The 143,295-nt window shown below is 42.0% G+C and overlaps 9 protein-coding genes across 13 annotated transcripts in view; 3 read left to right on the top strand and 6 right to left on the bottom strand.

Moving 5' to 3' along the window:
• Positions 1 to 18,394, bottom strand: part of LOC111220443 (growth arrest-specific protein 7-like) — a 64,208-nt gene extending 45,814 nt beyond the window's left edge. For both annotated transcript variants that reach the window (XM_022743532.1, XM_022743533.1), the window contains exons 1-2: positions 17,964 to 18,394; positions 146 to 263 (exon numbers count right to left, since the gene is read on the bottom strand). In XM_022743532.1, the coding sequence (XP_022599253.1) occupies positions 146 to 263; positions 17,964 to 18,143 (298 nt within the window). In that variant the 5' untranslated portion in view covers positions 18,144 to 18,394. The remainder of the gene's footprint in view (positions 1 to 145; positions 264 to 17,963) is intronic.
• Positions 18,395 to 25,748: 7,354 nt separating this feature from the next.
• LOC111220078 (myosin-4-like) lies at positions 25,749 to 37,160 on the bottom strand. Its single transcript, XM_022743031.1, has 33 exons — positions 36,957 to 37,160; positions 36,585 to 36,728; positions 35,385 to 35,541; positions 35,264 to 35,291; positions 35,031 to 35,145; positions 34,845 to 34,937; positions 34,688 to 34,751; positions 34,505 to 34,603; positions 34,321 to 34,424; positions 34,096 to 34,234; positions 33,820 to 33,938; positions 32,887 to 33,036; positions 32,644 to 32,814; positions 32,232 to 32,538; positions 32,047 to 32,129; positions 31,882 to 31,969; positions 31,683 to 31,800; positions 31,469 to 31,592; positions 30,867 to 31,003; positions 30,474 to 30,729; positions 30,137 to 30,379; positions 29,876 to 30,052; positions 29,650 to 29,795; positions 28,920 to 29,010; positions 28,458 to 28,847; positions 28,246 to 28,372; positions 28,031 to 28,149; positions 27,741 to 27,937; positions 27,485 to 27,668; positions 27,164 to 27,329; positions 26,884 to 27,008; positions 26,721 to 26,800; positions 25,749 to 25,794 (listed from the first exon to the last, which is right to left on the bottom strand). The coding sequence occupies exons 1-33, from the start codon at positions 37,158 to 37,160 to the stop codon at positions 25,749 to 25,751; spliced, it is 4,791 nt and encodes a 1,596-aa protein (XP_022598752.1).
• Positions 37,161 to 43,197: 6,037 nt separating this feature from the next.
• On the bottom strand, positions 43,198 to 47,489 carry nt5m (5',3'-nucleotidase, mitochondrial). Its single transcript, XM_022743291.1, has 5 exons — positions 46,722 to 47,489; positions 45,796 to 45,896; positions 45,123 to 45,183; positions 44,869 to 44,983; positions 43,198 to 44,019 (listed from the first exon to the last, which is right to left on the bottom strand). The coding sequence occupies exons 1-5, from the start codon at positions 46,992 to 46,994 to the stop codon at positions 43,880 to 43,882; spliced, it is 690 nt and encodes a 229-aa protein (XP_022599012.1). The 5' UTR covers positions 46,995 to 47,489; the 3' UTR covers positions 43,198 to 43,879.
• Positions 47,490 to 48,618: 1,129 nt separating this feature from the next.
• cops3 (COP9 signalosome subunit 3) lies at positions 48,619 to 57,735 on the top strand. The gene is made up of 12 exons (XM_022742699.1): positions 48,619 to 48,777; positions 49,783 to 49,912; positions 50,841 to 50,953; positions 51,625 to 51,674; positions 53,934 to 54,026; positions 54,313 to 54,492; positions 54,698 to 54,838; positions 55,241 to 55,414; positions 56,020 to 56,106; positions 56,390 to 56,503; positions 56,636 to 56,716; positions 57,248 to 57,735. The coding sequence occupies exons 1-12, from the start codon at positions 48,723 to 48,725 to the stop codon at positions 57,299 to 57,301; spliced, it is 1,272 nt and encodes a 423-aa protein (XP_022598420.1). The 5' UTR covers positions 48,619 to 48,722; the 3' UTR covers positions 57,302 to 57,735.
• Positions 57,736 to 58,822: 1,087 nt separating this feature from the next.
• On the top strand, positions 58,823 to 76,343 carry LOC111220328 (ubiquitin carboxyl-terminal hydrolase 22-like). 2 transcript variants are annotated; one of them, XM_022743383.1, is made up of 14 exons: positions 58,823 to 58,912; positions 64,241 to 64,373; positions 67,661 to 67,774; positions 68,356 to 68,403; positions 69,718 to 69,819; positions 71,068 to 71,234; positions 71,630 to 71,777; positions 72,088 to 72,190; positions 73,571 to 73,729; positions 74,495 to 74,621; positions 74,749 to 74,840; positions 75,143 to 75,205; positions 75,997 to 76,146; positions 76,267 to 76,343. In XM_022743383.1, exons 2-14 carry the CDS (start codon positions 64,262 to 64,264, stop codon positions 76,307 to 76,309), a joined length of 1,428 nt encoding a protein of 475 aa, XP_022599104.1. In that variant the 5' UTR covers positions 58,823 to 58,912; positions 64,241 to 64,261; the 3' UTR covers positions 76,310 to 76,343. The 2 variants fall into 2 exon arrangements, with proteins under 2 accessions (XP_022599104.1, XP_022599105.1); XM_022743384.1 differs by lacking the exon at positions 68,356 to 68,403.
• A 2,486-nt stretch (positions 76,344 to 78,829) lies between these two features.
• On the bottom strand, positions 78,830 to 83,148 carry tnfrsf13b (TNF receptor superfamily member 13B). Its single transcript, XM_022742378.1, has 4 exons — positions 83,034 to 83,148; positions 81,884 to 82,000; positions 80,685 to 80,912; positions 78,830 to 80,450 (listed from the first exon to the last, which is right to left on the bottom strand). The coding sequence occupies exons 1-4, from the start codon at positions 83,146 to 83,148 to the stop codon at positions 80,182 to 80,184; spliced, it is 729 nt and encodes a 242-aa protein (XP_022598099.1). The 3' UTR covers positions 78,830 to 80,181.
• A 14,898-nt stretch (positions 83,149 to 98,046) lies between these two features.
• LOC111219809 (somatostatin receptor type 2-like) lies at positions 98,047 to 106,680 on the bottom strand. Its single transcript, XM_022742603.1, has 4 exons — positions 106,283 to 106,680; positions 103,383 to 104,016; positions 102,473 to 102,798; positions 98,047 to 101,532 (listed from the first exon to the last, which is right to left on the bottom strand). The coding sequence occupies exons 2-4, from the start codon at positions 103,768 to 103,770 to the stop codon at positions 101,101 to 101,103; spliced, it is 1,146 nt and encodes a 381-aa protein (XP_022598324.1). The 5' UTR covers positions 103,771 to 104,016; positions 106,283 to 106,680; the 3' UTR covers positions 98,047 to 101,100.
• A 14,253-nt stretch (positions 106,681 to 120,933) lies between these two features.
• Positions 120,934 to 122,403, bottom strand: LOC111220045 (somatostatin receptor type 2-like). Its single transcript, XM_022742986.1, has one exon. The coding sequence runs from the start codon at positions 122,263 to 122,265 to the stop codon at positions 121,249 to 121,251; it is 1,017 nt and encodes a 338-aa protein (XP_022598707.1). The 5' UTR covers positions 122,266 to 122,403; the 3' UTR covers positions 120,934 to 121,248.
• Positions 122,404 to 132,364: 9,961 nt separating this feature from the next.
• The window catches only part of slc39a11 (solute carrier family 39 member 11), a 77,778-nt gene continuing 66,847 nt past the window's right edge, over positions 132,365 to 143,295 (top strand). For 2 of the 3 annotated variants that reach the window (XM_022742965.1, XM_022742963.1), the window contains exons 1-3: positions 132,365 to 132,414; positions 133,910 to 134,027; positions 134,811 to 134,849. In XM_022742965.1, coding sequence (XP_022598686.1) covers positions 133,920 to 134,027; positions 134,811 to 134,849 — 147 coding nt within the window. In that variant the 5' untranslated portion in view covers positions 132,365 to 132,414; positions 133,910 to 133,919. The other variant, XM_022742964.1, reaches the window with a different exon arrangement.

Here is a 143,295-nt window from a genome sequence, read left to right as displayed (position 1 = left end):
GGAGGATAATCCTGAATTTATGAGCGATTAGCAGGAAATGTTTTAGTGTGGGAGTTGCTAAGCTGGACGAACGACGTCCTGGGCTCCAGCTGCGTACAACGTAAGACACTCTGATTGATATAGTGAACACAAATTGTCTCCTTACCGTTGCTTGTTGTGTTGACGTAGTATCGCCGCCCTTGTGGAGACATGTAGCATCTCCAGTGAGGAGGCAGGGGGTCTTTGAGATCCTCCACAGGAAGCTGACTCAGGGACGCCGTCCTCTGTCGGGACAGAAAAAGAAATAAAACACATCAGTAAGTGTTAATAATCATGTGGGTGAATCAAAGGACGACAGGGATTTATCTGTGGAGGATCTGTCCTAACTGGAGTTGATTTCTGGAGATAAACAGATACAAGAAGATAAAAAAAAAAACCAAACCACAGCTGATCTGGGTTCACCAGGAGAAATGTGCAGCGCTCAGCTCGGGTTCAATGAGGTTCTCATTTCCTCAAGTATTTCACAACCAGCAACCAATGACATCATAGCAGAGCACACTGAGCACAACAAACTGGTGCAGCTCCGCAGTCTGGAGCGAGACCAAGACCTTCAGAGTCCTCGTGTGTGCACACAACATTCAGCTGAGGAACATGGGAGAGCATGTCGGCACATCTGCTCCTGATTAGCAGGAGAATAACAGGCTGAGAGCATTGTAACACACTTCGGAGATGCAGTTTGGAGCCAGATGAAATTCCAGTTCGGTTCTTGGCTCCATGCCAAGTCATTCAAGCATCTAGAAGAGTTTGGTTTTTAGTATCCGCAAGGAAACTCGATCCAGTGTCTGCAGGCTGGATGCACTCAGTAGAATACAGTAGGAGAAGCTTTGGAGCAAACAACTGACCGTTCACTACGTCTCATCCAATCACAGCCTCACAACCGTAGCTATGGAGAGAGGTTTGGATTTCTCTGCATGGATCCAGGAAGAGACAAACCGGACATTTATAGATTATCAAGGGAGGTGTTTTTTTATCTGGTCTGTCCAAAACCAGAAACAACGGACTGTGTGTTCGTCTTCTCTGACATCAGATGAAAATGTTAGCACGTCCGGCTAACTAGCTTTCTACCAAGACCAGAAACATGACACAGTAAAAACCCACCTGAAACATAAATATAATTACGTATTATAACTATATTAAATGATAAACAAATGTATATATATGTATATATATACATATATATGTAAATATTGTACATCTCCATATTTGGGCTTGACTGTATCAGGATAACTTCTTGCCTGCAACAGTAGCTTTAGCCACAGTGTGTTAGCATGATATCACGAAGCCATCAAGTGTATATTTAAAACCCTTTTACATTATTCTTATTTAAAACGAGTCAGCTGGCAGCATCAACACATCAGCCGGAGACTGAGTTTTCTATGGAAGCCGAGAAAAGTCAAACTCGCAAATGTTATTTTATCCCGTTACCTCGAGATAACAAGATAATTATTCCGTCAACACAAGATAACGGAATAAAAATTTGTGAGTATGGCCTCTGCAGTTTTCAGCCCGTAAATGGAGCTAATGTTAGCTTAATCTAACAACTAGCTACAGTTGAAGGGAGAGTCTCAGACTTTTAGAGAATAGGAGCAGTAACTATCAGCGGCAGAGCTCAGCAAAAGTTTGATTGATGACGCATTTGAACATCAGATAAAAGGTTAAAACCCAGAACCAAGTATTTGTTGTTTCAAATCCAACCCGTGTGCTCTGAGTCAGTTTAGCTGGAAATTTGGGGATGAGGAAACAGCATCGGTGGAAGTGAAAGTCTCAGGAGGCCTCAGTGGAAACGGTTCGAGTCCAGGTGGGTGTGGAGAAACAGAAACTGCTATTTATTATCATTAGCTGCTGCCACACACCAATGAACATCTCCTCATAAATATTTACTATCTCATCGGCCATTTTTAGTGGTAATCAGGCAGGAGTATTGATTTAAGAACAAACTGTCCCTGGATTTAAAGCTGCATCACCTCAGAGAATGAAGTCATTACATGTAACTGCTTCCCTGGAAGAGAAGAAGGGAACAAACCCAGAGCTCTCAGACCGGAGAGTATGAATCCATGTCGACCCACAGTGACTTATGACTGCATATAATTACAGTCTCACATCATCAGAGTCATGTTTTCTCTTTCATGGTCTTGGTGGTCACTGATTTTTGTCCTTCATGTGCCTTTGAAAAGCGGATTTGCTTAAATACTCCAGTAATTTCCTGCAGTAATGAGAAGAGGCCGTGGATGTTAACACTGGATAAACAACACGACATGAGAGAGAGAGACTCTGAGCCGTCTCAGGGTCACGTGTTCACGTTCTGACAGAGGAACAAGTCAGCGCCACTAACAGGCCACAGATACAGATACAGATACAGCAAGAGCATGAGGCAACTTCAGTTGTTTCAACAATTTGTTTTCACTGTTCAGTGGATGAACACAGGACGGAGCAGGAGATGAGGAGACACGCTGCCTGAGATCCTCGGGCGACACTCTGCCGTCTGTCCCAAAGTCTCGCCTGAAAAACTAAAGGTGAGGAGATCAGGCCCCAGTTTGAAACACTACTCAAAACATTACTTTTATAAAGCAGCTTTTAATTCTTGATTTCAATGCTTTTATCTTTGGTTTTATTTTCTTTTGTCTGTTTTGTTGATTTTATTGTTTTAAAATCTGTATTTGTAATTCTCCCTGTTATACTTGCCTTGCTAATTGACACGTTGCCTCTCGTCTCTTTGTCTTCTATTGTTTTGTTTTTATGTTTGAGCGGCACTTTGTATAATATATAAATAAAGTTATTGTTATTATTATTAATATGCAGTGGTGGAAACAGTATCACCATTGCATCATGCAACCCTATAGCTACCATGTGCTGCAGTAACCGAAGACACTTCCTGGTTGCCTTCCTGCCAGCTTCCCTCAGACAGGCTGTTGTTCTGTCCCATGTTCAACAGCAGTGAAATGATACCACAGTATTGTTTTTCTCTGAGCTCAGCAGAAACAGATGGGAGTGGTCAGAAGGACACGGATAATATGTAAAAAATCCTGCAGATGAAAACACTTCAGATACAGAATCAGATATTTCCTCTGAATCTTCTTTCCCTTAAATCGTCCACAGATCTCAGAGAGTCTGGAAACCGAGCAGAGCTTCGACTGAGCCGCCAGAGTTTAAACTCTCCTCCCCAACAGGAGTTTGATCTGACGGCCCCCGTCACACGCCAAAATAAAATCCGACGTGAGTGAGAGAATGGGAGCACCTTGGTGGTGGGAAGTGTGACGAATCTCCGAGCCAGCTTGTCTCGGCATATGCAACGTTAAATAATGCACCATTCCAGATGGTTAACCTTCTAAACCCCAGACTGCCTTTGGCTCCACATTCACAGGATGCCAGAAGAGCCTCGGGCAGAGAGCACAGGGATTCATGAGGACTGAGGAGAGACCACGAGTCACTGCTGCTGTCTGTGACGCTCGCTACGTGTCCGTGCAGCAGAACCAGAGATGAACTTTTAGTTCGACACGTATTAGTCACTATAGCTGTCACCGAGAGCATGAAGAGAAATGTTATTTTTACCAGTAAACCGCTTTAATTAAAACGTCAACATCAGATTCTAAATGAGGATCAATGTGTCATTTCTTCCTCCTGCCTCTTGTACTTCACATGAAGTTTATTTTTTCACAGAGGTGATAAGTGAGCTTCAGAGATGCTGTGCCTTCAGTCAGGTTAGCCGTTTCTACTGTTTCCATGCTTTACACTAAGCTAAGCTAACCGACTGCTAGCTCCAGCTACATATTTTCTGCACAAACATGAGTTTTATTGATCTTCTCATCTAACTCTCAGCCAGAAAGTGAAGAATACGGTGGCCCTGAAGTGCAAATCACAACAACAGCTGACAAAACACACAACAAACCAGGAACCACAACCACAAAGCAGAAAACACAACATCTTCTACTGGAAAAGGTCGGGTAGGTAGGAGGACGAGCTCTGTCGCTGATCGGATGGTTTATACTAAGCCCTGCTAAGTCGCTAACAAAGTTAGCTTCTTGAGAAAACTATACAAAGGTAAACTTTATAACTAAGCGTTTCAGTAATGTTGCTGTAGCTAAAGTTTCTGTGTCCCGGTGAGTCATGACCGAGAAGCAGCTAAATGGAATTCAGCCATTACTCATTTTTTCTTGTTCTGTTAATACTGTGACAGAGGCCAATAGTTAAACTTACATTCATGTAACTACAATTTTCTTCGATTATTTACATTTAAATATTTAAATAAAGAGGAAACAGAGGGTTTTTTTAAAATTCTAATCAATATTTTTACAATAAAGATGCAAAGAATGACAGCAGATCCCTCACAGTGATGAACCTCAGTTAATTTAACAATTTTACTTTCTTGAACTCTCGCTTGACTCCAGGTCTCCTCAGCTGTTTGAAACAGCAGTCGGACAGAGTTAGCTGCTAGTTAGCAACTAGCAATGTTAGAAACCAGCTGAGAGAAAGACACGGGCTCTCTGTCTGACGGTGTATAAAGCAACTGTTTGCTAACATATGTTAACGATAACAACTTTAGAAGATCATATGTCGACGTCATGCTTACAGCTTCTTGTTGAACCTCCGGGTGAAAATAAAAGTCTAAATAAAATAAAATAAAAACTTTAAAATTAGCTTAACAAACCTAAAATACAAACACACTATGTTTCAAAAGTAAATAAACTGTGGAGCCAAATCTCTGCTTTTTAAACTGGTAAAACAGATGAGGATATTTAGATTCTCCTTTGATTAAAGTTGACATTTGTTAAAGAGGAACTGTAGTAAGTCAAATATTTGTGACAGTAAAAAAAAAGCAGTGGTACCAAATACTACACCGGCCCTCCTGGTATTATAAACAGATCCCAGTGTTTTCTTCCTCAGATTACAGACTTTTCCCACACACCCTCAAACTCAGGCAGCGTTCCTTATTATGGAAAACAAAATACCTCATGGTCTCTCTATTTCAGTGACACTGGCTCCCTGCCTGGAAAACTGAGAATAATTTGTTCAATTCCCCTGGAAAATGCCTTGAAATAAATAGCCAGCCTGTTTTGTTTTTTTTTTTTTCTTTCAGGTCAGTTGGAGAATAACAGTGTAGTAAACTCCGTCGTTTGCTCTTCACCTGGATTTTAACAGCAACGATTCTGCTTGTTCCTACTTCATAGACTTTTAAGGAAGTTCAAACACAGGGCTTTATCTGACCTCTAGTGAAAATGTGGTTTATTTTAAATAAGTTGCTAAACAACAGGCGACACACAAGCGAAGCAGGATGCTCACTTTGAAAAAGATGAATAAAAAAACAAATCAAAGGATCCTATAACGTGAAATTAGTTTAGATAGATACTTTATTTATCCCCTAGGAGAAATTCATTATGCATAAATATAACTTGAGTATTATGTTAATTAAAAAAATCCTTGTCTTGCTCTAACAACCTGACGTAGGAAATTTTCCCACTGACGTCGGAGAAACAATTATTTTTAGCTGTATGGATTATGAGCAGTTTTCAGGATTGAGCAACAACTGAACACTGAGTCTTTCACACAGATTTTCAGACTGAGTAATAGATCCATCAACACACACACTGACTGTCCTGAAAAAGGTGAGTCATCTGATGCAACTGTCACCCACTCACTGTCTGTGTGGAGGAGGACGGACCTGCAGCCTCAGTCCAGAGTTTCAACAGACTGGATTATTGGACAGCACTGACGCTCAGCTGTCCACTCAGAGGCCCGATGACTCACCGCCTCCTGACTTGTGACAGGGTGTGTGTGTGTGTGTGTGTGTGTGTGTGTGTGTGTGTTATAGGTACGTGTGGAAAAGAGTTTTTGCTTCGTCTCTTGTGTGTAAGCTGAACTTGACCTCTCGTAACCCCTGTGGAAAAATGTGGATCTGGGAGGACGGGAGTCTGCAGGGGTCAAGGTCTGTCAGAGCAGCTGTTCAGTGTCCAGCTGAAAAGACAGAGAGTCCTGAACCTGAACCTGAGAGGCCTCATTTGTAAAAAAAAAAATTTAAAAAAATGATTTTTTTTACATAGTTTTATACAGGACAAGAGCTCTGACCACAAAACCACAATGTTTCAGTTCATGTTCAGTCAGTTACTGGTGAGACAATAAAATCCAGGAAGTCCAGTTGGAGTAAGAGAATATGTATTTTAAGTTTTACCTCAAAACACTGACACACAGCTGTACAACTCTGGATAGTTATTACTGCAGCAACTAGCTGTTTGACGCTAACCGTAGTTTCCCTTGTTATTAAAGGTTCGGTAAATGATTGTCTCTGCCACTAGATGTCGCACTAGAGCACCAGCACCTCAGACCAAAACTAACGCTTCGTCGGCCACAGTATCTCCACCCCTCCCTTCATGAAACACAACTGAATAAAGTTACTCTGTGAACGAGAGCCAACAAAAACAATCCACCAACAACCATTAGCCCACGTTAGCATTGCTGTGATATGCTCCACAGTAATGCTGACAGTTAGCCAGCTAGCAATAGCAGCATTTGCCGAACACATTCATCGACAAGTTAGCTAATGTTATCATGTCTACTGTAACCGCCACTGATGAAAACAGACATGTAACATTATGAACCATCGAGTTACTGACAAATGGAGGAAAAGAAGAACCAGTTCTGAGTCTAGTTGAAGCCTTTAGCAGCTCGTAAGGTTCTCCTCTCAGTAGAACCAGACCAGAATTGGCTCCAGGGTTGGACCTTGACAGAAATTCAGTCTTGGACCGATCCACTGGGACCAGCTACAAGAATGACACTGACGGAGCCAATAAAGACACTGATGGAGCTGGTAAAAACTTCATGGACAGCTTTGACAGTCCACGGGCCGACCAGGATTTGATACTATACTTTGCTACCAAAACACAGACCAGAGAAACTCCATTACTACTACTACATCTTCACATAGAAAATAGTTGCTGCTGAATTACTGTTTAAAATCAAAATTTGTTTATACATGCTTGAATCTTCTATGAAATTAAATCTGACGACATGGAGAGAGGATTGAAGCCTAATCTTAAACTATGTTGCAGAACCAACATTATCTTCATTTGCACTGTTTCTGCTGCCTCACCACAGTGACGTGTTACTGTAGTTCAGCCTCTACACTCTGGACTCTTGTAAATGAACCAACTCAAACAGTTCTGGTTATGTTCATAACTTTGATTTTAATTAGGATTAGGCTTTCTACAAACATTAGAAAATTGTCTCCAATGATGACATCATCCTGCGGCACCTGTGAGGGCTATTCCTGTCGTTTCCATTAACAAAGACCCACCGCATGGCAAATGCATGGCGTGGTTAATAACTTAATCCCTGCCAACCTTCCTGCTTCACCTCATGCCTCCTGCTCCACCTCTGTCTTCCCAGTGTTAGTGTTTGGGCCGTTAAATGCCAGATCATGATTTCATAGTATCTAAGCAGTTAGATCTATTTATGCTCGCTGAGAGGTGGTTACGTCCAGGTGAGTGAAGCATGTTCTCCTGGTTTTAATTATTTTCGTGGAGGTGGACTGGCTGTTTCACAGAGAACTTTAAAATGTTCCCTTGTTCTCACTTGGAAACTTCTCCACATTTGAATCACTTGGTTTTGTCATAAATGGCAAAGACCCATTACTTTGTGTTTTAAGCTACAGACTTCCAAAATCTAACTGTGGTTTTACTCAGGAATTCTCTGATCTTTCTGCTTTTATTTTGATTCAAGTTGATTTCAACACTCATATTTTCTGCCCCTCTGGTCCCTCTTTCAGTTGAAGGCCCCACACACACCCTGGGCATTGTTCAGTCCTCCGGTTTTATTCTTGATAGTGTTGATCACTGCAAGGCTCATGTGTGTCTGATCAAATAGTCCCTCCTTCCTCCTCCTGCTCCGACAGTGGTTACTTATATTTCTTCACGTCCTCAAAACAAACTCTGCTGATAGATTTCATAAGGCCTTGCTCAACAACTTGAAGCCACTTTAAGTACATGACACAAAGCCAAATTAAAGCCTCATCGAGTCCTTCAGATTTTATGCCTGCCAGATTTTTTCAAAGAGATTTTTAACAATGTCGGTCCCACTGTTCTAATGATTGTAAACAGCTGTGTAAATGGCTGTGTTCCCTCCTGCCTTAAGCCAGCACTACTGCACCTACTTCTTAAGAAACTAAGCCATGACCCTGCTGATTTAAAAAGAAAAATCCGAATTACCATTTTTTTCTAAAGTTTTGGAGAAGACTGTTTACTTAGAATTGATTCCTTTTATGAATACTAATGATATTTTTGACATTTCATTTCAATTTCAACTTTCTGCTGATGCTGCTGATTCTAACTCTTCTGGATTTGACACCTTGGATCACTCTATCTGGATTAAATATGGCTTAAATCCTGTTTATCAAACAACTCAGTGGTCATGGGTAATGCCACCTCTTCCGTGGCCCCTCTGATTTGTGGCGTGCCTCAAGGCTCCATCCTTGGCCCCTTATTGTTCTGTACATACATGCTGCCGAGGCGACGTATCATAAATAAACATGAAATCCAGTGCCATTGTTATACAGATGCCTCTGAAATTTACGTTCCATTGAAAACCAGTGTAGTGTATAGTATATTCCTGTGCAGTGTGACGTAGCAGAAGACAACCAAGACCAGACACTCAGTTTAAATATCTGTTTAGTGATTGTTTTTAATGTATTAATTGACTAAAGATGGATCCTATTTAGTTGATTGATTTAGTCGATTTATTTCCAGGAGATGTTTTTGTTTTCTAGTTTTGTTTCTAATCGCTCAGTTAAGTAATGGCCATTCCACCACAAAACCTTTACAGTCCAGTGATGACACACAAGTCAGAATAGACAGCAAGCCACAGATTTATGACTCTATGATCACTCACTATGACTATGACTAAATATAAAATGGTTGAAAATCTCTTTCATCATGCTTAGGTCTTAGTTTTAGATGTAAATTCCTCCCAGAAAAGCTAATCTGTGTCCTCACTTCTCTCCGGTTACTCCTTCCTGGAAACATAACAGCACCATGCTTGTGTATACTGTATACATGGTGAGCGTCTTGAAGAGAAACCAAACAAACTCCAGCTGTATACATGCAGATCTGTAAACAGCCACCAGCAAACACACGGCCACAAACACAAAGCCTTCTTCATGATGATGCAGACAGAGAGCCTGGAGTTTCTGCTGAAACAGTAACAAAGTACATCCATCACCCACCTCACAGTGTCAGAGGACCATGGGAACAGAGGTGTGACAGACGAGGGAAGTGTCTGTTTCCTATTATTCACTCATAAATACCTCCACCTTCTCTTTCTAGGGCAACACTGTCATTTCTGCCCACCGTGGGTTACCAGGAAGTTCACGCACAACTGCTGACACGACGGTCTGAGCGAAAACACACACAGCTGCCCAATTATCACTTTATATGTGCCGGCCATGTCTTATTTTTTACTTAACTTTTATATCCAAATACGTTTACGTTTAGATGTGAAAATTTGGATCTTAGGTTTAAATGCATAATATATTATATAATGCAGTAAAATGTATTTGTCTTTTTATTTGTGTACTTTATATTTGTAGTAGTGTATCATGACTTGTAATGTTTAAAGCTTTTATGTTACCTGCCCAGGGGCTAAGGATCTAAATTAGCATTTTTGCTACAATCCAACTTTACATTGTGTATTTTATACTGATGTTCATTAACAGGCATTGACCCTATCAGACAAACAAACAAATAAATAAATAAAAATGTTGAGTTATTTATAACCTGCTGGATTGTGGCATAATCACTACATTTGACTTGTGAGTGGTCGTAAACGCTGGATGCTACAGTGACTCGTTATCGGAAAGTGCCACACTGGAGCTAACTGGTTAGCATGCTAACTTCAGTAGAAGAAAAGACGTGATGGAAATAGAAGACAGGAGGGTTTCTTTCCACCTCTGGAGACAGCTCTTGGTGAGTAAAGGGACAGAGTTTGATGCTAGCTTCTACACTTGTAAGTAAACAGCTGTTGAAGCTAATGTTGGGTATGTAGCAATAGCAAAACTTAGCTAAGGGCTAAATACATCTGAAACCTTGTCAGTACAGAGAGAGAGAGCTAGCATTAGCACAACCATGAACACTGTGTCAGTCACTGCCAGCTACAAGCTAACAAACAACAAATAAAAGATGCTAACTACGCTAACGGTTCTGATGCGTCTGCTAGTCTCTGGTTCTGGTCTCAACAGACTCCTCTGAGTCTGGGTCTGACTGAGGATCAAATATGAGGCTGAGTCTCTCTGATGTTTCCTCCTCTAACCATCTTCATACTCTCTGCTCTTTCACCTGTCCACCTGGAGCCAGCAGGTGGCTTAAGGCCAGGTTTATCAATCAGGAAGTAAGAGGAGATGAGCTTTTTATGTCAGAAAACAATGTTAAACTAAATATTAGTCGCAGCAGAGGATTTTAAAAACATGTCTGGAGGAACTTTAAGTCGTTCAGCTTATAAAACCTTTAGTTTTGAGGTGTATTTTATTGACTCTTGTAGCTGTGAAAGCTTTTTTGGATGATTTTACACTTCTCCAGGGAGAAAACATTATCAACACAAAGAACAACAAAATCTCTCCGGTGACCCACACAAAACAAGGCCATGCTTACAAACAGACTCCCACACACACTCTTGAGCCACATCTCATCACCACGGTTACCGACGGGCCTCGGTGGAGACTGTAACACTGACCCAAGAGTTGTGAATCTGGGCCGAGAGCTCCCAACCCTCTGGGATCACCCAGCGGGCGTTTAGTCTTCATGTGAGAAATACAGCCGGGGAGAAATTTCGCACATGCACGCCTGGCTGCAAACTGCCAGACCCAGAGACAGGAATGTGTTCAGATACGGCAGGACGGAGCTGGAGTGAATGGAGGAGGAGGAGGAGGAGGAGGAGGAGAGAAAGAATGAAACAGTCCTTGGAGGGAGAGGCAGGGAGGGGAAGGGGGGAGAGAGAGAGAGAGAGAGCGGCGGGGGCTGTGGACCGTATCTTTATTTGGGAGACATTGTTTTGGTTTGGGCAGATGTGGGAGCCTGAAGTGAAGCCACATTCCCACATGGAGAGACACTTCAGACGCTCAGGGAGGAGGAGGAGGAGGAGGAGGAGGAAGGGGGAGGCACATGTGTGTTTAAGCATGTACTCAGTCACACATAGATGTTGTTCATACACAAACTGTCATTATTGTGCAGAGTGGAGTGGTCCACGCAGCCAACAGAGCATGTTTTGTTGCGTCTCCTCCAGTTTATGTGAATTTCTCGTCTCAGTGTTTCTGCAGATGAAACTCACTCGGGCGCTGCGTATGGCGGCGCGTGCTCTCCGCCGTGCAGATCGTATCTGCACAGGCCCTGCTTGTGTTCCTCGGGATCTGAAATGGCAGCGGTGTCATTCCACTGTCCTGCTCTCCACTCGAGGACTGAACTCGCTGAGCTCTCCACGGTGTCTGATAAAAACCTGACTTCACTCAGCTGCTGAAGCAGGATCCTGCACAACCACGTGACTCAGTCTCAAACATGTCCGCCTGGTTTAAACAGATGCAGCCTCAGTCCTGAACATGCATGCCAGTGGTTCAGACTGTGTATATACTGTTGGGAAATATCAACTGTGGTTTGACTGATCTGGGTTTTCACCACCTGATCTGGATTTCCCCCTCTAAAACTCCCATGTACCCCCCATTTTTCACAAAGCACCAAACCTGTTGTCAGTTATGAGTCATGTGTTTTAATGTATATGTGATATTCAGATTAATGCTCACTGTGGATGTACACACTCACACAGGAGGGAGCAGGTTTTTGCAGATGATGTCGCGCTGCTGGTTTCACTGACATGTGAACTCCTGGACCAGTTTACAGCTGAGTGTGAAGCAGCTGGACTGAGACTCAGCACCATCATGTGTGAGTGTAACATCACACTGGAGAGAGTCCGGTGTTGCCCCTCTCCGTGATGGGAGGCTCATTGCCCCGCCTTTCAGGAACAGGAAGCCATTTTGCATTTAGATGCAGTCGCACGATGTTTACTACGAACTGGTTTGTTTCCAGCAGCCTAAAGCCCCTCCCACTCGGAGGTGTGGTACCGGTCAGGCAGGAAAACTGTGGAAACTTCAGGTTTGGAACGAGTCGCTGCCGAAAAACAGTTTTTCTAGCTCAACTTCTGCTGCGATGCGACGTCTGAAAGGACCGAAGTGTCACACTCACAGCGGCACCTTCAGTGTTTATGTTCATTTATATTTATTACATTTTTATTTTTATGATAGTCTTTTTTTGTTCTTCTTTTACTTATGTGTATATATGTGTACATATAATTTTATAGCTTTTTTTCCTATTTCTTTATCAATTTATTCTATTAATAACTATATTGTATTTTATTCTATTAATATTGTGACAATGACAATTTTTTTCTTTGATAATTTCATTCCATTGAATGATTGTAATTGTGCTTCAGCAACACATTGAAAATGTCATGTCAATAAAGTCTGTTGAATTGAACAGAAATTGAACTGACAAGTATCTGTTATATGTGAAACTATGGCAGGGAATATTATATTTAATATTAATTCAGTACTATAATAATGATCATAATAAGCTGATCGTCATAATGAACAATCAAAGAGTTTCCTGTCTGTCAGTATCACAGATCGCCATGGAGCGTGTTGTTGTCCAATAAACCTTTAAGCTCGTGAATCCGTCACTCAATCTAAACTTCCTGGATCATATTTCACCGTCTCACTGGTAAAGCAACAGGAAGCATCACAGCTGCCTCTGCGTGGGTATTTCAGGGACCTCTCGACTGGGAGGAGGATCCTGGGGTAGACCCAGAAAACACTGGAGGGAAAATCTAACCCATCTGGCCTGAGGGACGCCGGATGATGCTCCAGGAAAAAGCTCGAGGATGTGGTTCCGGGACACTTCGCTTAACCTGCTACCACTGAGACCTGGACCCAAATAAGAAGCGAAAAACTGGACGGACTGACAGACACGTGTTCTCTGAATGAAGCTGAACATCTAAAGTCAGAAACACAGTAAATGTTGAACCCGCTGTAACACATGACTTCTGGCCTCCATGACTATCAGCTCAGATCCAGTGAACAGGTAAATACTCAGTGTTGAGTTTTCCCTACGAACTGAGATTTACACAGAGAAGTCATTCACAACATTTTGGCCAAAGTCCATCGGCATGTTGGGAAAAACTAGGAAAATGAGGCCCGGGTTGAAAATAACTGTAATTATTCTTTAATGTTTCTCAAGCTATAACTGAAAATAGCCCGGAGTGGACTGGGAGCAGAGAGACTGGGGATTGAAATAGTTCCCTCTGCCACCGTAACCTGAGTTTGGAAGCACATTTTCCCAATTATATTAAACATACTGACGTAAGAAGTCCCACAGCAGACTGGACTTTTCCTTCACCCACCGCTCTGCCGGGACTCTGCAGCGTCGCCCTCCCCCTGACGGCTGAGGTGTGAAAACCTCAAATCTTTTCTTCAGTGTCAAAACAAACAGATTGCGGTGAACGAGGCGCTTCACAGTCATTCAGCGCCACACTCACTACGCTCCGTGACGTAAGCGACTGTTTTCTGAGCTGACGTCAGCTCAGGAGGGAGGTGTCGGTGTTTCGGCGTGCAGGGGAGGGGGAAACACCTGGAGGCTACAACCCCACCGCGACTGTGCCAGGCTAAACCACCACCCGACCCCCCACACACACGCACACACACACACACACCCCCTCGGGTCTACAGTTTCATAATAAACACAGCTGACACATCACCGGCAGAAGCTTTAGTGGCTCTCCATAATCCACGGCTCGTTGGAAACCTCTCACAGACGCTCCACAGGGACGTAACGACAACAATTCATGATGCTACAATAATAATCTGAGTATTAGAATTAACATTACCTCATCTCATAATTACTGGCCTCTTCAAGTGGAAGGAAAAATCACACTTGACTGTACAGAGTGGGGGCAGGGTGAGGTGTGTGTGTGTGTGTGGGGGGGGGCTCTCTCTCCAGCTGAAGGGCCTCTGTTAACATTTCAGATCATGCACTGGATCCTGAAGTGTTTGGTGTATTAAGTAAAATACAGAATACATCACAGTTGGATATGTTCAGAATCAGAATCAGGTTTTCACAAATGAGGAACTTGTTCTGTTGTTTTGGTTCATAACAATAAACGTAGTGAGAAAATATATATGTAAAGAAAGATAAAGCAAAAGCAGGTGCTGCAGGTCGAGCAGCTTAAATATAAATGGATATTTTTTTTAAATATTTACAACAAAAATGTGAATAAATTATAAAATTATAAAAAATAATACAAACATCTACAATGTGCAATTTACCACGATACAAGACTGAGAAAACCAATATTCATTTTCTATTAACTGACTAATCAATTACTCAATCAACTATAACTGAAGCATAAAAACACAATAATCATAAATAAATAAATGTACTATTAGTAAATCCGAATATTGAGATGAGTAAAACATTAAATCAGTGATTTCATGTCTCATTTTGACTCAGTAAATCAAATAAGTTTCACTGTATTTCATAATTAGATTTTATTCATAGGTTGATTTAATTATTCTAATTTATCTACAATTTATCACATAATTCTTTTTGCCTAAACACCCTCCAGACCTTCATGTCTCTCCACCAGCTGATTCAGTGTCGCTGCACAGTTTGAATGTAATCACTGTACGAAGCCAGGGGGCTTTGAGAAAACCTGCCACTGTTGATCCAGTGAAAAGTAGCAGCCAGATGGCATCACAGAGTCTCCAACTTTACTGCTGCACCCGAACATCACACAGTGCACGGCAGACCGTCCTGTGAGGTTCAGCTTCAGGTTCCTGCTTGTTTCTGTTTCTGTTGCTTAAAACACATAAACTGTAGAAACATTCGTTCATTGGCCAAAACTCTAATGAGAATCCATCAAAGTGGGAGATAAAAACAAGTTAATAAGGGGAGGAAACACCGTCTGTGGTGCTGCTGAATCGCATGTAGGCAACAACACAGAGCCAGATGTGGTCACAAAGACCGTCACAGCACTGAAACATCTGTCTGGAAACAGCGATGACGGCTCTGAACACCACAGGGCGGCTGACACCTTATATTTTAAAGCAGGTTGAGCGAACGAACGAACGAACGAACAAACGAATGAGAAAACATGTCACCCTCCAGTCAGTTTGGACAGTGACTTCCCATCATGCTCTGGGTGACATGCTGCTGTGAGTCAGTCTGGTTGGTTTCCTCCTCCATCAGGTGAACAGTGGCACGAATGAGCCACACACTGATCTGACTCAGTGTCACCGTGAATCACGATGATCTGGAACTGATGCTTCACACACCAGAGATTTTATATTATATATAACACTGTAACTCTAAAGCAGCATCAGGTGTGTGTGTGTGTGTGTGTGTGTGTGTGTGTGTGTGTCCAGTCTGACTGATGCACCAGGCAGCGACAGGTCCTGAGTGACTCACTGAGCTCAGAAGAATGAAGCCGTTTGTAGAACAAAGACACAACAGACCGAAGCTGCAGCGTCTCTGTGGCTCATCCACAGATCCTGGTCTGACTGACTAACGAACATCAGAGAGAGAGAGAGAGAGAGAGAGAGAGAGAGAGAGAGAGAGAGAGAGAGAGAGGAACCCGAGTCACTGAGTGAAGTTTCCTGACAGAGTCAATTTACTATTTAGCAGAATGAGGAAACACAGAATTGTCCTTTTGTTTCACCTTCAGTCATTTCACCGCCTCGTCCCGTAGCTCCAGTTTCACTATGTGTGACCTGAGATTATCTGCTGTAATACTGATACCGACCCTGAAGTATTGATACCTGTATCGGCGTGTATTTTTTGGCATCGTTTTTCTGTATACTCAAATTCAATTTCTTAGATAAAATAATCTGAACTCAAGGTCCTCTTACTATCTTCTTCCAGAGCTTTCATTTGCTCATGAAGACTGTGAGAAGCAGTAGAAAGCTCGGAAAGCCAGTAAGAGGACGTTGAGTTAATATCAGTTAGTTTAAAATACTGTATATTTCAGAGAGATGTACTGTTCTACACGCTCTGTCCTCTCTATTGTTAAAGGCATCTTTGATAATAAAGTTTGTTGTTCAACTTCATCACTAATTTAAATGAATATAGCTGAACTAGCTGTTACTGTGCCGTGTGTTTTCTGTTGTGCATTACTGTACAGGTCGACTCTTTCTGAACAGAGGAGCAGCTGTTCACCTGGTGGAGCAGGTAAATCTGAACCGTTCAACTCCGACCCCCAACAAAACAAATCAATGACAGACCGCAGTCCTTTCACTGCTCCACTACACAAACCAGCGTCTGGCTGTTTTTCAGGCTGCAGGGAGCAGGAGAAGGTGACAGCAGAGGTGAGAATCTGAACCCACAAACACCACGAGCGCTCGCTGCAGCTGCAGACCGCAGAGATGAAACACTCCAAATTAGCACGTTGCTGTTGCTATCTTAAGGGGCTGAGCCGTTATCTGGCTCTGCATCAGTGTTTTATTAAAAGTCCGAGCACCCAGCTGAGGATCAGTGTGACTTTTCGGTTTGTTGTCATGGAGATTAGAGACCAAAAAAAAAAAAAAAAACATCTGATAATGAGAGAAGAACTGAGAAAACAGTCACAAAAATAAACCTGTCGTTGCCCGTAGTTTTTTTTGTATCTGCTATGTCCTCAGATTCAGAGATGTTTGTCACACTGGACTTCCTGGATTGTGTGTTTCATGTCTCACTAGGACCTGAACCGACCCAGCCCCCCCCCCCCGCACCTGCGCTGTTCTGACACCAGTTCCTACCAACGAAACGCCAAAAAGGTATAGGCAGCAAATCCTCTCATTTGACTCCCACAACACGTTTTGAATTTTGTCTTAAAATCAATTATGAAAATAGTTTTCATACTTGTCATAATTCACTTTATCAGATCCTGATGATCAGAACTGATTTGAACTGCTGAACGGATCAGAGAAACGCAGACTCTGATTGAGACGACGAGATCCAGACTGATCAATTCATTAACTGATACTTTACTGAACCTGGGCCCACCCTGCTCCACCCTGCCGCCTCACCCATCACCTACATGCCTGAGAGAAGATAAGACAAGTTGCACTTCAGGTTTGCGTCCTCACGTCCCTGCATGGTTCTGGCGACCGTCTCTAAACCAGAACCAGGACACATCACTCTGGTGTCACTGCGTCTTCTCACATTCAGAGGAGACGTGATAGAAATGGCAGCCCTGGTGCCACAGCTCAGAGCGCTGGCTTCCTGCCCGCCCCCTGCATGGTTATAACAAACTGTCAGGACCTCCAGGTGGCGTCACCAGCTCAACCACAAAACTCTGTCCTCTGTGATGTTGTGATCACAGACACAAACAAGCTGAGGTGGGAGACGTTTTCTGAGTCGCAGCAGCAGCAGCAGCATTTCTAAAGTCTCTTGGGTGTAAAGAGGAGGGGGGGGGTGCTGGGTGGGGACGGGAGGGGCTGACCATAGAGAGAGAGAGAGAGAGAGAGAGAGTGTGCATTCAGTGGCACTGAGAGCAGACCTGAGTATTTCAGAGGAATGTGTGTGGAATGAGGAAATGATGTGATCAGTGAGGCAGGAGCAGCTGGAGAGGTTAGAGTTAATCTGATCAACTCAGCACGGGGAAACTATTTATGAGAGCATCACTCAATGCTGTCTTTATCTTCAAGAGTGTGTGTGTGTGTGTGTGTGTGTGTGTGTGTGTGTGTGTGTGTGGTCTGAACTCTCCAGCCTTGTCACTTAGTGTGTGTGTAAGACAGAAAAATACACTTCTAGTTTTTTTCCATCAGAAACTCAGGAGCCATAAATAAATTAAAAATATATATATATATCTACATCCAATTAAGGTCTAATTAAGTCATTGTGTTTGATTACATGTGTGGAGAGTCTTACCTCCAGCACCTGGACGTAACTGGACGGGAACCATCCTCTGTCTCCGTCCTTCTCTCCCTCCCACCAGCCTCCGGGCAGAGCCTGGACCACCTTGATAATCTCCCCGGCCTCGAAGCTCAGTCCCTGCTGGTGCTGCTCCCCGCTGAACGGGTACAAACTTTTACAGTACGATCCAGACATGACGACGATGATGATGATGATGGTGGTGGTGGTGGTGATGAAGATGATCCTCGGACCCCCCCCCCTCCCTCCTCTACAGAAAGAAAACTACACACTTTGTGGAGCGAGTGTTGAAAGTCTGTGGTTGGTCCGGGTCTGGGGCTCGTGCGGCGGCTCCCGGCTCGTGGCGGAGCGGAGTGAAAGTTGTGTGAAGTCGGTGAACAGGTTCTCCTCCTCCCGCTGTCAAGCACGCCCCCTCTCCGCTCTGCTCCTCCGGCGCTGCCTGCACCGTCTGGGGCCACTTCAGACCGGCGTGAAGCTACACGGAGAAGGACCGGAGGGGCCGGAAGTCACAGGGGTGTGCCTTCAAAATAAAATCCTAAAACGTGTCATACGTAAGTAAACAGAAACTTCTTTTAAGCAGTCTCCATGACAACTGAGCAAACTCCAAATGCTAAGACCGTGAGATGCGATTAAAAGTAATTATTATTATTATTATTATTATTAGTAATAGTAGTAGTAGTAGTAGTAGTAGTAGTAATTATTTATTGTTATTGGTTATTTATTATTTTTTAAGCTGTTTTCAAAAATCAAGTATTAACTTTAACACTTGAATCAAACATCAACACCACTACTGTAAACAGGCTATTATTTAGTAGCAGTTAAAAAAATAATATTAGTGGTCTATTTTTACTTCCACCACTGATTGTAAACTTATAGTTAATGTTGTAGTTTGTTAATTTCTTTCATAGTTAAAGTGTATATGTAAAGCACCACTCGTGGAGTATGATTTGTAATATAAGTAAATAAACTTGCTTTGGTACATACTGATCATTGAACTGACAGCTAACATTAAATAACCTTTAAAATATTTAAAATATTTAATATATTTATTTTCACTCAGCATTTGGTTCTAGGCAGAGTCGCTAAGCTTTACTTTGAAATATTTAGCCGGAAGTCTTGTGGAACACTGGACACTAGTATTTCATAAACTCATAGCACCATGTTTTTTTAACGATATGAAACTTGTTTGTGTTGCTGAGTAGAAACTGAGAAGATGGATTAATAACATTTTGCTTTTGGCTGCATTTTAATGTCAGTTTTTGCTTTTCAGTTTAATTATGTAAAGTTTGTTTATATTTCTATTTTAAATATTTCAAAGTGAATGAGTTCTTGTGTCATTTTGAAAGACAATGACTGTGACTCAAAACCATCACTGACCCATTCCTGGAGTCCCTAGAGTTCACCTACAGGGGCCAACAGGTCTGTAGGTCTCCACTTCATCCTCCTGCACCTGGACTCCTCAGGAACATGTAGGCCAGGATCCTGCTGCAGGACAAGCTCTCCCAGCTGAGTGTACCTGACTCCGCCCACTGACTTCCTGTCTGACAGGAAGCAGCAGGTGAAACTGGGGGAAACATGTCTCTGACTCCTGGACCATCAGCCCCAGATCAGCCCAAGACTACATCCTTTCTTCTCCCAGGTACCTCAGGTTCTGTCTTTTCTGTCTGAACTTTCAGACCATCTGAAATCACCTCTTCCTTCACCCAAACTGTGACAACTCCCTCTTTCTACCAGGTACTTAAAGTCTTTTCTTTTCTTTTTTTTACCTCTTCTTAATTAGAGAAAAACAAACTTTACTTCCTTTCACTGAGGTCGTGTCTGTGACAGTTTGAATTCTTCCCAGCAGCTAAATGAACTAAAACAACGCTGGTCTGTGAGGCTCCACACCCAGATCTTGTTTATACCATTATTTAAAAGTCCTGCTGCAGTAACAGCCAGCCCTGCCTCTCACTGAGTGGGAGTTCTGAATGGTTTGTTCAAATGATGCATTTTCATCAAATCATCACTAACAGCAACATCCACCCTGAGTCCAAGCTGTTCTTGTTTTCCATAACTCCCTCGCTTTATTAAAATGTGCACATTTCTTTCTTATCAAATCTGAACGAGTGTTTCCTGTTCTTCTTCAGGAGTTTGACCTTCGTCGACTTCATTCGACACATGGGGCCGTCGACTTTCTCAGCGAGGGAGCAACAACGCTACCAGGCAGAGGTCAGTCTGGTCACTGCGACGCCTCCATGTAAACGCGTGCAGCGCTGCTCCTCGGAGTCAGCTGAACGATTGTGTCTTGCAGAAGACGCTCATGAGGCAGAAGCATCAAGTTCCCGTTTATTTATCCGCGGGAGACACGAAGGCCGGGCCGCTGGCTGGGAGAAGCTTCCTGGAGGACCGAGTTCACAGTGACGCATCAGACCAGAGCTCTGATTGTTAACGCACAACCCCACAACAATAACACAATAACACAATGTGTCTGATATTCAAAGGTTTCAGGAAACAGCAAAGTGGGCAGAGCCGAGAAAACGCCTCATGGCTGAACTGGTAAATAAACACAACACTGACTGTAGAGAAACTGTATGTGGATGTACATTTAAAGTGAGACGATGTAACTTGTTCTGAGCACAGCAGGAGTGAGTTTGCTAACATTAGCCACAATAAGCTAATGGCCACACTAGAACAAGTAAATATGTGGCGGGAAAAGTCCAAAGTTTACTGAATTACGCAAGAGCGAATTTAAAGGAGCTGTTTGTAAGTTTTGCTACTGCTACGTAGCTAACGTTAGCATTAGCAGCTGTTTACTGATCAAACTTGCCAAGAGTTTCAGGGCTTGCATTTCTGTCTGTGTCCTTTCATATTATAAAAATTTATATAAAAACTTTAAAAAATTTCAAAAGCTTCAAATGTATAATTTAATTGTCTATATCTACAGGTCTGTTTCTACTTAACTATAACACTTGAGGTTTTATTTCTTCTTAGCTGAGGGAGTTACTTAAGGGTGTTTTTAAAGAATCTCTTCATTTAACGCCATAAACTCCGTCATGTTGCAGTTAAGACAGAGTCAGTGGTACCTTTAGTTATTTCCTTAGTTTGGTCGTTAAGGTCTTTTGTGCAACTGTTTAACTGACTTTAAGTGATTCCTCAAGTATAAGACTAATATAAGGAGAAAACCTTAAATACTTCATACTTGAACATTTTAAGGAAATATTAACTCGGACTTTAGGGAAAAACCTTAAAGTTTTGTAACACCGGCCGGGCCAGCGTGAAATTAGATGTATACTATATGGAGAACATGTTTGAGACTGGAAAACAAACCACTCCAGTTCTCCCAGTCCCACCCGTCCCCCTCCGTGATCCGTTAGGCTCCGCCCAGTCCTTCACTACATCCTCATTGTGTTGAATCACCCTGAGAGTCGGCCATAGTGGCGTCTTCTAGCTGATCCAGTTAAGTTGTAAATGGATTTTAGGTACACGGCGCTCTGCAGCGCTTTTCCTGAAGGTCATAGGTCAAACGGTCCATCAGAGGGGTCCTTCCTGGTCAACATGAAGAAGCAATGTCGAAGATCTCCGTTTCATTATCTTTGGCGACACCTATGGCGAAACATGGTAACTGCTGGTTTGTTTATGATGTTTATGATACGTTATGTTTCCCAGTTAAACTTAAAGACACTTATTTAAATGACAGTCGTCCAGGTTTCCACTTTAAGGGCTGAAAAGACTTCTGCTGAGAAGTCTTCTAATGACTTATTAGAAAGCTAACCTTGTCACTAAATGAATATTAAGTCTTTCCAGGAGACGTCCTCTGACATTCATAGTAAATAACAGACCTGTAGATTAAAGCGTTCCCACAATCAAGACTCTAGATGCTGGATGTATAAACTATATCAACTGTATAAGGTGCACGTGACCAGACAAGACTTATCAGCATAATACAATTAAAGCTTACAGCTCGTTGCACTGCCCCCGGGGGCGCCACAAAATGTTGCTTTACGTCTAATTACTAATCAATAACTCAAACGTGGAAGTGGAAGAAGTGGGTAATCAAAAGGAGCCTCATCCATTTATTTGCCCCTCGTCATAAAAAAACCTGAACCCAAACTGCTCAAACGCAGCTGGGTCGTCACCGTGGCAACTGTAGTTGTAAAACTGCAGCTCTCTTTTTCTGACTGGAAGCAGAGAGGAAAATACTTGGTCGAATTGAGTCACACTGGTTTCTCATTGTTTTTGCCTCAGCCATAACAAGGTCTCATCTCCTGTTGAAGGGAGCCCTCTAGTGGCCGATATCGCAGTGTTACACGCGGTACCGAAACACAGGGAGAACTAAAGCACTGTGACAAATATCCTGCATGAATCCAACTGACATTTTATAGTTTTACTTGTAAGAACCACTGGATTATGGAAGAGATGAAGGAAATGTGAAAGGCCGCATGAATGAGCTCTAAAGCCCAAATTAAATCTGAAATCCACAATAAATCAACCTGATCAGTTTAACATCCCTTTGCACAGGGATCTTTAAAGGTGGAGTCGACTGCTGCAAGTGTTGCTCACATACATCATCCATGGTCATAATGGTGAACCCACACACCTGGCCTTCAACAGCTGTGTCCTTTATCCTGTCAAACTGAGGGGCTGCTGTGGCACATATCGTCATCTTTCACTGACACAGTGTTGGGGCTGGAGGTCACGTCCGTGTGGAGGAACAGGAAGAGGACTGGGGCTTGAATATAAAATTTAATCATCCATCTCATCTGCACAGATCTGCCTCAGCTCCACACTGGTTCCTGGAAACCTCCACTCAAGGTCTACTTATTCCTTTTCTGGACCTTTTGGATCACATTCGTACAGCTATCGCATCTTCAGCTCCATTTCATCTGTCGGTTAAGTTGAAAACTCAAGCTGCATTTAGAAGCTCTTTCGAGAATATTAAAAGGCAAAACCGCCTGTATTCAGAAACTGAGCCTTAAAACCAGCCGTCAGGACTTCTGGAACTTTGTGATGTCACAACGAACCCCCACCTGGATCCACCATCCAGCCATGCAGGATTTGGTTTGGAGTGTTTATCTGAAATCTGATGTATTTTATATATAAATATATGTTTAACAGTCAGCCAATCAGAAGACAGGCTCAGAGGAGATGTAATCAGCACTTCAAATAAAACAAGTCCTTTAATTAAATGGCATTTCATGGTGTTCACTCAGTTGTCATAAAGTCTGGAGCTTCAGTCATGTGAGAACAAGTAGAGGCGAGATGGTGAACCTCAAAGACGACGACCTCCGGCAGCTGATGACCTTTGTAACTCCACTGAACATGTTTTAGTGACGTCTTCCATCGAACACAGTTAATATTGAATGAGCTGCTGTTTTTGTGATTTTGACAGAAATCCAATTAAAACTCAAACTATGGGAAACACGCTGATGAGTATTCACTTCCATGTCGGACTTTAACTTCTAATCCGAGTCTCAGACGGATGAAATTCCTCTGACGGCGAGGACATTAAGACTCCGACGGGGAAATAAAACAAAGCAAAGCACAGAATCCCTTCATCTGACGGACGAAAACAAACAGGTACAAGGATGGAGTGACGCAGCTAAATGCACTCATCTTAAATGAATCTTCTGGAGGCTTCCTGATTGGTCCACAGTCAATCCTCCGCTCTCATGCTGGCTTTAGGTTATTGTCTGTAGATGGGTGACAGTGAAGAGGAGGCTATTTTAGCTGAGTAATGTAAATGTCAGCAGACGCTCGGCTGGGATCTGCCCTGATCTCTGCAAACAGTTGCTCAAATTAGACGCTAACTGCACAAACAGAGAGGGGCTTTAATAAAGCACACACCCCTGCCGCTAAGCTAATTAGAGTCATGAAGCTTATGCTAGTCTGCTAATGATAAATGCTAATTTTCCATTTGTTTGAGTTGATATTCAGATGAGAGATTCAGCGGCGGGAAACAAACAGACAAAAGAAGCTTCTGCTGCTTCACACAGTTTTTATTCTGCTACATTTTCACTGCACAACAATAAATTCTGTTTCTACTGAGTTTCTACTTGTGCTGAGAACTTGACCAGAGGACGAGCCGTCACTGCCAGGTCTACTCAGAGTCAGCAGCCTGAGCCGGGAGAGAGGAGGAGAGGAGGGGAGGAGAGGAGAGGAGGAGAGGAGAGGGGAGAAGAAGGAGGAGGACCCGAGAGGAGAAGAGAGGAGAGGGGAGAGGAGGAGAGAGAGGAGGAGAGAGGAGAGGAGAGGAGGAGAGGAGGGGAGAGAGGAGGAGAGGAGGGGAAAGAAAAGAAAAAAGTAAAGAAAAGAAAAGAAAAAAAGAAAAGAAAGGAAGGAAAAGAGAAAAAAGAAAGAAATTAAAAGAAAGGAAAGGAAAGAAAAAGAAAGAAAAAAAGGAAAAAAGAAAAGAAAAGAAAAGAAAAAGAAAGGAAGGACATAAGATTAGATGAAATACATTAAAGTATAAAAACAATCTGCCTGAACCTGAACCACCCAGATCTAGTCTATGAAGCCAGGGATCGGCACGGGCCCAGGCCCCTGAAACTGATGCCTATCCCTGCAGGTGGTGAGTCCACAGGGAGGTGGCCGGGAACTCAGAGCTCCCCTCCCAGGTCTGGCTCCAGGAGGGCGCCCCGCTTTCCCCAATCCGGGGCGAGGTGACGCAGACTCAAAGATCGCCTTTAATCCAGATACAAAACTTTAAATTGGATCCAGTTATTTCAGTGTCTCATCGGCTCAGCGTGGTCTCAGTCACAGACACCACCAGACGGCAGCCGCGTGTGAACTGCCTGCAACCGGTTTTGCAATTTGCAACTACTACTTGTAATTTCTGCTGTGGACAAATCTACGGAAAGCATGCTGGGAAAAACTGCTAAAGGGCGGTTTTCATTTTAATCTGTCGCAACAATCGAAATGCTAATATTCGTGTCACAGTCGTATGAAGAGTCGAGCCGACATGGATCTAAATACACTAGCCGATGAATGAACGTTACCTTTCCAAATTCCCTGCTTTTGGTTCTCAGCTTGTTGACCTGGGACTCGGCGATGTCGGCGCGCTCCTGGGCCTCCTCCAGCTCGTGCTGCACCTTCCTGAGCTTAGCCAGATGAGCGTTGGCCTGCTCCTCCTGCAGAAATAACAACAGAATAAACCACAGTATCGTCCTGATAAAACAACAACAACGCCCCAGTCTGAAGAGAAGATCTTACAGCTTCTTCATTCTGCCGTTTGTACGCCTTGACTTTGAGCTGCAGCTTGTCCACCAGGTCCTGCAGCCTCAAGACGGTCTTCTTGTCCTCCTCCGTCTGGTAGGTGAGCTCCTTGACTCTCCTCTCGTATTTACGGATTCCCTTGACGGTGTCAGTGGCTCGTCTCTGCTCATTCTCCACCTCGGCCTCCAGTTCACGCACCTACAACAGAAATCACAACCCCCGCCCCCCACCCCACACAAGCCCTGAAATCAGCTGTGGTCATCGTCGGTCTCAGTAACGCCACACAAATGTCAGATGGCTGAGCGTGATACCCGAGCTTCCAGTTTCTGGAGCTGCTTCTTGCCCCCCTTCAGAGCCATGTTCTCAGCTTCGTCCAGACGGTGCTGCAGATCCTTGACGGACGCCTCCAGGTTCTTCCTCATCCTCTCCAGGTGGCTGCTGGTGTCCTGCTCTTTCTTCAGCTCCTCTGCCATCATGGCCGCCTGGATTTACACAGCAAGAAATAGAAATGAATGATCATAATCCAGCTGGACATGATAACACCAGAGTCTGTTAATTGCGGAGATAATTGGGGGTAAAGATTTTTTGTATTTACATCAGTGATGGCTTTTTTGGCCTTTTCCTCTGCGTTGCGCGCCTCTTGCATTGCATCCTCCACCTCGCCCTGCAGCTGGCTGACATCTGCATCCAGCTTCCTCTTGGAGTTGAGAAGACTGGTGTTCTGCAGCCGAATCACAGATGAAATAAAAATATAAACTTCATTAGCTCTTGTTTTGGTCTCAACCGAGTCCAGAGAAAGGTGTCTGACTCTTCAGCTGCTAAACGCTCAACAATGTTCACCAGCTGGTCGCTAACTTTGATAAGTAGAGAAGATGTGAACCAAAACAGTAAAGCTGCAGGTCATAAAACCTTTAAACTCATCAAGTAATTCATCAGTTTCTCTTTATTATTAACCGATCAACTCCTTGTAGATATTTCATTATTATTTCTTGATACAGAACGATTAAAATCTTACGTCATACACCTTAAAAAATAAATAAAGCCTCACCTGAGAGTGCAGCAGCCCCAGTCTCTCGCAGGCATCAGTGAGTTCCTGCTCAGCTAGCTTGCGGCTTCTGTCCGACTGTTCCAGAGCAGCTCTGAGCTCCTCCACCTCCGCCTGCATCAGGCTGCTCCTGCGCTCCACCATGGCCACCTGCTCCTTCAGGTCGTCCTGGCTGCGCAGAGCCTCGTCCAGGTGGAGGGTTTGTTCCTGCGGGGGGGAAGAGGTGACGGTGAGTCATTTACGCAAAGTGGGTTTTAAAAGCTGTTCTAAGAGATGAACAATATTTCACTTTGAGGTGGGTCTGCATGCTCCTCAGCTGCTTCTGCACTTCAGCGGCCTGCCGGTTGGCGTGGCTCAGCTGGATCTCCATCTCGTTGAGATCGGCCTCCATCTTCTTCCTGATTCTCATGGCGTCGTTCTTGCTGCGTATCTCGGCGTCCAGGGCCGACTGCATGGTCTCCACGACGCGCTGGTGGTTGCGTTTCATCTGCTCGAGCTCCTCCTCCCTCTCGGCCAGCCGGCGATCCACCTCTCCTTTCACCTGAGTGAGCTCCAGCTGAATACGGAGAATTTTGGATTCCTCGTGCTCCAGAGAAGCCTGGACACAGATAAAGATTCATAAAAATGATTAAAAAATCTGATTGTAAGAAGAATTTAACATCTTATATCACAGAGAATTACTTCAGCCTCCTCCAGAGCAGTCTGGATCTCTGTCTTCTCAGTCTCAGTTTGTTTCTTTGTCTTCTCCAGCTCATGGATGGCTTTACCATTCTCTCCAAGTTGTTCACTCAGATCCGAGATTTCCTCTAAAAATTACAAAAACATATCAACAATTATTCTTCTCATGATGTCAAATATAAACTATAAAAAACTCGATGATTAACACACATCCTTGTAAAATCATGTTCGAGGCTGAACCGTCCTATTAACCGAGCAGTGTGACTGTAGGTGATATACACACGTTGCAGGTTTTTATTCTCTCGTTTGAGGACCTCCAGATGCTCCAGAGCTTCCTCGTAAGAGTTCTTCATTTTGAAGAGCTCAGTGTTGAGGGAGCGCGACTCCTTCAGCGATCCCTCCAGCTCGGCCTGACTCTCCTCGAACTTCTGCTTCCACTCGGACACAATCTGAGGAAGACAAGGCGAGTTCATTAACACAGCAGGCGACTCAAAGTGCTTTACAGAGGAATGGAAATACATAAAAACTGCAGACACAAAAGCACCATTTGCACCAATTTGTTTTGGATAAGAACAGGCATCGTTAACGCTGCTGTCTTTGTTACCTTATCAAAACTCCTCTGCTTTTTATCCAGGCTGGCGGCCTGAGCGTTCGCCCTCTCCACATCCGTCATGAGATCCTCCACCTCTCCTTGCAGCCTCTGCTTCGTCTTCTCCAAAGACGAGCACTTGGCGTTGGCGGCCTCCATGGCCTCCTCGGCTTCCTGTAAACGTTGGGCGAGCTTTTTCCTGTGAATCATACATTGAAAAACATGAACAACAGTTTGTCATTTATTACATATCTAAAGTAAATATTCTCACTTGGCCTCTTCCAGTTCATCGTTGCGCTGGATGGCATCGGTCTCATATTTGGTTCTCCACTGGGCGACCTCGCCGTTGGCCTTGGACATGGCCCTCTGCAGCTCGGCCTTGGCCTCCTGCTCCTCCTCAAACTGCTCCCTCAGCAGATCGCAGTCGTGACGGGCGGATTGGAGAGCATGGGCGAGGGCGCTCTTAGCCTGACGGAGAAACAGATATACAGAACTGAAGGTTAAGACGAGGAAAGAGTTCCCGCATGTAACTTCTCTGTTAAACCACAACTCGGTCGGTACCTTCGACTCTTCTTCCACCTGCCTTTTCAGTTCCTCAATCTGCTGAGTGAAGGCGAGTTTAGCCCTCGACATCTGAGAGAGAATCGCCTCCTTCTCCTCAAGGAGACGACAAAACTCACCTGGTTTGAGAGATGTTAGAAAATAAATTAGAGAAGACAGAAGCGTTCGCCTCTGTTGGTCAGTTGAAGAAGATGTACAGTCTCTCAGGTGCATACCGTTCTCACTCTGAAGTCTTGCCCTTTGAGCATTTATTTCAGTGATCAGACGAGAGTTCTCATCATGCTTCGTCCTGTATTCACTCAGCTGGTCTTCCAGAGAGTGGCACAGCTTCTCAAAACTCATCTGATATCAGTAAGAAATGACATTAACGAAGCCGTTTACTGTGACATTTTGATTGAATGTATTTACTACGCTGGTGTTTTCTCACCTTCGCCTTGGCCGTGACCTCTATGTTTCCGGAGAGGTCGTCGATCTCCATCTTGCACTCGCTCTTCTCCTTCTCCAGCTTCTGTTTGACTCTCTGCAGGTTGTCGAGCTGCTCCCCCAGCTCGGCCACGCTGTCAGCGTGTTTCTTCCTCAAAGCCGCGGCGGTGGCCTCGTGGTGGAGCGTCGACTCTTCCAGGTCTCGTCTCAGTTTCTGAAACTCGGCCTCTCGCTTCTTGTTCATCTCTATCTGTGTGGCGGTGGCTCCTCCGGCCTCCTCCAGCCTCTCGCTGATCTCCTCCAGCTCCCTGGACAGATCGGACCTCTGCTTTTCCACTTTGGCTCTCGCGACGCGCTCCGACTCCATCTCCTCCTCCAGCTCTTCGATGCGAGCCTAGGCAAACCGACCGTCAACAGGTCAATCAAAGGTCATCCTTCATTTAAATTTCTATCTTTCTTCAAGTACCTGAAGCTCCTTGATCTTCTTCTGAGACTGCACAGCCACGTTCTGCTCATCTTCAATTTTGGCGACAAGATGGCTGAAGTCAAGGTCTTTCCTGTCACACCGAACAAAACCATGTGATTAGACACTGTATTAATTACTTATCATTTCTTTTAAGCACGGCACACTTTTATTTATCTATTTATCTTTCATTAAATTCGGAAAAAGCATCGATTTTACACCGTATCAGTATTATTATATATTCATTTGTAGTATGTTTGACACAAACTTTACAGCCAAGCTCTTCCAGAGGTTTTCTCTTATAAAAACAGCTTTAATTATTTACAACTGAACGGAAATTGAACATTTCACCTTATATACTACAGAGGGTTGTACTACAGTTTTTAGCCGGGAGTGGGGGGGTATTTGTATCATTGATATTCCACCCTTCAAATAAGATGTCACCCATATATACAGCATCACATCTACAAAGAGTGTTGACTCCAAATACATTATTAATATGTTTATGAAATGTTTATGTAATAAAAACTTTTTAAAACAATATTTTTCCCACCAGAATTTTCTCTTCTGGAAATAATCTTATTATATTTACATGATGTGGATTTGAACGTTGAGAAGCAGCATTTTCATGATTTACGTCTCTCTCCTGTTTCCTGTTTTTTTCCCTTCAAGGTTTCAAAACTCGGGAATTCCCCCCTTTGTGAACAAGTGTATATATAATAATTATACATACTTCTTAAGGCGTTCCTCCAGCTGTTGCTTGTCGTTTTCCAAATCCATCATGGATTCCTGGGTTAGTTTCAGATCTCCTTCCAGCTTCCTTTTCGCCCTCTCCACATCCATCCGGGACTTCTTCTCTTGTTCCAGAGAGCCCTCAAGCTAACACATGCACATGTTGTCAGCAAAAAAAAATCCCTCAAGCCACACGGAGCTATGATTTCCAAAATGTAAAGACCTACATCATCCACTTGTTGCTCCAGCTTGACCTTAGCTTTGGTCAGAGAGTTGACTTTGTCCTCCTCCGCCTGCAGGTCATCCAGTGTCTGCTGGTGGGCCTCCTGCAGGGCCAGCTTCTCCTTGGATAACTTGGCCACGTTGTCATCCAGAGTAGACATCTCTTCGGTCAGATTCTTCACCTAAATGTGGAAGAAGAGGTTTTGCAGGTCGCGTGGGAACCGTGAGTAAATGTGTTTGGTACTGTGGTCGGGGGTTGGGGTTACCTTGTTTTCAGTGGCGTGTTTTTCCTTCTCCACTTTAGCCAGAGTGAGCTCCAAGTCATCGATGTCTTTCTTCAGCTCGGAGCACTCATCCTCCAGCTTCCTTTTCTTGGCGGTCAGCTCGGCGTTGACCTCCTCCTCGTCCTCTAGTCGCTCGCTCAGTTCTTTGGCTTTGGCCTCGAGCGAGATCTTGTTCTTTATCAGTCCTTCACACCTCTCCTCAGCATCTGCCAGACTCTCACTTTCCTGTTCAACGAGAAACACAATATTCCTTTATGTAGCACGCAGGACTCCTTACATTTGACCTGCTCTAACAGTCATATGAGTTTTCTCCACTCACAGATTGAATCTGCAGACACAAGTCATTCTTCTCCTGAAGCAGAGAAACCATTTTGGCTTCCAGCTCCTTCCTCTTAGTCTCAGCTTTGGCTAAATCCTCCTTACACTTGGTGAAGTCCACCTTCATGATGGCCATCTCCTTCTCAGTCTCAGCACTCCTCAGGAGCGGCTTGATCTTGAAGTAGAGCTTCATCCACGGCCAGTGTTTTACATTCATGAAAGAGCGGATGTTGTACTGGACAATGTAAATGGATTCTCTGGAAAGCGATGGGAGTCATTTCTTAGTTCCTGGGTTCAACATGTTTCAGAAAACATGCAACATATAAAGACCCGACAGCCTTTGATGTACATGTGTCTGAGTATCTATGGTCATATCTACAGTAAGTCCGGTTACCTCCTCTCCATCATTTTCTGAAACTCCTTCCTTCTGAGAAAGCCGCGACACAAGGCTTGAGTAATGGTGATGAGAGAAGCCAGTTTTTCATCCCTCATTTCCTCTAGTAAACCCAAGAGTCCTGCTTTGAAGAACACCTTCAGAAAATACAGATGTGGGTGTGCCATCCATAAAACACTTGGTAACTCTAATAATAATAATAACTTTATTTATATAGCAGTTTTCTCTTAACAAACCAGATAAAAGAGAAGTCCAAAATACCTGAGCATAATAAAAAAAAGAGTAGAACAGTATAAATAAAAAACATCTCAAATCAACATTATATAAAGATCTGACAGTGAGTGAAAAGAGGCAATAAAATATGTAAAAACAAAAGTATCTAGTATCATAGTATCAGATTTTTAGTATAAACGGTTCAGTATGTAAACAAACTATGTAATACGAGGTGTCATCTGCAAAAGTGTTGACCTGAGAGGACGCAGCAAACACACACCTGAGCAGCAGGTGTGTGTTTGACGAATGTTGGAAACATTTCTACTTCGAAGGTTTCAGATGCTGTTTGAAACGTGCCGAGGCCTTTAGTCACATTAACTCTAACTCACCTTGGTGTGCCCAAACTTGTACTGGGTGTGATCTACATCGATAGACCCCAGGAGCTTCTCAGCAGCCTTCTTGTTGTCGATGAACTGTCCCTCGGGAATCACACTAGCATTTAGTACTTTGTACCTACAAGAAAAATTAAACAAGAGATTAAACTAAAGTTGTTTTCTAATTTCTCAAAGAGCATGTCTTTACTTTGTTTTTTTTTATTTTTACCTCTGCTTGAAATCCCCGTACAGAATCCGACTGGGGAAGCCCTTCCTGCAGATCCTGATTCCTTCCAGCACGCCATTACATCGCAGCTGATGGATGACCAGATGGTGCTCCATTATCCCTAAAGAGTCGGCGGAGCGACGTTAAAACGGAGCTGACCGAGAGACCTTTAAAGTCTGATAAGGAGCGTTTTGTGACGTACCTGGAGTTTTAGTTTCATTTGGAATCAGACACCTGACAAAGTGAGGATGGGTGCTCTTCAGATTCGTCATCAGCTTTCCCAGGTTCTCCTGTGAGGGATCATCACTGTCACTGCTTTGCTAACTAAAATCACACAAACACTGGCTGTGTGTTTTCTGTAAGTTACCCTGAAGAGCGCCGACACAGTCTGGAAGGACGAGCCTTTCTTCTTTGATGCTTTCTTAGCAGCAGTGCCAGCTCCGCCACTTCCTCCACCGGGGTTTTCTAAAAGAATTGAAATGTGTTAATCTCCATTATAAGGCTGAAGACCTTTCAACTGGACTGAACTGGTTATAACCCAGCGGTTCTCACCATCAGATGAAGAGTAGGTAGAATAGAGGAAGGCTAACAGCTTGAGGCCAGCTTTCTGATACAGCTGGACCACAGTCTCATTCAGCGGGTCCTTGTTCTTGTCCAGCCAGCCCGTGATGCTGTAGTCTACGGTGCCAGCGTAGTGCACCAGGGAGAAGTGAGCCTCAGCCTTGCCTTTGACAGGCTTGGGCTTCTGGAAGTTGCTCGATTTCCCCAGATGTTGGTCGTACAGCTTGTTTTTGAAAGTGGTGTCTGACGCCTTGGGGAACATACACTCCTCTTCGAGGATGGAGAAGATTCCCATCGGCTGTCGAGGATGGTCAGAAAATGTGTAAAATAAAAAGTAATTATGCTTTTTTTTTTTTTTTTTTTTTTTAAAACAGTGTGTGATATGTTGTTTGAATAAACCCACCTTTTCAATGAGCTCTATACAAGCAGCCAGGTCCATCCCGAAGTCAATGAACTCCCACTCGATTCCCTCTTTCTTATACTCCTCCTGCTCCAGCACGAACATGTGATGGTTGAAAAACTGTTGCAGTTTCTCGTTGGTGAAGTTGATGCACAGCTGCTCCAGACTGTTGTACTGCAAAAACAACAGCGACACTCATTATAGAAATACCAGCAGAAAACCACACACTGCTCAGTGCTCGCTTACATCAAAGATCTCAAACCCAGCGATGTCCAGGACTCCGATGAAGAACTGTCTGGGCTGCTTGGTGTCCAGCATCTGATTGATGCGGAGGACCATCCACATAAACATCTTCTCATAGACGGATTTGGCCAGAGCGCCGATAGAGTTGTAGACCTGCACAGAGGCATGCTCCGGTGAGATTGCAACACATTGTGACCTATTTTACACCATGAATACCAGTGCTTTTGGTGCTGATTTAATCTGATTTTAATAAGATTAATGAGGTACATTATGTAAACTATTATAAGGAATAATATATGATGAGGGCCTGAGGACCCTGTTGGAATCGCTCCATAAAAATCTATCGCTTTTTTCAGGGTCTAATGTGCTTGAAACTATAGAATTTCCCCTCATCCTATGTTTCACCTACATGTACGAAATTCAGGAAACACATGTAACATGCCAAGACCTACAAAAAAGCCTCTTGTGCTCATACCGTAAACCCAACAGGAAGTCAGCCATTCTGAATTTAATCTACAATTTTCGAGCCGTTTTTGCCATTTACAGGCGATGTACTTTAATGAACTCCTCCCAGGGAATAGATCAGACCAAACTTGGTCAGAAAATGACCTCGATGATGCCTCATTAATGGCAAATTTCTGTTTCGCCATGAAACAGGAAGTTATTATATATCACATATAGGCTGTTGATGACAGTCCCACGCTGAAGACATCTGCATGCTAACATGAAGTCAGCGACAATGTGACAATCATCATTTGATTTACATGAAACGTTCACGCCCTAGTTTACACTTCACAGCAACATTATGCGTGTTGGCGGCATCAAGTGGCTCCTCCCCAGCAACACCGAGGGTGTGCAACAGGGCGAGGGCGAGGGCGAGGGCGAGGGCCTGCTCGATGCTTTTATTCATAATGGTTTGCTGGCACACAAATGTACCTGCTGAACAGTCTGCCCTTTGGTCACATACTCATTCCCAACCTTCACTCTGGGGTAACACAGTGCTTTCAGCAGGTCTGCAGAGTTCAGACCCATCAGGTACGCTGATTTGTCAGCCACTGCTCAAACACAAAGATGAAAGAAGAGAAATACAGAGCAGAACGTGATGAAAGGGAAGAAAAGATAAAAAAGTAAAGATTTACAGACGATCGTCACAGACGGTAAAGAAAAGAAAAATCAAAAAGATTAAGGCAGACTTTCATGGATCACAGTTACCCTCTGTTCCATCTGGCTCCGCCTGCTCCTCTCTCTGCTTCTGCTTGAACTTCATATTCCCATAATGCATCACAGCACCTGTCAGCTTGTAGATGCCAATCCTCTCCTCTCCAGTGAAGCCGAGGACCTCGATAGCGCTCTGAAAGCACACACCACAGCCCACGTATGAACATGTGTGTGTGTGAGCAGAGATGAGACAGAAAACTGAAAGATGTGAACTCTTACATGAGTGGCCATGAGCTCGTCACTGTCGTTGATACTGGCCACACTGATCTCCCCCTGGCTGATGAACGGGAAGTCGAAGGGGTTGGTGGTGATGAGGAGAGTCTCTGGGAGGAAAAATATAAAAACACTGTGAGTAGAACTTTACTTACAGACAGGTGACAGGTGTGTTTCTCCCAGGTGTTACCTATGAGCTCGGGCTTCTTGTTGGACATGATCTGGTAGAAAATATGGTAACTCCTCTCGGACGCCAGTTGAAACGTTACTCTGGATTTTTCCAACAAGTCTGACAAAAAATAAAACAAGACTGACGTCAGCAAAAGACTCTAAAGGACTGAATATCACACGTCTCTGTTGTGCTCCAGCTCACAAGTTTCAATATCAGCCGAAGCCAGTTTTCCTGTCGTTCCAAAGTGGATTCTTATGAATTTGCCCTGAAAGAGGGAAAAAAAAAAAGCACGATGCAAAAATCCAGTGACTGAAAACGACAAATCATTTTATGGGTGTGAACAAAGTTTTTCACTCACAAAACGTGAAGAATTATCATTTCTGACAGTCTTGGCGTTTCCGAAAGCCTCCAGCAGAGGGTTAGCAGAGATGATCTGGTCCTCCAGGTTCCCCTGCAGCAGCCGAGAGAAGACGTGACAGATTCTGACAATGACGTGATGAAGTTTCACTGTGATGAAAGTGTATAAAAACATTCTAATAATCACCTGTAATTTTCCAGAGGTGTTAGCATCTTTCTTCCTGTCCCCAGACCCTGCAATTGTCGCAAAGTACTGGATGACACGTTTGGTGTTGACGGTCTTTCCTGCACCGGATTCTCCGCTGCAGACCGGGAAAAAAGACACACACACACACACACACACACCGCAGATGTCTCACTTCCTGTTGGGTTAAATGAGTATCAAAGATAAGTCGCAAACCATTTGCAGCTTCAGCTTACGTGATCAGGATGGACTGGTTTTCTCGATCTAGAAGAAAAAACACAACACCATCAGTGACGTTAGAAAAGAGAACATTATGGGAACCTGAGTACGACTACGTTAAGCACAGGATCAGTTTACCAGTGAGCATGAACTGGTAGGCGTTGTCAGAGATGGAGAAGATGTGTGGTGGAGCCTCCTGGCGCTTTTTGCCCCTGTAGGCCACCACCACCTGCTGGTTGTAGACTGGGAGCCACTTATAAGGGTTCACAGTGACACAGAACAGCCCTGAGTAGGTCTGCAATAAAATACAATAAAATGCTTGGATTTGAAGGTTAAAAGATCAATCAATCAATCACTTTATTTGCCCCCTGTGGGGCAGTTGGGTATGCAGCAGTGGGATATATGCAGTGAGCTAACATAAAAACACAGGGAACATAAATACATCACCATGACCTGAAGATCTGTCTGTTTGTTTTGGCTAAAGTCTGAGGAGGGAACCCAACAGACATCTTGGTTAAAAGCAGGTTAAAGTCCAGTTCACAAATAAAAGTGTTGTATTCATCTACAGACCATAAATTAAATGGAAAATCTGAGGCGTGTCACTGAGTGAGTCTCCAGAACAGCTTCGACCTTGTCACAGATTCTCCAGGTCTGAGCACTGTACTGAAGCATGAACAACCAGAACATATTCCCTCCTGACGGTGGTGGAGAGTATTTGAAGCCAATATGTCTCCAAAGGGATTAAATGCAAGAATATGAAGCATTTGACATATTAACGTGTGAACACATTGTAACGCAACTTCTAAAAAAAAAAGAAAAAGAGACCTTCCTCCGACTTGAACTGAATTCTAGTTTCCAGGAAAATCCAAATGATGGGGCAAAATAACCTTATAATCCTTTCTTACTATGAAAATGAGCAGTTTACTGTGTGTGTAACTTTCTTTGCCTCAATAAAATATATTTGATAAAATACTGAGGACCCTGTTAGACAACAGAGTTAATTGTTGGATTTGCTGAACTTCTAATATCTAACAAAAAAAACTTCCACTTTTTAAACTAATGACATTTTTATCGTTGACATCTTCATCTTGTGATTACAACATTTTCCCAAACACTGCAGCTGCACAAATATGAAAACAACTAGAGTTAATCTGCTGTTCTGACACCAGCATTATTGGTAGAGAAAAACCCCTAGTTTTGACCTGTGACCTTTAAACTGCAGAAAAAGATAATACATGATTGATCACAAACGTCATCACAGTCCCTCCTCCATCTCTCTGATGTTGGTCTACACGCTCTCTGTCAGCAGCAGCTCCTCTGACACACAGCATCACTCACGTAGATCATCCACGCTGCGTAACGCTCTTTGAGGTTGTACAGCACGGCGGCCTCGTTCAGGTGCGTCATCATGGCCATGTCCTCGATCTTGTCGAACTTGGGCGGGTTCATGGGGAAGACTTGGTCATCCTTCACCGTGACGACCTGTGATGGCGAAGAGAGACGTGACCTTCATCAGCAGAACAGCACGGAGACCGCCAGCGAACACTTTGCCTGATGTGCGAGTGATTCTTAAACTGCAAGTGCAGCAATTCGATTTAGTGTTTTATATCAATTGTTTGTGCTTTGTGATATTTTATTTCCCTCAATAAAAATGTATGAAGTAACTTAAATCTGTTTAATTAAAACTGCCTCGTGCACCTGGTCACTTACCTGCCCTGCCTCAGTTTTAACGGTTGCTTTGCCGCCGTCTTTACTTTGCAGCGTGCCTTTAACAAACAGCTCCTTTGGATCCACCACAAACACTGCAGTTTTGGCATCGAAGGGCCTGTTCTGGGCTTCGATTCTCTCTCGTTCAGGTCTCCTCAGGTACGGAGCAGCCTCCCCGAATACGCTCATGTCACTGTCCGAACTCATGTCCAGATCACACCCCTGAGGGGACTGAAAGGTCCAGTGTTAGAAGAACAGTAACAGTGATATCGGTCACTCTTATCAGTATCAACTCCTACCTGTGCGAGATACAGACGATCTGCTTACGTCTCCTGCAGACACCTGTCTCAGAGACACAATGAGATGCTACCAGGAGAGTCGGTCTCTATCACATCCACACACAACGTTGAATCAGCACAATGCCCTCACCAGCAGGAGCCCCTGCTGAAAAATGTGGACAGCTTTGACCCTTCCTGCTTTTATAAGGTCCCCCTTGTTGCTTTAGCAGAGACGGCAAACACCTATATTTAGGTCAAAGCCTCTAATGAATGTGGGCGGAGAGAAGTGATTAGTTTTGGCATGTGATATCACGGAGATGTTGCTGAGCTTTTGTTATAAATCCGCGGCGGGGAGCAACTGCAGCTCAAGAAAAGAATGAAAGCAAAGGGTGAGGGTGACCTCAGCCAGAGACACACACTCCAGGCACGCAGAGACCAACACGGGGGTTTGTCGAGCATCTTGATCGCTGCGTTTCCAACAAAGATTACATTAAAACCATTCGGTCCTCGTGATGTCTAAAACGTTGTGTTTAAAGTTATTCAAAGGAAACGTTTAAATAAATGTGCTTTCTTTCTGAGAGTGAGATGAGAAGTTTGAGATCCAGCTCACGTCTGATCCGGGGTCAGGTGGTGTGTTTGTTGTTTTGCTGTTTTAACAAGTAATCCCCCCTTAAATTATCTTTTTTATATCTCTGCTTTTTGTATGGATTAAACTAATGAAGTGAAATTAATTATTAAGTTAAATTTAGAGGCGTAAGTAGAAGTTTATTCTTTCTTCCCCCACTTTGGCCAGGCTAGCTGTTTCCCCCACACTTCCAGACTTTATGCTAAGCTAAGCTAGGCTATGCTAACCAACCATCCTCATACTTATCATGAGAGTGGAATGATTCTTCTCATCGAATCCTCAGAGAGAAAGTAACGGCTACTATTAAACTCTTATGTGAAGGTGTACAGTGTTATTTTAGATGTGATTCTGTACATTAGATTCTCACACTGTATTTCGTCTATATAATTATAAAGTATATTGACTATTGAAGTGTATTATTGGATATTGGTTTATCCTTCCAATAAACATGTATTTATATTGTATTGTTTGTCTTTTCTCCGTAACTTTACTTAATTTCTGTCTTGCTTTTTTTGGATTTACTGTCTGGCTGTTGTTATATTCTGTTTTTTAATGTGCTGAATAAATAAAGTTGTTTTTTATTATTAAACATATGAAACATTATGCTTCAGAATCTGCTCTTTGTGTGTGTCACAGTGATTATTGGTGTATTTGGTATTATGGTGGTACATAAATACATACCTTTCGATACTGAAGTATGATCCATGAGCCTTGTGATTTGTTTGACAAGCTTATAAATAAAAACATAGCTGATGAATCCCTCAATAGGAAATTCCGTCAGAGATTACAGTGGGCTAATGGTCGTGTCAGAGACTTGGAGCCCTCTTTTCTCTCCTGCCATCATCTCCCAGAGAATCAGCTCCGAGGGACACCGGAGGACAGCGGGGGTGAAAAACAAGACGCTGCAATATCACAAGACGATGAAGACAAATGTCAGGAATAATGTAAAAGAATGAAAACAATAGAAACTTATTAAATAGGGGAAACTGTGAGAGTAAAATCATTCAAAATAATACTTTACTATGTGATTAATTAAAAGAAATAATTCAAGACTTTTGGGAAAATTTTCATCATTTCCAAGAGATGAGAAGATTGACTCCACTCTCACGTCTGTGCATTTAGTACAGAGCTGGAGCAGGATGTGGTTAGCCTAGCTTAGCTTAGCATAAGGTTTGCAGGGAGAGGGGAAACAGCTGGTCTTAAGTCCAACATTAGAGAGTTTTAGAAGAGGTTTTTGTACAGGTACCCCAGAGACCCACCCAGCAGCTGTTCACAAAGAACTAACACTTCACTCACCATTAAACCATTAATTCATTTTTCTTGAGTTCTAATTATTATTATCATATCACATAGAATTATATATATTATTATATTGTTGAAACATTTTTTAAATTTGATATATTATAAAGAATATTGCACATAGCGGGAAATATATATTATCAAATATTGGCTCAAGCCTAGTTGGAGTGTTTAGTGGTATTGGTAAAACGTGTCTACATGCAGTTACATGCCGTCAGTGTGATGTTACAGGCCATAAGGTGTAAGTAAGGTGGCAGGACATTAAAATGAGTAAACATCTCCACCAACTCTGAGAGAACTGAGGTCTTCAAACTGTCAGTCATGTTTATATCTGCTGTCAGTGTCATGAGAGTAAGATTAGATGGCTGTAAACTGACAAGAGGGGTGCTAAATCATGAACAAGCATCCAATGAACCTATGACTCTCACTGCCTCCACCTTAAACATGGGCGACTTTAGGGAATTAATCAGGAGTGAGATATTCTTAGCGAGTGTCCTCAAAAGGACAATGATAGTCAGTTTGGGGATAATGATGCAATGCAGATTATCACCGCAGCCACAAACTGCCTTTCACTTGCCTTTTTTATAACCACCATGTGTTTGTATTGATTAAATAACTGCTTCAGACATTTTGAACGTCACCTCCTCACGAGTCTCAGAAAGCCGAAGCGAATGCAGTGGATTGCAGCTAGAGTTCGTTCTAATCTTTAATGCAACAGATGGTAAAATCTCACGGCTTATGAGTTAATGTCAAGTCAAGTTCAAGTTGTCTAAATTAAGGGCTGCTAAGCAGAGGTCACTCAGTCTATTATCTGTCAGAGGTGCACTTTGATATCATTTGATGGACAGCTGTTAACATTCATTGCTGCCTGAGCTCATTAATTATCATTAAAAATATATTAAAGCAATACATTTAGGTAAACTGAATAGATTTTGATGGGTACATTTATTGTAGAAACTGCTGTTTTGTCAGTGTCAGCTTTAGTTGTTTATCCTGGACAAATGTAAAAGAAGAAAACTGAACTTTAATTTTTTATAAGGTTAGACATTATATATATTGCAGCCACGTTGTGATAATCCTTAAGAAGCATTATATGGAAATGTATTTTTCCTTGCGAATGAAAAGGAGACCACAGCGCCCTCAAGTGTCACTGCTGAGAAACAACAAGCATCATGTGCATTATGTGGAAACTTAAACTTCAATTAAACCGTTTAATCAACTGCTCATTTTATTAGTTTTGAGTTACTGTCAGAATAAATTGTTGTTTTAATTAAAAAAAAGAAAATCTGTATTGTTGTTGTATTTGTTGAGTAATGTTTGCACATAAACCTTTATTATATGAAAGAAATAGTTTTCTTTCCCTTAGTAAATTCAATGCCTTCGTTAAAGAATATCCACGTTCAAATAAAAAATATTGTGTAAATATTTAAATTTTTCCTGTCTGCCGGGAGCTGTATCGGAAAACAAGTGATCGCCTGCCGACGCCACGATTTCCGCTTTTCAAAGTAAGAGCACGCAGTCTTCTTTGAGCCGTTTTATTTCCTCAAATAATCAGCGACAAGTAACGTGCGTTACGTTAACGGCTGTAAGATATTATGTGACAGAAGTGGTGATATTTGTTTTTGTTAAGAAATGACATATTACAATTTTATTGTTCATTGATAATATGCAGGCTAGGCTAACGTTAACCACTAAACCGGAACCCGTTGCCAAGGTGACAGGAAGGGTGACCGCGACCCCAGTGGCGGGCGCGAACCACTTTGGGCCCCCTAACTTCTGTATAGGCTGAAATTAGGATCGAAATGATTTTGAGCTTGTAATGTTTACAAATAATTCCAATGTTTGTAGTTGTAAATCAACCTTTGTAAACCGACCGGAGGCTCCGACACTTTTATAGGAGCACCTACCCGGAGATGAGCTGCCACAGATCCGTTTTACTAGTTTGTATGGCGGCTAGGAGCTCACTCACTTAAGACAGGAAATACAACTGCTCACTTCTCAGACCCATGGCAAACTGTTAGCTAACATGTTGTTTACGCACAGTTTCAACAGAAAGACCAGAAGTATGATTTCAATGAAGTTATTTTAACATGATGCCGGCTGCTGTTAACTCTGCTTACCTCGTAGTATGAGAAACATTCAACCAAGATGTCGTCCTGCACGGAACGCACCTCAAAACTACGGTGTCCCACAGCGGTGAAACAACACCAAAAACCGATTCACCTCGGAATAAACATCGCAGCTGGCTTATTTAGGCTACTGCCCTACACATGCATAACTGTATGTATACATGTATGTACAATATATGCATGTATGTGCAAGTGCTTAGTATCAGTATATTTGTATGTTTAAGTGAAGTATTCAGTTTTGTCTAAGCAGCTTCTCATAGAATTGACTAAAACTGAGTGACACACATTGATATTGTGGATAATAGCAAACCGAGAAATAGATTTATTGAACATAGAATAGATTTTAATTTGCTCAGGTGACGGTGTTATTTGCTCAAAATATTTTTTCTTCAAAATATAATTTGTGTGTTTGCAAAATGTATTTGTCTGTGGACAAAAAGTCCCACTGTGCGCTCAGGAATGAGGCACAAAAATAACTTCATACTTTTACAGTAATTACTATAAATGTTTGCTCAGAATATAAACTACAATCCAGTCTCCTGGAAACACTTCCATTGTGTTGTAGGACTGAATTTGCAGCATTTTCTCACATGTAGCAAAGTTGTGCTATAGTTAAATGGACAGAGGACTTCAGTCATATACAACTGTTTTCCTTACACCTTCTGAACTTTCCAAACTTTGGTCAAAAGCTTTTTATGAGTTCATGTGACTTTTGCAGTGTGGACCCAAAAGAATCAAGTATGAAAACAAAGAAAATGAAATGCACCTTTAATTGTACACCAAAAACAGAGAGGACCGTTACAAGTACCTCGGTTCTCCCGTTCTTCTTTGTACGTGGATTTAGTGAGGTGGAACAAGATGCAGCATTAAAACATCCCATGGACAGAGTTTGAATTTGCACATTACACTAGGCACAATAACACAGCACTAAGCACATCTTCCATTACACATATTCAGTATCCACCACATTCTTACTACAAAAGCACATTCGCATCAACAGACGAAAATCAAAACTGGCCGGACAGAAAAATGGCCAAAATGCATTCTCATTCAGCTTCTGTGTGCTTACAGTAAACCTACAGTAACATGAAGCAGAAGCTAGCAGCACTTAGCCCAAACAGACAAATGCTGAGCATAAACTGTACGTTATCTTTACAGTCAATATGTATTTTAAATTCACAAAAGACATGCTGAAACAAATACAAATAGATTTTATTGTGTTGTGGAGGTACTCTGTAAGTCAAGTGTTTTAACCCTATAACTTGACACAATGTGCTTATGTAAACAAGTTAAAAAGAGAAAGTGAGAAAAAGACAGATCTAATTGAAAACGGCATAGATCAAGACTGCTACTTATACAAGAGGTGATGTTTGACATATACTGTGTAGGTATTTTCTCATTTTAGTTTTTTTAAAACAGGCAAATTGCTTAAGAGTTAACAAAAATCGAATAAAATACTGTGTGCTCGACTGGCTGTGTGAAAGTAGAGCAGGTAAAAACAAAATCTAACAATATAAATCATCTCTCTCTTTCAGTTTTACTTGATTCTTAAATCAGAAAATTAGTCTTATGTTCATGGATTTCAATAAACATCCTTTTTTCATCTTTTAATATTTCTTATACATATTCAGTGCACATTTTTCAGCGACTGTTATTCTGATATATTCTACACTAGTGTTGGTTTTGGCAACATGCATTTACTTTAACCAGCATTTTTTTCATCACCAGTCTATTAATAAAGATGCATAGATCATCATCAAAAAAAAAAAAAAAAAAAAAAAAAAAAAAAAAAGCACCAATATATAGTACCAATATGAACTCTTCAAAAACCTTTAGAGGTATTTCTGTATGTGTATATTTGCATTTACATTGCTGACAGTGGTGTGGTACACTCCCAAAAAGTACGCGTAAAATAAGGAGTTAAAAATAAACAGTTGTAGAGTTTGTAAGTCGAGGTCACTTTCCTATGTTTATGTATTGCACATGCGCGATGCTACTAACGGCTCGTGGAGACTGTTTATTTAAATTAGAAATTTCAGTGTGTAGTGGCGTGCTTTGTTGTTGTGAGTGAATGACTCATTAATGCAACACAGCACTGAGAACTATTGATAAGCCTTTTGTGAAGAGGACCACGGAGAAAACGCTCCAGTGGCTGATATTAGTTATTTTTGAACGGAAACGTTCCACATTGGGAACCCAAATAAAACGCACAGGAAGCAGACACGTTCAAATCTGCTCCTTTACTTCACATGGATCCACTTTGAGGCGTTTTGTCCTTTGTTTTCGTGTCACAGTTATCTCAGTCAAAGAGGTTAAAATGTGGATCACACCCGGTCTCGTAGCGCCCCCTTGTGGACAAACGAGTTAATGTCATCTCCCAACACAGTTCAATGAGTGTCTGCTTTCGTGTACAACATCGAACCTCTATTTACCTTCCTTTCTCAGGAGTATGGCAACGCCTCTGCAAGACAGCGACCGCTCCAGGCCTCGACCCCCAGCGGTGTGGTGATGATATCGGTGCTGCGGTGGTCACCCAAGAGAAACGTCCCCTAACCAGGAAGCGGAGCCGCTGGGCTCTTGCGTGGAAGAGGGCGTTCACTGCCTCTTGCTGTCCAGGATGGCCCTCCAGTCGTCCGACCAAGACAGGAGTCGCCTCTGGGAGGGGCTGATGGGTAGATGCTTGTTGTGGCAGGCGGTGAACAGGATGTGCTCCCAAGTTGGTTGGAGCTCCACACCTGATCAGGATCACAGGTTAAGCACATACGTTACACGTGGAAGTAGCTTAAGCTAAACCCATATTGTAAATCTACTTTATTCTCTGTTCTGTAGACACGACATCTATTGCATGTCTGTCCATCCTGGAGGAGCGATCCCTGCTCTGTTGCTCTTTGGGAAGTTTTTCCTTGTACGTTTCAAGGGTCTAAAGTCAGAGGATGTTGTAATGCTACACAGATTGTTTGTTTGTTTCTGATTTATGACATTGGGTTATACAAATCAAATCTGACAGTGCAAATGAAGCGCTGAAGGAGATGTATGCAAATGAAAACAGTATCAACAACCACATGACATTTTATCTGCATGTTGTTCATTTTCATGCTATTCTCTGAAATGTATTTACATTTTGATCCTGTTCTGTCACTACCCTTTTGTCTGATAGTCAGGTTGTGTCAGTTAGTAAACCCCTCCCTGGAAACAGTGGGTTTGTCCAATTAGAGTTTAGCATCTGTAATTAGGCCTACTGAGACTGAGGATTTCTCCACAGGATTTTGGCAAATTACACGGCAGCACCCTCAGCCAACATTACCTACGATAGTTAGCTGAAGTTAACTTAATTAGCTAGCGAGCTAAAGATGATCAAATCTGCCAGAAAAAAACCAAAGTTATCTGACAAGAAATAAGAAACTGGTTTGTCTACCTGTGTCTGGAATGCAGATTCACAGTGGGGGCTTTTCTTTGCATCACTGTCAATCCATTTGTTACATAAATCGCTGACTCCATTAAAATGTTAATTAGCAAGCATTATTGTTGTTGTGACAACCGAAACACTGCATGTTCACACACATTAACATGTATACAGTCCTCACCTAGAATGTCGGGCTTGTCGTCTATGAGGATGTCTCCGGAGACTACTGTCTTGTCCCGGGTCAGGATGACCTGCTCCAGAAAGTCATGGCCCAAATGCTTCTCTACCCAAGCGTACTGGACGGACACACACACACACACACACACACACACACACACACACACACACACACACACACACACACATATGCAGCAGATCTCATTAGAAAAAGGACACACAGTAATCATTTCCAAAGTGCACTGGCAGAAGACTTACCTTCTCATACGGGCAGTGTTTGTAGTGCTTTATTGGGCTGGTACATATAAAGACATCTGTGCTGCAAAAATAAGGACAAAACAACACAACCAGAGAGGAAAATGTAAAAACATACAAACATTTTTATATTCCAGCTGCTGATACCTGACAGCCACACTCATGAGTCATTGGAAATAATTGATATCTTGGCTTTTGGACAATGTATTCATTAATTATATTATAACATCTACTTTTATCGCAGCACTACAGATTTAATAATAACACTCAGACTTATTGCACTTTTATTGCACATAACACTAAAACTAGATGTTGTAGAGTTTCAGCTTCAGTCTTTGCAATAAGTTTTGCAAACCACTAGATGTCACTGTGCTGCTGTTTGAAGCTTCACAAGGTGTCATCTGCCCATCACTACAATTTAGAAAAATTATATTTTCTGTAAAGTAATAAAATGCCTTTGTAGAGGTGAATTTGTATATTGTATTTCTCTTGCTTCCACAACATATTTATCATATTTAACATCACATGTATGAATGTATGAAATTCATGCATTCACATATAACAGCTGCTGGATGTGTGCTAGATTAGCTATATCATGCAGAACCCCATAATATAAGATGACTGCAGTGCACACAGATGGAGGTTCACCTGCAATAATTGCATCTTCAAGACTTACTTATCCATCTTGGCCATCTCCTTGACTGCCTCCACTCCTCCTGGCAGGGGCTCCAGCTCCATGAAGAAACCTTTGGATTGCCAGATACTGATGGCTTTTTCCTGGAGTCAAAGCACACACATGCATGCAGCTTATCAATAATCAGTGTACATTGATCTTTGCTTTAGGTTTTGAGTGTGTATCCACGTGAGTGTGCATGCGCTCTGGAAGAGGAATGTCCAAAAATTCATAAAGTCCAGTTTTTCAAGGTCAGTTAAATATATACCTTGACAGTGACAAAGCAGCAAAGAACTGAGCAAAACACCCTCTGTGTTTATCTCCACCTTGCTGAGCATAGACCTTGCACCCTTGGCCTGATTTACAATCTCTATGTCATATGACATGATAACAACCAGGGAAATGCCGTCTGCAGTCTTTCTTTTTACTGATGTCTCTGCCTGTTTAAACTACTGTCAATACACTATGTTTGAATTTTCCCTAAAACATCTGCACTATGCATCTGCCCTTGGCAAGTACCCAGCCAGTCAGGAGCAGAGTCCATAATACCCTGAAGGTGAGGCCCTGGGTTATTCATTCATTTAATATACGCAGACTGATTTCCAGGCTTTCTGTCCCCTTGTACACTGAATGACATTTAAAAACAAAACATGATTAGAAATGTGCAAATGCACACACATTATTGTTATTTCAATAAATCAAAAGCAAATCAAAGTTGACACCCACTGACTTGCAAGCCCATTGGAATATGTTTCTGAGGGACCAACAATATTTCATGTTGGTAATTATCAAACTTCAACTTACAAACCCTACAGAGCCCCGCCACTATCAGGGATATATTCTTGTGAATTTAATTCTGGTGAAATCTAACTATTTTAAGTTATTTTACTGGGCACCCCTGGATGCAAACATGCATGCATGTCACTTACGCTCAGGTCACTCCTCAGCTTCCCATACTGCGTTGACACCCAAAACCCTCTCCTGTCATCCAGGGTGATGTAGGGCTCGTCAGGGTACCTGGCCCGGTACTTCTTCAAGAAACCCCCCTCGAAGTCCGCCAGGACCCCGTCCATGTCAACCAGAACCCGCAGTCTGTTACCCGAGAGAGAGGAGGACGACATGTTTACGCAAATCCTCTTGAACGGATCACGAAGCAAAGTTTTTCCTCTTCCGAACAGGCGTGTAGTGCTGGACAGTATCATTGTTGACTGAAGAGACTGCAGCAGCACCGGCCACTGTTTCTACCGTTAACACTGTCCAAACGGCGAAACTGGAGATGAAGTCCGCATGAACGTCGAGAAGTTTTCCCAAATACTGCGACTGTTAAACTGTGTCGGTACTTAACACTGGTTGTATTGTTTTATTGTCTTTTCATGAAGTTTTGTTTTAACGGCTGCTTTAACTTTATTGGGCGGCTCTCTGCCAGTCAGTTACAGCTGAGCTAACGGTCAGTAGCTAACTTTAGCATAGCAGCGGGCAGGTCAAATGTAACATGCCTTTTTACAGTGTTCTGGGAGCTGTTTGCATCGTTTTGTCAGTGTGTATTAACTGCCCGGCAGCTACACGCAGTCTCTCCCGAGCCCACAGCATCTCTGACAATGACTGCTGGAGCGACCGAAACTGAAACGAGAGGTGAACATCTGGTACTGCGGCACCAAGGTGAGAAAAGCTCCGCAGTGAGAACAAACTGTACTACAATCCTGCTCGCAGCAAAGATATTTGTGCTTAACAGGATGGCTCACTCCACTCCTGTTTTCAATAAGTGAGACCTACGTACAAGTCACAATTTGCAGTTTTACTATATTGCAGATTAAAAAGAAGAAAATGATACAACATTATTAGTAATATATTATTATTATTATTATTATTATTATTATTATCATCATGATTATTATATTATAATAGTATTGGTAGTAGTAGTAGAATCATAATAAAAGTGCAAAGGGTGCATTTTTAAGCATTTGAGGCGTCATTTGTGAATTCTGTTTAAATTTGACAAGTAATAAATACCCAATTTTAAATGGATAAAGTTATTTCTTAAAATGACTGGATGATTGGATTGAAGGAATGAATCAAGATTTCAACCGTGTAACATTTTTCACCCTACAATGAAGTTTTTGGGATCCACTGACTGTACATAAAATGCAAAATATTTGAAAATGTGCCAAAAATAAATGTTATATTTTCTGTACTTTTTTTTTTTGCTCATCTTCAATTAATGTAATGATTCACTGTAACACTTAAAAATAGGTTAGTTGTCTAACCAAAGAGTAAGGTCCTGGGTTTGAACCCTGAATATGATAAGCAGTGTAGAGAATGGATGGGTGGATATGAAATGTACCCAGTTCCTCAGTTTTCAAAATAACAGGTGAATACTTTATGCATTTCGTTAAAAAATAAAAAAAAAATACAACAATCACAGATAACATAATCAACTATTGCTTTATCTTGTTTTTTAGAAGTACAAGAAACTTTGGTGTCCAGTTTACATTCAGAGGATGCTTTAAATTCAGTTCGATAGGAGCTCTTACATCTTCTAACATCTTTGTTCAAAACCCGGTAAATTGTACGTCAGTTCCTGTATTTCCTTTTTCCTAAAGGGAAAAACTTTCGGTGCAGCCTTAAATGGACTAATTTAGTCCTTTAACACATAAACATGCACAATAAGTTACAATTTCCTAATAAAAAATAATATTACGAAAATCGTGGCCACTGTGTAACAAATACTATCAGCAAAACATGTACCTGCCACTTTAAGAATCCAATGGTCGGTTCGTAAATCTCGTTGCAGTCTGTTCTGCTCATATGATCTCGCGATAGCTTCACCTCAGTGGCGGCTGTGTGGCCCCCTGTCTCAGTCCGGACGGAGTTGTTTCTGACGTTTGAATGAAAAACAGTGCAAATTACCTCCACTTTGGACCCAGGAAATAATGGCTTCAGCCTTGGAGCAGTTTGTGAACAATGTGCGGCAGCTCTCCGCTCAAGGTAGGGTTGCTAAACTCATTCGAGTGGGAAGTATTAGCTGGTTAGCTAGCATATGCTATCCAATGCCTTGCCGATAGCTAGGCAGCCAAACTGGTCAGAGCCCTCTTTTTGCTTTATCATGTAAACACACCATTAAAATGACTTTCTCTGGCTGCGAGAGTTCTGTAAAGTATCAACAGAAGATGCGTTAGTACACTGTGACGCCACGGATAACCGCGAACTGAGTAGCTTATCAAACAAAATGTCAAAATCATACTTTTTGTTTTTGATCTAGAAAATAAATTCTGGGGACTGCCTACCGGTAGTCCCGCCCTGGCCCCACATGATTGGCTGGCGAACTGAATTAGCGAATATCATTGGTTCAAAGTCATCTGTCAATCCCCCTTGCATTACCTCTGTTGCAAGGCCTTTACAGGACACTTGACCGGCCGATTTATATTGAAATACTCGGCCGCAGAACGATGGTTATAAACAATTTTCTAAGTCAGTTTGTTTTGTACATTTGGAAAGAATAACCACTCTGCAGTCGTAGACAAGAAAATGAAAAATTTGCCTTTTGTTTTACCACTCAAACAATAAAGAAAATGTTTCAACATACTTGAAAGAATATATTGCCCTCTACTTCTTGGTGGATTTTATTAATTTAATCTCATTATTTACAATTACTGCGGTAGGGGGAGTGTTTTAATAACATATCTAGTTTTGGTAACCATTGCAGGTACATCTTTGAGCATGTGTCCTTCTAATGTGCCACAGCATGTAATAAGCCAGTGCTGTAGAAACTTAGTGATGGTAAATCCAAGTACATATAAGTACATAAATTAAGAAACAGCAGGCCTACGTAAAAACAGTGATTTCTAAAATGTAATCTGTATCTTGCACACTGTCTTAGATATTTTGAGATATGTGTCTTTCCAACGATCTAAAGAGCTTGCAAGAAGGTTCAAAGAGGTTTACTTTCTCTATTTTTTTCCTCCCCTCCACCTTGCCTTCTTCTGCCCCCAGGCCAGATGACTCAGCTGTGCGAGTTGATCAACAAGAGTGGGGAGCTGCTGGCCAAAAATCTGTCCCACCTGGACACGGTGCTGGGGGCTTTGGACATCCAGGAGCACTCCCTCGGTGTGCTGGCTGTGCTGTAAGTAGCCTCCTTCTTCACTAACTTTTTCCAGGTTTGCCACCATCACTGCAGTTACCCATGGTCAAGAACTTTTTCTCGGTCTCTAGTGAAATTTGCTGCTGTTGATTTGTTAAATTCTGTCTTATACTGTGTTTTCTCTACACCCCTGCCTGCATTATGCTCCTTGCTTCTGCTCCACTTTTCTCTTAACTGGGGCAATAGATTGTGTTTTTGTTGTGTCTGTTGAAGGTCGTATTGTACTTTTTGTGATGAATAGGGTAGAGGTAGTGGAGCTTGGCAGAAAGAAATAAGGAGAGACACACAACTTTGTTGCTAGTCCATTTGTTATTATGTCGGTTAAAATAAAACACATAAATTATTTAGTATTGCTATGACTTTTATTATAAGCTACCTGTTGCATGTAACAGAAAAAATTATGTAGTCTTGAAGCAGCTGAAGGCTACCTGTTGCATGTACATCTATTAATGAAGGCATGAAACAGTTGAACACTGTAGCGGTGGGAAATATTTATTCTGTTATTTGGAAAGTCAAGAAATGCCTGTGCTGCATTCAGCATTTACAGTTATGAAATTTACTATGATTAAAAAGTTGAGTTGCACCTACACAAAACCCACAACTAGGAAAAACACTGAATAAAGTAGTTTTATTATTAATTAGCTATGACCACACTAGGTATTATTAGTTCACATCTGCATCCCAAACCTCAATACTTCAAATTCTTGACCGATTATATTCCATGCATTTTTCACATGGAAAAACTTAACATGTGGAATTGATCTAAAAAATAAACCATCCAATTAAGTATTTTCATTCCATTTCCATTCCACATATCAAAGTGTTGGTACGGGTTAAGCTTTAAGGCTTACATCAAGGTCTCCTTGTTGGAGGGAATGTTTTTTGCTGACCTCCTCCTCTTTTGTTCCAGATTTGTGAAGTTCTCCATGCCAAACATCCCTGACTTTGAGACGCTCTTCTCCCAAGTCCAGCTCTTCATCAGTACCTGCAATGGGGAACACATTAGATATGCAACAGACACTTGTAAGTCCTGACTAACCAAAACTCTTGCTCCTCGATGTTTAGGAAGCATGTTGGTCTCCTGATGGTTTTTTCTATGTTGCACAGATTCATGCTACACTGATCAACATCCTTTTTATTGTGTTGAGAGCATTCGCTCCATTTGAATATGTACAACTCTGCCACGTTTTATCTAAATTATACCCACTTCTTCATATGCAAGTGATTTTAATTAGTTGTGACCACATATCATGTACAGACTGTGTGTCTACTTACAAGTGTTGTAAGATGTTTTTCAGTATCAACTAAAAGTAAGAACACATTTTATTGTGTTGCATTGTTATGGCATCTGTAATGTGGATTGTGGGTGTGTTTGTATTGTATTAGTACTGTAGTGTGGTGTTCAATAGTATCTACTGTTGTATACCACGTTCTATTTCTGCTAAGTTCTTGATCTCAGATAAATTATTACAATGAAGTAAGAGTTTCATTCAGTTAACTTGTGGAAAATGTTGTGATTGTATATATGAACTCATTTGTGTTACATAAATTGCATTAAAGTATAGATATACTATGTCCTCTAGAGATGTGAACAGTGCATGATAGTTAATCAACTGCTAATCTGTCTAGAACAGTCAATCATCAATTTACATTGAACATTGTCCTTTCCTTCTCTCCTTTCCCTTCCCTTGTAGTTGCTGGTCTTTGCCACCAGTTGACAAATGCCCTTGTAGAGCGGAAACAGGTAAGACTGTTAATTCTGACTATGGTGGGAGTGAAATGTCTGATTATATATCATTAGAGAGCTTTAATTTAAAATATCTTTTTAAACTCCAAATGAATCAGTACCCAATGTAGGGTGTTATAGAGGAAAGATGCATATGCTTATGTGTTATCTTTAAGAGTCAGCACTTAAAAAAAAAAAAATGTTTTCTGCACATAATTCCCCAGATCTGTACAGGAAAGATGTATTTTCTTCAGTGGCCACTCCTTTATAAATGATGCAAATTTCTCATGCTGTTATGTTTGTCCAAAAAAGTTTGTTTTCATTCATGATTCACAGTGGCCTTTGCAGTAGTCTGCAGTGCTGTGGTTACTAATGAAGACTGAATTGTTTGAATATCAGCTTAAAATGCAGAATGCAAATAAGGTTAATTAATTTATTTCGGACTAGTGTCTGTTTCTGTAGTTTTTATTTATTTATTCAGTTGCACCTCGTCCGCCTGTGGTTGGTTTGTGAATCATACAGCTCGAGCTTCCATCAAACCATCTCTGCACAGTTGAACATAGTGTGAATAGTGTGTATTTATTGACAGAGCGTTGTGTTGGGCCTGTAGAAGGCCTCCAACTCCAAACACAAGCCAAGCGACCATGAACTCTTTATATCAGCAACAGTGATCTCTATAATTTTCAGTCATAATCCTTCTTTCTCTTACACGTATGTGCTGATATGCGCCCGTGTTGACACTCACGATGCACTTTATTAGGAACACCTGTTTCTCCTCTTCTTCATGCAATTATCCTGTCAGCCAATCATGTAACAACAGTGGAATGCAGATGCAGATCAAGAGCTTCAGATAATGTTCGAATCACACATTGGAATGGGGAAAAATTGGATCTCAGGGACTTGGACTGTGGGAAGATTGTTGGTGCCAGACGCGCCGGTTTCACTATTTCTGAAACTGATCTTCACACACAACAGTCTCTAAAGTTTTTATACAGAATTGTACAAAGCACACCCAGTGGGTGGGGGTTCTGTGGATGGAAATGCCTTGTTGATGAGAGAGGTCAGAGGAGAACGGTCAGGCTGTTTGGAGCTGACAGAAAGGCTACAGTAACCCAGATAACCACTCCTTTACAATAGTGGTGAGCAGAAAAGCATCTCAGAATGAACAACACATCCAACCATGAGGTGGATGGTTTATAACAGCAGAAGACGTCAAGTTTGACGGTGGTGGTCTGAAGGTGTGGGGAATGTTTTCTTGTCACACTTTGAGCCCCTTTAAACCAATCAGTCATGGTTTGAATGCCACAGCTTCAGTACTGTTACAGACCATGTGCATCCCTTTATGGCCACTTCCAGCATGATCACTCACCAAGTCACGCAAAAGTTGTCTCAAGCTGGTTTCACGAACATGACAAAGACTTCAGTGTAGTTAAATGGCCTCCCCTCCCACCTTTGGGATGTTGTAGAACAGGAGATTGGCAGCATTAACGTGCAGCTGACAAATCTGCAGAAATGATGTGATGCAGTCATGTCGACACGGAACAGAATCTCAGCATAATGTTTCTAACATCTTGCAGTATGGTGTTCCTAATAAAGTGCCCTTCAAATTTTAAACAGCTCTTGACAGAACACACGCTCAGCTCCTCTGCACTAGAATCATATGACCCAAGTCTGTGTTGTCACATAGAGATAGCAAAAGACACCACTTCCTTCCACCTGAATACATTTGTTCGTGTTGATGTTTTTGTGGTTTTCCATGATGTTCTCATTGCTGTGAAGTGTCCTTGTCAACTTGCCCATTTTATGTATGTGTGTTATTGTATGTTGTATGTGTGTGTGTGTGTGTGTGTGTGTGTGTGTGTGTGTGTGTTGTGTGTGTGTGTGATGTTTATATTAATATAATATTATATATATATATTTATACACACATGGTGTTTTAAAGGGCACTGTGCAGTGTCTCGAGAATGTAACTCGTGAATGGGTGAAATGTATCTAATGAAATGTTCCATGCATCTTGCTGCAAAAGCAATTTACCTCTTGGGGACAGTGAAACAATTAAATTTAAATCCTATTTTTCAAAACAGTCAGGGCCAAATGAGTCATCCTACTACTACTACAACAGCACCCAAGAGTGGCATGTTTTTCTTCTTCTTCTTCTTCTTGATCTAAATATTTAAATGCATTTTAAAGTGTGGTACAGGCCTAGGCCATTTTCAGTGTGTTAGGATCTCTAAAGCAAGCTGCAGCTGAATAACTCAATATTTCCTTTTCTTACAGCCATTGAGGGGTGTCGTTGTCCTAAAACAGGCGATAGACAAAATGCAGATGAACACAAACCAACTTACCTCAGTTCATGCAGACCTGTGTCAGGTGAGTCAATGCCCCTGCTGCATCTTCATCATGTCTGTAATCTTAAAAGGCCTCATGCTTTGACTTGCACATTTGATTTAGCTACTGAATGTGATCAGTTAGGCTGTGTTATCTGTAATCAACATCTACTCCTTTTGTTTTTGATGGATTCTTCCTCCCAAGTGCACTCATGGTTGAATATGCAGTTCATGGGCTGTTGCATTATTCAAAGACGAGCTGAGGCGCAGTTTAACCATGTCCAGTGTAACCTGTCGGTCACCCTCTCTACATACCTGTCTCCCTGCAGCTGTGCTTGTTAGCAAAGTGCTTCAAGCCCGCCCTGCCCTTCTTGGAGCTGGACATGATGGACATCTGTAAGGAGAATGGAGCCTATGACGCAAAGCACTTTTTATGTTACTACTACTACGGTGGCATGATCTACACGGGCCTCAAAAACTTCGAAAGAGCACTGTATTTTTATGAACAGGTACTTTATTGTGTTTTATTGGCACTTGCGTTATGTAGTAGAATTTATTTTTAGAAAATTGCCCTCTAATGTGACCAGTAATTGTTGTGAATTTGTCACTTGTACCCATGTGTGTACCCACGTGTATTGCCTGAATACACATTAAACTGTCAGTTTCTCTGTGGTGTTTCTGTGAATGATAACATTTCTAATTTTCCCCTGTCAGGCAATAACCACTCCAGCCATGGCAGTGAGCCACATCATGTTGGAAGCCTATAAGAAATACATCCTGGTGTCACTCATTCTCCACGGCAAAGTGCAGCAGCTGCCCAAATACACCTCACAAATAGTAGGGAGGTTCATCAAGGTAAGGACGCATGGAATGGGTGAAATGAAAAGTATTTGGGCTTTGTTCTTTCAGTATACAGACATGAAGTTACACCCTCATCAGGTTTCAATACTCAGTAATTGGTTATCAGGAGTGATTTACAGGTAGAATTTCATTTGTACTTAAAGACAGAGACTGCTGTTCATAGAATAAAACAAAAGCACAGCGGTAACAGAAAATGCTGATGATCATGAAAGGTTCCTCTGTAAGGCTCGTTGAGTTTCCATGCACAGTAGCTAATGTCCATCCACCTCTGAAGGAAATGCAGGAACTTATTCAGTAATTGTTTTTGCTTTTATTGTGAGCACGTTGTCAAAGTCACTTAAGATCTATGCATGCAGCTTATCTTTACATTTTGCTGTTTGTGTTTTCCTTCTTCAGCCCCTGAGCAATGCATACCACGAGTTAGCTCAGGTTTATACCACCAACAACCCGGCAGAGCTGCGCAGCCTGGTCAACAAACACAGCGAGACCTTCACACGAGACAACAACACAGGCCTGGTCAAACAGTGCCTCTCCTCCCTCTACAAGAAGAACATCCAGAGGCTAACAAAGGTGGGTGTGTGGATGTGTGTCTGTTACACGAGCACGTGTCTTTTACTTCTATATTAACACACACACACCACATGAGAAAAGTGTGAATGAAAATCTTCCAGTCATCGCTCATGCCACGAACCGTACTGTATGCTGGCGATTATACTCGGGCTAGGAATGATGTTTAGACTTTACATTAGGCTGCACACAAGGCATGAATTCCCTCAGTCGCGGTGTGTAAGAGCGAGAGGTGAGTAATCTACCAGTGTAATGTGTGTATCACAATATGAGAGTTGACACATTTTAATACTTCGCTTATCTTGATATCACAATGTTGCTTTGATTCCTGCTCATAAAGGCTTCACTACAGTGAGCTGCTGAGTCTGAGAAAATAATGATTTAAAAGTTGTACATTTCATTTACAAACTTTAGCATGTTGTAGTAAGTATAAGATATTTATGAAATAAATGTTTTTGTGTGAGATTTTTAGCAACAACCGGTTGGAAAATCTCCAGTATTATTGGTCCAGACCCCTGATGTGATATGGTAGTTGTGGGAACTGGAATCTAATGTTTTGATTCTGATTCTGTTTAAATATCTGTGTCTCTCTTACGTGTCTCCTGCAGACCTTCCTGACACTGTCTCTGCAAGACATGGCGAGTCGAGTGCAGCTGTCAGGCCCCCAGGAAGCAGAGAAATACGTCTTACACATGGTGAGTTGGTCCAGAGTGACTAAAGTATACTAATATCTACGCAGTACATTTATTTTATATCTTTTATTATATTTTATGGGAGCTTTTTTGTATTTTTGGGGGGCACATCTTACACAGTAGATGGTGAGGGATTTGTTTGATTTATTTATCGTAAAAAAACAAAATAAAACAAGTCCAGATAGATTTAAAGGTTTTAGATTTAACTTTCCGTGAGTTTAGTATCAATTGGTGCAGGTTGTGTTTCGCTTTTTTTCCTCATGTCGCTCTTTGTACTTCTTTGTAGATTGAAGATGGCGAGATCTACGCTAGCATTAACCAAAAGGATGGTATGGTCTGCTTCCATGACAACCCCGAAAAATACAACAACCCAGCAATGCTCCACAAAATTGACCAAGAGGTGAAGATGCCCCTCTCTATTTTCAGTTTTCAGTCTTGCTTTGAATGAACTCTTAATCTTATGTATGAATCCTTTGGTATTATTATCAGTCACTACTTTTAAAGTGAAGTTATATCATTTCTCTCTTTCCAGATGTTGAAATGTATAGAGCTGGATGAGAAACTAAAGTCTATGGATCAAGAAATCACAGTAAACCCACAATTTGTGCAGAAGGTGAGACAATGTTTAACAACATCAAATATGTAAATATTAATAGTTTTTTCTGATATTTGGACTTTTTTAACGTATGTATGGGTTGGGTTTTGCTCTTAAATATTTCTATGCGAATGTCATGTGTTTTATGTCTCAGTGGAAGATTTGCAGTCTTACAGTTTATGGTACAAAGATGCATCCATATTTGGTAGAATGATGAATGGAAAGTAGTCACATTTGCATAAAACATGCACTTTTTGGTGTCACAGACATATAACAATCCCAAACAGGATGTAAGTCGTTCAGGAGAGTTCCTTGAAGTAGATTTTTCTTGAGTTGTCTAAAGTGATTTTCTGAGCAAAAAAACTGGAATGCATGTATCCACATAATTTAGTTGTATAACTGCTTCCTGGAAAAGGCCACTGGTTAGTCCCAAAAGATAAAACAGCCAGTACAATAGTGACACTGTAGCGGAAACCTGTTTGCAACCAGTTATTGCGTCTGTTGCGTCTGTCGACACGTGACACTTTTTTTTTTTTCTTCCCCCCACAGAGTATGGGATCGCAGGAGGATGATGTTGGTAGCAAAACATCAAGTTACTCCTGAGGGGCCTTGGACAGGGAGAGAACGCTGCAGCCACCCAACACGTTCTTCCCAGGATGGGTTGGATTTTTTAAAAGAGGAAGACAAACATTCTATTGCATAAGGACATTGGTCAAGGAAAATCTAATTGTGTGGAATGATGATAAATTTGGTTATTCTTTCTTCACAGTGTCTTAAGGATAACAAAAGATCCTTACAGAAAAGGAAAAAAAACATTACAATTTTGTCAGTGTTTTATTTATCAATGTTCAGGTTGGAGCGCCACTGCTACATTAACAGAAACCACAATAATAAAAACTGGACTTATTTGTTCCAAACGTATGTGTGAATAATCTCACTGTTTGTTTTGGTTCTGCTGCATGATGGCCGTAACTCGAGGGCATTACATATGAGGTAAAACATCTATGGCTGACGAGGAATAAATCTGATATATTCTACATTTGTAAAGACTGATCGTTTCCCTCTCACTCCTTTTGGTTAGAATGTAGATATCATTGATAGCGAAACTGTACACGTGTACATGCCCTTGACCAAACTCGGCACAATGGAGGAGTCGTTCACAATCTGGTGCACTGTTTTGTTTTTTGTTTTTTTGTTTGTTTTTTTTGTTTTTTTTTTTTCCTTTTTTTTTGGGGTTTTGTTTTGTTTTTTAGGTCGGATCCACTAGAGGTCGCTAGAGCACTGTACAGAAAACCGTTTTGACAGCTTGTTACTACAAGAGGTGAAGTCAACAGATGAATCCAAACTGTCATGTCATTTGGGAGCTTGAGCTTTGCGATTGTGGATCTGTTAATAATAAATTGTTTAAGAATATAGTTCTGGGTTTCATGCCTTTGTGAAAAGATTCTCATCCGCTTGGTTCTGCATGTACTATGATGTGGATATGAATTTCCATCCACTCTTGATTGTCACATTTTAACATTCTGGACTGATTGACAGCGAGGTTGATGTATGCGTCGACCAATGAACGTCCTTATACAGGCGGATGTGGTTTGCAGGAAAATGTGACCAATCACCGCGCAGCACCGATTTCGAAGAGGCGGGACTTAATCGTTAAAGGAAAGTTGGTAAACGTCAATCACGCGCAGCTCCTTCCGCTCATTGGCCGACCGTTATGAATGAGGTGGGTCTTGATGACACTCACCGTGTAAGCTACTGTTGAAATTCCAGTGCTAACCAACTTTAGCCAGCTTGCTAACATGTAATTCAGCGAATGTGAAGAACTACACACAAGGCGCTCCTCCGGATTTAAATGCATAAATAACATTTCATTTCCAATTGAGGAATATTTGGAAATTCGCCTTCATGTTTGCCACTGCGCGCGTCTCCGTTACTGCAACCAGGACATGTCCAGTTAGCCAGAACGCAGCAATCGGTGGATAACGAACCTGGCGAGCTAGCCAGCCAGCCAGCCCGTTTGGACTCGGTCTGCGTTGAGGGATTCGACCAGGTTTCATCGCCCAGAGGACAGTAAAGCCGGATGCTGTGACTACCATGAGTCCTGCAGGCTGCCCCCATGTCAACGGCTTCAAAGTGGACAACTGGAAGCAGAACCTGAGGGTCATTTATCAGTGTTTCGTGTGGAGCGGTTCAGCCGAGACCAGAAAGCGCAAGGTAACAAGTGACAGGCGGAAACGAGTGTTTTGAAGGGACCCAAAACGTACGACAGACTGTATGTGAGTGTGAGTGAGAGAGAGAGAGATAGCATCGCGTGCGTGGACAGTTCCCCGCCCTTCCAAAACAACCCAAACGTCCGACACACTGATAGTCACTCTGACTGTTTGCCCTCAGTCAAATACTCCCCACGCTCAGTAGTGTAGTTTTGCCTTGTTATCGGGCTCGAACTTGTCTAAATGGCCACCCTCGACACCTGACACACTCGGCACACCTGCGGAACAGCCCAAACTGAAGCAAACTACTAGCATGTCACCGAGTTAGCCCCGCGCGACCGAACGTTAGCCCACTCCAAAGCTAGAGACGGCGTCATAGTTATGAAGCTGATGTGCATCTGTTTGCATTGGCACTGCGCCTGCAGTGGCTGCACTTCCCTCCACCAGCAGACCTCCGTCCAGCATTACATGGTGGTATTTCCTCACTGTCACAGGCGTGGGGTTAATAATGGGTGTAAAATCAACTAAGCAGCACTCTTTACCTGTTATCCTGCTAAGGCCAATCCACATTGATGATATGTGGATCAAAACAGGTTTAATTTCACGCGGGTACAGCTTGTCTCTTAATAGAGGAAACCACCTTTTTTCATTCTTTCTTTTTTCATGTTCATTGTAAAGGTTTATGTAACATGTGGGTGCAGATTTCCACAATATTAGCGTGTTGAATTTGCATCTGCAGTGTGTGCCTGTGTGCCTACATGCATCCTGCACTCCTATGTGCTGTGGGACAACCCTGTGTCCCCTGTCACGTGCATGGGATCAGAGGGTTTATGGACTGAAATGAATGGTGTAAATATTTGTAGGGTCTCCTCCTGCCGTAATCGCCCGGTTCTCTACCCCTGTGCCTCTGCCCCCACCCTACAGGAGCAGACAAGGCTGGCAGGAGGGCTCACATCCCTGTGGCGCTACATTTTTATCGATCATGGCTCAGTTTTCCATTCAGATACAAGCATGCCTCTCACAGGAAACCCTTACACCAGACAGTTTTTCTTTTTTAATCGCACGTGCCTCCCCTTTTTTTTCTATGGGAGACACACTGTCATTGTTTCAAGAGTTTGTAATTACAGATCCTTTCAGAGTTCAATGAAGAGGAAGGTGATTGATGCTTTCCATCACATTCACAAGTGATATGTTCATGTTCCCATCTTAACACTAGTGCATTCTGCAGTTTGTCTGAGGCTGTCTCTGGGAGAATTGGCACTGCTATGAGTTTTACCAAATATTCCAGGCTAACTGCTCCCATTATTTATCCGCTTCAGAGGAGACAAATACTGCATCCCTCACAATATGCCAAAAAAAAAAAAATCATTGTCTGTGTAAAATTTGTTTCCCTCCATCATTTTTAAGCACCAACATCTTAGTCATGCAGGTGAAAATGCATATGATACAATTCTTCCATCATTCACTCCTCACTCCATCCTCACTGTTATCTCTAGTGTCATCCCTCAGATGGCCACTAACAACTCTCAGGGATTTAATTTTAAGCAGCCATTTAACCTGAGAATTCAGACTCCACTTTTTGTTTGGCTGCGATGTCAATCACAGAAGTGTTGTGTCACATCTGGATTCACAGGTGCAGTGGAAGTTGTCATTCTCATTTCCCCCCGTCTTATAACTTTATGTTTTCATATCAGTAGGAGCTGCACATGTGTATATGTGTGCACCACGTAACTGCAAAATAAGACCAAAGACATGCAAAATCAGCACGTCAGTCCTGTTCAGTCTCACAGCTTTGTAGCAGAATCAGCAGTACTTTTCTTCTATGTCCTGTTAAGGCTGTCTTCTGTCAGCTTGTACCGCTGCTGCTGCTGCTGCTGCTGCTGCTGCTGCCTCCTCCTCCTCCACTCAGTACAGCAACACTAAATAGACTCATAGTGAAAGAGCTGGTGGCAAAAAGACACAAGGTTAATAAAATATTTCCTGTGAGCTCAACATCCACCTGACACTACGAGCTGTCGCACTAAATATAAATAGGACTTAAGTTCCAGCTTTGCAGTTAATCACCTGTATTCAAGTCTTGTGATTTTGTTGTTCACATACAGTATATACATGAGCTTAGGAGGCGGCGATGCAGCTGGCAGTGGCAGTACTTGTTCTGCTCTGCAGCCTCAGCGAGCTGGGCGTAACGGATCATGTACCAGTTCTCCACCTGATCAATATCAAGCTGTGATTCTGGGCTCTGGGAAATTGTGATGGACATTTTTCTTTTTATTGTGACATTTTATAGATGAATCGAGAAAATGGTCGTCAGATGAATCGAAATTACTCATTACTAGTAATTCTCTACTTGTTTTTGTCAGAAATATACAGTATTTGGAAGAATATATTTTTCTCTTTGGAGGGAATAGTCCTTTAATTCACCTGTCTGAGCATGTACTCTGGATGCAAGCCTTTCCCTTCAAAGGATGAGACAGATTGCTGTTGCAGTTGGCTCACACTGTGATAATGTCCTCACTTACACTTCTAACCAGGATCTTTCCAGCCCATTACCCTCTCCTGCTCTTCTCACATAACCTCCTGCCGGCAGATGTCTTGTCACTGACATTGCAGCACTCAGAGAAGAATGACATGGACAGATCTCTGGCTGTTCTCTGCTTCTCAAGGCCAATGTGACCAATGAAAACAGAACTACTGTATGTCTACATATGTGCACTCAGACTCTTGAGACATTCGTGACAGTGAAGAATGTAAAGGTGCTTTGATAGACAAGCAGACACAAATTCCTACATTAATACCCTGTCTTCAGGGACTAGAAAAGATCAACTGTAACTGACAGCTGGAGGAATGAGTGAGGAGAGTTTGTTGCATATTGATGCCTTTTCATAATTCATGTGCTGTATAAGCACTTATGCATGGAGGTGTGTGTGTGACTGGAATAAGAATGGGTTTCTTTTTTTTTTTTCCTTTTTTTCCAGGCTGGCATGGGAAGCATATTTTAAACAGATGAGCAACAAAGCTTGTTTGTTTCTCAGTAAACTGATGAAGAGCCAAGATCAGGGGTTTCCTCCCAAAGGGTTTTTAATTTGGCTTTCAGCCATGTCTTTTTTTTTTTTTTTTTTGGTCTCCAACATCATTACATGAATCTGGTTGTCATAATACGCATATTCACTTCCTTACCGAGACCAAGATGAGAAAACCGATGTCACTTTCATATCTGTCGGTTGAATATGAAGCTACAGCTTGGGGACGATTAGCTTAGCTTAGCTTAAAGGCTGGAAGCAGTAGGAAAAAGTTAGCCTGGCGTATAGTTTTTATTCTTTTATGTACAGATTAAACAAATAAGATATAATGTGTGCAGAACCAAGCTAGACTTTTCCCCCTATTTCCAGTCTTTAAGCTAAGCTAACTGGCAGCTGGCGGTAGCTTCATATTTAATAGACATCGGGAGATTGGTATTTCTTATCGGACTCTGGTCAAGAAAACAAATTGACCAACATGCCAGTCTTCCTCCTCGACAGATTTCTTTTTTAAAAAATCTTTTAAATTAGAACCAAAATATAATTTTATTGTTATGTCAATTGAAGAATTGATCAGCACTTAGTCAAATACCTCTTACATTTTCTAATATTTCATAAAATGCCAAACATTTCCTTCTCAATTGTGGCTGTTTGCTGCTTCCCCTATTTTATATTATTATGTATTTTAAATTGGCTGTTGGTTGTACATTACAAGCATCGTGAAGATGTCACTACAGGCTGCGGGAGATCAGGAAATTGTCATAGGCTTTTGTCGTGTTACAGCTTCACTAGAGATTTGTGCTCTTTCCTAATAAGGAGTGAGTACTCTTCAGGTTTTATATTCCTCCATTCATTAATCTGGTGTATCACATCCTGCTGTACAGTACTCGCCACATTCAAACCAGGGTATTAAATGCATTTTTTGATGCAACATAAGTTTACAATATACAAAAAATGTTGGTACTGTCACAATGTCACATGTTGGTTTTTCTTTCCAGTAACTTTTCCAGTCTGCATGTTTTTCTTTCTTTTGCCCTCATACCTTCTTTCATCTTCTCTCTCGTCCCTCCTGTCTTGTCTTATTTTCCCTGCTCTCTTCTCCCAGGCGTTGCTTATTTCTTCTCACCTCCCCATATTCATGCTGGCTCATTGGGATGCCAGCTTCTCATCTGCATGCTTTTGAACTGTTGCTATGTACCCTCCATCCACAGTCACACACCCCCCCATCTTTCCCACAAGACCTTCAAACAGAATGTATAGGAATATATTAATAATTAATAATCATCTGAAATTTAGATTCACACATTACATATAATCTTACATGTTCATGTAAGTCATTATAGCTGGAAAAAAAGGAAGAATCAAAAAGGAGGCAAAATGTCCCATAAACTTGCATTTTCTTACGTTTTTAAGTCTCTTATTCATTCATTTACAGCCAAACACACACCTCTCTTTCTCACACGCAGAGAAAGGTCCCTGTAAGATTTCTTTCAAGTCTCCTGTTGTGATTCTGCGTAAAGCACCAGAGGCTGAAGAAAAGCTATGTAGGAAATTTTTACATAATTTAAATAGTAGAAGTCATGGCAGGTTTGGTCAAGCAAATATTTATATATCACATAATGTTTGAAAAGTCCGCCACAGCGTTTATAGACAGTTCAGACCTGCTGTTGCACACGTGATGTAGATGTCCTTGTTGCAGTTGGACGACCGTTAATACATGGTGTTAATTGTGTTTTAGTTATGACCAGTGATGGTTGACTCTGAAAGAACAAATAAACTGAAAAGAAAATAATCTTTAACGCTGCATTAATTGTTTTTTTTTTGGGGGGGTGGGGGCACTCATTTACCTAATCCTGAAGCAGGAGGGAATGCTGAAGAATTAGCATTAACTTTTGATCATTTGGAGTTGTATTTCTGTTCACTGGATGAATGTAAGTTCAGTGACTCTCCCTTTAGCTCTGTTTTGGTCTCCACCAACTACTGAGGGAAATATGTGGCTCTTTAGATGCTAAATGCTTCACTGTGTTCACCAGCTAGTTGTTCATTTTGTCTGGTGGTTGTTATTGATGAAGTAGCGTACATTAGGATTATCAGGGCGTTTGAGCTGAAAACAGCTGTTTGCTGTTAAAATATTTGTTAGTGCAGCTTTACAGCCCAGCTGTGATTTCTGTTTCTTGAATTTGTACTTTTAAGCAAATGTATTTCCCAAAATTAGCCAGAAGCAACCAGAGATACTGATGCTGCATGTGAATATGTCTGCTGGTGCAACAATAATGATAATCATTTCCTCTGTCTCTCTTATTTTTGCCCCCCAGGCCAAGTCATGCATCTGCCACATGTGTGGTGCCCACCTGAACAGACTCCACTCCTGCCTCTACTGCGTCTTCTTCGCCTGCTTTGCCAAAAAACACATCCACGAGCATGCCAAGAGCAAAAGGCATAACCTAGGTACGACACACAAGCACACGTTGACAAACCGTGTCCGCACGTGCAATCGGAGCAGGTGTGTTCTGAGGGTTCTGCATCCACACCAGCAGTTAAGCCCCCTTTGCTTAAATGAGTTGGTACTTGCCTCCTAAACAGACACACTGACAGTATATACAGTACATCATGTACGCAAACGCACAACCCCACACACTGCCGTCAGTAATGCCTCTTCTCTCAAAACAAAGGCTGCTAAAAGGGCTAATTATACAGCTGAGTGGCTAATGAAGATGTAGCCTGGTGCAACTGTATAAAGTAGTGACGGTTCATAAACAACCACTGTGTGTGGGTGTGTGTGTGTGTGTGTGTGTGTGTTTGTCTTTGTCTCTATATTTAAGATCAGTTCAAAGTGATTGATGCTGTATATTGGACACATTTGAGGTTTTGTGAGACATTTAATCAAGTAAAACAATCGCGAGTGAGGGAGAGAGCCGTTACACAACCTAGTGCAAAATAATTGCAACACAGTCTGAAAGGCCTCAAGGAGGATTTGAATGTCACCTGTGTATTTGGCCTCATGTAGCCCATTAGAGGGAATATATGCATTATTGAACTTACTAATGAATAAGGGATTTTGGTCTTGATAGCTGATTAAAATTAAGCACATTCACACATGCTAAGAGTCTACTTTATTGGGTACACTTCTCTGGTTTACAATCAGCTTCCTCCAAAATCCTCCAAAACATTCAGTGGTGTTTGTGTGTTTGTGTGTGTGTGAGATTTGTCTCTGCCTTCTCTTTTTTCTTTTGACTGGATTGCTATTCCAGGTCAGAGAAGGTAATGGAAAACATGGCACAACAGTGATTTCAGTGATAATCTGCATTGGAGTTAAAATGTTCTTCCATAGAAATGACTTCTGTTTTCAGAAATGCAGCAACCACACTGTGTTTCTCACCGCAGCTCACACGGAGGTCGCTTTGTTGGCCAAGGTTGTGGGAAAGTTGTATTTCAATTCTCTGAATTATCAAAGATGCACAAAGTGGATGGCTTCAGACTTGAACAAAGATGTGGGTGTTTTGCTGAACACCAAGAACAGTTGGCTTGTTTTCCCCCATCCCTGCTACTCCCACAGCGACACACGGCCTGCGATAATCAAAACATTGCTGAGTTACTGCAGAAAGAAATGCTGAATATTACCTGAACTCACTCTGTAAAAAGCATCTGCTGAAAAGTGTACCGTGCTCTGTGTGAAGGATGGGCGATATTGATACGCAGATTGTTGACAAATTAAAGGAACAACCAACGTGACGTGTTGCTCTGCGACGAGCCTCGAAGACATTTTCTACAGTCTTTGCCGTATTTAAAATCAGGTCAGAGTTAGCTGTGTATTTGACTTTTTCACAAGCCTGACGGTGACACATTAGAGGTTCTGTGATGCAGTAAATCACATCATCAGGCATCATCATGTCAGTCTAGTTAGCTCAGTATCTTTCTTTTCTATTCTCCACATACAGTAATAGAATTAGGCCGTGTGAACCGTGAAGTGAAGTACATTACACTGCAGTGTTCGGAGGAGAGCGGTGCTGCAGCAGAGACACTCCGGGGGGATCCATGACAAAGGCTGGGTTTGGCAGATGTAGAGAATCTGCTTTTTTGTTTTTATGAAGCCTCCTTTACTCTGCTCAGGAAGGCCCCCTCTGCTGTGTGTGTGTGTGTGTGTGTGTGTGTGTGTGTGTGTGTGTGTGTGAGAGAGAGAGAGAGAGAGAGGACTCGCAACTTCAAAGGGCTGTTTGAGGGTTAAGACTTGGTTTTCAGGTTCATGTTAGAGTTAGGTTGAGGTTAGGGTGAGTGTTTCCCGTACACTGATTTATTTGTGGCAGCCCGCCATAATGTCAACATTAACCACCACATTTTTTTTTTTACTATTTCAAATCAGTAAGATCTTACGTCAGCGTAGAGCTGCTCTCTCTCCCTCTCTCTCACAAACACATTGACATCCAACACATCCGTCATAGTCGAACTGGCCATCAGGAGCACTTGCTTACAGTACTTGACTCTTAAAATATTTGCAGTGGAGCAGAATATATACAGTATTACTTCATAATTAATTTAAGAAAATTCACCCACCCCACCCCCCTTGAGCTCCCACCACAAATAAAATCTAATTCTGTGGGAAACACTGCAGCTGTGATGGGCTAGGGAACGCATTATGCCAATGATGAGTCCCCACAAATGTAAAACAAGGGTTTATGTGTGAGTATGAGTGTGTGAGTATGAGTGTGTGTGTGTGTGTGTGTGTTTAATTAGGTTACTTCTGAATTAAATGTTGTAAAAACACAGTGAGAAATGGTCTAATACAGAGGGAGAGAAAAGATCAAATGAAAAAGGGACAGATCTCAGCAGACTGGTGAGGAGGTAATTAAGTCGTCTTTAACAAACCCTGTGGAATTAGCCTCCATTACACTCAGGCCCATCCTCCTCTTCCTCCTCCTCCACCCTCCTGCTTCTCCTCAGTTTATTTCCTTGCCGTTCCGTCCTCTAACCACTTTATGCAGCCTCACTCACTTTCCGTTTGCAGCCTTATCTCTCTGTCCATTTTCTCTTCTCTTTTACCGTCCTCTTGTTCCCATGGTTACAATTCCATACTCAGAATTGCACCAAGATTTCATCTAATTGCACTTGTACCATCAGCTTTGTCTTTTTATGTTAATCTCCGGTCAATCCAGTGAAATTCACTACTTTGGTTCTTTACCTCCTTGCCTTCCTCCATCCTCTCATCCCTCTGCTCCATACCTGCAAAGGATGACAGCCGGAAGAAGCCGACAAGCAGGTTGTCATGGTAACAGCAAACAGGTAGCTGCAGGACAGAGAGCAGGTGAAGAGAGAGAGAGAGGGAGTGGAGGGACAGTTTTGGTCTGTGTGTGTGAACATTTAAGTGAGTGTGTGACAGTGAGAGATTGCACAGTTAAATATGTGGCTCCCTCCATCCTCTCCTCCTACTCCATCCCTCCTCCATCCCTCCTCCTCCTCACCTTCTCTCAATGCTCTCTCCCTCTCTCAGGATGTCTCTCCGTCGTTCCTGGATGGTGTTAACAGATAACTGATGTGTCAGCAGATAAGCCCCTGCTACCTTGCAGCACCATGGCAACGTGGCCTGAATAGACGTAGACTGACAGAGGAAGCAGTTAGCGGTTCACACGGCTTGTAGCAACGCACAGCCTTCGAATGCCGTGACAGTCGGATAAACTGAGTTGAATAAAACGGCTCATTATGTTTTGCTTCCTTCCCCATTCTGTCTCTGTCCTTTCCAGCTATTGACCTGCTGTACGGGGGAATTTACTGCTTTATGTGCCAAGACTACATTTATGACAAAGACATGGAACAGATTGCCAAAGAGGAACAAAGGAAAGCCTGGAAAATGCAAGGTATGTCAGCAGCAAACACGTGCTTACAAGTCACTTTTCTTTGCAAGTCCAAGTCAAGTCTCAAGTCTCTAATGTTTGTAATGAGCCGGGAACACTGCACTGCCATATCTAAGGGATTTAAGGCATGTACTTCATTATCATCACTCCTTTATCTGTAAAGTTACATAATAAGGGAGGGGATGACATTCAGCTCATCAGACATTTCCTTCATGTTGATGTGCCAAAAACATTTAAAAAAAAAAAAATAGAAAATGTTCTCAGTAGAGCGCAGAGCTCCGCCAAGGCCAATGTCAAACGACTTACACTACAGGAGTGGGAATAAAAATTGGCCCTGGACTTTTGACTTGGACTGGCCCACCAAACCCATCTGGAGCCACCTTCACATGGGCTGCAGCCTGTGTCACACTTTCCAAGAATCATGTAGTAAACGGAGGATAAATTCATTACGATGATTTATAGAACAATACATGCACATTAAACTGTATTTCATTATTTCACTTTCCCCTGTATAAGTGAGCAGCTATAGAGACTCAGACTGGACGGTGCAGCAGTAAACACCAGACATATTTTAATTTTAGGAGTATTTCTTCCTTCATTGCATCTTTCTACAGTTAAATTCTGTATGTTGTGTGTTATCCTGCTAAATAGGATAAAAATAATATAATCCAAATCACAATATCCAAATCGCAGGAGCGGCATTTTATTTTTTTATGATAGAGGTAAAATATGTCACAAGACGCCCCCGGCCTACAAATCATATTCTCCAGATGTGAGGGAACCGATCATCTACGAGTGAGATCGGCCGATCCAGATCCAAAACATCTGGAATGCAGCACAGACAAGCCAGAAGACGGAGTGAGGTTTAATAGATTTAATAGATTTATTATATATAGATTTAATAGATGGATTCATTGAGACTGAGACGCAGGTACCAGGTACCAGGCCTGAAGAAACCACGAACTGAAAGTTCAGGCATAAAGATCGATTTGAAGTTTGAATTTAAACGTTTCAACAGAGTCAGACGGAGTCTCATGTCAGCAGGGAGGTTGTTCCAGAGGAAGAGAGGATGATGGGAGAAGGCCCTGCAGCCTGCTGACTTCTTATTAACTCTGAGAACAGACAGGAACCCGGTATCCTGAGAGCGAAGAGCATGGGGTGAAATATAAGGTTTAAGGAGATCAGACGGGGTTTGAAGGGGAAGCACCTTTAAAATCTGATCTGACACAGATACGGAGTTAACGAAGGTAAAGCTAAAACTGGTGCAATGTGGTCACTTTTCTGGGATTTAGTTCAGCATTCTGAACCATCTGAATATTCTCAGTACTAACACGAGGCAGGCCTGAAAAACAAAATGTTACAAGACCCCAGTCTGCATGAGACACAGAGGCATGAATTAGGGCTCTCAGCATCTGCCACAGACAGAAAAGGCTGAATTTGAGCTTTTTGTTGAGTCGGTGGAAGAAAGGTCTTGGTGATGTCTTTAACAGACTGATCATAAAGAGACGAGAGGATCAAACAAGACCAAGGTTCTTTGCCTGGATGGACATTTCTACATATTAACTAATGAGTGGACTCCAAAACCGCACTACCCACAAATCTGTCAGGCTCTCTAATCACCTGCCACCTGTCAAAGTCACAAAGTGGGGACCACTTGCTTATATCTTGCAATGTGCTGTTTTTATTCAATTTAGGGTCTTTTTTACTTTTTATTTTCTATTTTATTTTACTTTCTATATCTCTATATCCTGCTTGTCTTTCTGTATCACTTAGTGTCGATACAACGCTTTCAGCAGCTTTGCTGTTGAAAGGTCATAAACAAATAAACTTGCCTTTCCAAGAGGAAGAAAAGTGCACGATGCAAACCTGTGTGTGTGTGTGTGTGTGTGTGTGTGTGTGTGTGTGTGTGTGTGTGGTGTTGTTGTGTGTGTGCGTGTGTGTTCCAGGCATAGGGGAGAAGTACTCAACGTGGGAGCCCACCAAGAGGGAGCTGGAGCTGCTCCGCCACAACCCCAAAAGGAGGAGAATCACCTCTAACTGCACTATTGGTTAGTGTCTCTCTTTTTCTCTCACTTTCTGCATCTCCCATGCGCACGCACACACATGCACACACACACACACACACAAAGCTAACTGCAATCTAGCTTCAAATTGCTGGTTGTCAATCCGGGAAGGTCGCTGAGTTTCAGAGAGCATGAAGGAGCGAGGAAACAGCTTTAATGCAGAAAGATGAAGCAACAAGCAGCAAATATGAATTTTAAAAAAAATGTGTAATATCCTTTTGGTTCTAAAGAGATGTTTATAGAGATGTTTCCAAAGGTTACAAGTGTGAATAATTTCCTTTTCTATCGGTGGCTAGCTTCATTAATAAGAACGTAGGAAAGAACGTATAGAAGCATTTTTGCTTCGGCCTTAGCTGCATTAGCTACAGAGCTAATATACACTAATATATATAGACATATACACCGGTGTTGTACTGGACTGCATTATATTGAAAGGTGTTTCTAATATTTTGTCTGATTCATTTACATGCATGAGGGAGGAAAGAATTAGAAACATCTTCCAAATGAGCTTGTTACAGTCCTAGGTGACAGGCGGATGCTACATGGATAGATTCTGTATAGGAGGTGTTATTTATAGTCCTCAGAGACAGACAACAGGATGTATTAGTGTCAGCAGGGAATATTAGTGTGTGGGAGAGAGGAAAGTTGACATACGTTTAACACCCTGCAGCCGCCTGCAGCGATCTGCTCTAGCACCATTAACATCCGCAGCACTGTCTTAGGTGAGGGAAAGTACAGGCCTGGCTGCTCATGTGTGGGAAACACTAACCTCCATCCTTCCTTCCTTCCTTCCCTCCTTCCTTCCCTCCTTCCTTCCTTCCTTCCTTCCTCTCTCTCTCTCCCTGCTCTTCTGTTTTTCTATTTTTTCCACCTTCTCTCCTGCTTTCTCCTCCCTCTCTCCCTTCCTCAGTGTCTGTGTGTGGTTTGGTCTGCCGTAATCTGACAAGGGTTTCCCTGCGTGAAGCCCGACATCGCCTCAGGGACATGGTGGTATTATAGTGTGTGTGTGTGTGTGTGTGTGTGTGTGTCGTTAACAGCATTGCAGCTAAGTTGGCCCACTGCAGCAGCCAAGAAAAACGATCTGGCTCTCTTCTTTCTCTCTGTCCTCCCTTTTTCTTTATTCCTCCCCTCTCTCCTCCGCCCATTCTTTCTCTTTGTCTGCTCTTTGTTTCCTGCTTATTAATTCTTTTTTTTCTCTCCCTCTCTCTCTCTCTCTCTCTGCTCCACTCTCAGGCCTGCGTGGTCTGATAAACCTGGGCAACACGTGCTTCATGAACTGCATCGTCCAGGCACTGACGCACACTCCACTGTTGCGTGACTTCTTCCTGTCCGACCGACACAAATGCGAGATGCAGAGTAACTCCTGCTTGGTGTGCGAGATGTCGCAGCTCTTCCAGGAGGTACCTACGCATTCTTTAGCTTTTATTTTTTATTGTTTTTAGTGGCCAGAGGCGTTATGTGTGTGGGTTATCTGTCCATATGTCCGTATATCTGTCTGTCCCATTCTTGTGAATGTGATATCTCAGTAACGCCTTGAGGGAATTTCTTCACTTGCACTCGAGGGTGAACCGAGTAGAATCTGTTGGTCGGAGGTCAAGGTCACTGTGACCTCACAAAACATGTCTTTGGCCATAATTCAAGAATTCACACGCTAAATAACAACTGCATCTGAGCTGGTTGGCGGAAGCGTACGACCTCGAGTCTGTAATTCCAGTTTGTTGGATCAAGATAAATAAAAGACATTAGAGACACGGAAGGGAAAGTTTTCTCTCACAAACGCACGTTTCCTCTTTAGTTCTACTCAGGTCATCGCTCGCCTCACATCCCGTTCCGCCTCCTGCACCTGGTGTGGACTCACGCCCGTCACCTGGCCGGTTACGAGCAGCAAGATGCCCACGAGTTCCTCATCGCGGCGCTGGATGTTCTACACAGGCACTGCAAAGGTCAAACGCACATTTACACAGAGACACACACACAGACAGTTATGATATTCATGGTATAAAGAGGAATGACAGAGAGGATGGTTTTACCTCAGAGGAGAGGTAGTTGGAGTGAGGGATGAAGGGATGAAGTGAGAGATGCACTGACTGGCAGAGAGATGGAGAGGAACAGCCTGACTCAGATCAGCCTCTGTCTGCAGGTTATAAGCAGAGAGGGTGGCAGTGATGTTACACAGCATTGCTTTTAGTGACTGTGTGTGTGTGTGTGTGTGTGTGTGTGTGTGTGTGTGTGTGTGTATTTATGTCTACACAGATGACAATGGGAAGAAAGCCAACAACCCAAACCACTGTAACTGCATCATCGATCAAATCTTCACAGGGGGCCTGCAGTCTGACGTCACCTGTCAAGTCTGCCAGTAAGTGTGTGTGTGTGTGTATTTGTGTGTATTCTGTCCAAGGAAAAAAACAACACAAAGAATAATTTAATCCTCACTAGTGACTGTATGAAGAATTTAAAGTCTTTAAAGCAGAACCACGCCTCGTAGACTGTGACACACTTCACTCTCTAACTCTCTCATCCACTGGTCTGAGGTGACCGTCCTGCCTCTCCTCCCTCCTCCATCATTCACACATTGCACCATCAATCACACACACACACACACACACACACACACTGAACTGCTTCACTGCTTCACTGCAGCAACAGGAAAACCCTTTCATGGCACACAGGCTTTAAAGTTAATCTCTAGTTCCACCTGGTGGCCAGAGAGGCTGTTGGAGTTTCATGCCTTGAGATACATATTTCATGTGAGACTTTGGTGCCAGATTTACTAAGAAAATACAGCATTTATCTGCTGATTTAACAGAAACATGACACAAATAACCAGAAGACAAAACGATAAACTCAGATCAAACTTAAACTAAACAAACCAAATAATGAACACAAACACGATCAATCAGGCTTGACGAACTGAATAAGATATTAAAGAATAACTAAATAAGAAAACAAAACAAAGGCAAAATAAATCGGATTCTGCATTACATAATATATTTTCAAAAATTATTTAATTTCAAAAAAATCTAAAATAAATTTCCTCGGCACAATCACAACCAGCCTTCTGCTTAAATGCTTTTTAACACCATCATTTGTTTGTGCAATATATCCTTCCAAAATAAAGCGACATTTAATAGACATTCTAAATCAATTGATAACCTATCAAAAACATATTGATCAATATCCTCTGTAAGGACCAACAGGTGTTTGTTTTTATGGAGCTTCAATAAAATGTCTTTGAGATTAAATCTATCTTTTAGTTGAGAGATTTACAGGTTTGCAATAATGACCATTCCCACTGAAATTGTGACTCATATCACAATTGCAATAACTCAAAATAAATCAGTTTGAGCCCGGCCTCTCGCTCTGTGAGCTGGGACAGGCTCCGCCCCCCTGCAGCCCTGCATGAGATAAGCAGTTTGAAGAGCTGATGGTTTAGAGGCGAGCTCTGTGGAAAAGATGATCTCCACCCAAATTTTCTCGAGCCACGAATGCTATCAGCTGAGAAAATTGCGCCAACCTGCAGTGAGCACCACTGAATGGTGTTCAACAGCAGAATAATCTTCACAGCCCAGATGAACAAGCTTAGCTGCCAACATTCGCAGCACAGTCACAATAAATGAGATTTACAAAGTGCAGTGTCTGTGTCTGTCCTGTGAAGTGGGCAACAGACTGGAAGATGTACAAATCAACACAAAGAAAAAGCTTCTGCTCATCATGTGTCTCTCTGTCCCGCTGCTAGTGGCGTTTCCACAACCATAGACCCGTTCTGGGACATCAGCCTGGACCTGCCGGGGTCCTCCACACCGTTCTGGCCCCTCAGCCCCGGAGGAGACGGATCAGCACTTAACGGAGAGAGTCACACCACTGGAGCCACGACACTCACAGACTGTCTGCGCAGGTAAGTGACGCAGCAAACAAATGTTGTCAGGAATATTGGCATCCAGCCTGTAGTTATATACGGGGGGGGGGGTTTCACTTTCAGCCTGGGAGGTAAACAACACAGAGGAACGGTCGACTCAGCTGGGAGAAGGTTGCCGGGGTGGAAGTAGACTAATCAACTAAAACCTTCCTGCTGTCTGTCTGCAGTCAGCTGCTCTGTGGCTGCAGAGAAGAAAGTTAAAAGTACAAACAGAAATGAAATGAGAGTTTGTAAACGTGACAGTAGATTCAGTGTTTTTCCTTCCTCTTTTATTAAAATATTACACTATATTATACTGCTCACTGTGATGTTCTAGTATTTCCCTCTTGTGTGTATCAAATCTACTTTTCCCTTCCATGCAGCCCCAAAATGGAAGTAACCATGACAGCACTTTTTATTTTTATTTTTATTTTTATTTTTATTTTTCAAAACCGACATAAACGCACGTAAGCAGCGACAAGCTGAGAGACAAAACCAATCCGAGAATCATCACACTGAACCCCTCAGAGAGCAGCGAGTCACACACACACACACACACACACACACACACACACACACACACACACACACAACACACACACACACACACACACACAGTTCCCTGAAACTAATTCCAGTTCTCCCCAAGTTCACTGGAGCAGAGACCTCAGGTGGCAGCAGCGTCACACACACACACACACACACACACACACACACACGCATAGACACAAACACGTGCAGTAAATCTCATCCTCTCCTGTCTAGGTTCACCAGACCTGAGCACCTTGGCAGCAGCGCTAAGATCAAGTGCAGCGGTTGCCATAGCTACCAGGAGTCCACCAAGCAGCTGACCATGAAGAAGCTGCCCATTGTGGCCTGCTTTCACCTCAAAGTAAGAGTGTGTGTGTGTGATGGTTTGACTGCTAATTTAGTGGATGTTAGTTATGAGAGTAGCGCTCTGACACTCGTGTGTGTGTGTGTGTGTGTGTGTGTGTGTGTGTGTGTGTGTGTGTTTTCAGAGGTTTGAGCATTCAGCCAAACTGCGACGGAAGATCACAACTTATGTCTCCTTCCCGCTGGAGCTGGACATGACGCCCTTCATGGCCTCCAGGTGAGCACATTCCACATGAAGATCGGAAGCAACTAAAAACAGGAACAGAACAAGAAAATAAGAAGTAAGTTTCACATAAACTAAAAAAACTTGGATGAATGGAAGAGAGGCCTGTGTCCTGGCCAATCCGTAGCCTCAGTGTTCAGACATACACTCTGACACACCAATGACAACAAAGGAAAGGGTTTATGAGGATTCCAGGTAGTAAAAAACTATTTGCAACAGGCTTTTTTTTTTTTTTAAACTCCACACCCTGTGACTCTCTTGTGTCGTGTCTGCGTTTGTTCTGTTGTGTGATGCAGTAAAGAGAGCAGGATGAACGGGCAGTACCAGCAGACAGTGGACCCCTTCAACAATGACAACAAGTAAGGCAAACATCTCAGGCTACGTCCACGCTGATACGTTTTCATTTTAAAACGAAAACGATCTCCGTCCAGACGGCCGTCTTAGCACCGTCCATACTACCTGAGCAGTCACGTACACTGGGCGTGTGCGAGCCGGCGTAAACAGGAAGCACATTGTCTACTCAGCAGTTGGTTAGTTGCACAAAATACTACGAACGAGGAACGGCAGAGACAGCCGCAGCGTTAAGATGCAGAATTTAACTGAACAACAGCTGCTAGCAAAGACAACAAGGTCAGTGACGCTTGTATTTCGTTATCCGTGTTGTATTCACCGCTGGCAGGCGAATCTGATGAGCGCGGGTGCGACTACAGGTGTCTACCTCATTGCTTCCAAAGGTATCTGTTTTTCACCCGACCAGACGACAACGCAACCCTGGAGTTTTCAAACTAAAACGAGGGCAGCGGCGTTTCCGGTGCTCGAAGACTCCGCAGTGGACGGGAGGCGAAGACGTAGCGAAAGAGATGTTGGAGTTTTAAAACTAAAACGTAGCAGTGCTGACGTAGCCTCTCCTTTCATTTCCCCTACTGCTTCCTTCTCCCATTGATCCCACTAATGCGTTCAGTGCACCGCTCTCTCACCAAACTTCTCTTCCATGGAATTTATTCTAATGAAATGTGGTTCATGACTTTGTAAACTAACATCTAACCCGTTTTTTTCCAGGTGTGTCAGATGTTTGTAGTTGCAGTATAATTTCCGTATGGATTGAGCCTTGCAGAAGCAGTAAGTGTCTTCTTCTCCCCGTCTGTTCCAGGTACAGTCTGTTTGCTGTGGTGAACCACCAGGGGACACTAGAGAGCGGCCACTACACCACCTTCATCCGGCAGCACAAGGACCAGTGGTTCAAATGTGACGACGCCATCATCACCAAGGCCAGCATCAAGGATGTTCTGGATAGTGAAGGGTGAGCAGGTCGCAGCGTTGAGGGTGTCACCTCATCGCTCTGAAATAAGAAAATAAAAAAGCGACCGCTCCTTTATTAGTGGCGCTGTGATCTGACCCTGCGGTGCTTTTATCTCCTCAGGTACCTTTTGTTTTACCACAAACAGTTCCTGGAGTATGAATAGTCTCCTCCGTCAGCACAGCCTGCAGGAGGAGATGATGGAGTGGTTGCATGGGAACAGGTAACGGGAGTGATGATCAGAGGGGCGAGGAAACAGAGACACAAACCTACCTGAGTCGCTCTGAGAGTTGCAGCTCTCACTCTAACATGGAACCACCCTTACTACATACTAACCTAGTTCCTCTTGTAATGAACTGTCTGCTGTGCAGGATAGAGACAAGAATGCAAGAACCAAACAAAATGCAAGGAATCTGGAAGGGAGATTTGTTTGGGCGCTGAAGGAATATTGCATACTTGCAAAAGTTTTTCACTGGAATTCAGGGGTTAAAGAAGAAAAGAGCTGTGATAACCTGCTATAAGATCAGTCAGTGCTCGCTTTCACATAATACAGGAATAGACAGAAGGGCAGAAGGGGTTTTTATTTAAAACCTTGGTTTATCTCGGGAAGGTGTACATGATCACAAATGCTGTTCTCCACCAACGTCCTGCTTCATGCTCGCACAGCTGCAATATGTTAGCACCCAAAGGTGCAAAGAAACAGAGCAGCAACCTTCCACAGGGGTTCAGGGCTCTGCTTTAGCAAAGGAATTTTATTGTTTTGTTTTTGTTTTTGTTTTTGTTTTTGTTTTTGTTTTTTTTAAATTTCACTTTACCCAAAAGGATTGAAACTTCCTGGACACAAGCACACTCGTCTCTCTTCCAAGCGACCAAATACTTCAAGGGTGGAGGTTGTTTTATTATGCATTTTTGTTCCAAATGCAAAGAGTGGGGAAAAAGAAAATCACCAGTTCAATGATATTAATAATATTGTACAGAGAGACAGTTTATTCAGTTCATTACTCGTCAGTTTGTCGCCGTCTGTTGTCAGATGCTTCTAGGAAACATTTTCTTCAACAAGGACGAGTACGAGGAGGATCTGTTATTTTCGGCCTTGCTGCTTCCAACAGTCACACGGGGGGGAAATAGATTACACAGTGAATATTATATTTTTATACATAACTTTTGTTTACGGTTTCACATTCTCCCTAAACTCTCACATTGTTTGTCTGTGTTATATTGCGCCATCAATCATGTTTTTGTACACAAAAGCGAAGTAGTGCTGAGAATTTTCATGAAACTGCTGCTAAGGCGATTTTTTTGTTTGTTTGTTTGTTTGTTTGTTTAATTTGGCTTTTTTGTTTGTTTGTTTTTGTTCGTTTTTTTTTATGTTACTGAGACGAATTCTCCATTTTCAGGACACGCTGTCGTGATGCTGTTTCAGGTAAATGGCAAAAGAGAAACGAAACAAAAGAGGAGGGTGTTATTCCCAGTACTGAGTCTGTATAAAGAGTCAGAAGCTCAATCCTGCAGTGTTAACCGTCGGCCGCATGTTGCTCTAATTTGGTGTGTTTGTGTGTATACGTGTGTGTGTGTGTGTGTGCGTGTGTGTGTGTGTGCGTGTATGTGCCCGAGAATCGGGAGGGGAAAAAAAAGCTCAGTGTATGTGTGTTTGTTTTTAAAATGTGTTATTGCGTGTAAAGAGAGGAGAAAAAAAAAAAGAAGCGTGTATGTGTTCCTGTTTGTATGCACGTGTGTCGTGCGCGTGCGTATGTACCGTATGTTCGTGTACTGAATCAGTACTTGCATTCAGCATGCCGTCTGAGCTGGGTATCACAGTTTGATAGGATTTTTTTTTTTTTCCACATGTCGATGATGTATGTTAAAGTATATATGTACAGTTTGTATGTAAGAGACAAATGGTGAAACCTCAAAGTTGATTTGTTCTTCGATATTGCTGGATCCAGCCACGGGGTCGCAATCATAAGAAACGTGTCTTGACCCCATCAGTCATTCCTCGCACACACATGTAACTGCTGCAAGAACTGGACACAGTGATGGAAAGACACAAATAAAGAAAAATCTATATCTGTAAACTCCTTTGTGTTGCTTGTTTATTCATAATTGATAATATAGTATGAAATATTTGTTTATATTCACATTACACATGTAGGCACAATATTCATACATATACATATTACTGCAGACAGTATCCATTTATATCTTTGGTGCTTATAACAATAAGACTACTCTCTAAAAGGATTTATGAATGGTTTATAACTAGTTTATTAAGTAGCTTAACACTTAATGAATCGTTTATAAGCTGTTATAACACATGGGACCTGTTGCTTGCCACATACTGAGCCCACATGTATCTGTACTGTTGAGCCTCATATCTCATTAGTTACTGAGCTTTCTTTGTTCTCTCCATCATCCAGTGTTTGTACCTGTCAATTATTTATGACTGGTTAAAAAAGGAACCTTATTGTAACGTAACATTTATTAATGAGTTACTATAAGGTTCCTTTTACTAGTTATGAATAATAGTAACTCATTAATAAATGATGAAGTTTCACACTTTACAAAAAGATTCCCTTTTACCAGTTATAAATGGTAGTAGTTCATTAGTAAGATTAATGAGTAGTAAGCATTAACTTGCCAAATAGTGAGCCTGCAGCAATGTATGAAAACTGTTATAACTTGTTTCTAATGGTTTATTTATGATTTATAAAGTGTTAAATGAATAACCTAATTATAAACCATTTATAAAAGATTTATAAGGGTACTCTTATTGTGAAACGGTACCAACTTAAAAGGGAATCAGTAGAACTTGAATATTTTCGGACTTTGGCGACACCCAGTGGTGGTATCAAAAAACACACGACTGATTATCACATGTAGCAGGCAGGAGAGCTCTCCTTCCACCATGAGCGATACTGTCTTGACTTCCAACGTCATTCGCCTTCACTGTCGTCTCCTTACATTCACTCTATCGTTGCTTCCCAACTCTTAGTATTACTCAGTTTGTTTTAATTGAAATGTTTGTGGTGAGTTTCTCCTGTTTTGGTGGAAAATGAGTGGGACTCTCGCTTGTGTGGGTGACAGTAACCCGTTCAATCCGAGGCGAGAGCTGTGTCACTGCCTGCTCAGCCTATAGCGAAGCAGTGACTTCATCCAGCTCCTTTATCTTCATAAATCTCCCACAGTGAAATGATTTGTGGGCTCAAGCACAAAGCTTTACCGTGTGAGCGGCAACCTTTTATCAGATAACTGTTACAGACATTATATCATGTTCTCAGTTTGCATATAACTGGATAGTTTTATTACATTCACAGTGTCATGAAAAGAGTTGGCTAGTACGGAAGAGGATTAGGGTCAAATGTTTAACCTCAAAAATCTGATATACATTTTTCTGTTTTCTTCACATGTGACCCTGATCCTCTTCCGTAGGTTATAATATGTTTTGATGTTTCCATTTGTTTCCGTGATGTTTTGAGGGACCAGACCTAGTACCACTGTGCATGCGTGTCAGTGACGGAGCTAGTTGTTGGTTGTAAGTCTGTGTGATTTGCTCCAGTGAACTTTCTAACAGGAGACATGAGAAAAAAAAAACAGTGCTATGCAATCCGCTTGGTGCGTCGGGAGCTTCGACGGGGGCTGTATTTGTGTTTCACTTGTTTCAGTGATGCGATGCTTTTAGTGTGCGGTAGTAAAACTTTCCTACCGCACAAACTTCCATATTTCATGAGCTTGTCCTCATTAGGAGTAAAACATGGTCGACTTTTTCATGATTAATATGAATCAATCACACAGCGGCTTTTTACATTTTTTAAAATGGAAAAGCTTCTACTTGTTTGCTTTTTGTGTTTTCTTCTAGTATTAATTGTTGCTGATGCATTCCCTCTGTTTGCACCGTGTTTTCACCATTTCACAATCAATTCCTGCTAAAATCCAGTTTTCTGATCAACTTCTGTGTGTGTGTGTGTGTGTGTGTGTGTGTGTGTGTGTGTGTGTGTGTGTTTGTGTGTGTGTGTGTGTGTGTATGTGTTGGGGATATCTTTATCCATTCCAGTTTTCCTGTGAGACACTTTGATTTGAGAGGGAGCAAATGGACCTCATCTCACTGCTGCCTCCTCCTGGTCCAGAGGTGTGAAGGCTCTTCTCAGCCCAGAGGGGCCCTCCGTTCTGGGTCTGGCCTCTCGGGAGGACGGGTGCTCTCAGCAGCCTGTCGTTACCCTGGGCTAGCGGTTTCAGATCAGGGAAACAGTGGACGCACACGCAAGTCTCTGTCGGGCTGGAGTCGTTTGATCTCGAATGTGTTACATAATCTGTAGATAGAGAGGTAAGTGAGCGCACTGGAGCAAAAGACGTGAAACAGACGACAAGACATTAGAGATGCAAGAGTTTTGAAATACAGTGACGATGATAATTAATTCTCTCAGTTGCAGAACATTAAAAAAAAAGCACCTGGAAAGATTATTCTGAAGGGAAACTGCTGTACAGTTCTACTACTAGTCTTATTCCAACTTGATTGCACTGATTGTTATTCATACCACACTAACCTTTGGAGGTCTGCCTCAGCTGGCCACCGGGCAGGCCAACCTCCTCGCCCGGCTGGATCAAACGCTCCTGCTTGTGGTTAGCCTTCTTGGGTCCTGGGTTGGAGGCTCTGGCCCCGGATCCCCTCAGAAAGACCGCCAGGGTCAGAGACAAGCTAGAAAACAGCAGCACTATGCAGAGTGCCAGCAGGGAGTAGAGCAGGACGGTGGAGTCTTCCAGGGCTGTCGGCGCTGAGAGCACAGGAGGTGACGTAGCAGGAGGGATAGAGAGGAAGAATGATGGCTCTTAGTCATCTGAGTCTTAGGAGGAAAGACCTTCAAGACAAAATAACAAGCGCTGTTGCTTTTGACTAACGACGTCTAGATAGCAGGAGTTTTCCAGGAATTCTTCCTCTTAAAGGTCTGGCTCTGTTTACACTCCAAATACACTGCTCGACCATAAGTAATTGGACAGTAACCCCCCTTTTACTTTCAAGGTCTGTGCTTCAGCACGTTCAATTTGAAATGAAATAGAATATACTACGTTTATAAGTGCCGAGTCTCAACAGTACAAAGCATGAGTAACTGTCCAAATACATATGGCGTGGAGCGTGTGTACTGTATAAAATGGGTATATCTATCAAGAATAATCTCATGTTACAAGAAAAGATCTCATAATAATGAAATCTTTTCTCGTAAGTACGAGATCTTTTCTCATAACGGTGTCTATTTCTTCTTTATTCTGGAAATGCGCTTCTGTAGTTTACACACTGGGAACTAGCCGCATTCTTATTTTTTTTTTAAAGGCTTTTTTGAGCATTGTGTGCCTGTGTTGGGCAGCCAGTAGTGAAGCGATGGCAGGAAGTGAAGGGAGAAAGAGAAAAGGAGTGATATGCGGCAAAGATCTCCAACAAAATGAAACCTGGAACCTTTGTCAGCGCCCCCCCAGCTCCTGGTCTCAAGGGCAAGCAACACTACTCACATTCTCCACCAAAGCACAATCAACAGGCATTTATCTCTAGACAGAAGTAAACATCCTCCAGTTGGCTAACTTCCACAAAACCTCATTGCAATTGCTATTCATTTCTATTTTGTCCAGAGTTCCTTCTTTGCCATTTAACTTTTCGTCATCCTCTGAGGTCTAACGTCGGCAACAAAACACAACATTCATGCCTCACTAAATAATTAAAGCTCTAATCCAGGCCAGCAGGGTCAGTACTCACTCTGGCAGTGCTGGGAGCATTCTGCTGGATGTTTGCCACAAATCTCAGTGCACCTCATACATTTCTTCAGCAGCACATCATAGTAGTGGCCAGGCAGTGCCTTACAATGTGCGGACTCTAACGCAGGAAGACACGTGAAAGCAATCAGGACAAGTGGAGGACATGACGACCTGAATTCACATCTGTCCTGTCCATTTAGCATCACGTTCACAGTTTCTCTTCCTTTAACGTTACTGATGGATCACCTCCAGGAAATAATCTCTTAAAAAGCAGGTTACATTCATACTTCATTTATTTAACACAGTTTTGATAGCAAGGGAAATGAGATGGTGAACAGCAGTGAAACAATCTAACTGATGCCTTTGTCTCCTTCAAATGCTGTCTCTTGTTAAAGCCCCTGTAACTATCCTTCCTACCTTTAGGACCATCAGGGCAATTACAAACTGCTGTTTCAGTTTAGTATTATCTGATAACCCGGTCTCATGTCAGTTAGTGTCCACGTACACGAAATGTAATTTATTAATTTTGTGTACATGGGCACGAATTGTCCATTTATTTTTTCTTTTGTGACAGCACAACTTTTAGTTTGTGAAATAGTTAAGACATAAAATGTTGTGAATCCTGTTCATTTAGTGGAATTTTCCATTGTTTTTGTGACAAAACTTACACTTTTTTAATGGTTTCTATTGTTTGGACTGTCACAGCACTTGGTTAAAGATAGGGAAAGGTAGTGGCCTGCTTCACAGTGACTGCGTCTGTAAACCTGGGCCTCTGCTGTGTAAGTTGTGCACTTTCTACACCCACCATCCAACCTAACCCAACCTACCTGCTCTTTAATGAATGTAGCGCCTCATTCATTCAAAAACATAAGTTTCCATTTCAAGCTGCGTGTCACGAAAAAAAAAACATGGACAGTTCATGTCCAGGTGCACGAAATCAACTGATTAAATTTCATGCACCTGGACATGAACTGACGTGAGACTGTGTCGGACATACTGCATGTAACAGAATATCAAGATCAACAATACAATCAGACATCGGTTACAGCTTCAGCTTCCCTTTTTTTTATTTCATAGCCTATCACAACCTTTAAACTTTATATGTTCTTATACCTCTGTCCTCACGTGCGTGTATGCATGCGTGTACTCACCACAGTAACTGATGCATTTGCTGATGACTTGTTGTTCCTGGCATACCGATTGACAGTTTATACATAATTTGAGCAAGGCATCCCAGAACTGACCCTCAGGGCAGCTTTCTTCCATCAGCCCTGATAATCCTCACACTGATAAAACAAACACAGACACACGGAGAGGTAAGTGTGGAGGAAACGGCTGTGGCATGTGAGTATAGATATGTAACTACTTTATGCATGTGAAAGAGGAGAGGTGGGGAATATACTGTTTACATAAGTGTACGTCCACAATTCAGCTTCAAAATGTTAAATATTAACCGAATACTGTAAATAGACGAGACAATATTAAATAAATGATCCTATGAATAAATAAACCAATGGAATGCACCAATGAATTGTTAAATAATTTAATAAATTATTAAAACTAATTACTAGACTAATTATTTTAATTGTATATCAAGGTGACTTTGTTATACTCTACTATACTGTATTGAGCCTGAAGAGTAATCGTATTGTAGGAATAGGATATGCTGTTGTACAGTGTACTGGAAGGATCATGGGAAAAAGTGCAACTTTGCATTGTGGGATAACACTGACAGTAACTCTGAGTCCACCTGTTTTAAACCTAATTTGCATCCACTTGTAATAATCCTTATAACAGTTTATAACAAAAGAACTGTATGGCCAAAATGCATTTAGGAGATCCTCATTTGAAAGGTAACTCTAACTCTAACTCAGCTGTTTCCACAACCTCCCACAGCCTATTGGCCTTCGCTCAGAAGTGCCCACCCCCCTAGTTTGCTCTGATTGGTCAGGGGAGACGTCTATCTACAGCGTCATTCAGAAATGTGGGGGAAAAAAAACAGGCATTTTCCGACAGAAAAGATCACGTCATTACGTCTTACTCTGGGTTTATGCTTGCCGCCTTTCCCGACCTCCTTGAAGCACAATCTGATTGGATCTTTACCAAAACATCCACGATCTTTACAGGGAGGCCGCCATTTTTTAGCCGGGAAGCTAACAAACAATAGCAGACCCGCTAACATCCGCCGGTGGAGCCGGACGGAGAGAGAGAGGGAGAGGAGAAGTGAGGGAAGAACAGCGGATACAAATCGCTCGGTCCTTATCGCTTCGGACTTCTCATGACGATATTCACAACCTGGAATACTTTTATGAAGAAACCATTTTGATTTGTGTGACCCGTGGACCGTTACCGACCAAAGGAATATGAACAACTGAGGGATGGAAAGAGAATCGGAGCTCTACACGTCTAAACGGTAGGCAGTCACCACACAGTCACCACACTCTGCTGTTAGATATTGATAAATCATATTTATGCGCTTGTGTTTAGCGCAAAATTAACTGAATATTTCAAATCTAGAGACTCTAACCGATGTAACGAGGTACAGCCTGTTTATATGAACAAAGGTTTACTCCTTCAAAACACGTTCAGAAGTCTACCGGGCCCTGACACGGGACAGCGGGCCATGTATGACTGACTTTTATCCAGTTTTAAGCAACATTTTTACATTACACTTTTTAAATAGTGGTTGTTTTTAATTGTATTTTAGTAATCCGACATCTGGATTTAAGATATTTCAAGTTAATCGGAGTTACAGCGGCAGTGAAACCACACACCTGTGTGTGTGTGAGAGAGAAAGAGAGAGAGAGAGGAGAGAGAGAGAGAGAGAGAGAGAGAGAGAGATACCTGAAACCTATAAATAAGACAGATTTTTAGATGTTGAATTAGCTGTAGATAATTAGCCAAATATCTTCGGTTTAACAATTACTGAACTCCCTGTTTCACCTCTGAATCATCACATTTGTTCCAGTTAAGAAACAAAGCATGGGCCCCAGGACCCCCTCCCATTCAGACAGCTAAGACATAAATGCACCTCCTCAATAAACAAAAGCTAAATTTATCTTAATTCTGTAAAGTGGTTAGCTCCACTAAAAATAACAGTGTTTCCTCTCTGCCCACTCTTGTCAGTTACAGGAAATCTCAGCATGACGGGAAATGACATTCTTAACTAGATACTCTGATTTACCACCAATCAGGTTCCCTGCTACTTCCTTATTTTAAATTATATGATTCTTCACAGATTATTTAATATAGAAATTGATCCTAATTCCTTTAGATGGTTTAAACAGTTATGTCTCTCTGACAGACAACAGTGACGACTGTGCAGACAGGTTTTGTTGACGCAATACCTCCGTAACACCTTGAGGGAATTTCTCCAAATTTAGTTCAAGGACAAACTGATTAGACTTTGGTGGCTAGAGTTCAAAGGTCAAGGTCACGGTGACCTCACAAAACATGATTTTTACCTTGTGAGCACAATATCCCGAGAACTCCTCGGGGGAATCCCTTCAAGTTTGGCACAAACGTTCACTTGGATGTAAATATGGAGCTTGAAGATTTAATTTTTCAATTTCTTCACATTGTGTTACGTTGCAGCTTTGTGCCTCATCAATGTACAACCAATACTCCCATAACGACAGAGTGAAAACTGAATTTTAGAAGTTTTTGCAAATTTATTGAAAAGGAAAAAAGTGAAATATAACATTGACTAAAGCAGTCAAACCCTTTGATATGACATTTGAAATTGAGCTCATTTCTCTTGACTGTCTTTGAGATGTTTCTACACCTTGATTGGAGTCCACCTTTGTTTCATCCCATAGGAGGATTTTGCTTCAGATGATCTGGTTATCACCGGTTATAGGGCAGGTGTTTTTGATAATACAGTATTGGTTTAACTGTGAAAGGTGTAAGAAGCAAGTGTGAGCTGTGAGCTTCCGAATGTGTGATAGTTGTAGGAAAAAGAGTGCGGAGTCTGTCTTTGAACCAGTTAAGCTCTATTATTCGGTGTATACTGAAGAACTCTTTGAACTCTCTGCCTTTAGCTTCAAAAGCAAAGCCGACCCATTTCCTTCGGCGTTTGAAAACTTGTCGTAGAGCGGTCCTCGCAAAACAAGTACACGCTAATAATTCAAAGATCAGGGGCGATCAGCAGCATGCCCTCCTTTCAGCAACCCGTGAACTTCCATCATTTTTCAGAAATCATGTCTAAATCATGTCTGAATCATGTCTGTATTCTCGAGTACAGTCCTCTTCGCTCCGGTGAGCACTGAATCAGTGGACTGTGAAGGGCACACATCCAGACCTCCCCCGCCCTCCACTGCTTTCACACACAGAAGTGTAGGCCGGATTTATTCTTGAATATATGTCACACCCTGATAATCAGAACTCGGTGTTTTACTCTTGCCCCCTTTCAGATTCTGTGTACCGTTCAAACAATGTGTGATCATCGTAAACACATAATACGCTTCCAAGTCCCTACTATGCAAAACAGAAGTATTTACTTCTATACAAACCAAAGCCACACATTTCTTCTGTCTCATATATTTATACATCATTTATCTGTTTTTCCATTTTGAGATATTTTATAAGCTTCTCATTTTGTGTGTGTGTGTGTGTGTGTGTGTGTGTGTGTGTGTGTGTGTGTGTGTGTGTAACTGGAGACAGAACTGTGTTCAGAGCAACGAGCTACAGACACGCCACAAACTTTAATACTTGTGTTCACTACTACCATATGCCCGGCTGCCCCACCTGGACCGCATGTATACTGACCACAAATCCTGAAAACACAACATTCAGTTTGCTGTCGTGACCCACTGTGGGTTGAAAAAGGGAAAAAGGATGTTTGAAGCGATCACTCACCTGGCGAGACGAAGAAGCGGTGGCAGAATTCTTTAGCTTGAAGATGAGACTAAGTCAGGCCTCTGTATTTCAGTCTGGAAGCTCATTTGAGTATGAACTCACTGCTTGGGCTGGGACTTCCCCTTCCCCACTCTGTGTGAGGAGGACCCCCCCCCCAACACACACACACACACACACACACACACAGGATGGTTTGACTATGATCAACAGGAAATATTCCACATTTAAAAATCTGTCTAGTTTCATGAGGATTGTGAGTTTACCGGTCCTGCTGCTAATCTGGATTATTAGGGTCTGACTAGCTTTGACTAATTGCCTCCAGAACATCAACATTGTTGAGTTTGAAGGTTCGTTCTTCAAGGTCCACTTTCTTGGTTTGCTTGGTCGTCATGGAGATGGCAACTGACAACAATTGAAATAATGTAAGCATTGTTTTGTTGCCATTCCTGTGTAGTTTTATGATTGGAGTTGCTGGAATATAACTAAATCTTCTTCCAATATAACATAAGAATAAATATGATTTTTAATAATAATAATAAAAGGTAGTTTTATATTATATTATTATTATTTATATTATTGTAGTAGCTAAGTTTCCATCCAGATGTAAGACAAAATACACATTTGTTCAAATTAGCATTAGTTCACATATCCTGTTTTTCATTGGAATTAAAAACATTCAAATGTCTAACCTATAAAGACGCATATCTCCCTGCTACAGATGCTGCATCTAAAATAATAATAATAATTTAAATGGTTTGGTCTTTGAAGGAGCTCCACAATATTTTACTGTCTAATGTCAGATTTTTATTAAACTGAAATATGATATTTTATTTATTTGACATGAAAATATGATAAAAAAATAGTGAATGATTGAAATATTATAATCTCAAATATTATAATTAATGTATCAATCTTTGTATGAACCTTGAAAAAGTCACTTTTCTAAAGCCCGAACTTACTGTTAACACACAGTCCCCACACTGACTCAGTGTTACAGGTATGAATGCAGATGTGACTAAACCCACTTTCTGAGTATCAGTGTGAAACTGTCTTCACACCTTTCCACACAGTCTGTTTTACTCTCCACTGAACACCAGGTCTCAGCTTCAGTTCTGTAAACGAAAGAAAGTGAATGAAGTGTATTATTTATAAGCACGTCCTGAACACCTGGAATCTTTAAAAATGTGTATGAAAGTTTTATTTTGGGTTTTTTTTGTCCCACAACAGAAACAAAGAACTATTTAAATCTCTGCAGAGTGGAACAAAGTGGCAGCAACCTATGAAGCTATTTCACACTGTTTGCTCAACTAATACCTACTGTAATTATCATTGATGTATTTATATAAAGAAAGCAAAATGAGAAAAGTGATGAAATCGTAAAAGGTTGAAAACATTAAACAGGTTAATAGATAAATAAATAAATGAATAAATAAATAAGCAAAAAGCATTTGTGACTAGAAAGCTTTTAGTTTCAACCTTAGATTTTCTGGGAGGCTTTGCAGTGCAGCTGTTGTGCAGCCAACGGAAATGATGAGGTGACAAGTCATTAAGAGGTGTTAGTTTTGTTTTACAACATACTAAGTTAGTTCTGCTTCATGAAATCTAAAGTAAATAGCTGGAAGCAGCAGGTAGCGAGTCCACCGGCCTCTGAGAACAAAAGGTGCAGTTGTGCTGGTAAACATGTCGGAGATATGTGGTCACCGAGCTACGGCCATTAATGATAAACCATGTCCTGAAGTTGTTAATACACATTGTAGGTTAATGGTTATGAAAAGTAATTGTAGGTTAACCAGCACCACTAAACCCATTAACACAGTATCGAGAGACGCAGCTCTTGGCAAGTGACCCCCACGTCTCTGCAGTGGAACAGACCGACAGCGAGCTTTCTGATTGGACAAGGAAGCCGTAAAAGGCTTAAACTAATTAAAACAAATTAAAATATACAGTACACCCAGAATCTGAAATTAAATCATATTTAAAAAAAAAAAAAAAAAAAAAAAATCATCTTTGGGATTAAAATTGGATTTGAAATTGGAAAATTGGATACCTGAGCAAGTATGGAGTTAATAAGTTCCACTTCCGCTTTGGCCACATCTGTAAATCATCTAAGTGTGAGAGAAATAATCAAGTAGAAAACAAATATAGGGCGTATCCATATATTAATAAAGGATTTTTAGTTTCACATCTACAATCGGAGTGCACCGGATATTTTTTTTTTTTTTTTTCGACTGCCACTGTACAGTTTCAACTCTTAAAAGACTTATTGCACCGTATCAGAAAACAAATATGTTGATTCTGAAGAAGCACTGATAAAATTATGACTTGGCTCCACTTTAAATGATGGAAACAGAAATGAGTTCTGAAAGGCTTTTTGATCACACTTGTGGTTGGTCTGTTTTCCTTAATTCAAAAATGATCATTTAGTTGTTATGATGTTTTATTTTCACCTAAAAATTAGGAAAATTAGAAAAATATCAGAAGATGCAGAAAAAACACATTTTTTTAAAGTTATGCAGGAAAATGTGCAAAATGCAGATTAATATTAACAGGACTATGGTATGATATTGACAGTGTCAAAAAAAAAGAAAAAAAAACACCCAGAAGTGCAGACTACAGATGTGCTCATGATATGCATTACTGCTTACATCATGAAAAATTCCAGATAGAGGAACTAAATCTCAGAATCATCAGGGCATGTTTAAGGATGCAAACAGGCATGAAAAAGCATTCAATGATTTATAGACGTGCGTTTGTGAAGAGTTGATCTTAAAAATAAAAGTTAAAAACAACAGAAGCAAAGAATTTTAGATGCAGTTGAGAGCAGAGGTCGGAGTTCGACTCTTGCTTTGTATTTTGTTTTTAAACACATAAATCCAGAAGAGTTTAAAGGGGTAGAGAAGGTGTTTGTGTTGCCTGGATCACACCTCTAAGCAAACAACCGTGTTCAGAAACCCGAGTTCTCCCAGAATAGACTCGCTGCAGATGGGTAGTCAAATTTTGAAAAGGGAAAAGGAAGCCGGTTCAGATGCGTAAAAAACAGAACAACAAAAAAATTACAAAATCATGAAATTAGTCATTTACCAACCTATGCAAATGTTGGGTGAGTTACAGACTTGCATTTCTTTTAAAATGTTTTCACGCTCAACATCAGCAAAGAACAAAATTCATAGGTTTAACACCTAGTGTAGCATCATTTATTGCTGTTGGTTTTGAAAAGGTTAGAGAGGTCAGAGAGTTCTCAACCCGAATGGGAACATGTAACGCTTGTTAAACACAAAGTCGGGCATGAAACAAACTGATTTTGACATCATTTATTTGTCGAGCATCATTTTGTAACCTGAACATAATCAGACTTGAGCACTGCCATCTCAACTGTTCAGTCAGTCACTCCAGCAATACCAAAGTGATACCAGTAGATGGAGACAGCCTGCAGTTCATGAATAGACACTAATACAACACTGCTTAGTTCCACAGTTCCACACTCTCGTCTGTAACTTTGATAAGATAAAGGTGTTGAAACTGTCTTAGATAAAGGATTTGGATGAAAGGAACCTTTTTAAGAGACGGAGAGAGAATTGCAAGTGTACGATCAAAGGAAGAGAGTCCACATGCTGTGCAGTGTGTCGAGCTCCCCTGAAATGTCCAACAGACCAATGGAGGTATTATATATATTATTATATATTATATATTGCGAATATTTTTGAAAAATATATTTTTTAAAAACATTTAAAAACATTAATATATATATATATTATTTATTTATTTATTTATTTACACCTTTTCACCAAAATTTTATTGTTTTGCAAATGATCTGTCGGCCCACTTGCAACACCCCCGCAAAGGGTTAGATCCAAAAGTTGCACCTTCCACATTTCCATTGTTCAGTGTTTTGTCTGTTTTGATATCACCCGTGTTGAGGGGAAATTTTTTCATTACAGAAGAGTGAAAAACCCATGCTGCATTTCATCTGCGTAGGTGCAGGCTGTGGAATGGAAAGATATCCGATGCGCTGACGACTGGTGCTCTCATGTTATTCCACTTAAATGATCCGGCTGCAATCATGTGAACCAGTTGGTCAAGAGGGGTCTCTCCTCCTTCTCTGCACTTCTCTGCCATTCTTCCTGCAGTAGTTGAACCAAATCAGCAGATCAGTTTCTACGTATCTGCCTGTAGTATTCAATATATTCCAGCAACTATGCCACCAAATCAAACTGTTACTATTATTAGCATTTCAGTAATTAAAGCTGCTATTATCAATATTTTTATATTTACAATGGATCACACAGCTACTTGAATGTGAAAGTGGTGACTCATAGTGACGAACCCACAGAGAATTATCACCCAGCTCTCCCCAAAGCCTTACACAGGGTTTTAGTGTCGAAAGTTGTTTTGGTTTTTCGGATCCATAACGTTTCTGCTTTGGTTCAAGTGTAGCTAAAGTTAGCAGCTAGCTGGATGATTATAGTGGAGTATTATGCTGCTGAAGAGTGAGATATTTCCCTCCAGAGTTAGAGGAGATAAAAGGACAGAAAACCTTGGATTTATTCGGGAGGAGGACAGAAACATTACTCTGTTAATGTTTCTGGCTCTGCTAACACAAAAGCCAAATTAAACTAAAAGGAGAAAATATGTCAGTGTTGTGTTCATAGCCAATTTTTTTATAGCCAAGTGTACACTGATAAGATGATTAACGGAGAGGGAAAACATGCTGCATGACAAATATCCATTGTAGTCATGAAAACTATGTGTAGTTGTAACATCATCCGTGGTGATGTTCCTGTTTTCAGGGGTTGTTTACCTTCGGGTGCATGAAAACATTTCAGAACAAACATATAATCAAGCTGAAAACATGGAGGGATTTCACTTCAAACTTTAATTTAGCCTCAGCAACATGCCTTTCCATGTTTTTTTTGTGCCTTTCCATCCTGTTCAGTAACAGTACCTCAATTATATGCACTTCATGCGAGCTGTGCTGCATGACATTTTCCACACACAGAATTCAGTGAAGTGTACTTACTCTAACTTTGTTCTGCATATTATGCAGCAAAACTTTTCAAAAGAGCAGTTTGATTGGTCATTTTTCTATCTGGTTATGAGAAAGGTCATACTCACAGAGGCTTGATCATACACTACCAGAGCTTTGGCACAGCACTGACCCATTATAATAAATCTATTGTTGACCGCGTTGGGGAACAAGGGCTGTGTTCGGTGACATTTTTTACCTTGACATTCAAAGTTGACTCTCCTAAAGCCTTATTCAGCTGGCTAGAGGTGGATGTGAAAATTCACCTTCTGCCGTGTGCATTTAATACTCACCTGCCACCAGCAAAATAAAACACCCCCAAGCACGACTTATTTTTTTATTTTTTTATTTTTTTTTATACAGAATACATTATTTGTTTCCACTGTGGAGCTGAATTCTCAACAGAGCAGATTGGCACAGCGTTCAGAGTAGTGAGTCATTTGGAGGCGACTCAGGGGGGGAGAGAAAATGAGAGGTGATGTGAGTGAATGTTGCTGCATGAAGGCTCACTCGTGTGTGGAAAGTACTAAATTGAACCTTTCCTATTTCTAGTATCAGGGGAGGTCTAAATAAATCCACATTAAGTCAAAGTAATCATGCATTTCACACGATTTTGTTGTGAAGACTCTCCTTTGAGATGATTTAGATTGTCAGCTACAAGTTCATACAAAAATATTGCTGCAAGCAGCGATGTCGGGGGGGGGGGCAGCCCAGCAGGCCGGGGTTGCCATGGAAACATGATGTCATTATGTCAAGGGCATGGCAGTGAGCACTCGCAGCAAGTTACATGTCAGCTGATTTAAGATTGGCTGAGATATGACTTGATTTCTAGTTTGACATTTTTCTTGCCAATTTAAATTGGCTCTTACGGTTGAAAACCTGCAAATCAAAAATCCATGTGATAACTTTTGTGAGTCTTGGTCTGAAGAGCATCTTTGCTATAACTGTGGTAAAGACTGGGCAACGGTTGTCCAAGGAGAAGCAAAAATATGAAATACAAAATTGCAGCTGCATGAATTAGGATATTACAAGTTGCCATGTGTTGATCTTCGACGGTGAAACCAGAAACAAGAATTGTTTTAAACCTGTCAATATTAGCCAAAACATATATTTACTTATTGCAGCGCCCTCTGGAGGCCAATTGACGCCAATAATTTTGAGTTTCCACGAAATGGGTTCTAAAATTAGCAAATTACCAAATGTGTAGCTATTGTAGCTTGACTGCATACTTTCATAGCAACTATCGGCAGCTACTTCTACTGTGGAGATGGCGAGTGGCAATGTGACCATGACCCATGAAACCACAGTTATGGCAACAAGAGTATTAATAAAACCCAAGTTGAGAAATATAAGTTTTGTGAGACTTGCTAATGCTAATATCAGCATGCTAAAGTGCTCACATGCTAATGTTTGACAGGTTATGTTTACCATGGTTGGCATCTTAGTTTAACGTATTAGCATGCTAACATTTTCTAATTAGCGCTAAGCACATCGTTACGTAGACATCAAGTGCTTTCTCTGTCCAACCACATTCAGAGCCTGTTCACGTCATTAACATGCGTTTACATCTTGTCGTTGTCGGATCACCACGAGTGGACAGCTGTAAGTGCGTCAGTTAGACTTAAGCCTCCAGTGACCACTTATGACCAGATCTCACTCCCCCTCTCTATATGCAAATAAACAGGAAGCCCACATTATTTCTGTTTGCAACAGAATGCAATATGTGTTGTTGTTTTTAGCCAGTCTGACCATGACAGATGGGTCTGTTGTGTGTGAGAGAGAGAGAGAGAGAGAGAGAGAGGCTGAGCAAATCAGTGTAACGTTTAGATGTTCATCTGTATATTTGAGTTAATTTACAAAAAATATATTTACATTGTTTATACAGATAATTATTTACATAATTATGTTTACAGTTAACTATTTACATATCTATATTTATGCAAATATTATTTACAATTTAAAATATTTACATGTGCATCTTGAGAAACAGTGACAGTAACCTCCTGAATCAATCGCTCTACTTTTCCTCTGATTAACCTCAGTCTTAGCCCTCCTCATCTCTGATTGGTTGCTTTAGCGACATGTGACTTAGGAACGGAGAGTGTTGTTCTTGTGAAGCCGACGAAGTGTGGAGAGAAATAAAAAACTGCTGCTTCAAAAGTTAATTTGTCGCCATCCGCCGTGCACTGTGCAGAGCTCTACGACGAAATAAGGTCTTACACATTTGAAATAGTTTTAAAAAATGGAAAATAAATATGTGGTGGTCAGTGATATCGCGATTGATATTTTGGTGGGTAACACGGTGAGAAGTATAAAAATATTTTCGGTTCATTATGAAACGCTGGCAGGACTAATTAGACCGTGGCTGCAGAGGACGCCAGTTGAGTGGGCGGTCCTTTGATGTGGCCCAGGACACATTTGCGTTCACACTGCTGAAACAATGTGTCCATATTCTGCCTGAGTGCAGTGACAGCCCCTTGGGGAATGCTATGTATTTACTGAATCCAGCACTGGGCATCATCTGTAGAATATACAGTTTTCTGTACCGCTGTGTTCCAGGGATAGCTGAGAAACAGAAACTTGGAGTTCCTCCAAAGAATGTATTCCTGGAGGAAATGCATTGAGGAATGGCCCCTTAAAATTCCTCCAACTCCTCTCAGTGATACAGTATTCATCATGCACACTGCTTTACAGCCAAGTGTTTCCAAACACAGATTAACACATAGGCTGCATATGACACATCTACAGAAACAAAAAATACACAGGTTTGACTATGGGAGCAGAAACTGGTCTGCATTTTAATTGTACAGCCAATAAGGACAGTGGCCCCGTCCGTTACAATCAATGAGCACATTATAATCTATAACAACAAAGAGTCACAAAGAAACACCTGCTTCTGACATTATATCACACAAACAAACGCCATGTAAGCCAGGGGAAAAGTATGAAAAATGATTCACAGCAAGATGTCTTGGTTACCAACATATTCAAATGTAAAGTACAAAGGCCTTTGGTTGCTCAGCTTTTGGGAGAAACAGGTTACAATGTTTGTTTTGCTGTACACCAATGTCATCACATGACTTTAAATTTAATTTAAGTTTTTCAAGGCACAAAGATAAAAAAGTAACCGCACAGAAAAGTACATATCCATGGCTGTACACGTTCAGAAACAAGCATGTAAGTTACGAGCAGTTCACCTTACGTTTGTCTTCCTCAGGATTATAATCTGTAGTGTGGAAAACCTACATTTCATTTCATCTCTTTGACCAAAGGAATGCGTCGTGTTTTTGCCGCTGATCATGACTTAAAATGCTACACAGTTGTACCCGTTGCACCAGCCATGAAACCAAACTACAACACAACTAAAGTACAACTCTGCACCTTTAGGCATGAAACGCTGGTTTTGGATGGTGAGGTGACACAGAAGGTGAGCTATGCAACCCCTCCCCATGCAAGAGCAAGCAGAGGATACCACAAAATACATAGAGTTTTATTTATTGAACGGTGCATTCTTCGGGAGTGCACGTTCTAGCCCTTCGCAAATGAACTTATGTTTCTACAAAAGAAACTGAGCACAAGAAGGCAGAGGTCCGTCCCCCCCCCCGCCTCTGCCTCTCATCTGTACACTATACACTGGCAGGAACTGGCTAGACACCCAGACAAATGCCCTTTTCGCATTCGGCACTGAGCTGTACTCAGCAAGCATGGAGCCAAGATTCACGTCAACCCAAATAATCACAACTTTTTTTCATTTTTTTTTTTTCAGAATACAGTACGACCTCATCTCAGAGACGTATTTAGGTCTTGATTTCACAAAATGACAAAGATAGCAGCCACAACAGCCGTCCTTTCAGAGCTACATTTACATTGGTTTTGGCACAAACTGCATCATCAACATCTATTAAACATCAAAATGGTTCATTAAGTACATTAAGTATGTCCAAATAGCCAGCGGCGGTGTGTTTTCCTCAGTATGGTTCCCTTCATTTCAGCTCAGTTGAGTTTGGGTGGGTGTAAAATGTTTATCTTTTTTTTTTTTTTTCTTCACCAGCTGTGCACGTGAATAAGAGAGGAATAGATAGACAGACAAAGAGAGAGAGAGAGAGAGAGAGAGAGCGCAAGTAATTAACTGGATGACGGGAAAATAGTTCTTGCATTTCAGGCTTGAAGGCGATAAATACCTTAACTGTAATGGGTGAGCTTGTGAAATGAGTTTCTTCTGATGAGACACACACACACACACACACACACACACACACACACACACACGAGTGTATTCACAAATGCAGATATAAAGAAAGAAACTGCATGTCACAGGATTTCCACGTACCGTAATCAAACTATAATGTAATGTAATATATGTCTCTAGTTGTCCGTATCATCGCGTAAAAACCTTCGGTGTTGGACTGCTTCACACATTCACAAACACAGTCAGCTGGGTCACTGTGACTCGCTGACACAGGACAGGTCATCCTATCACCCTCTGCATTATTCAGACAAGGGTGCAAGGAGCTCACGTCTGTGTGACACATTGAGAGCAACAAGGCTGAAGAGTGTGTTGTCTGTACGTACAGTGCAGTGTATTTGAAAGCACATGGAACTGCACCTACACAAATGCATACAAATGTCTGTGACCACGACTGTGCACGTGCATGTGTTTATTCCTACTCTGACCCGGGACTGAGGGTGGGACTGACCCTGCTACGAGTATTACAACAAGCAGTGACAGCACAGAGGAAATGTCATGACAAATTATATGCTTTGTGTCACGCTAACGACAGCTATCTTTGTGTGTGTGTGTGTGTGTGTGTGTGTGTGTGTGTGTGTATGACCTCACATAATTATTTTCTGCAGTAACCTCTCAGGACAAGCCCCGTCTGCTTCCTCATGCCTTTTGATTGCACTGATTGATGGCTTCTGACTTGACCGATATACTCGGACGAAGCGAATCTGACACTGCAGCATATGGTGGATTGGCCTTATTACCCTTATAGAGGCTTTACAGTTGTTTGACAAATCTCCCAGCAACCAGGTGTGGCTCCATCATGGGGTCCATTGCCGAAGTGTCAGTGCACAAACAGCCTGATAGCTAAAACGGAAATGTATGTCTGCTGTAGATGTGGGCTCATTCAGTCAGCATTAATGAAGTGATAAGGTTTTCAAATTCATCTTATTGTGATAATGTCTTTTATTGTTGCTCCTCTGGCCCTTGCTGTACTAGGAAGCTGTAGCTTTGGAGAGCCAGCCCAGTTAACTAAACAAACTGCTGTTGTTTTACTTTGCTAATAAACCAGCAAGATCATTTCTAAAAGCATGATGTCAAATGGTAAAAGTTCAGGTTAGAGGTTGATATAAGGTGTAGACAGTAGAGACATTTCCAGTTCAGCGGTCAATATATCATTAAAGTATCCAATGTTTTTACCTGTGAAATAAAAAAGGGGGATAGTCATGTATTTTGTTGACCGTGGTAACTGTTGTACTGTAATAAACTATTGTGAAGGCCAACTGATAAAATGACGACTCCCTTTGAAGCAGGCGTGAAGTCCTATGGTCTACCTATTCCTCAATTATTTATATTCCTTTAGTTCATCAGGGTCCACAGATGAAGACCGTCAGGCAACTTCTACTTCACTTCTTCCAACATAAAAACATTTTTTTCAAGTTCTTGCTGGAGGGCTTTTTTTTGTTTTTGTTAGTTTACTAACAAAAAAAGGAAATCTGATTAGATAACTCTATTTTGATGGTTTTTGCTTCACTTCTGAAGCTGCTATAGCTAGCAGTCAGCCCCCTCTATTGGCCAAAACAAGTGCAATGCTAGATGTCTGTTTTTAATTACAAAACGTTAAAAACGAGGACATTTCCAGGGAAATGGGGACATCTGGTCACCCTAGGTTGATTACCAAATATCTTCATTGCAGCTATCTCAGTATGGACAGTATGTAAAAATGAAAAGACATTACAATTCAATGCTAATTCTCAATGCTAACATCAGCATGCTAAATGCTAACTTAGACAATGCTTACATGCAGATATTTGACATAATATATACTGGATGGACTATCTTTGTTTAACGTGTAAGCATATGCTAATAGAGTGGGAGGAGCTATTTTTAGAGCCCCTGATTCTGGAAATAAGCTCCAGTGTCATGTGACGTGACGGTTGGAGCGCCTCTACAGCTCTACAAGCCCGTGTACATAAAAACCTAAAGGTAGACATTAACAACGACCCCTAAGATACAAGAAAGATTGAGTGCAGTGTTGAGAAAATGCAATCTGAGGCTTAAATCAGTTTACTTTTAATTTCTTGGTCAATTTGAATGAATTCAACAACTACAGCAAATTGTTTTGTTTTCAAATGTAACAACACATTTTGAATTAGCTTTCGCTCTGATTAAAACTAGTGGCCATAACATAAACCTATAGGACCATTACATCATCAGGGAGAGTCCCCTGTTTGTATGTTCAGCAAAATTAAGAATATTGTTTGATGAAAAAAAGGAAATGGGAATAAGGAACAGGGAAAACACTTAAGAAACCAGCCTTCTTCCCTCTTCCCAACTCTTATAGCACTAAACACAAAGCACAGCTGGGGCTGATGGGAATGTCATTAGTTGTGCAGGTACTTGCTTGTAAATCAAAGTACTGGACAAATTAAAAAATTTGACCTGATGATTGTGCTTGATATAAAGTTATGGGAAAATTAAAGGAACCGTCAAAGTGACTATATTTCATCCTGAGGGTAGAGTGGATGACTATACCTAATTTCATGGCACTCCATCCAATAATTTTTGACATATTTCAACAGACAGCCTGTCATTGCCTTCACTTGATCCATACCATTAGCATAAGCTACACCAAAGCTAAAGCAAACAACAACAACAACAAAAAAAAACAAAAAAACATGGGAATTTCCATGATTCCACTGATTGACTGATTACTCCATTAATCAATCCGTCCTCCTGATGTCCCTGTCGCTCACCACAAGCCACTAAATACACAGAGTACAGGGATATACTGCAGTTGCATGCACACTTAACTACACTGAAGCTGCCGGCTTATTGCTTTCACTTTTCATTCAGTGTATTGAAGGTCGAGGGCTGTGAGTCAATGTCACGTTCATGGTATGATTTTTGTATTTCTTGATTTGTAACACTTGACAGTGAACCAGTATGTGTAGGTTATAGTGTTGAATGGTATCCATAGAAACAAGCATCATTGAATCCCCCAGCAATGTTGGTGACTGTGGAAACAGACGTATGTTGCTTATGACATTACTGTTTTACAGTATTTTAGCAGTGTTTGTCCTTGGCGGGAATGTGCTTTATGAGGAGTCGGTGTAGGAAGGTGAAAAGTAACATTAAATCCACAAGTTTGTAAATTATATGTACAATCTGATCAAAGTCTGTCTTTTTCCAGAAGAGGCGAAGTGGGAAACACCACTAAAATACATTATGGCCGGATGCACTTCCCGCATCATTAGCTAATCTTGTGGCTCAGTCTTTTTTTAAAAAAAATGCCCCGAATGTCGAAATATAGTATTTGAGTTCATGTTGTGTTAATATGAGGCATACTTAAAATCAAGTTATCGCAAACTGGCACATAAAACTTGGGATGTGTTGGTGTTACTCCATCACAGGAGTAATGGTTGGTACATACATAATATACAGAGGGTGGTAGGTGTGGGGTACCGGGCCATGGACTTTGTACTTCACGTCCCATAAACTCAAGACTCTGTCAAGTTGAGCTGGAAAATTACTATGAATTTGAAGTCAACCAAACGCACTAATCAATCAATAGTGAAACGATCAGTTATCTGTCACGACAGCACAGAGATGCAGTTTGATGTGTAGATACGCGAGTGAAATGAAACCAGCTGCTGTCGGTCATTGTTTCCCAAGAACTGGCAACCTCCAATACATCCATCAGAGGGCTTGTAACAACATGTGAGTGTGTTGTAATGGGATTTAAACAAATACACAAACTTTACTTTCTTTCTTTCTTTCTTTCTATAATCTCCGTATTCCCCTCTCTCCCTTCCACTTGGACAAAGTGACACATTTTCCTGCCTTCTGTGAAAGTTAGACATTTTTGCAAGCGAACCAGATGTGCAGCTGAGGACGGTGACCACATCTCAACATGAAATCAGGAGGAAATCTTACAATGTCCAAACACAGCACTTTACAAGAAGTAGAAATGGGCTCTTTATAACTGCATCACTGGCACGGGGGGGGGGTTAAAGACCGGTGGGGAGGTAAAGACCAGGACACAGTGAAGCATAAAGTACACATGATGGTTTCACAAACATAGTTTCGATGCTATTCTTGGTGCATATCACAACAATACAGAATTTTACAGCAGGGTTTGGCTTTGAAATCATTTTGGTTGGGACATGAAGTCGTCCATGTGTAGACTCCCCCACACACACACACACACACACACACACACACACACAGACGTAGACAGAAAACCATTTCCTATATACAAAGTCATGTTGTTATGAACTGAGCAAGGCCAGAGTGGCTTCCGCGACATTGTTCCGTCCTTCCGTTTAATCAATAACCCAAGATGTTAAATTCAAGCATTTACGGATCAATGCACCTCCAACAGAGGTGCCAGCTAGTGAGGGGAAAGAGCATCCTTTGTTTGTGGGTATTTATGTTTGCAGGGGTTTGCCATTTTGTTGCCGCGTCGATGTGTCAGACCAGACTAATCAGCTTGTATGAATAAAACATGACCGTATTCGTCTTTGGGGTTGTTGGTTGCTTTTTCTCTTTCAAAGTCTAGAGAATTGCAGTGCTAGCTGGAAATGTTTGGCCGACTTCTTCAGTAGTATTTTCACATTCGGACAAATCAATGTCGAACCCTCTTAGCTCTGGAAAAAACTCTCTCCACCGTGGGTGAACTGTTTCCCCCCAGTGGCTCCACAGCAGTCCGCTCCCTGATCCTGCGTCTCGTTTCGATTGTGGTTCAGTCTGCGTGTTTTCTGACAACTTGATAGAGGCCCAGCTGGTGAGCATGAGGGGCAGTTTCATTTATGTCTGATTTCAACAACTGTTGTCTCTACAGTGTTGAAAATCCTTTCAGTGTTGCTTCACCTCAGGGCTAACCAGCTCGAGTTACCTCATTAACCCAAATATCAAGAGTTTTGAGCTGGAGTCAGTGTACTTTCCCTGACCTTTGAAAACCCTTAAGAAATTGTTTATTTTTCACTTAGACTTTGTTCATGTGTCAGTGTCCATGAGCAGCAGCTATTACATCATCCTCCTGCCCCCGCATCTTTGAGCAGGGGTCACTCGCAGTGCACTGGCTTCCCTGGATGTGACTGCTGCTCCTTCACCCTCAGATGCTGGTCTGTAGCTCGTTATTGAGCAGGGCAGCATTGTGAGTCTCCAAGTTGGCGTTGATGATTACTGCGTCGTTAACCGTTCTGCTCCTGTCCATCCTGCTGTCACTGCGCTCTATCTCGTCGAGGCCTGCCACCTTTTTCAGGCACAGAACGTTCTGAAAGCTCTTCTTGAAGTTGTCCGACAGGAAGGCGTACAGGATGGGGTTGGCGCAGCTGTTGGCGTAGCCGAGGACCACGACGAAGTCGAAGGTGCTTTTCACAGCAGAGGTGGGGTTGATGGAGCCGGTGACGGAGGTGACGTTGAAAACGTAGAACGGCAGCCAGCAGAGGACAAACACCGCCACCACGATGGACACCATCCGTGTCACCTTACGCTCTGAACGTTTGCGTTTGGTGGAACCCACTCTCATGCCAGAAGACTTCACCTAGCAAAAGGAAGGACTGTCAGTGGCTTAAAACCTCACAATGTTCACACTGTGACACATGGAAACGTCTTAAATAGTTTCACATTTTAGAATCTGTAGATGTCAAAGGTCTGTGAGAGTTTATGTTGTTGAGGCTAACTCGGCTCAGAACGTGAGCTGGCTGCTCACAACATTAGTAGGCTGCCGTCATTATCCCTAGATGAGAGGATTGATACCACTCTACTATCTGTTTAGTATGAGCTAGCAACCAGAGATGTTTAGTTTAGCTTAGCATAAAGACTGGAAGCAGCTAAACTACCTCTGTCCAAAGGTTAAAACAACAATCTGTTCCCAAACTGAAATGCAAAAACATGACGTTATGGAACAGAAGAAGAAAACTCGGCACGTCGCTTGTGTTGACTCTAATAAGTGACCAGCTCTAGGTCAGGGTAAATCGTGTTTTTTGTTCCTACCTGACATAGATTATTTTTTCCCAAATGAAGCCATTGTCAACATTTCTGTAAAAATTCAAAGAATAACTGTGAAATAAAAAATTTCAGTTAGTTAGCTCCTGTGCAAACACACGAGAACCCTGTGGCATATTATTGTATAGAATAATAATAAAGTTAATAGTAATCTATAGAGCATCATCGGCTACTTTTTGATATATTTCCTATATTTAGCTTCGGCATACTTTAACATAAAAACATGCGCTGGTTTCAGAGTTGACGAGACTTAACTACACACTGCTGAAACAGTGACATTTTAAATTTAGTAATTTATCCGAATTCACAAATGAACATGATTTATGTGGCCAAAATAATCTGTTTACTCGTGAATGTTTGTTCATCATTCTAGTGCCACAAAATAACTTGTTTTTTAAATTTTAGAGGACAGTAGAGACGACAAAACAGAAACGAAATTGCATTATAATGTCACACGTGCAGAGGCGGGCTCTCACCTTGACTATAATAAGCAGGTAGCACAGACATATGACTGCCAGGGGCAGGAAGAATCCGATGAAAAAGGTGTAGAATATGAAGGCTGTGTAATAGACGTCCTGAGGCTCCGGCCACACGATGCCACACACTGGCACCTTGTCCAGGCCGCTGAAGATCATGGTTGGCAGGATGACTAACAGCGACACACTCCAGACTGTGAGGTTAATTAGCTTGGCTACACGGGGCTTCCGCCATTTTGTGGATTTAATAGGGTGGACCACAGCCAGGTATCGATCGATGCTCATCACCATCAGACAGAAGATGCTGGTGAACTGATTGAGAGAGTCTGGGAGAGGGGTGGTGGAGGAGGACAGGAAGCAGGGGAGTGGGAGGGGGGGGGAAAGAACAACGTGAGTTGAGGTTGTGTATATCGCGTGGTGAGTAATCATTAATGCTCAGATGAAGAAGACGTTTGTGTGACTTCTTGTGACCTCTGAAGCTCGCTAAAGAAACACGCCGTCCTGTAGCTACTGTGTTCGATCAACACTACGGAGGAGGATGTCAAGTTGTGGTGTTGTTGGCGGTTACATGACCTTATAGCATTAATATTTCCCAGCCTGTCGTTGTGACTTATCATTTTACACTTAAAATGTATAGATGTCTCTGTTTTGTTTATGTACAGATGAAACAAAGTGTTAATTAGTGATGTTTACAAGTGTGTTCCTGTGTGTTGCTAAGGTAACAATCTCTGGCTCTAGCTTCATATTTAAAGGGACAGATATGAGAGCGGTAGTCATCTTCACATCTAAGCAACCCCCCCCTCCCACCACCACACCCACACCCCCAAATAATGAAGTCAGGATCATTTCTCTGAAAGTGCTTCTTTGCCCCAAACTGCTGCTGGTGTTTTGTGACGTGCTCCACACCCACCTACAGTCATGATCACCCTGCACAGAGCCTCTCCAAAGGGCCAGTGCACCAGTGCCAGCTGCATGCCGATGAACGGCAGGCTCATCATGCACAGAACATCTGCCACCGCCAGATTCAGGATGTAGATGTTGGTCACCGTCTTCATCTTGGCATAACGCAGGATGACGTAGATGACCAGGGCGTTGCCGCAGAGCCCCACGGCACACACCACAAAGTAGATGAAGGTGATGACGACAGAGCTGGTCTTGTCCTGGTGAGGCTCTCTGGTCTCTGAGATGTTCAGATCCAGGTCGGACTCATTCCCTTGGATGTAGCTGTCGTACAGGAGGGGCTCGGGGATGGAGGTGTTGGGGGGAGTCGAGAGGAAGGGCCACTGATCTAAGGCCATGATGGCGGAGAGGGTTCAAGGGAATCAAAGGATTCTTAACATCTAAAAAATGGTGAGGTGTTCAGAGACAGTAGATATTAAATAAGAGAAATAGGGGTTGAGGGACCTCAGGTGTTACATTAGGCCTGGGCCACTGGGAGTTTGAGAGTTCGGGGTCCGAGGCCTCGGTGCTCTGGGTTTTCATGCACGAGGAACCACAAGTATCACATCCCAGCTGTAGAGATGTGGTGAAAGAGCAAGATAGATCTATGGAAAGACAGACAGCAGAGTGAAACAACATTAAGTTTGGCGGAGAAACGTAGAATATATCTTTAGACAAAAAATAATGGTCCTTTAGGATCCATAGCAACAGTAGCACGGTTACTTAACATGACTGTTTTCACACCTTTAATCAGAGTAACATGTAAAATACTCTCATGAGAACGCTCAAAATATTCTCTCAGGGAGAGGAAGAAGTAAACGTGTTGTCTGTTGGCATAATGTGTAGTTTTCTAAATATAACATTTGGCCATTTTCTCCTTCACTTGAGAAACAGCAGAGACAGAGAAAAAGTCGCAGGTGAAACAAACACAATACTGGAGACTTTTGGTTTGTTCCCGAGCCAGCAGTCAGCAGGACACCTTCCATGACTCAACATCACCCCAAAGACATTTAAACAACATTTATGTCATGCACACCGATTTGCATTGATTTTGAAATAGAAGGACAATATCAAGTTTAAAATTTCATAAAAACCTGCAGGCGGGAGTCACTACAAAACTCACTACAGAGCCGTATTTGTACCTGTACTTATCTGTGTTCAATGTCAAAGTTTCTCTTGGATCTCCTCTGCTCTTTTTTTTTTTTTTTTAGCTGTGTAACTCTGTCTAGACCATAAATCCCGTCCATGCTACACTGAGCCCAAAAGTCCAGGTCAGGCGTGTGCATATGTGTGTATGCATGCCCCCCCCCCCTCCACCCACCCTGTGTATGCATACATGCAAAGACGTACGGCCGCGCTGCCGAAGACAAATGTTTATTCAATTGATCTCGGGGACAAACAGCTCTGACACTGTGGCAGTGATCACTCACTCTTCTCCTGCAGTGACAGCAGCTGCCTCGACAGGGACAGCAGTCCAGCTCTTAGCTTTCATAATGTACCTCAATTTCATGCGCCCGGCACACGAGGACCCACTTTGGACAGTCCGCTTTGTGCTGATGAGGGGTACAAGTAGCTGTTAGCACAGCAGATGAGGACCAGTATGACTGTGTCTTTGTGTATGCATGCAAAGGTTAGCATGGCAGGGTGGCGGCTCTGGGGGATTAATAATATGAATAAATAATAATTTCTTTTATAAAATGTTACACAGCATGATCAGTGATTACCAGAGCCAAAGGGAGTGTCTTCAAACTTGGCGTTGAACTAAAACGCTAACAACTAAAACAACCATTAGATCATCGGACCTGTCACCGGTTAAGTTTGTCAGCCAGTTTCAGCACTGTTGACAGAGAGAGAGAGAGATCAATATTGGCAATTCTATTCCTCTAGTGGCCATTTGCCTCTGAAACAGTGGAGGTTCATCCACTATCACATGGTGCATTTGACAACTGCAAGGCTGGCAAGTGGCAATTATCTGCAGTTGGAACTTGTGTCAACGTGATTTGAGGAGCTGCTGACCAAGCTGCACCTGATCAGTCTGAGATCCAGTTTTAATGGTCTCTGTTTCTTGAAAGAGAAACACTAGAGCGGACACACTGTTGATCTGGCGACACCTGTGTTTACGGGTGGCAACAGCGGGTGCAGGAGCGGGTGAACCCTGCCACTAACAATGAGAAACCACTGAGGAGACTGAATGTCATTACACTGAAAATACTGAAAAATACTTGAAATAAATCCTATCATAAATGGAAAAAAAGGATAAATACTATCAAAATGTCATGAAAATGTTAAGAATTATTTTTCCTACTTTCAGAGCAAAATTCTGAAATCATTCAAATCAAATCACAAAACAATGTCAGCCTTCATAGACAGGTAGACAGGTAGACAGGTAGACAGGTAGACAGGTATCCGTGGAGCTGCAGTAAGAGTGAGTTAGTTACAGGGCAAAGTTCACATCCACAGTCCACTGAACACAGCATTTACAGTTCAGGCTGTAATTACTTTACTTTTTAAATTTAAAAACAATCTCTTCAGTCTCCCTGAGACACTGAGCAGAGATAACTACACGTCTCCGCTGGACCTGCGTCTGTTTCAGGCATTTCAGGACACCGTCCTCCTCCATCCAAAACCCAATGTGAATAAAGCGCCTGGTACCAGTTGGGGTTCGGGTTTTTTGTTGAACTGCGTTTGGATTAAATAACCGCCGTGCCATGATTTAGCGCACGTGTTTATTTCTTCTTATGAGGCAAAAATCGAATAAACTGCGCACGAGCGAGACAGAGTCCTCACAGAGATGCCAATCAATGGAGACAAATAAAAATAAAAAAATCAGCAGATTCTCTTTTTTTCTTTTTAACCAACAGCATGACTTACTTTTTAGACAGTAAACTTCATCCTCATATCATGTCCACAGCGGCGAGATGTCCCTCAGCAGCGAGCACAGAGTCCAACCGCTGCTGCAAAGCTGCATCCCGGCAGCGTCTCCATCCACCTGCTCCTCTTAACGCACGGCGCTGGCGTTCAGCCGCCCATTCACCGCCTTCACCAGAGCTTCTGGTTAGAGCCAACTACTACTACTACTACTATTATTACTTCATCTGTCAGGTCATTTTTGTGTTTTACTTCCAAGAAATATTCCGAGTTTATTTAGCGAAACTTTGGAATGAATGGGGGGAAAAAAAGAATGAGAAGAAAAAAAAGAGCCGGTGTGCGCTTCAGAGTGCGCTGCGTCCAACGAAGAAGAAGAAGAAGAAGAAGAGTCTTGGCACCGAATCTCCCACAACCAACAAGGAGACAATCAGAGCGGCCGAGCGCACGACTGCACCGCAAAGAGAGAGAGAGAGAGAGAGAGACGGTGAGCCCGTGTGCGTCAGCGTGCGGCAGTTTAATGATTTTGAGTCATGCGTATTGAGTTTGCTTTCTATCATTAAAGACTACAGTCCTGCTTTTCTACAGATGTATCGAGATGAACCAAACGAAGAGCAGAATATTCCCTGTTGCACGTACCTGAACTCTCCCTCATTGGTCCTCCAGCTGAATCAGGAACGTGTCTTTTCTTGTTGATTCTTGCAGAGTTGGTGCAGACACACACACACACACACACACACACACACACAAAAACCCCAAGCTGCCACATAGGATGATGCAGCAGTTAGACCGTCTGTTCACAGATGCATCAGCTTCCACTGCAATTACTTCAAGTGCCCAGGCCTCGCAGGCGCAGATCACAGTCATCCGTGCACATTCTTATCATGAAGCCGGTCCAACTGTCCCCCTCTCTGTCTTTTATAAAGGGGGGGTTTTCGAGTCCAGTGCAGATGGCGGGTATCTTCCGTGACCTCTTTCAGCGGAGAGCTCCATGAGAAAACGTCCTGCCACTTCTCTCAACATAGCAACAACACAAAAGTGCTGCTATTATTGATACCAGCTGCTGTCCCCATCAAAGATTAATACTTCTATTTATGTACTAAGCGATAGGAGGATGTGAAGCTATACTCAGAGGACTAAGCATGATGAAAGAAGTGAAGAGAGGGAGGGAGAGGGAGGGAGGGGAAGGGTTTGTGAAGGGTTCTCGTCTTCAAATCTCATCCATGTCAATGAGTGTCCAGTCAGGACTGTTTGTTGGTTCAGGTTTGTGTTTGCTGCGTTTTGAGGTCAGCAAGTTTCCTGGGTGAGTTCATTGCTGTGTGTGTGTGTGTGTGTGTGTGTGTGTGTGTGTGTGTGTGTGTGTGTGTGTGTGTGTGTGTGTGTGTGTGTGTGTGTGTGTGTGTGTGTGTGTGACACTGAGAACCTCATCCAAGCAACAAGCTTCTCACTTTGTTTTGAAACGAGCAGAAAGTGGCACCGTAGCTTTCTAACACCATCAGAGGAATAGTTTGACATTTCAGTCTTACTTGCGTTCTTGCAGAGAGATGAGAAGATCTACTGCTGTCATATATGTTCACTAAGCATTATATGAAGGTAACTGTTTAACAAACATGAAAAAATACTACTAATAATAATAAACTTTATCAATAAAGCACTTTACAGAAAGAAAACGGCGAATTAAAAACAGCAATAAAAACAAGAGAAAAACAAACGCATCATAAAACAGAAGTAGCCTAAGGTACATGAAAATAGAGATTGTCCGTGTCATGGGAAAATATATTACAAAAAAAACCAACAAAAACATTTCAAACATTCATGAAAGCTTCCCAATAGAAGAATGTTGTCCGGAGAGTTTTAAAAGACAGTAAAGTCACAGCCTGTCTGATCTCAGCCGAGACGAGTTGGGATCGTTATAGCACAGACACAACACTGGGTTAAATTCACCCGCTACCAACGGGTTGTCCTGACACAGTGTTGATTATTATTCCTTCATTTTAGTTTTGGTTTATTAAGCCAAACTAACATATGTCTGTTCTGACTGAACTCTGGTCCTTTCAGTCGCTTCTCTCCAGTCTCTCCACTTTTGCTTCTCAACTCCATACTTTTATTTTTTTTTACTTTTGTTTATCTTCAACTCACACAGATCCATCTTTGCATCAATATTTCATCCCCACCACCCCGAGGAGCTTGCGTCTCATCTTTCCGTTGACTTCTATGCAATTGTACCACCTCTGAAATCCATCTTGGCTTATGTCCAAACACACAGTAAAGGTTACGTGAGGTCACTGCACATAACACGTAACACTGCAAACTATCGTTTTAAATTCAGCAAAGATGTATCATGTTGTACTTTTGAGCTTTAGAAGTGCTAAGCTAAGCTAAGCTAAGCAGCTGCTGGCTGTGTCCTCACAGTAAATGGAAATATGATTGTGCTGTCAATCTTCTTGATCTCATCTAGTTCTTGGCAATGAAGCAAATAAGCATGTTTTTTCCAAAATGTCAATATCATTTTGGGCTCCAATCAAGAAGGTTCAACACAATCATTCTGTCCTTGATCTTGTTCGTTAACCGAGTTTATTAATGCTATAAATATCATTTAGGAACGTTTCAAAAGTGCTTCAAACATCACAACTCTGGAGTTCATTAGTTTGTTTTGTGTGTGTGTGTGTGTGTGCGTGTGCGTGTGTGTGATCAGTAAAGCAGCACTTATTTCAATAAAATGTCCGTTATTGAAAATGGAGTCTGCTGCTGCGCGGTACCACCGCCCACAGAGCGTCCTGCTGAAACAGAATGATCAAAGGGAATCAAACCAGTCAAAACTGGAACGTCACTGAGTCAGGCGCCGGGTGTTGGGCCACGGTCTCCTCTGGATACTTTGGTGTTTTAAAATGCAGAGCAGTGTGCCTTGAAATTGCTGAATGTCAAACTTTCTCTGCGCTTTCCTCTCTACACACAAACACACACAGACTTGTACGTCATTGCTCAGCAGCCCTCTACTTGGCCTTGAACTCTGACGCACGTCGGAGTCAACATGGAGCCTAGTTTGAAGGGTAAAGGTCCATCCATGATAAGACCTACAGATCAGATCTCAAACTGGGATCTGACGGATTCGCACACTCCCGTTGTTCAGGCGGCAGCACATAATAACAGAAGCAGAACGCAGCCGTCTTCTCTGTATGGACCCAGCTTTCATTCTAAATTAGGTGATTACAGCCATGATTGTGTACTTTGTTGTTGTGAGCTCTGTCTGACATGTTGCGCCGCTGACGTATTGTTTTCTCTGTTTAGACGAGGCGTTGCTGGAAAGAGCCAGAGAAAAGTGCCGAGCCAAATCCACCTCTTTTTTCTTTTTTTTCCTGCAGCCCAGCAGCTCTTGCCCGTTACCCTGTCATGAGCTTCTCAGCCACACACACACACACACACACACACACATCTCTGACCGATTCGACGCTGCTGCAAAACACAGAGCCTTGACGTCGCACTCGTTATAAAACTCAGTAAATGTTCAGTGTCACATGATTTATCTGCTGTTTACCACCTCGACTCCTGGTGACAGTGCAGCGCCACAGCGAGCGCACGTCAACCAAAAACACACAGCACAGACCAACCAAAAACACAAAGACCGGTGCTTAAGGTCGTAGAGCTGTGAATGTGTTTTGAGTTTTTCCCGTCGGCCCGCGGTGACGGCCTCAACAGAGGATGTTACCTGAGGAGATAAACTCCCTGCTGCTCGGCTGGAAGAGAGAAAAACCCTCTGAGTGTCGGTGCTCGTCAGTGTCACTCTAGGTCAAGACAGATGTGTGGATGGTTTGACCTGACAGACGATTTATGTTTGAATTCTTTTTGGACCTTATGTATGGACTCTTATTTATATTTTGAAACTACTTACCTCGTGTTTCTCATGGTTATTTTACTCACCGTCTTTGTCCCGTTTCCCTCCTTTTGTGATTGTCGGCCCCGCCCCAAACTAAAGTGTGTGCAGCTGCTGGGGTTTTTAACCAAACCCAAGACAAGAGAACATAATACAGTGAAATCCATCTGTGCATCCTGCGCATGCAATGTGTGTGAAGATCTGTTATCTGTGTGTGAGTTCAGTTTCATTAGGTTTTGAGACATCCTGATGTTAATATCATTAAAGCACGCAGGAAAGGAGCTAAACGTGTTATCTGCATAAAAAATGACGACCTTGTGTCTGTGTAACGGCGGCAGCATGTGGTGGGAGAGCGCTGATATACAGTCGACGAGCTAGAATTATAACAAAAGGCAGATAGCATTAAAACGTGATGCAGTGCAGATCAGATCAGTCAATGCAGTCTGGCATTCGAACTCGCCCTGCTGCTCGAATTAAACTTTAAACACTCTCCAGTCTCATGCTCTCCACAAGCAAGTTGTGAACTTACATAAGAAATCTTCACTCACCCAGACAACACATGATGATATCATGGCCGCTGAAATATGTCTCGGGCACAAACCTCCGAGGCTGTGCTGAAACATTTCTCAGAACGTGAATCACCCTGATGACGAGCGTATTACATGCTACTGTGTTATTGCTGCGATGGGACTGTGAGCTGTCAGAGGACGCGTGTTTCGTGGGGCCTGCGTGGTCACATGCTCAGCACATTGATGCAAAGTACCACTTGGCTTAATAACAGGCATATATTGTTGCTCTGATGGAACGTTTTCATGGTCCGAACCTGGATTCCTGGAGCTTTTGAAGCCAGTTAAGCTGCATTTTTAACAATGACTGTCTGTGTGGGAATTATAGTCATATTCTGCCTTTGGATGTTTCTTCTAATCGCCTTTTTGTTTTGTTTGTTTGTTTTTTTATTTCAATTTGTTCTCAGCAGAGCAGTGCATCATCGTGGCATTGTAGACTTCAGGCACAGGGGCAAGACAAACAATTTCCTTTGTGGCTGTAGGGTGTGTGTGTCTGTGGATGTGTAGGGTGCTGCCTGTAATACTCATTAATATGAACTAATACAGAACAACAGAACATGCTGCCAAACACACGCGCTTCCCATGCGACAGATGTATATGTATATGATATAATTTTAATTACATTCAGCTTCATCATTCATGTTAATTATTATTAATGACTGAGATGTTGCACATTGAAGGGTTGCAGATCACAGTCATGTGGTATTACTTTGATTGGCTGATTCAAACAAAAAAAAAGATTAGAGAAGATTAATCAGTGCAAATATTAATTAATTCACATGGAAAAGAAAGAATCTTCACGGACAAGAAAAAAAATAAATCAAAATTTGCTTTTGTGAATTGTGATCCCTTCACAATAAAATTGCTTGTTATGCCAACTGGGATACCGCTATGAATGTTTTATATTCTCATCTTTCATTGTATGAAAACCACAGGAAAATAACACGCGTCCTTTTAGTTTTTATACAGAGCTTTTTTATCAGAGCTGTAACAAAAACCAAGGAGTGTTCACTGACTGCTGTAATTTACATATTCTTAGCATGAGATTATACACAGCCACAATACAAGTGGAAAGCGAGACTGGGCAGCATGAAAAACTCTGGCTGACTCTATTATCCTTCATTTCATCATGTAATCGTGTAATTCTGTGCTTTTTCAGCAGTGTGTAAACATTACTGACGGAGCTGTTCTCCTTCAATGTAAAACACTAGGAAAGAGATTCAATTTACATTATTTTCATCATTATAATTATGTGGATGCATTATAATTATGTTGTTCTGAAGCATGCTGGTCCACAAAAACATGACACGCAGAAATAGAGATAAAACGCAATGCACAGTGGAACGAGTGTTTGGTCTCTGGTGTAAATGTCTGCATCAACTTAATTAGGCAGATAACCGACTGGCTCCTCCCACCAACAGCGAGTCAGATACGTATAAAACCTTAATACAAAGCTGTCAGAGCAGCCAGGAGGTTCAGTGTTGAGTGTGAAAGTTCTGAAACAGTGGTCCTCCAGAATAATATCTAAATCCAGCTCTCCAGCTTTTTCCAGACTTTTCACCCCCGTCTTAAGGCCTTCGTCTCCTGATGGAGGTTGTTCAGTTGTCATGGAGCTCCTTACCAAACTGTTACCTTACTGACAGCTGTAAGAATAATGATAGTGACTTGGGATTCTGATTGAGATTTGACTTGGAACTTGTTTGTCTTGAGAGTTTACTTCAAAGTTGACAGACTCGACTTAAGACTTTATTTTTGGGGTTTTAACTCAGGATGTGACTTGAGACTTTGGAGGATTTTCTGTTTTCAACTTGGGACTCGACTTTGGCAACTAGACTTGTGACTGATGTGAGACTTACTTATGACGATCAGCGCCTTCTGTCCCACCTCTGGTTGAAAGCCTTGGAATAAGCTAATAAGAGGGCCTTGAGTTTGAGCTTATTTGACAGGAAAGAGGTTTTAAAATCTTGAACTAAAATAATTGAAATAAGGCTGTAGATCTTACTTTTTCGGACCATTATCTTCATTGCTTGTTGCCGTTGCTACTTGTATAAATCCATGGTTCTGAGCCCCAAGCAAGTCCCACAGAAGACTTATTATACATCCATGTTCAAGTCCACTAGCATAGCATTCATGAACGCGCAGCAGTTTACTCGTTCTCAGAGCCGGAAGTAACCCAGAAGCCGAGGCATCACATGGTTGCAACACTCCTCTGTACCTTTCCCAAATAAGGGAAAACTACGGTTTAAACGTGTGTCTTGCCCTTTGCCTCACTTCACTCATCCTGAGCTGGAACTGGATTTGGTTTCAGTTTCCTCTAAGTTATGCTTTTTTCCTGCATCCTTATCTTATAAGACCTTGGTGTCCATAACTACAGAAGATACAGGTGTCTTCACCCGGACGCTATCAGTCGTAATAGAAGCTAAATAGTGAACCATTGTCTTGGAGTGTAAGTGTGGGCTGAGAGAATAAGAAAAGACTAGAAGGGAGAAAAGCCTTTTACAATAATGTGTAATTCTGAGAACAGGTCCAGGAACACCTGTGACTTAAATTAAGCCTCCAGGTGACCGACACTTTTTGGATGAAGAACAGAAAATATCTGCTCGAACTGAGTGACGTTATCAAGACCATCGTGGACCCTGTGAGACGTTAACAGCACCTTGTTGTGATCGAGTCTGAAAGAAGTTCGACAGCTCTGCAGAATTAGGGTCAAGCCCTCTTACTATATTTAGAGATTATAAAGAAAGAGAGAAAATGTCAGAAAGAGAGACGCTGTGAAAGTGGAAAAAAAGATACGGAAAGAAAAATCAATAGATAAAGTGCAAGAATATGTGAAAATATGAAACGTACTCAACCACATTTTCACCTTTAATCCACAAAATATGGTTCGTAAAACCAAGATTAAGCATTGCAGTTTTAGTAGAAAATATAAAATCAGGAAAAGTAAATTTGATCAATGACGGAAAAAAACACTTTCAAATAAATGCACAGTAGGAAGTAAAGTCATTAAACGCATCCCCGTCTATTACATGACATTAAACAACATAGTCTGGTAACCAGAGAGAATTTGTTTAGAGGTAGTCAAAGCAGCCAGTCAGTCATACGAGCTGTACCGGCTGGTTCTGAAAGCCCAGCTCAAAGTCTCCAGTCGAACTGACACTTGAACGACTTTCCTGGAAGAGAAACTGGTAAAAATCAAAAGGCAGATGGGACTAAAGATTGGAAAATAAAGTGCAAACTCAAAAGTTGAAAACCTGTGCTGGAGAGAAAGAACCGTGGTCCAATGCACACTAGAGCACCAGACGGGACCGGCTTCAGAAGATGAGAAATCATTGAGGAACGTATTGATTCAGTGCAACCAGCATCACGTGCTCAGTGTGCTCAGTCTGCTGGATTTGCATAATGAAACTAATACAATAAAAGAGATGACCAAAGGCGCTTCAAGCCCAAACACTACTTTAATACCTCCAGGCCGGCGACAGCCAGAAGCAGAGGTATTGTCCGTCCATCCCGCCCTCGTGCACGCGATATCTCAGTAACGCCTTGGCTGAACTTCTTCAAGTTTGACACAAACGTTCACTAGGACTCAAGTATGAACTGATAAGATTTTGGTGGTCAAAGGTCAAAGGTCACGGGAGTGGTGACCTCACAAAAAAAAAAAAACAACAACACGGTTTTGGCCTTGTGAACGCGATATCTCCATAACAACCCTGAAGGGAACTTAACTGATTAGATTTAGTGGTCCAACAGTCAAAGGTCAAAGGTCAAGGTCACAGTGATCTCACAAAACGAAGGAACTGGGTCATTACAGTGAGAAGTATCAGCCACCTACAACATGATAGTCCTGCCTAAAGAAAAGAAAAGGAGGGTTTATTTCATTATCTGAACATCTGTAGCTTCTGGCATCTGCAAAATGAGAAAACATTTATTTCCAGGTTGCAGCAGCAGCATGTTTACTGCAGTTGTTCCTGTATTTAGCACAGACTGAAGATCCCATGGAGTCTCATGTGGCCAAATTAGACAAAAGTCAGTACCTTATCACTGTGAGAGTCAGTCCATCATCGGATCCCCAGCACCTAAAAACAGCTCACTGGTGAACCTCATTTGGTCCTGTGTACTGCCCTGGGACAATGTCCAGTGGGAATCTAGATTATGTTGTTTCCCCTCGAGGGAACGTAAATGAAGATGGATGGTTGGTCAGTTTCAGACACAGAATGAAGTGGAGGGAAAATACGCTTTTAGATTATGTTAAAAACAAAACAAAAACATCCACAGAGAGGATGGAGAGAGTAACTCAAGTGTCCTTGGGCAAAGACGCTGAACCCGTCTCGTCCATATAGAGCGCAGGCTCTGACACAGAGACACAACAAAGGGAATACAATTAAAAAGAAACTCCTTTCAACCTGAATTACGTTGTTGAAACATTGATTTAGTCTGTGTGATAAATATTTCCGTGCAGCAGCAGCAGCAGCAGCAGCAGCATTGTCCGTGTCCAAAGTAGTGCAGACATTACTCACTTTGCAACCCAGTCTGGAAATAAGTTTTTGTAGAAGTGACTCAGGCTCTGATGTGGCTAATATTATATAATGTAAACATTATGTAAAAGCAAAGGAAAGTTAATAAAAGTCACTGTTTTTTTTCTGTGAATGCACGAATCAGTTTTCTATCTCCTAAATAAATACTACCTTTTTAAAACCAAACACCAAACCCCAAACTTAGCTGACCCTCCAGACTGAATCGTTCCGTCTCTTTTTGCTCGGCTTACATCAGAAGTTTATCAATGTGCATGATTGGTTTGAATACAACCACAGGAATCAATATTTTCAGGATGGTTCGCTCTGTAATCTGTATCAGGAAATCAAATCAAATCAGCAAATTTGTCCTGTGCATTAAAATATCATTACTATTCACTGAGAAATTCAAGTAGAGGCACAAACTTGGCTTTGAAAAGGCGTACGTGTCATCAAACGTCCCCTTCATCGCTAACTTCAAACACAAATTAAGGTTGATCCACCATTCCTCTTATTATATTATAATATATATTATAATATTATCATCATTTCTCTCTGTAGCCTCTCCAGTCCGTTTCATGTTCATGTTCAATCCATATATAAAGCACAGGATCATTTACTTTACTGCCACGACCCAACCCATAAATTATTCAAGTGGAAAAATAATTGCATTAGTGGAACTCATTGAAAAGCTTTTTTGCTTTGCTTTTGTTTCAGAATCAAAAAGGCAGAAGTCTTTTCTTCTCCTACACGCAGAGGACTCGCACCTCAGATCTTCCCTCCAACCGTCTGAAAACACAAGTTTCAAGTCCAGAGTTGAAAATACTACTTATTGTACAGAAGCATGAAAAACAAAATGTGCTTTAAATATCGAAGATTAAGACGTTTGTATTAATTCCATCATTCCTGATCGGTCTGCAGTTCCAACCTCTTCAGTCCTGGGGGGGTTCCCAACATCGTTGTCAGGCCCCTCCAAGGGATTGTATTGTAAATCTGGTCGGCAATAGGAGATGAAGGGATTAGATTTTTGGCTGTCAAAGGTCAAAGGTCAACCTCCTAAAATACACTTTTGGCCTCGTGAACGCGATATCTGGAGAACTCGAGGGAATCCCTTCAGATTTGGCACAAACGTTCACTTGGACTTGAGGACTTTTGGGGGGGGGGGATGTCAAAGGTCACAGGGTCCTCACAAAACACTTAACAAACACTTAGCCGTAACTCAAAAGACTTCACACAGCAATGTTTAATGATTTATATGATGCTAAATAAACAAGGATGTAACCTGAAACTAGTGTGTGTGGCGGAGGGATACGACTGTGAAGGCGGTAATTCTGGTTTTTTATTTTTTTATTGATTGATTTTATTGATTTTCAGGGCTGTGCTCACTCTGGCAGCCCGGAGCACTGCAGCCTCTCAGCAGAAGGCGTCGTCGCGGCGTGTCCGGCTGTAACGGCTCGTTTAAAGTGTTCTGGCCTTTTACACTGACAACAAAAACCAGACAACAGCTGGCGTTAGCGGGTTTCCTTGTCCAGTAGCTTTCTATTTTCTTCTACTTTGCAAAACGGTTATGTTTCGTATGCTTTCTAAGAACGCTGCAGAGTGATCGTTCCTGGCAGTTTCTGTTGATGAATCAGTTGTTGGGAAAGGAGGCGAGGGGAATGACTGGAATGGAGGAGGAGGAAGAGGAAGAGGAGGAGGAGGAGGAGGAGGAGGCGGCGAGGCAACCATAAGAAATTACAAAATGCCTGACAGCAAGAGGACTATGTAAATTGCCTGATTGACCTTTATTGATCTTTTCCTCTAATCAAGTCATGGACATGCAGAGATTCTCTCTCTCTCTCTCTCCCCCTCCCTCATTCTCTCTCCCCCCTCCCTCTCAGGGGTCCCATCAATATTATTTATTGAGAAACCTCTCAGGCAGTTTGCATCTGGTCCTAATTACACGTAGAGGGTGAAGGTTGGATCAGTCACAGTAAAGAGGACCAATGAAAATAACTGCTGTCTGCCGGTGTTTTAATTAAACCAACACACACACACACACACACACACACACACACACACACACACACACACACACACACACACACACACACACACCTCAGACCTTTAAATTAGTCTGACCTTTCGGATCGTGGTGTTACGGTACACTGTTCTCTTGTATTATCCGGCACATTTGATTGAATGGAGGTTAATTGAACAGTTCACTTCATGTTTTGTTGAATCATGTAAGCAGTGCAGAGTTGTGGAGTTGTCAGCGCAGCCGGCTGCTTTTATTATATATATATATACAATATAAAAAAACAGCTGATTTTGTTTTGTGTCACTCCAAACGCTGAGGGAACACCTGCTGGCTGACGTCACCAGCCTTACAGTATTAGATTAATACTGAGGCATCACTGGATTAGCAGCATTGTACTTTGCTTTTAAATGGTAGATCAAGGGGGGGGGGGGGGGGGGGCTGCAACTCTTTAGACGCAATGAATATAAAAATGTTTATGTTGAATGCAAAAATGCAAAATTATTGTTTGTTTTTTCTCTCTTTTAATTTCCTAAAGTTTACTTTCTTTTAATCCTTGATTTGTTACCGCATATAGTTTTTATTTAAATGTAAATACAGGTCATGTGTTAATAAACCATCCTGTTGACAGCATTACAAAATAAATCCTTTTTGTTTGGGAGGGGTTGTTGTTGAGACCAAACCTCTTTCCTTTCACCTGTTTGAATGTCGGCCTGTAGTAATTGCACGTTTCCTCACGTCGGGTCAGTTCTCCCCAAGCAAGAATATCTTCATCCACCTATCAGATGGAAGCGCAGTTTGAGAGAGAATGACTAACATCTCTTTACTGCTTCTTCTCTCATTTTCTTTTTCAGAACATGCAGCTACAACATCTTGAGATCTACAGCGACCTCTAGTGTGTTGATGGAAACTGAAGACGCATGAAGGTGATAAACCTGCAGCGTGACATTCATCTGAAAGGTGAGGTGAGCCCTCCTGTATTTTCACGTTACTTACCTGTGTGAATTACCACTCTCAGACAGGTATAAAAATAACACATACCATCCCAGCACGGCCTCACTGAACTCCACCACCTCACCCTGCCCCCACCACTAGGTCCACAGACTGATAACATGGACTCAGTGCCCCTCTCAGCTAAACCTGAGCACTCTCCCGTGACGAGGCACGGACTGCAGATTAGAAAACTATTTTATAAGGTAAAGTCATTTTTATCAATTTCTACCTTACTTTCACCAAATCCACCATCGGGTCATATTTAGGTGACAACACGAGAGTGAGAGTGCGATAAAGTTCCAAGGTGAAATTATCTCAAATGTGAGTAATTTATTGACCAAATATTTAGTTGCTAAATAGATGTTGGAAACTCATGTGAACATTAAAACATTAAAAAAGTCGTCCATCGCTGCGAACAAACTTCAGGCCTCAGCTCTTAATATGATTTAAATTATGTTTTATATTTGAAATCACAGAATGAGTGAGTGTTGGGCTGATGCTGAACTTGGCCTCCTTTCTGCAGTAGTTAGTTACTGTCCACCAAATTTCCTCTTTTGCCGTTGGCAAAGGAGCATCTTTAAAACTTTCCGGAGATGTGGGAAGGGTTTATTAGCTCTTTTAAAAAAACAAAAAACAGGCCAACAGACACGAGTGGGTCTCGGCTAGCAGGCTTGACATTTACAGAGTCTTTCCAGTTCACAGGATGCCCTCTGGGGAAAGTCTCAGACGGTCAGGAGACGAGACCCTCAGGTTGCTCGTTCGTCGTACAGATGAAGGCCGTGGTGGTTTTGGCGGTTTGTTGAGATGTGGTGTTTAGATGATGGTTTCGGTTTTTGTTTTAAAATCGTCACCTGTCTGTATCTCGGTGTTCAGGGTGAACTGGGGGTCAGCCCCCACCACATGTACACACGTCGTGATCACTGGGGTCAGACAGAAGAAAATTTTTCTTTTCTCTTATTTTAGTAAAATATTGGATGATTTTACCTGTTTGAACCTCAAACTGTCTTTTCAGTGAAACCTCGTGATAAGTTTTGAGGGGAAATGAAACCGTGTGACAGGGTGTTTCTGTAATGGATCACAAGCCGGAAAAAGATTTAATCTCTAAAAATGAAAATACGTCATCTTTTGTAAAAATGTTGTGTTTTCTCCTCATGTAAAAGTCACAGGAGCTCAGCTACAAGCAGAAGTATCATATATAGCATTATATTACTGAATTAATTATTGATGCATCAATATGTAAGAAGCAGGTTAATGTTCTTGCAGGTGAAAGTGGAGGTCGTTGATTGGTTCATTTTATAAGATGATGGTTATTGTTTTGAATGAAACATCGTAATGAAGTGCAAAGGAGTACAAGTATAAAGTACTATACTTATATAAATAAACTTAGTTATTTCCCACTACACCACTACTAAGAATTCCTCTGCATTTATACCAGAAAACAGAATGATTAAATAAAATAAAACAGATGGTGCTATGAAATAAAACACATTATAAATAAAAGACGTAGCTGTGATTCTTTTCTGTGCGGTGACATATGGGAGGAAACGGAGCTCGGCATAAAACACAAGGAAACATCTTTATTTACAAAATACAGAAGAATAACGTTGTAAGAAATGCACTTAGAGGATTTAGAGTTTGGTAGATACAGTAATGATCAATATGAAGTGATGTGCCTCAGTAACATCGTTCACTTTTCAAAACACGTTTTTGTGTTTAAACATTCAAACATCAGGTTTATCTTTCCCTCCACAAAACACAGATTGTCACACACATCGCTTTCTCTTTTCTATGTATCTACATCACTGATAAATGATCAATCCATGTTTGACAGGGGTGTTTGTTAATGACTTGCATGTCTCCTGTTTGTTTGCATCCGTCTACTTTTCACACACGATCGGTCAAATGCTGTGATTAGATCCCTCCACCTGTTCCCAATGTGTTTTAAATCATTTTTACCCAGGATGCACGTTACCTCCACTGAAGAGGGGTCTTACACCCAAATCCACATCACTGAAATAACTGAAAGTTGAGCTGCTATTATGCGAAAGTAATTTCTTATTATTCAGGTGACTGTCATGTCATGTTTTCATCGACCTAAACCCGAGACTGCTTTTAAAATGTCTCATCTGCTGACATCCTGAAAATATTAACTGCACCTGATTTTAAGCTTAAGTGCCAGTATCCATTTTACAGCAATTATAGACTCTGTGACACGAAGTGCGCCTCTTTTCTTTTCTCCTTAAAGTGTGATTTGGAAATGCTCTTAAATAAGTCAACATGAGGCAGAACACCACAGTGAGCCTGAGGCCTCCTGAACAGGAGCATGTGTACAGACACAAACACACACACACACACACACACGACACACACACACATTTAAGGAGCTTGTCTGCGAGTGTGTATCGTAGCGTCTCGTGTTCAGTCGAAAGGCATGTGATCCGTGCTCGTCTGTTTACGCTCCGCCTGTCCACACTGCACGTCTCCTGCGCCTCATTTCATTAGTTCTGGTTTAAAACCTGCGGACGGAGCAGGAAGTGAAGCCTGTACGATATCGAGACACGGTCAGATAAACATTTTTCCTTCCTGGGCCTTTTCTCGTTCTATACAGAAACTCGTGGGGATCAGTGGAAGTGTGTTGAACCCCCCCCCCCCCCCCCCCCCCCGCCGCCGCCCTCCCCCCCCCACCGCACCCGNCTGTCTCTGTGGACACCTCAGTAATCACCTGCATTTGAGACGGTGATGAACAGAATTCCTGCCTTGTAAGCGACCAACTCAATAACACAGTCAGGAAGAAAACGAACACACTCACCTCGGACAAAACAAACTCAACGAAAATATGTACAACTTCATAAAATAATAAAAAATAATAATACATCTTGAGCAGTTTACGAGTTAAGTGGAGAAAATAAAAACACAAATTAGGATTAATCAAATGAGTAGAGGAGTTGAAAGTAACGGAGAGATGCACCGTGACAGGAAATGTAAATAAATGCTGTGTCAGTTTTTTAGTCCTCCCTCTATGCCACGATGGTGACGTCCCGCACACCTGTGTCACTTGAGTCGCACCGTTCGGTGTTGCACTGCATGCTGGGAGTTGACTTGTCAGCGGGGCAGAGGAGGGAGCGGAAGTGCCTCCTGAAGGTGTCGGAGAGGCAGGCGTAGAGGATGGGGTTGGCGCAGCTCCACGAGTACGACAGCAGGACCACGAACTCGAAACCTCGGGCGAAGGTCAGGACCAGACCGTTTTGATACAAGGAGCAGAAGTTGAAGGCGTAAAACGGCAGCCAGCACACGCCGAACACAACCACCACCACCACCACCATTTTGGTAACCTGCCGCTCCAGCCGGTGACTCTCCTGGTTCTGCGTTGGGGTCCGGAGACGCTGGGACCGCAGGGTGAGCAGCAGCGCCGCGTAGGATGCCGTCATTATCGTGAACGGCAGAGCAAAGCCCATGACGAAGGTGTAGGAGAGGACGCCGAGCCACCAGGCGTCCGACACGACCTCCGGTATACACAGGCCATGATCGGCTGAGAAGTGAAGCGCCATGGGGAGAATGGTGAGGAGCGAGAACAGCCACAGGAACGCCGACACGATCTTGGCGCAGCGCGGCGTTCTCCAACGTGCGAACCGAAGTGGGTCGGCCAGCGCCATATAGCGGTCGACGCTCATCACCGTCAGGCAGAAGACGCTGGTGAACTGGTTGATGCCGTCCAGCACCATGACCACTTTGCACGCCGTGTCGCCAAACATCCAGTGGTTCTGGAAGTTCTGGCTCGCTATGAACGGCAGACCGACCATGAAGAGTCCGTCGGCCAGGGCCAGGTTGAAAACGTACACCGTTGTGGAAGACGACATTTTGTCTAATTTCAAGATGGCGACGATGACCAGGGAGTTCCCGGCCAGTCCCAGGATGCAAACCACCAGGTAGAGCGCGGCCATGGCGACGCTGAACCCGTCGATAGTGTCGTCGAAGTAAAAATGCTCATCCACGTACGTCTGATTGTCTGTGTCTGATAAAAACGATGCTTCCATTCTGCCTCAGCAAATCAATCCACTGATCGAACACAGAATATAAAACTACGCTCGGAGCAGCAGCTCAGAGGGATACAGTCTCTACTGGAGCTTAAATTCCTCCACAGTCACTTCTTGACTCCCCCGTTGTGGAAGTAAAAAGTGCTCAGAGGGAGAAGAGTAAACAACAACAACAAAAAACCCCCCTAAANCCCCGGCCCCATCTGCTACAGTGCTTTTGTTTTCATAACTTTTTTCTCTCTCCGCTCTTCCTTCTTCTCTGTCCCCTCCATCCATTTTGTCTCACCGCACTCTCTCCCACAGTTCAGTCGAGACCTAAACACACACACACACACACACACACACACACACACACACACACACAGATAATAACACTATCTCGTCACTCGGGCCACCCACCTTCACAACCCAGACTGAGTATATCTGCCGACAGGAGAGAGAGAGAGAGAGAGAGAGAGAGAGAGAGAGAGAGAGAGAGCCGTNGACGCTGAACCCGTCGATAGTGTCGTCGAAGTAAAAATGCTCATCCACGTACGTCTGATTGTCTGTGTCTGATAAAAACGATGCTTCCATTCTGCCTCAGCAAATCAATCCACTGATCGAACACAGAATATAAAACTACGCTCGGAGCAGCAGCTCAGAGGGATACAGTCTCTACTGGAGCTTAAATTCCTCCACAGTCACTTCTTGACTCCCCCGTTGTGGAAGTAAAAAGTGCTCAGAGGGAGAAGAGTAAACAACAACAACAAAAAACCCCCCTAAAAATCAAACACCATTTTCAGGTTCAAGAAGAGAAAAGGCTTCAGCAGCTCCTCAACTCTCTCTCTCCATCACCACCTCAACCAGTCAGTCATTACTTCCTTTTATCTTCTGGAGGAAAAAAAACCAAAAAAAAACCCAAAAACTGTGAAAGTTAATTCCTTTGTGGTGGAGACAGCTCGCCTCTCTCACTTTCCCTCAGTGACGCGCAGCAGTGTGGAAATGAGCAGCACGGCCTGAGCGCTCTTTCTCCCTGGGAGCCCTTTTATATCTCTTCCCCCACAGTGTGTGAAGAGTGTCTACTCCTGTGTGTGTGTGCTAGTGTTGTGTGTGTGTGCTGTAGGCTGTGGTGTGCATTGTGTGTGGCACCCCCCCCCCCTTCCTTCCTCGTTTATCAGTCTCCACGAGGATTGTGATAAACTCAGCTTGGCTCCACGCCCCTCCGTGACGTGCCCCCCTCCCCCCCCAGTATACCTCCTGCCTGTAACGCTGCTTTCCACATGCGTGAACCCCCGCAGCCCCAGTCTCGCGTACAGTTGCTTCTTGGTTTAAGTCATAAACTTTTATTCTCTCTCCGCTCTTTCCTTCTTCTCTGTCCCCATCCATTTAGTTCTCACCCGCAACCTCCCTGCTCCACACACTTCCAGAGTCGAGACTAACACGCACCACACAACACACACACACACACACACACACTCAGATAATAACACTATCTCGTCACTCAGGCCACCCACCTTCACAACCCAGACTGAGTATATCTGCCGACAGGAGAGAGAGAGAGAGAGAGAGGCTTTTGTTTTTTTGACATTTGACATGGGATGCTGTTTTTGCTTCTTCGACTCCATCATCCATCCTCCTCCAAGCCTCGCACCTTGTTTTTCTTTCTCCGTCTATATCACAAAAAGGAGGAGGCGAAAGAGGAAAAAGGGAAAGGTGAAAAAGGGATGAGAGAGTAGAGAGGAAAGGAGGAAAAAGATTGAAAAGAGCAGGGGGGTGGGGGGGTGGCGGCGGAGATTAAAGACCCAGGATAAGTGATGACCTCCATCCTGTTGCCGCTCTGACACGCATAGCTGGAATACCCCGGGAATGTCCCCCAGAGAAATTCCCGGCTCGCTCTGCGTACCCGGCGTCGACACAGCGAGAAAAAGCTCCATCAAAACCAGCCGCTTCTTCCCGTCACTTCAACCTCCGTCCAGTAATTTCATCTAGTTTCAAAGACACTTAACGCGTCATCCGAGAGCTCATTCATCAGATGCCACAGATTTCTCAAGATATACAATCAATCTGGCTTTTGACTGGTTCCAATTAAGTGGAAAAAATGCCTTTGTAGTCCTAAACTCCTGATTATCTTGTGGCTTAACCCCCCCCCCAGAGACTGGCACTTCATACACAAAGCCCACCTCTCCGTCTCAACCTCAGCACCTCCATAAAAAACACCACTGGAAAACACTTTGCTTTGTGGTGCTAAATTTAGAGATGTTTGACAGCTTTGTTTTTCACGGGCAGTATTTCAGACTGACACGCTGGCATCCGCGTCCACGTGCTTCAGAGCTGTCTGCAGCAGAAGAACGAGCCGTGTGGAATCAAACGAACATCATCTTTCACGTCGGCGAACTAAAGGCCGAGGGGTACTTCAGCGTTTATCTGAAAAGAGGCTTTTAAGAAAATCTTCTGTTCTCAAGTCCTATTTTGCTCCAAGGACTTTGCTTTCTCTTCTCCCTTTTACATCATCGTGGGGTCAGACAAGAAAAGGTTTACACTTTCACTGTGCTCACTTGTGTCGAGAGAGAGAAGTTTATTCGTGTCTCGTAAAGACTGGATAAGTCCGATAAGATGATGCCTGAAACTCAACTCGTAAATGTAAACAAAACATCTCTACACATGATGGTTGAATAACTCTGGACGACCCCTCCTCACCACTCCTTCCCAACTTCTTTCTGGAGCTCATCTCTTTTTAATCTTTACACAACTATTTTGTCATTTCCTGTTTGTACAAACAAACACAACACTATGAAGAGGCCCGGTTAGGACTGATTGATGTTGACTGGTCAGACTGGTGCCGGACTTCAACACTTGTTGCTGAGGTACTGTATGAGTGTTCTTTAGGACTGTAAGCTACAACATGTTCTGTGTTCTCTAAAACTAAAGTCATAGAATGATGATGATCTGTTTTTTGGGGCAAGAACAAAAGTCAGAGGACAACCAACGTCCCGTAGGATTCATCCTCTGGAGACCTTGAATATCTGTAGAAGAATTAACGGCAGTCCATCCAGTAGTTGTCACAATATTTGAGGGGATGATTAGTGTCTGTAGGACTCACCCTCTGGGGATCATGAATGTCCGTACAACATTTCATGGCAACTTGTCCAATAGTTTTTTGAGATATTTCAGTTTGAACCGACGTATTGGACCATCAGATCCACATGGAGCCGTGCTGCTCCAGATGAAATGCAGAGACCATCTGCAGCTTGTATGTAATAATATAATTATTCCAGTAAAAGTGAATCACACAGTTATTGTAGTAGATTGTTTCATAAGAGGGCACTTTCAGTAAAACATGCTGCATATGAAATGGCATGCTGCACCAAATACTTTCAGCACACGAAAGTATGAAGATACCACGGAGGAAATCTGGAAACCCCCCACATAGCTTGTTAAGTTGTTTATTGTTTGGTGGGGGTGTCTGCTTATTTTCCATCTTTTTTTTGTTGTTTCCCTGGAACAGAGTCACTCATGAGTGAATCAAATCTCACTTCCCGCAAATGCAACACAGAAATGCAAAGTGTTTAAGGGAATGTTGGTGGAACNAGAGAGAGAGAGAGAGAGGCTTTTGTTTTTTTGACATTTGACATGGGATGCTGTTTTTGCTTCTTCGACTCCATCATCCATCCTCCTCCAAGCCTCGCACCTTGTTTTTCTTTCTCCGTCTATATCACAAAAAGGAGGAGGCGAAAGAGGAAAAAGGGAAAGGTGAAAAAGGGATGAGAGAGTAGAGAGGAAAGGAGGAAAAAGATTGAAAAGAGCAGGGGGGTGGGGGGGTGGCGGCGGAGATTAAAGACCCAGGATAAGTGATGACCTCCATCCTGTTGCCGCTCTGACACGCATAGCTGGAATACCCCGGGAATGTCCCCCAGAGAAATTCCCGGCTCGCTCTGCGTACCCGGCGTCGACACAGCGAGAAAAAGCTCCATCAAAACCAGCCGCTTCTTCCCGTCACTTCAACCTCCGTCCAGTAATTTCATCTAGTTTCAAAGACACTTAACGCGTCATCCGAGAGCTCATTCATCAGATGCCACAGATTTCTCAAGATATACAATCAATCTGGCTTTTGACTGGTTCCAATTAAGTGGAAAAAATGCCTTTGTAGTCCTAAACTCCTGATTATCTTGTGGCTTAACCCCCCCCCCAGAGACTGGCACTTCATACACAAAGCCCACCTCTCCGTCTCAACCTCAGCACCTCCATAAAAAACACCACTGGAAAACACTTTGCTTTGTGGTGCTAAATTTAGAGATGTTTGACAGCTTTGTTTTTCACGGGCAGTATTTCAGACTGACACGCTGGCATCCGCGTCCACGTGCTTCAGAGCTGTCTGCAGCAGAAGAACGAGCCGTGTGGAATCAAACGAACATCATCTTTCACGGCGGCGAACTAAAGGCCGAGGGGTACTTCAGCGTTTATCTGAAAAGAGGCTTTTAAGAAAATCTTCTGTTCTCAAGTCCTATTTTGCTCCAAGGACTTTGCTTTCTCTTCTCCCTTTTACATCATCGTGGGGTCAGACAAGAAAAGGTTTACACTTTCACTGTGCTCACTTGTGTCGAGAGAGAGAAGTTTATTCGTGTCTCGTAAAGACTGGATAAGTCCGATAAGATGATGCCTGAAACTCAACTCGTAAATGTAAACAAAACATCTCTACACATGATGGTTGAATAACTCTGGACGACCCCTCCTCACCACTCCTTCCCAACTTCTTTCTGGAGCTCATCTCTTTTTAATCTTTACACAACTATTTTGTCATTTCCTGTTTGTACAAACAAACACAACACTATGAAGAGGCCCGGTTAGGACTGATTGATGTTGACTGGTCAGACTGGTGCCGGACTTCAACACTTGTTGCTGAGGTACTGTATGAGTGTTCTTTAGGACTGTAAGCTACAACATGTTCTGTGTTCTCTAAAACTAAAGTCATAGAATGATGATGATCTGTTTTTTGGGGCAAGAACAAAAGTCAGAGGACAACCAACGTCCCGTAGGATTCATCCTCTGGAGACCTTGAATATCTGTAGAAGAATTAACGGCAGTCCATCCAGTAGTTGTCACAATATTTGAGGGGATGATTAGTGTCTGTAGGACTCACCCTCTGGGGATCATGAATGTCCGTACAACATTTCATGGCAACTTGTCCAATAGTTTTTTGAGATATTTCAGTTTGAACCGACGTATTGGACCATCAGATCCACATGGAGCCGTGCTGCTCCAGATGAAATGCAGAGACCATCTGCAGCTTGTATGTAATAATATAATTATTCCAGTAAAAGTGAATCACACAGTTATTGTAGTAGATTGTTTCATAAGAGGGCACTTTCAGTAAAACATGCTGCATATGAAATGGCATGCTGCACCAAATACTTTCAGCACACGAAAGTATGAAGATACCACGGAGGAAATCTGGAAACCCCCCACATAGCTTGTTAAGTTGTTTATTGTTTGGTGGGGGTGTCTGCTTATTTTCCATCTTTTTTTTGTTGTTTCCCTGGAACAGAGTCACTCATGAGTGAATCAAATCTCACTTCCCGCAAATGCAACACAGAAATGCAAAGTGTTTAAGGGAATGTTGGTGGAACTATAATCTCCACTTCACTGTAACATCTGTGTTTCATGGATAAAGCATCAGTGGAAGGATTTGTTATATCCAACATGGCATATTTGTGCTCACGAATGGTTATTGATTGTAGCACTTATTTTAAAATGAGGCTTGAGGTGGAATAAAAGGAAAAAAAAGAAACACTAAAACTTAGTAATGCTGAACAAAATGCTAGATGCGCTGTGCTGCCGTTGGTTCATTTTTCTTTGGTGTTATTATCATGCAAAACTGCCTGAGAATATTCAGCATAATATCTCTTTGGGATATTTCCAACGCAGGTGTTTTTGAAGTTGTATTAGCATAAAACGGCAGTGATCCGTCACATCAGAGGCAAAACATCAGTATTTGATGTCAGTTCCTCAGAATCAAAGAGTGAGGGCTTCTTTCTTGAGCCACCGTTCAATAATCCTGCAAAAGACAGAAATCCTTTGGAAAAGACGCAGATTGACCCGTTTAGACCTGATAGATCTGAGAGACGTTGCATTTTGTGTCACAAACATGATTTTACAAATGTCAAGAGCTCTAACTCTTTATCTTGGAAATGGAAATGTGTGGACGTTTGCTCATCACTGACATACAGCTTGACCGAAACACAACGACAAATACCTCTCACTTCTTGTTTGTTGTTCCTTTTTAGTATTAATGCGAAATTTGAGTCATATGCTAACGATAGCTGTGGGGCCCGGGTATTGTTTGTTTGTTTGTTTGTTTGTTTGTTTGTTTGTTTGTTTATTTAGATCCCCCATTAGCTTTTGCATTGCGGCAGCTATTCTTCCCGGGACAATACAACTATAGTTATTCACAGTACTCATCACAACACGATGACACACATCATAATAACAAGTGACTCAACAAACACAGAGTAAACAATAAACAAGCTCCAACGGACTCCATCATTATGTAACAGAGAGTTATCATCCTACAAAATTGCCTGCCCATGAATCAATACACAAAATTATACTCATTAATTTTGAAAATATCTTCTTAGGTAATGCTCTTTTAGTGTTTTTAAAAAAAAAAAGAAAAACAATATAATTTTTTTTGTTGTACAATATGATTTGGGAGTGAATTCTGTTCCTTTATTGAGTAAAACAACATCCTGTATCATGCCTTGTTGAATAATTATGTAAACTTTTACCATCAATAAAAACAGCAATCTATTTTTTTAAAATCAAGACAGACATTCATGCATTTTGCTAACATTTGTTCTCAACCCAAAAGAGAGAGCTACATGCATCGCTTTATTCTGGACCATGTTGTAAATTTCTTGTGTTACCTAATGAAGTATTTAACCAAACAGCTGAGCGGTAATCTAAGTGAGACAAAACCAAAGCTTGAATTACTTTGCACATCTCTCATTTCCCATTTTAGTTTCCACTCTCTGTTGGTGTTTGTCCCATGATAATCTATTATCAATAATGACTCCCAAAAGTTCTGCTTCCTCCACCTGTTTCATTAACGTGTTGTTGATACTGAGATCAAACTTTGGTTTTTGAACTTGAAGAAGAATTTGTTCCTGTTACAACACTGGTCGTTTTAAACACATTCAAAAACAAGTTTATTACTGTTGATCCAGTCTGCAACCAACTTCAACTCCTGCTCAAGGTTTGTATTTAAACTACCAATGGTTGCCTCTGCTAAATATATTGTAGAGTCGTCTGCATACATTGAGATACGAGCTTTTTTTAAGCTGATGTTGATATTTTTTGGTTTTAAAGTTGTGTTAAGAAACCAAAATCCAACACATTCCCAATGTCTCATGCCAACGCCATGTTGACTTATAAAATACTGACACTGTGGTCATGACCGAAAACCCACTGTCTGACGTCACAATGTCGATGAGCCAATGTTGGATTCTGACGTTAACCTGATTTTAGTTTCCAAGCAAAATTTAACATCTGTCTGATCTGCTGGGAAGATCAGTAGTTGTGGATTTATGGACAAAAAGTTCATTATACCCGCCATGCTTTACGAGAAACTGCAGATATTGGACTGAGATTTTTCTCCTAATCAACAGCTGCATTTGTTTCCACAGTCAGTCACAATTTAAGCAACTTGCAGCGTGTACGGGTAACAGTGTGAATATATGACAGTGGCAGAAATACTCTTTTATCTTCTGAACATCACCAGCTGATTATATCCAACGCTGTAGAGCTCCTGAGTTTTGTCTCTCAGATCCCAGCAGCTCCAGTGGAGCAGCTCGGCGACCAGCGTTTGAAGACTGTGGTTTTACAGAGAAGCCATCTGGTGTGATTTGGTGGAAAAACACAATCAGTCAACTTTCTGTGGAAACAAATACTTGAACTCCCAGAGTGATTGTTATTTTGGCTCAAAGTGTAAATGTAAACCAAACAACTCTAGAGGGGCCAGTGTGCTTGTCAGATGGTTGAACCTCTCCACTCCACACTTTTCCAGCTTCCTCCATCTCTTTTTCATCTTTACACAACTAATTTTTATCTCTGTGTTTGTGTATGAAACGAGTGCAACACTATGAATGTGAGACTATTTGTCGACGTAAAACTGTTATCCCCGCATTTAAGCAATTTTCATGTCTTGCCCTTGTCCTTGTTGTCTTCATTCAAAGCCCAAAGTGTGATCCCTCATTTTCAGATTTCACAGATGAAAAGTCAGAGCATCACCTCAAGACAAGATGCATCATCTGGGAACCATGAATGTCTAAACAAAGTTTGGTAAAAGTAAGAAAAACACTGTGGGAACTTTGGCTGATGTTTCAAGAGCACAGCTTGAAACATCAGGCAAAGTTCAAAGTTCATAGAGACACACATAGAAAACACTTCAGAAAAGGCAAGACAAATATAATTCATAAGTCAAATAAGTATAAAACAGAAAGATTGAGAAATAACTATATAGAAAAATTCATATAAAAATAGTAATATTATACATGCTCTAGCCTTTCTGGATTGTTTCAGATGCTTTGTGATGGTGATTGATGCCTGACGAAGATCCTTGCAGGTCAGAATTAAAATTTCCAGGAGCTATTAGCACAGTGTTTTTGCTTTTAGTTTAATCTTTTTGATCCAGCACCTGTGTAAGTGCTTTTGGATGCGCGTGCTTTACACCCTATTTATACAAAGTTTGGTGCATCTGTTCAAACAATTTCACTGAATAAATGAAAAAAACTTTGATCTGCTTTTTTGGGGCAAGAACAAAAGTCAGAGGACAACCAGCGTCCCATAGGATTCATCCTCTGGGGATCATGAATGTCCGTACAACATTTCATGGCAATTTGTCCAATAGTTTTTGAGATATTTCAGTTTGAACCGAAGTATTGGACCATCAGATCCACCTGGAGCCGTGCTGCTCCAGATGAAATGCAGAGACCATCTGCAGCTTGTATGCAATAATATAACTATTCCAGTGAAAGTGAATCATACACTTATTGTCGTAGATTGTTTCATAAGAGGGCACTTTCAGTAAAACATGCTGCATATGAAATGGCATGCTGCACCAAATACTTTCAGCACACTTTGAAGTAATGAGATTCCACACCAGAAATCTTATTTTGGCTCCCAGTGTCCTCATATTTGTCTGTGTGTGACTGATGTGGAATGATACACTAAAATAACTACAAAAATGTTTCGTCATAGTTTAGTGGTGACTGAGCCATTACTAATTTAAATCACCATCAGATGTGTAAGTGAAGTCAGTTCAGTGGTGCTTTCGCAATATTCCAAGGTTTAGGGAAACAGGAAAACATTGCCTACAGGTCAAAGGTCAACATGCCAAGGAATTACTGCAGAGAGGTGACTGAGAGCAGCAATCCTGAAAACTTCCACTGGGAAGGGAAGCTTCCCAAGCAACATCTCCAGAATGGGTGCACATGAGCACCCGAACACAGTATTCAGATCCTTTACTTAAATCAAAGCAGTAATAATACTCAGAAAATACTCCATTACTCCATAATACTCCATTACAAGCAAAGGTCCAGCATTGAAACTCTCACTTAGTTTGTAAATGATAAATTTATACACTAAGTAGTAAAAGTAAAAGTACAATATGCACAAGAAATGGTTGCTGTGTTATATAACTGTATATTATATTAAGGAATTATTAATACTGATATATTCATATGTAAGTACCACTTTACTGTTTATTGCTGTATGTTTTGTTTGAATGTAAAACCTCAATCTGTGAAGTAATGTAACTACAGTTGTCAGATTAATGTAGTGTCAGGATAATGTAGTGTAATATTTCCCTCTGAACTGTGGTGGAGTCGAAGCAAGACGTGGCATCAGAGTCAGAGGAACTAACAACCCAAAGCCCAGCATGAAATTACATTACAAATTATATTTATATAATATATATATACATATATATAATATGTTGTTGTATGTATGTTTCATATTAAACTTGTTTTTATGAATGAATGTACCCCCCTTACTACTGCTGCTGTCAAAGAGATTGGCCAATAAGCTTCGAGGGGAGGCGGGGCTTATTCTGTCATAGACACGTGTACCGGGAAGTAGGAAGTAAATACAAAGGAGTCGAGGCACTAGTGGAAACAAGTGAGTAAATCTGAAACGAATGAGCGTTAACGTGAGTTTAGGGTGAAATGAAGCAGCAGAGTCAGTGCGTGTTGTCTGTTAATGTCACAAACAGCGTGTGAGTGATTTTACAGCAGCGATATTTCACAACACAAGCGAGCAGGCATTTCAGTTGCGCCGGTTGTCTCTCATTTGCAGGTTAGTCACGTCATTTACCTGTATGTAAGCTGTACTACGTGTGTCCGTGTTCGTACCTGAGTTACACGAAGACCAGTTGTACTGCTCACCGCGGGGCTCATGAAGCCGGATGAAAGCGGGTTTATGTGTCACACACATTTTGCAACTCTTAAGCTTTTTTAGTTCAAATGTCAAGTTGTCAATTAAAGCTTTAGCAATGCTAAATCTGTACTCTCATAACACGTGATTATTATTTATGGACCACTTTCAACTTCACATTCATGAGATGGATATCAGTACTACTAAGTTATAATTATCATAAGGAGTTGTCAGTACATCATTAAGACTTTAACTGCTGCTGCATGGTAAATATTCCCATTGCATGTTTTTTTTTTAAATTTTATTTATGTGCTCATGAAAATGTAATTTGATGGTTACATGAAAGCTGTTCCTACAGTTTACAGTGGTCAATACTTCCACTAGTTATAGTACATATTCATTCGTCACGTAGGAAGGTGAAGGAGTGTCAGTTAAAGCAACTTTAAAGTGAAACAAAGAAACTTTCGACAGATGATAAAATACTTTTTCTTCTTTCTAGAAATGAAAAGTTAAATTCATAAGCAATAAAATGGACCCTTGTTTATTTAACTACTTAAGTAAAGTAGTTGGGTTTTGTAGCTTTCAAGAAAACTCATCTGTAACGATCATTTGTATAACTTATAAGAGACAATCCTAGTATTCACAGCACATACTCTACATTTCTTTTCCTTTACTCTTTACATGATGAATGACACACCAACAGGTTTGTGTACACACATGCAAATAGAGAAGTTCAGGATGTTAAATTCCTGAGCAAACAGGATTTGATGCTCGTTTGCTCTGTGTCGTGTGCTGGAACAAACATTAGTGGGTGTGTGTCAGATGTGAGGTTTTAAAGACACATGTTGATTTTAAGATGAATCATTGAAAGAACATTCACTCCTGTTTTCTCATCTGTTGTGGGTTCACTTGGGATTCTTGTCTATACTTGGGCATCAAAGACAAAGTCCCCAAAAGTGTTGTGGACATGTTGCTTTCACATGCCAAATTTATTATGAACATCGACTTCAAGATGGGGACAATATTTACTTTAGGCTCTCAGGAGTAATTAAATGCAGGGTAGTTAATGGAAGATTTGAATCCACCCATTCTGTTTTCCTCTAGTTCTCAAAGTCTCTCCGGGAAAGATAAGAACAAGATGTCATGATGAAACTTCTTCCAATACGATGTGAATGCAGCGAGATAACTTTGTGTTTGTGTGTGTGTGTGTGTGTGTGTGTGTGTGTGTGTGTGTGTCCAGCTCTGGGGCCATGCTTGAAGGCTACAGCCCTGTCACCCAGGCCCTGCTGGGGACTCTGTTCACGTGGGGTCTGACCGCCGCCGGAGCCGCCCTGGTGTTTGTCTTCTCCAGCCGACAGGTACCGACTGTCAGTCTGAGCTCGAGGGGACACTTCACACGCTGAGAGAGAGAGTTGGATGAGAAAATTGATACCACCAAAATATGTCGTTATTGTCGTGGCAAATATGTCACTGGAGCCAACAGCTGTTTAGCTTAGCTTAGCTTAGCATAAAGACTGGAAACAAGGAGCGACAGCTAGCTTGGATCTATCCGAAATATGAGGCAACATCACGTTGGCTTGGCTCGCCGCCTCCCCCTGATTTCAGTCTATGTGCTATGCTAAGCTAATTGTCTTCCTGCATATTTTACGGACAGATATAAGCATGGTATTCATCTTCTCATTTAACAATTTTTCTTTTTAAATATGCCTATTTCCTGTTCCTTTAAATGTGGTTGTTCTTCATGTTACCATACAGCTTCATTTAATGTATCTAATAGAGAATAATTCATATATCAGCGATAAAAGAATAATTTCCCAGATGAGAACAGCACATAGAGAAAGCCTGTGTTATTTATGTTAGCATAACTTATGCTCTAAGCCATTCAGCTATAGTGTTGCTAGGAGCTGGGGGCTTCCAATATGACTAACAGAGAGTGTGTTACAGTACAATACATCCCATGATCCCAAAGGTTATTTTTTTTGTTATCTTTGAACCTCTGTCTCTCAGGACATGTTGTATTTTCGCCTGTTATGTCAGTAGTAAGTGGTTCACTGAAAGGTTAGATGTTACACTTTCAGGGTTTGAGGATATTGATCTGACTGAATTGCACACAACCTTTTCTCTGTGTCTGCCTTTTTCAGAAGCGCATCTTGGATGGAAGTTTAGGCTTTGCAGCTGGGGTGAGTTCGATTTTTTTTTTTCTTTTAACTGAAACACACATACACATGCACATACACACACACATGCACATACACACACACACGTACAGTAGGTACAGTAGGAGGATGCCACCATGTGATGAGTTTATGGACATTTGACTGTGGGAGGCTGAGTTTCTTCCACAGACAGACAAAGCCTGACACGTCCAGATGCCACATTTATTCCTAAAAGTCTGAGATAAATCTTCCTCTTGAAGGAGAACTCGTCTTATCATGTCTAACGAGGTATTATGCTTCTTACAATTACATATTTTATATATATATATAGCAAAGTACTCATTTGGGTTTTAAATCATGAACTGCTACACTCTCGCATCCCAACAAGCTGTAAACACAACATGCTACATACATGTTACATACGTGTGACATCACCATATTAGGTTGCGTGGGAAAATATCTGGCACGTTAGCCTATAAATGCTCCACTATATTTACTAGCTAGTTGCTAACTGAATTCGCTAACTAAATTAACTGTATTCTTTTACTATTTTTGACAAATGTACAGTTGTGCATTTAAGAAAACTATAGATTCGATTTTACAGTTCTTATCGCTGGTAAATGGTGACATCATTTATTTTCAGAGGAGAACTTCTACATTTTATTTGTAGGAAGCTTCATAAATAACTGTCTTGTGCTTGTGTGGAATGGACATTGTTTTTATTCCTGGTGAAAAATTAATTCCCAGCGCTGATTCTCAGGTTTTTGATAAGTGAGTTGCAGATAAGTGGGTTGATAAGACTAATACCAAATGATGAGAAATTCTCCACACTTCCTTGAAAATGAGAATGGTAGGAAAGAAAAAAAAAAAATCTTATCTCCATCTGTTCTTATCTCAATTTACTCTGCTTTGGTCTTAACAGCTTTTTTTAATTACTTCCTGAAATAAGATGTAAACAGAGAACAGCTGAGTGCCGTTTCTGTCACACATCTGTTTAACCTCTTTCCAATTTAAATATCTTTCTGAAATATATTTTCAATGAGCTCGTCCACCCGGCGTCAACTCTGTGAACTATTGATACTAACTGGCAGTTTCCAATTTTACAGCCTGTTGTTGGTATGATATGCTTTTAGCGTATTTTATTTTAATAAGAGACTAAATTTAGACTGTTCATAACTTATTACATCTAAGTTTTCACACCTGATAATTCTGTAGATGGTTTATTAGTAGCTGGGGGCTTAGCAGAATGTATGAATGCGAGAGTAGAAGTGCCTTTTCTTATTTCTCTCTTCTTTTTTATTGCTCTACTTTGGCTCCAGTTTGGGTTTTTATCACTTAGAGTGTAAAATGTTAAATCAGATTTTATTAGCTAATCTTGTATGCTAACCCAGTTCCGTTGCTGCGACCGGTGCCAGTGCTAGTTCTACATTTTGTTCACTATGTTCATCTGTTAGAAAGATTCTCTTACTTTTTCTTCCCACTTTGTATTTGCACACTTTGTTTCGCACATTAATGCGTTCACACGGCAACAACACGGCAACACGGCAACACGGCGTGCACTCAAGTTGAACCTTTAGTCACAGAATACGTTTCCCTGCAGGACAGCCACGCTCAGGTCCAGCACAATACTCCTAAGTGTAACATAAAAAAAAAACAATTGTGTGTGTGTGTGTGTGTGTGTGTGTGTGTGTGTGTGTGTGTGTTAGGCTTGGTGGGTTTATCATGACCTGCATGTCTCGGGCTTTTTGCTTCTCATGTGATTCAGATGCCGTCCTGTCCCCATGCTTTTGCATCTGCTCTCCCCCTAACTCACACACTCTGATCCCACACATGCAAACACACACACACACGCACAAACACACACACACACACACACACACAGATTCAGATACAGATGGACTCACGCACACACACACACACATACAGACACGCCATACAGTCTTTGTCACAGCAGAAAATGGCGTCCTGCTGTCCCAGAACACAGCGTCTGTTTGATTATTGGCGAAGAATAAAACCAACTTGCCGTATAGTTTATTCGATTCTACATCTCTGTATCTCTCTCTCTTCCCGGTCCCACCTCTCTTGGCATGTTTCAGGTAATGACGCTGTTCGTTCTTGGAGAAAAGTGAAAGCAGTTACAGCGAATGACGTTAATGGGCGACATTTAATCCCAATCCTCTGTTTCTTTAAGTTATTATCCGGAACATTTTAAACAAATTTTTTTTTCTCCCCTGTTCAAGGCTGACTTCATTCAATTCCTCCGCAGACAGTTTATGAAGGCGTCTCCAGCTGTCTTCTGCGAATTTACACCCATGCACAAACAAATTTTCATTGACTAATGAGTTTTCACTGCTGTGTAAGGACGTCACACTGCCTGCTGCACTGGAACGAACCGCTTCCAGTGAACGCAATCCGGGCGGTATTACCCTTCCTTCAGAAAGCATCAGCCAATGTAAACTGCTTATATACAGTATGAACAGAATTTTGTAGGAGACGTGGTGTGGTGGGTGTTTCTTTGCACTGTGTTTTTGCGTAGTTAGAAAGCAAAGATCATTTTTTATTTGTCTAGAAACAAACCTCCAGAAGTTTATATAATCAAAAAAAACATTATTTTTCCTCTCCCTAACTGGTCTAAAAGTTTTCAATAAAAACACATATTTCCTCCATTTAGACACAAAACTGCACTGGGATAAGAATTCACTCTCCTGCAGGATTTAGCCGAGCATCACTCTGCACACGAAGCCTCTGTTTAATTTACATCAAGAGGAAAAAATAGCTGAAACAGCGGGATGTCAAAACTGTGTGTTTATTGCCCGCTCGAATTCTAATACCACACATATTCAATAATTTCCCTCCCGCGATGTTTGTAGCTGTTTGGCCTGAATGCACATGATGCACAAATGTACTAATATATACAAATATACATCCTGGATAAACAGCAAACTACGCCGTACTGGGCTTTTGTGGCGAACTTTACCGGTGTGTGAGTTGAGACAATGTCTTGCTCTCAGGAAGGAGACGTCTTAACGCAGAGTTATATCTTTAGTTGGATGTTTATCCTGTCCTCGTCTGAGACCTGACTATCTTACATACGTTAGGTTACACCCTAGGCGCTGCAATCCTCTCCACGCATTTTAGACGTTTGTTTCCCTCAGTGCGGAAAAAACATATCAATGTTAAATCTTTGAAAATAAAACATCAGCCAGAAACAAAGCAATTACTTTCACCGTCCAGACTGAAGGAACGTTGGAGATTGACTGAGTTTCCTGTGGCTGCCAGTAAAAACACAGTTAACTATAATAATAGCAATAAGCACCATTTTATATAATTATACCATGTGGGATTCTTTTTTTTTTAGGGTGTTTGGGTGTTATTCTTCACAGAATTCAACCCACGGCACGTCCAACAGTGATTTTTGGTCACACAGGTTGAAAACGAGCTTGAAGGAGCCGTAGCGGAGGTCTAGGCATTTGTCCATATGGGCATTGCTTCTGTTGCCGCGCTGCTGCCAGATACATGTTGTGTGTGAGGTGAATGAGCATTGGCATCCAGGGGGGGTTTGACAGGACCTATCAGGAATACCTAATAAGAGTGGCATGTGGTCGTTTTTGCATGCAGTCTGTCACTGTACGAACAAACGGATGCAAGCAGAATATAAATGTTTGGGTTTTAAATGCATCACGTGTAGTTTTTTCAGTTTACAGTGTTTCACCTTAATACCTTGCACATCACAACAGATACTTCATTTATATTCTGTTGCATGCAGAATATTTACAGTTTGTAGGTGAAGCGGAACAGGAAAGTCTGTTCATATTCCTCAGGAAGAATTGGATCGAAGACCTACAGCGTCTTGCTTAATTATCAGCCCTCTGCTCGCCCTCTCTCTTGACGCATATATAGAATTTCAAATGAGCATTTTTTTTCTTTTTTCCCGAGCCGCCCTTCCACCTCTCCATCACAAGAGTCTCTCTCTCGCTGCATCAGAATGATTGGATTCACCAGCCAGTGTCAGATCGCAGCGCTGAGTGGCTGTGAGGACATGCAGGAGGGAGAAACTGCCATTGGATGTGAGGTGTTGTGGGTGAAGAGGGAACGCAGGAAGCAGATCAGGTGCACGAGGTTATCACGGGCCAAATCTGTTGTTTTCAGGAGATATGCTTTGCATGAAGGGTTGAATGCTAAGTACTTTCACTGCTTCCTCTTTGCTTTTTTTTTAATTATGTTTCTTGAGTAAAGGATGAACATATTTTACATTCAAGCCCTTTTATAATCGAGTTCACACAATGCTGACTGCAGCATTTGAACATAAAATATTCTCGTTAATCCTGCGTGAATAATCAGTGTGTCTGTGTTTGTTTGCATGGCTGAGTGCAAATCAAACTAATTGAATCGTGGCGTTGAGTAAAAGAGAACCAACACAAGTGACAGGAGGAATGTAAACGCCGTCTCATAATCACATGTGGCTTTCCTCACGGCTTTAAGTCAATGTTGAGACGTTGTTTTATCCGGGAAGATGGAGAGCTGCGGGTCGTACGCCTCTTACAGCAGATCCAACATTCTGCGACTGGCTGAATGTCAGCGACCAAATCAGTATTCAGAGCGAGAGTCTTCGCTTTAATTTAAAGCCCCGCAGTCAAAAAGCTCAGGGCTATAAGAACGACAGCGTAGCTTTTAGAAACTCCTCTCTGGGCCGCTGCATTACCTGCTCTCCCCATGAATAACTACATCCTCCCAACGTTAGTGCTTTTACACCCAAGTTTTAAACGCGAGCTGGTAGCAGACAATCTACAGGTGCGCTTGTGCTTCCATTCTAAACTGTGGATTGGGTGAGAAAATAGTGGGCGGTGCTTCGACCATACAGGAAATGCTCCTTCTGCGGGGCAACGAACTTATTTTATACAAATATTCAGTTTAAATATCTTCAGATAGAAATTAAAGCTTTAAATGAAACTTTGAGCTCAACAGGAAACGGTTCACCTTTCTCTCTCCCACCTGAATCACACTCCTCACTCTCTATTTCCTTCCATTGTGTTTAGTGAGCTGCACACATTTAGAACTTTTAAGTTATTTTTGCTTCAAGGATTTCGTGAATTCTTCGCCACATCTATTGTTATCACATTGGGACATTGTGTCTCAGTTCAATTAAACACTTTCTACTGTCCACACGGAGCATTCAGCTGTGTTGTGTGAAGGTTGCCGGCTGAGTTCTTCTACAAAGGTATTCGATCCAACAAGTACTTTTATGTGACCTTTTCAGGGAGAGACAGTGTGTGTGTGTGTGTGTGTGTGAAACACAAAACACGCACCGGCGTATGTTTTCCGCCTGGTGTCAAGTAATGAGAAAAATTTACCTTGATGCTGTTAAAACCCTCTTTTTTTCGTCTGCACCTGGTCCTGGATTCTTTGACGACACCGTTAATTAAACGAATGAAGCGCAATAAATGTTACTTTTACTCAACCTCTTTTGTAAAGCACGACTTTGACTTTAACTCGGAGACGTGTGGGATTTGCGGGGTTTTAATGAAGTTGCTTTCTTGTCGCTGTAGAATTACAGCGTCAAGCTCAGTGGAATGGTTTTTTCTTTTTCAAAATGGCAGATGAATCGCTCGTTTTCCCTCGATGCTCAATAGGAAGCATGTTTTATTTGATCCGTTCCTCAGAAGCCACACGGGTAATTGCTTCCTGCGCGGGGCTGTAGCAGCGGAGAACAATTGGTTAATGTTTCTCAGCTTGTCAGTGTGATGCAGGCGAAGCTTTGATGCGTGTGCGACGTGATCGGTCTTGACGAGAATTTGATTTGTAAATATTGCGACTCTCCCAGGGCTGACGTTTGATACTGACTGCAATATTCACGACCGACATGCTGCTCTGCTTGTGAGGAGCCACGGTGTGTTTTATTGGCTGTTCATGGCTAAGTACTTTATCCTTCTGCTTGTCTGATTCTATAAAGTGACTGACACGTAACCCGTCTTTTATAGAAACACTATAAATATAGTGACAACTGATTGTTGCCGAGCGTCCAGGACAGTTTACACTGCTGCAGCTCAAGAAAGGGAATTTTTAATCATTAAATCATTAAAAGTAGTATTATATTAAAGTATTAAAGATGTTTGCTCAGCGTTTCTCTGATAACTAATGGTCCAGATGTTCAGGAGGTTTTACCACTAGCTGATTAATCCACAGAAGTCTCTTCCTTTCCAAAACAAATGGACCCGGTGATAAAATCTGGTAAAAAACTGTAAATAAAGTAACGTCACATTAAATAAATCAGCTTTACATATATTTAAATAAAGCTTTACAGATGCTCTGTCTAATACCTTTAATTTGCCATTGAACGATTTGATCGCCATGTGGTGACGTGTCAGTGTAGCTCACTTTCAGCATGATGTAGTTGTTTGAAAACAGATTAACCTTTTGAACTGATCAATACAGCCCTGATTGCCGGTGGAAAGCGCTCAACATCAACTGATTCTAATGTGATACTGGGATTGACTTCTGCGAGAGCGTGCATGGAGTTTCAGCCGTGGCAGCGGCTGCAGAGAGGGCAGCGTCAGTCTGGCTGCTGAGTCAGTTCGCCACGTTGGTCCTCGCTCAAATATCTCAACCACTTATTGATGGATTTCCATTCATGGTCCTCAGAGGACGATTCTGACTGACTGTGGTGATCTCCTGGCTTTTTTCATCTCCACCGTGAGGTTGGCGTTTTTGGTCTGTCACGAATCCAGCAACACTACCGACTCACGAAGGAGCCGTATTGTTTTGCACGGACAAATAAAAATGGATTGATGTCTAATTGAAGGCCGTGTGGCAAACAAAGCGTCTGAGCATTTAGCAGGAAGCCATCACAGTAACTTCAGGCCAAAGATGGCAGAGTTTTAGTTTTGCTTCACACACTGGTGTCCTGCCAGAGTTTGTTCCTGTGGGGGGAAAAAATACTTTGTGCCCAAACATTATGAAAAGCGAACATCATTTACACCGGCCTCAGCCTCACTTTGTTTTTAACACCAATGGGCAGATTTTTAGCTGAGACGGCCAACATGGCAAACGTTAAACCTGCTGTTAACATTGTCATTCCGAGCGAGTTAGCATGCTGATGTTAGCATTTAGCTCGAACTGCCAGAGCATGGCTGTAGACTCTCCGCTATCTACTCCGTCTTCTTTGGAGTTTCATGCTCAGAATTCTTCATGAGATATTTTTACTACTGCTGCATGAAAAGCAGATTTGAGGGAATCAATGAGCGCATGTGGTTTTTACTGAGTCATTATCTGGAATGAAATCGATTCATGGCTGTTGATTACAACTTATCTGCTCACTGCAGACTTTGATTCCTTTTTGAAAACCTCCGGCCGAGGTATGAAATTATCCGGCACTGTGGAATTCACCCGTGATAACTGAGAGGTAGACCTGCAGATAAAATGAGAAACTGAGGACTGACGAGGACAATGCTTATATTAAATGGTGGTTGAAGTGCAGGGGAGAGAAAAGATTAGGTGAGATTTGGGGAGAGATGGAGAGATGGACTCAGGAATCAGCGAATTAGATCGATTTTAAGGTTGAGAGAGCGAGATGAAGTGGGAGCAAGTGGATGGCTTCGAACGTTATTAGCTACTAGATAGACTGAGGCATGGATGGATGGAATAGAAGAGACGTCCGGAGGGAAGATGAATTGATGGGGAAGGAAAAACGCATCGAGGCATCTTCTCCTTAGTGGGAGATTTTGCACTGACAAGGGAATACAGACCATTAGAAAAGCAGCACTGAGATTGGGAACACACACATGATGAGAGGAAAATCTCATCAACTCCCATTGGGTTCAATTTAGTCTACTCTGTATCTGGAAAGCTGGTGGGGTATGGGGCAGCGAAACGCATCGATAGTGGGATGAAAACATGCACAGTATTGTCCGTCTCGCTCTGATAATGAGGTGAATATTTTCCTCACATGGACACGCGCTTCACAAGACCCAGGTTTATCCTCGGTTTGTGAAGTAGGGCGTCTGCGTAGGGCAGTAATCAAGTCGCTTTATGGCTCGTCTTTATCGCGGTAATCAATCAAACTATCCGTCCTGCTTATTTCTTCATTTGCCCACAGGCTGTGATTAGATTAAAAAAAAAACTGTAATTGTTTCAGAAACTGGAGCATTCAGAAGGAAGCAAGGACACCCCTTAGAAAAGACTACAGCCCACTATTTGTTTCTTCCATTTAATGTGCCATATAATAGCTCTCTTCTAATAAATCCCTATACATATATATATATAGACCATTATATGGAAAAACCGTATAGTTATGAAACCATTAAATTGCTCAGTGTTGGTTTCTAATATGTGATTAATAATAACTAATAGGCCGCTCATTGCTCATGTTTAACCCCCAAGCTCAGGGGGGGGTAAATATATGATTGCAGGATTGATAATGCTGTAACGTGCATGCAGGTGATTGCACTCGAGCGTCGTGAGACCTGAGCACCCC

The sequence above is a fragment of the Seriola dumerili genome, unplaced genomic scaffold, assembly GCF_002260705.1.
Source record: "Seriola dumerili isolate Sdu_G_001 unplaced genomic scaffold, Sdu_1.0 BDQW01000068.1, whole genome shotgun sequence".
Classification (NCBI taxonomy): Eukaryota; Metazoa; Chordata; class Actinopteri; order Carangiformes; family Carangidae; genus Seriola; species Seriola dumerili.
The sequence above is the reverse complement of the archived record's forward strand: the minus strand, read 5'-3'. Positions and strand labels throughout refer to the sequence as shown.

Coding starts and splice junctions, on each gene's coding strand:
- LOC111220078 (XM_022743031.1), bottom strand. CDS start 37,160: ATGAGTTCGGACAGTGACATGAGCGTATTCGGGGAGGCTGCTCCGTAC. Junction 33,037..33,819: donor AAGGGCAGACTGTTCAGCAG/GTACATTTGTGT, acceptor GCCTCTGTGCAG/GTCTACAACTCTATCGGCGC. Junction 26,801..26,883: donor CTGCTCTGGAGGAGGCTGAA/GTAATTCTCTGT, acceptor ATCTGTGTCCAG/GCTTCTCTGGAGCACGAGGA.
- nt5m (XM_022743291.1), bottom strand. CDS start 46,994: ATGATACTGTCCAGCACTACACGCCTGTTCGGAAGAGGAAAAACTTTG. Junction 45,184..45,795: donor GAGATGGCCAAGATGGATAA/GTAAGTCTTGAA, acceptor TTATTTTTGCAG/CACAGATGTCTTTATATGTA. Junction 44,984..45,122: donor AACACTGCCCGTATGAGAAG/GTAAGTCTTCTG, acceptor GTGTCCGTCCAG/TACGCTTGGGTAGAGAAGCA.
- cops3 (XM_022742699.1), top strand. CDS start 48,723: ATGGCTTCAGCCTTGGAGCAGTTTGTGAACAATGTGCGGCAGCTCTCC. Junction 49,913..50,840: donor CTCGGTGTGCTGGCTGTGCT/GTAAGTAGCCTC, acceptor CTTTTGTTCCAG/ATTTGTGAAGTTCTCCATGC. Junction 56,107..56,389: donor AGAAATACGTCTTACACATG/GTGAGTTGGTCC, acceptor ACTTCTTTGTAG/ATTGAAGATGGCGAGATCTA.
- LOC111220328 (XM_022743383.1), top strand. CDS start 64,262: ATGTGTGGTGCCCACCTGAACAGACTCCACTCCTGCCTCTACTGCGTC. Junction 67,775..68,355: donor GAAAGCCTGGAAAATGCAAG/GTATGTCAGCAG, acceptor TAATTTTAGGAG/TATTTCTTCCTTCATTGCAT. Junction 72,191..73,570: donor GTCACCTGTCAAGTCTGCCA/GTAAGTGTGTGT, acceptor TCCCGCTGCTAG/TGGCGTTTCCACAACCATAG.
- tnfrsf13b (XM_022742378.1), bottom strand. CDS start 83,148: ATGGAAGAAAGCTGCCCTGAGGGTCAGTTCTGGGATGCCTTGCTCAAA. Junction 80,913..81,883: donor ATGCTCCCAGCACTGCCAGA/GTGAGTACTGAC, acceptor CTGTGCTCTCAG/CGCCGACAGCCCTGGAAGAC. Junction 80,451..80,684: donor GCTGAGGCAGACCTCCAAAG/GTTAGTGTGGTA, acceptor CTCTATCTACAG/ATTATGTAACACATTCGAGA.
- LOC111219809 (XM_022742603.1), bottom strand. CDS start 103,770: ATGGCCTTAGATCAGTGGCCCTTCCTCTCGACTCCCCCCAACACCTCC. Junction 102,799..103,382: donor CAGGGTGATCATGACTGTAG/GTGGGTGTGGAG, acceptor CCCCTCTCCCAG/ACTCTCTCAATCAGTTCACC. Junction 101,533..102,472: donor ACCTGCTTATTATAGTCAAG/GTGAGAGCCCGC, acceptor TCCTTTTGCTAG/GTGAAGTCTTCTGGCATGAG.
- LOC111220045 (XM_022742986.1), bottom strand. CDS start 122,265: ATGGAAGCATCGTTTTTATCAGACACAGACAATCAGACGTACGTGGAT.